Source organism: Salvelinus fontinalis, chromosome 8 (genome assembly GCF_029448725.1).
Source record: "Salvelinus fontinalis isolate EN_2023a chromosome 8, ASM2944872v1, whole genome shotgun sequence".
Taxonomy (NCBI): domain Eukaryota; kingdom Metazoa; phylum Chordata; class Actinopteri; order Salmoniformes; family Salmonidae; genus Salvelinus; species Salvelinus fontinalis.
The window spans coordinates 13,680,044-13,824,222 of record NC_074672.1 but is presented as its reverse complement, the minus strand read 5'-3'; the positions used below and the strand labels follow the sequence as shown (position 1 = coordinate 13,824,222).

The 144,179-nt window shown below is 41.4% G+C and overlaps 3 protein-coding genes across 4 annotated transcripts; all 3 read left to right on the top strand.

Moving 5' to 3' along the window:
• The first annotated feature begins 29,572 nt into the window (after positions 1-29,572).
• LOC129860636 (sal-like protein 4) lies at positions 29,573-41,147 on the top strand. The gene is made up of 4 exons (XM_055931232.1): positions 29,573-29,933; positions 34,422-36,941; positions 37,081-37,391; positions 38,149-41,147. Exons 1-4 carry the CDS (start codon positions 29,771-29,773, stop codon positions 38,581-38,583), a joined length of 3,429 nt encoding a protein of 1,142 aa, XP_055787207.1. The 5' UTR covers positions 29,573-29,770; the 3' UTR covers positions 38,584-41,147.
• A 49-nt stretch (positions 41,148-41,196) lies between these two features.
• Positions 41,197-83,526, top strand: LOC129860637 (probable phospholipid-transporting ATPase IIA). Its single transcript, XM_055931233.1, has 28 exons — positions 41,197-41,342; positions 44,775-44,919; positions 47,226-47,339; positions 47,453-47,561; positions 48,951-49,009; positions 49,929-49,980; positions 51,050-51,144; positions 51,317-51,397; positions 51,566-51,641; positions 52,270-52,346; positions 52,616-52,776; positions 53,085-53,227; positions 56,208-56,320; positions 61,409-61,618; positions 64,368-64,529; positions 65,174-65,266; positions 65,473-65,556; positions 67,188-67,358; positions 67,556-67,654; positions 68,940-69,029; positions 69,380-69,524; positions 69,877-69,941; positions 70,525-70,680; positions 71,428-71,492; positions 71,905-72,013; positions 72,220-72,277; positions 78,133-78,336; positions 81,352-83,526. The coding sequence occupies exons 1-28, from the start codon at positions 41,275-41,277 to the stop codon at positions 81,486-81,488; spliced, it is 3,141 nt and encodes a 1,046-aa protein (XP_055787208.1). The 5' UTR covers positions 41,197-41,274; the 3' UTR covers positions 81,489-83,526.
• A 9,437-nt stretch (positions 83,527-92,963) lies between these two features.
• LOC129860635 (nuclear factor of activated T-cells, cytoplasmic 2-like) lies at positions 92,964-143,509 on the top strand. Of its 2 annotated transcripts, none has more exons than XM_055931231.1 (10): positions 92,964-93,475; positions 96,700-97,627; positions 97,814-97,982; positions 102,570-102,772; positions 103,557-103,729; positions 116,966-117,106; positions 126,243-126,298; positions 126,538-126,670; positions 126,929-127,669; positions 142,222-143,509. In XM_055931231.1, the coding sequence occupies exons 1-10, from the start codon at positions 93,331-93,333 to the stop codon at positions 142,275-142,277; spliced, it is 2,745 nt and encodes a 914-aa protein (XP_055787206.1). In that variant the 5' UTR covers positions 92,964-93,330; the 3' UTR covers positions 142,278-143,509. The 2 variants fall into 2 exon arrangements, with proteins under 2 accessions (XP_055787206.1, XP_055787205.1); XM_055931230.1 differs by having other exon boundaries at positions 126,929-127,675.
• The last annotated feature ends 670 nt before the right edge of the window (positions 143,510-144,179 follow it).

Below are 144,179 nucleotides of genomic sequence, written 5' to 3'. Positions count from 1 at the left end.
GCTACCAGACTCTTTACTATTGCTAATACTGCACAATTGAAACACTTGCCCCCAATCTCCCCTTTCTCTGATACATATAAATTGTGCCTTCCTGTATTATACTTATGCTCAAGTGTTAATTCTATTCTACCGAGCCATTGACTTCATGTTTGTATTCTTATTGTTGCATTGTCAAGAAGGAACCTGCAAGTACGCATTTAGTTGGGTGGTGTATACCATGTGTATCCTGTTCATATGACTAATATAACTTGAAATTACACATTCAATTCAGAAAATAATTTGTCCAATAACCCAGATATTGTATATCTTACTGTGGATAAACCATACCATGGAGAGAGAAAAAAAGTTTGGCCTTTTTATGTTAATGCCCCCCCCCCCCCCTTGCCTACTAGGAGGAGGGGTGGTGCAGACAGATCTAAATCCATTTGAACTAAGTGGCCAGAGAGGAGTAATGGCAATTATTCCACCATGATGCATTCCTTTTCAGATGAGGATTCCATTACTGTGCAACATGTGGAATGCAAGCTGTTTCATAGGCATTCAAGGCATGCCACACAACCTAGCTAGCCAACTCCCCTCTTTTATTGCCCAAAAAGTCACAAGATGTGAGTGGGATAAGAGCGATTTATGCACAACAAGAATGAGACGATATAACATTTGATAAATAAAGCAATTAACCCAAAGGAATCATTGGTTGGCATGGGCCTACAACTCCACTTGAAACACACAAGTCATTCATTTTCGTTCACATATTGTATATTCGTGCCTCTCAAACCATGTTTTCATTGTGTTTAGCATATGGGTAGATGTGTATTTTTGCAGCAGGTCTATGATCACTTATCATTAATGCTCTTCCTTGATGTTTTCTGTTGACTTTGTCATCGTAAATGTCATCCAATTGTTGTTGTTAGCCTGCTCTCAGCTTCCATAAACAAAAGTCTAATGATGAAAAATCCAGCTGTGTTACTTTGTGAATATAGAAACCTACAATTAAGAAAGATTAATAATGGTGTGCACTGATGAAGCCCCTCCCTAGCCAAACAGAGCTCCCTGAGGCAAAGTCCTGTGAGAAAATTGTGTTTGTTTGTTTTCCTCCTTCATAGTTAGGCTGATTGTGGGAAACAGGAGATGTAAAATAAATCAGCTTTTTTTTCTCATCACTTTGCGTCATCAATTCATTTACAAAGGAACCCGAGTGAGAATGTTTAAAGATAAAGCTGATTTATTTTACAGATGTGTATTTCCAGTCTATTTTTTTGTGATTTTCTCTTTAAAAAAATGCAAATTTAAAAGAATATAGTAGAGTATAAATAGTTATTTTAATGCATACATTTGTCATTTGCTGGTTAGGACATGTCTCATGTCCTTGTGTATAGCTTGTTACCTCTTCTTTACAAAGAAATCCTTTATTATTGCATGATTTGCTAGATTGTATAGATGTGTGTAGACACATTGATGTGTTAAGAGGAATGACAAAATAGCACATTTATAAGATGGGACACTTGAGTCTTGTGTAACCCCTATTCCACCTGTAGCTTATGCTATACTTTCTTCTTAAGAGGCCCGCCGGCTCTTCAATGGTGTTCAATGAAGCTCATTGTTTCAACAATTCTCTCACCGTTTCCCCTAAAAACGGGACACTTCTTACCCACCATGTATCATTCACTGTCACCGTTTTAGGAAGAGAGCGGAGCAAGGACTTTATCACCTCTTTTAAGAGCCAGGCAACAATAAGCACAAGATTTCCTACTGAACAGGACTAAGCAGTTGTGAGCTGGAAAACGCATGCCTTCCAACACGTACTTCCAACAGCGTTATGGGGCTGTCATATGTTGAGCATTTGTTTTAACTTTTTGAACGCTTGTGGAGTAGAACCAAACACATTCTCATATTTGAAAGGCAACCCAGAAAGAAAATGTTGACAAGATGGTGAGGGCATAAAGATGAATGTTGGCGCTACCTTGAAGCTACATGATGTCTCATCTACTCTAGCTCTGTCTGTTGAACTATTTTAATTGGACATTTAAAATTGGGATTTTGAATGTAAAGTGCTCGCAACGAACTTCACAGGACAGTGTTGGTATTGTGTAGGTCAGAAGAAGTACTGACAACTATAGGGAGCAGCCACAAATGAGTCATTCAGTGATAAGTACTAATCCTAGGCTTTCATCCTGGTCCATCAGACCAGACAGGTCAGGGTTAATGACAGGCTGGCGTTGCATCTTTAATGTACTCTGTGTTGATGTAAAATGGCCTCTGAAAACAAAAAGCCTTCATATGAGTGAAACTCTGATATGTTCATAGTAGTAAAATAGCAAGAACCATGGTTATCCAGACAAACCACTGTGATTTTGCAGACATGGGCCCTGACTGATGGTTGTTCCGCATTGTTTTGTCCTGTACACTCTCAGAAATAAAGATTTGTTCTTAAAGGGGTACAAACACTTTTCACTGTATTAATAGCCTATAAGGTATGTCCTTTGTACTTAATTTTACCCTAGTTTACCTTAGGAGACAGGATAGTACAGAAGGGTACCTTTGGAAAAATTAACAAATTTGCCTGTTTAGGGAACCAGCACCGTGACAAAGCCATTTTGTTCCATTTAAATGTCAAACATCTACCTCTTAAAATGTTTCTAGGTGTTGTTTTAACACTGTAGGGTGTAAAGGCTTACACTGTGTGTACAAAACATTAGGAACACCTTCCTAATATTGAGTTGCACCCCCTTTTGCCCTCAGAACAGCCTCAATTTGTCGGGGCATGGACTCTACAAGGTGTCGAAAGCGTCCCACTGGGATGCTGGCCCATGTTGTCTCCATGCTTCCCACAGTTGTCAAGTTGGCTGGATGGTTTTTGGGTGGTGAACCCTTGTTGATACACAACGGAAACTGTTGAGCATGAGAAACCGAGCAACGTTGAAGTTGTTGACACACTCAAACCGAGGTGCCTGGCACCTACAACCGTACCCCGTTCAAAAGGCACTTAAATATTTTGTCTTGCCCATTCACCCTCAATGGCACACACACAATGTGAGCAAGACAAGGGAGCTGGTTGTGGGCTACAGGAAAATGCAGGACGAACAGGCCCTCATTAGCATTGATGGGGCTGTGATGGAGTGGGTCAAGAGTTTCAAGTTCCTTGGTGTCCACATCACCAATGAAATATCACTGTCCAGACATACCAAGACTGTCATAAAGAGGGCACCACAAAACCTTTTCCCCCTCAGGAGACTGAAAAGATTTGGCATGGGTCCCCAGATCCTCAAAAGGTTCTACAGCTTTACCATCGAGAGCATTCTGACCGGTTGCATCACCGCCTGGTATGGCAACTGCTCGGCCTCTGACCATAAGGCGCTACAGAGGGTAGTGCGAACGGCCCAGTACATCACTGGGGCCAAGCTTCCTGCCATCCAGGACCTATACAGTAGGCGGTGTCAGAGGAAAGCCCATAAAATTGTCAGAGACTCTAGTCCCCCAAGTTATAGAACGTTTTCTCTGCTACCGCACGGCAAGCGGTACTGGAGCACCAAGTATAGGACAAAAAGGCTCCACAACAGCTTCTACCCCCAAGCCATAAGACTGCTGAACAATTAATTAAATCGCCACCGAACTATTTACATTGACCCCCCCCTCCCTTTTGTACACTGCTGCTACTCGCTGTTTATTATCTATGCATAGTCACTTCACCCCCACCTACATGTACAAATTACCTCAACTAACCTGTACCAGTGGCCCCTGTATATAGCCCCGTTATTGTTATTCCTATTGTGTTACTTTTTATATATTTTCTTAACTCTTCTTGAACTGCACTGTTGGTTAAGGTCTTGTAAGTAAGCATTTCACGGTAAAGTCTACACTTGTTGTATTCAGCACATGTGACAAATAAAGTTTGATTTGAAGTAAATAGAGTTACCAGTACCACCTATGACTGTGTTTTCTAGTGACAGAGACATGGTTGTTACATTCAATGGCTTTTAGTCCAGTAGCCTTCACCAAGTGCCTATTTTATCATTGAAATTAAAAAGTCTTTATGACAATACATTAAATATATCATAAGGCTATACTTTGACAGCCTAGTTTTACCCTAATACAGTGGTCTGAAACTCCAGTTTGCAGGCCACATCTGGCAGGTCACATTATACTGGCATGCAAAGTTCTATGTAAATCCTATTTGAATCCAGGCAGAGTTAAGATATCTAAAAATCTGAACTTTTAAATCACCCGCAACCTGCATTTACTATGACTGCCAAGGTAGGAAAAATTGAGACTACCTAAACCATCTAAACGGGAACAAACATCTCCGTAACGAGTCCAATAAGTCCATCTACTAACAGATTGGATTAGTTTAGGAAAATGTATTATTTATCATTGTGTAGCATAAGATCAATCAATGTGCATGTTAAAACACACTGCAACAAAGTAAAATAAATAAATAAAAATCGACCTGCCATAGGGCATCCTCGAAAATACCATAATGATGGGCATGGTGTGTGATGATTGTACCTTTTTGTATTCAAAATATTGGGTACTAAAATATACAATTTATACTAGATTATCCACACACTAGATTATACAACAGTACCATGTGCGCACCTCTGAACTGAAGGTACATTGGGTATTTTCATATTTTTGTACCCCTTGGGAACAATATTGCACCCTAACCATACTATTTCTTAGAGTGTAGCCTGGCACACATTTATTCCTCTATGCTTAGATAGGTAGCAAATATTAACCTCAAACAAAAAGTTTAAATATATATTTATATATTTGTTCTGGAAGGGGTACAGACGCTTGTCACTGTAGTAATACCCTATAAGGCACAGGTGTCAAACTCATTCCACGGGGGGCCGAGTGTCTGCGGGTTTTCGCTCCTCCCTTGTACTTGATTGATGAATTAACATCACTAATTAGTTAGGAACTCCCCACACCTGGTTGTCTAGGGCTTTATTGAAAGGAAAAACCAAAAACCTGCAGACACTAGGCCCTCCGTGGAATGAGTTTGACACCCCTGCTATAAGGTATCTTATACTGAACAAAAATATAAACGCAACAGGCAACAATTTCAAAGATTTTACTGAGTTACATTTAATGTAAGGAAATCAGTCAATTGAAATAAATTCACAAGGCCCTAAGCTATGGATTTCGCATGACTGGGAATACAGACATACATCTGTTGGTCACAGATACCAAATGGCATCACCAACATTTGCCTCTCCTTTGCATATAGTTGATCAGGCTGTTGATTGTGGCCTGTGGAATGTTGTCCCACTCTTCAATGGCTGTGCGAAGTTGCTGGTATTGGCAAGTACTGGAACACGCTGTCGTACCCGTCGACCCAGAGCATCCCAAACATGCTCAATGGGTGGCATTTGATGAGTATGCAGGCCATGGAATAACTGGGACATTTTCAGCTTCCAGCAATTGTGTAAAGATCCTTGCGATATGAGGTGATGGCTGTGGAAGAATGGCAGAACAATGGGCCTCAGGATCTCGTCACGGTATCGCTGTGCATTCAAATTGCCATCAATAAAATGCAATTGTGTTTGTTGTCCGTAGCTTATATCTGCCCATACCATAACTCTACTACCACCATGGGGCACTCTGTTCACAACGTTGAAATAAGCAAACATGCTGTCTGCCATCTGCCCGGTACAGTTGAAACCGGGATTCATCCGTGAAGAGCAAACATCTCCAGTTTGTCAGTGGCCATCAAAGGTGAGCATTTGCCCACAAATGATCTGGCAACAGCGCTGGGGCACATTCTTGCAGTCAGCATGCCAATTGCACGCTCACTCAACTTGATGTGGCATTGTGTGACAAAACTGCACATTTTAGAGTGGCCTTTTGTTGTCCTGTGTGATGATCATTCTGTTTAATCAGCTTCTTGATATGCCACACCTGTCAGGTGGATGGATTATCTTGGCAAAGGAGAAATGCTCACTAACAGGGATGTAAACAAATGGTGCACACAATTTTAGAGAAATAAGCTTTCAGCAAATTATATATATTTTTCAGCTCATGAAATGAAACACTTTACATGTTGCTTTTAAATTTTTGTTCTGTGTATATATACACATTCAGTGGCCAGCTTACTAGGTACACCACCCTGTTCACGAAAATGGTTTGCTTCTACAGACAGTGAGTCACATGCCCGTGGCTTGCTATATAAAGCAGGCAGCATCCAAGAAGTTGACTCAAGTTTCCCAAAAAGCACCTGGATGATCATCAAAACTCTTGGAAGAATGTTCTATGGACAGATGAGTCAAAAGTATAACTTTTTGGATGACATGGGTCCCATTATGCCTGGCGAATTCCAAACACTGCATTTAACAGTAAGAACCTTGGTGGTGGTAGTGGGATGGATTGGGGATGCTTTTCTGCATCAGGACCTGGACGACTTTCCTTAATAGAAGGATCCATGAATTGTGCTCTGTATCAGATAATTCTACAGGAGAATGGCAAGCCATCCCTCTGTGAGCTGAAGCTGAAGCGCAGCTGGATCATGCAGCAAGACAATGATCCAAAAGACACGACCAAGTCTACATGAATATGGTTAAAATTCCACATATTTAAAGTTTTGGATTGGCCAGACCTAATCCCAATTGAGATGTTGTGGCAGGACCTGAAGCGAGCAGTTCACAAAGCCCTGACCTCAAGCCTATAGAAAATTTGTGGGCAGAACTGAAAAAGCGTGTGCGAGCAAAGAGGCCTACAAACCTGACTCAGTTACATCAGCTCTGTCAGGAGGAATGGGCCAAAATTCACCCAACTTATTGTGGAAAGCTTGTGGAAGGCTACCTGAAACGTTTGAACCAACTTAAACAATTTAAAGGCAATACTACCAAATACTAATTGAGTGTATGTAAACTTCTGACCCACGGGGAATGTGATGAAAGAAATAAAAGCTGAAATAAATCATTCTCTCTATTATTCAGACATTTCACATTCTTAAAATAAAGTGGTGTTCCTAACTGACCTAAGACAGGGAATTTTTACTAGGATTAAATGTCAGGAATTGTGAAGAACTGAGTTTAAATGTATTTGACTAAGGTGTATGTAAACTTCCGACTTCAACTGTACATACATACATTGCATTCAGAAAGTATTCAGACCCCTTCCCTTTTTCCACATTTTGTTACAGCCTTATTCTAAAATTTATTTAAAAAAAAATCTAATCAATCTACACACAATACCCCATAATAACAAAACGAAAACAGTATTTAGAATTTTTTGCTAATTTATTAGAAATAAAAAACATACCTTATTTATATTAGTATTCATACCCTTTGCAATGAGTCTCGAAATTGAGCTCAGGTGCATTCTGTTTCCATTGATCATCCTTGATTTGTTTCTACAACTTGATTTCAATTGATTGGACATTATTTGGAAAAGCACAAACCTGTCTATATAATGTCCCCCAGTTGACAGTGCATGTCAGAGCAAAAACCAAGCCATGAGGTCGAAGGAAATGTCCGTAGAGCTCCGAGACAGGATTGTGTCGAGGCACAGGTCTGGGGAAGTGTACTTAAAAATGTCTGCAGCATTAAGGTTCCCAAGAACCCAGTGGCCTCCATCATTCTTAAATGGAAGGAGTTTGGAACCACCAAGACTCCTAGAGCTAGCCGCCCGGCCAAACTGAGCAATCGGGGGAGAAGAGCCTTGGTCAGGGAGGTGACCAAGAACCCAATGGTCACTCTGACAGAGCTCCATAATTCCTCTGTGGAGATGGAAGAACCTTCCAGAAGGACAACCATCTCTGCAGCACTCCACCAATCAGGCCTTTATGGTAGTGGCCAGACGGAAGCCGCCACTCAGCAAAGGTACGACAGCCCACTTGGCGTTTTCCAAAAGGCACCTAAAGGACTCTCTGACCATGAGAAACAAGATTCTCTGGTCTGATGAAACCAAGATTGAACTCTTTTAGCCTGAATGCCAAGTGTCGCTTCTAGAGGAAATCTCGCACCATCCCTACGGTGAAGCATGGTCGTGGCAGCATCATGCTGTGGGGATGTTATTCAGCGGCAGGGACTGGGAGACTAAAGATGAACAGAGCAAAGTACAGAGAGATCCTTGATGAAAACCTTCTCCAGAGCGCTCAGAACCTCAGACTGGGGTGGAGGTTCACCTTCCAACGGGACAACAACCCTAGGCACACAGCCAAGACAATGCAGGAGTGGCTTCGGGGCAAGTCTGAATGTCCTAGAGTGGCCCAGCCCGAGCCCGGACTTGATCGAACATCTCTGGAGAGACCTGAAAATAGCTGTGTCCCCATCCTACCTAATAGTGCTTGAGATGATCTGCAGAGAAGAATGGGAGAAGCTCCCCAAATACAGGTGTGCAAAGCTTGTAGTGTCATACCCCAAAAGACTCGAGGCTGTAGTCGCTTCCAAAGGTGCATCAACAAAGTACTGAATAAAGGGTCAAAATACTTATGTAATTTGGTATTTCAGTTGTAAGAAATTTGCACAAATTTCAATATAGTTGTTTTTTCCTTGTCATAGTTTTTTTTTGTGTAGATTGATGTTAAAAAAAAACACAATTTAATCTATTTTAGAATAAGACTGTAACCTAACAAAATGTGGAAAAAGTCAAGGGGTCTGAATACTTTCCGAAGGAACTGTATATACTGTGTCTATATCACCGACTTCTATCCTCTGCTCTCCTCGCAGTCTACTATATTGATGACAGACATTATGACCAACATTTCCTTTGGTGATGATTGGTGGTTGGCAACTGTATTGGAATACTTGTTAAAAATAGAAGAATGTGCTTTAATTTGTCAAGGGGATCTAGGCTGACAATTTTCGTAAAGTCCACTATAACAACCTTCAAAGGCCCCTGACCCAGGGAGGCGGCAACCCTTGACCTTATTTGTGCCCCTTTTAGGACTTTTTTCTGGTTCCGGCCAGATGGTTAAATTATCAGAGTTTTTATGAGAAAAATATGCAGGCAAGAGAAGAGGAGTACATTTTTCTCATTGTGTGGATGCTGACTGGAAGGAGTCACGGAGCCTGCGTAACATCCGACTCGCAGTGGGGAAATGGAATTGAAAACATGGGATGAGTTTGTGTCCACACGTGGACACTACCAAACACTGATCTATGGCAAATGATTTTCCTCTTTCGTAAACCATAATGAATATGTTTCCAATGAAAATGATCACACATTGATCCCTGTTGATTTTTCTTTTTTTTTTGGGGGGGGGGGGGTTGTTCTTACATTGCTTACTTGTTATTATAAATATCGACTTACATACAATGTTATAAGTCTTCAGAACTTTGGCATCATAGTGGCTTACTAAATTCTACACACAATCACATTTTCTCATCTTTCTCCAGTGGATATTACTTGAGGTAGCCTGTGGAGTATTATGACTCCCTCTGTCCCACGAACACAAGCTGGCGTGTGTTTTATGGGTGGTGGCAGTGCCAGCCAGCAACTGATGTGACAGTGAGTCTTCTGAGATCTGGGGTAGAGTTGTGTTTCCCAAGGTCACAATAACTTGCTCTGCTCACATCACTCACGTGGCATCTTTATGAACAACGGGTCATTAGGCTGGATTAGTTTTGTGTGTGGAACCGCTCATTCCTCGCACAATCTCTAAATCTCTCAAAACAGGAATATGTGAAGAAGAAAAGTGTTGTGTGTGCGCGTGCGTCGGCACGCGTGTTGGTGTCTGTGTGCGTTTTATGTTGTAATGACAATTGAGCTGCTCCCTGTGTTGTGGAGCCATGGTAATGGTCTACTCCCCTCTCAGCAGGAAGTGCATGGCTCTCTCTGTGGTAATGATAGCTGCTGTAAACATTACTAGTTGGCTATCCTTCACCACCCCAATTTCAGCTACTTCCGCTGAGCATAATCATAATCTTCTTCTTCATAGAACTGAAAAATCAACATGACCATACACTACATGACCAAAAGTATGTGAACACCTGCTTGTCGAACGTCTCATTCCAAAATCATGGGAATTAATATGGAGTTGGTCCCCCCTTTGCTGCTATAACAACCTGCACTAATCTGGGAAACCTTTCCACTAGTTGTTGGAGCATTGCTGCGGTGACTTGCTTCCATTCAGCCATGAGCATTAGTGAGGTCGGGCACAAAGGTGTTCGATGGGGTTGAGGTCAGGGCTCTGTGCAGGCTAGTCAAGTTCTTCCACACCGATCTTGACAAACCATATCTGTATGGACCTCGCTTTGTGCATGGGGGCATTGCCATGCTAAAACAGGAAAGGGCCTTCCCCAAACCGTTGCCACAAAGTTGGAAGCACAGAATCATCTAGAATGTCATTGTATGCTGAAGCGTTAAGACCAAACAATGAAAACCAGCCCAGACCATTATTCCTCCACCAAACTTTACAATTGGCACTATGCATTCGGGCAGGTAGCGTTCTCCTGGCATCCACCAAACCTAGATTTGTCTGTCGGGCTGCCAGATGGTGAAGCGTGATTCATCACTCCAGAGAATGCGTTTTTACCATCTCAAAGTCCAATGGTCGTGAGCTTTACACGACTCCAGCCGACGGGTGGCATTGCACATGGTGATCCTAGGCTTGTGCGGCTGCTCGGCCACAGAAATCCATTTCATGAAGCGCCCGACGAACAGTTATTTTGCTGACATTGCTTCCAGAGGCATTTTGGAACTCGGTAGTGAGTGTTGCAACCGAGGACAGACTATTTTTATGCGCTACAGCACTCGTCGGTCCCGTTCTGTGAGCTTGTGTGGCCTACCACTTTGCGGCTGAGCCATTGTTGCTCCTAGACGTTTCCACTTCACAATAACAGCACTTACAGTTGACCGGGGCAGCTCTAGCATGACAGACATTTGATGAACTGACTTGTTGGAAAGGTGACATCCTATGATGGTGCCATGCTGAAAGTCACTGAGCTCTTCAGTAAGGCCATTCTACTGCCAATGTTTGTATATGGAGATTACATGGCTGTGTTCTCGATTTTATACTCCTGTCAGCAACAGGTGTGGCTGAAATAGCTGAATCCACTAATTTGAAGGGGTGTCCACATACTTTTGTATATATAGTGTATGTGTGTGGATGATGCCGCAATCTCAAACAGAAGTAGGAAACGGAATTTGGAATTTGCCCCAATCCCTCTCTTGCAAGTTCTGGGCATACCTAACTATGATATTGATATTTGTTTGTGAAAGTGTTGTGGTGTTTTCAATTAGTTTTAAGCCCCTATATCGAATCGATAGACGACCTCGAAGATGAGAGAAGGATTGATTGTGAGGCACATTGCTCAGGCACTTTAGATGGTTATTGCCACCATTTTACCTTGTTTTTTCCCCTCCAGTCTTCATAACTATGGTAACCTAAGCTGTCCCCAGCCTGAACGTTTAATGTGGCCATTCCTGTTCCTGATTGCACTCTGAGGTTGAGCAGGATCTCAAGCCACTGGAAGCAGTTAAAATAATAGGAGCTGACCACATGTTTGAGGTTATGAGAAGGGGAAGGATGCCCGGGCCCCCAACATGGAAGGACCAAACAAGTGCTATGGTAAATTTTACAGAAGCTCCCAATTTATGAGAATCAAGACAATATTAAAAAACCATTCATTATGACAGAGTTTTGTTTATGAAACAGTTGTTATATCAATTGATCTGGTTTGTGATCACTCCTGTCAGAATTAAAAGAGATTGGATGTGTATTTTTAAATCCCCAGCGAAAAGGTTAAAAAAAAGAGGACAGGTAATTTTAGTAGGCCACCTCTGTCCATCAAGGTACAGTTAGATTTTGAGATATCTGCAAACTTGGCTTATGTTAACCCTATAGTCATTACTGATAGAGATTGTAGGTTATCTGCCACATCTACTCACCAGTAGTGACAAGGCAGGCATTGTGTGTGTGCATAGTTAGGTCAGTCTGTTACATCTGGTACTTCCTGTTTACCTTCCCCTGTGGGGCTACCCCTCAGATCCAGCACATAATAAAAATACATTTAATTTGTGTAGCACTTTTCATTACAGTGTTATCTTTAAGGTCCACTGCTCTCGTTTATATGTCCAGGACACTAATTAATGTTTAATATTAGATGTTGATTTGTACTCTGTGTATTAGCTGAGCAGTGGAGAACACCTGTTTTCAGTATTTATGTATTTGTCCCTTGAAATATTTATACATCACATTCTGTGCCCTCTGAATTAAAAATGTTTCTCTATGTTTGCTCCCTTCCTCCCTGATGATGGCCAATGTTATTTTTTTGTCACTGTTAAATCTCAAGGTTTGGGGACACAAAGACTCCATGGCAGTGCACTGGGCTGGCTGACCCTCCCTGCAGATGGCCAGAGGATCAGAGGCTGTCTGTCTGTCAGCATGCTTAAACGAGCGAAGAGTCAGGGTTCCTTCCCTGCGGGGGAGGAGGGCGTCTGAATAGGGGCATTTCCACCAGCTTCTATAGCCTCCCACAGAGCATTTGTAAAATGATTTGCGGCAAATTTGTTTAATCAATATGGATGCGGGGGTTGGATTCCTCTTTTCCCCTCTTTTTTTTTTATCTCCCTCTGAGTCATCGGTCACTGGTGTCTGTTTGCATAAGGAGAATACATAGGCTAAGCTAAGGTGAGGAGTCATTGACCACACATAGAAGTGGAGAAACAAGCTTGGCAATTATTACAACAAGTCACACCAGTTTGAAGTACTCAAATAAGATGAGGAGCAGAATAATCTTTTCTTTCTCAGGCATTGTGAACTTATTGTCAACTGGAAAGAAGTTTAGCCTACTGTACAAATCCTTCACTGTGATGTCATGTAAAACACTACATCAGCCAGTGTGAGTGCTTTACAGGGTGCACCCCCTCTCCAAAAGCTTCAGTCCTTGCTCTGTCATGTAGGACAGCAACAGGAGTCCCTCTGTCATTGAATGTGTGATGTCTTGGTGTAGGCTACAGGCAGGTGGTTTCACTCCCATTCTATTTTTCGCCAGGGACAATTGACATCTGTGGTTTCTTTCTCTTTCACAACTTGTACTTTCTTTCAAGCTCTACAACCCCCCCCCGAGCTAAGGCTGAGGGACAAAGCTCGGACACTGGCTGAATCAACCATGGCATTATGTTAACTGTTCTTCTCTTTCTTAGAGATTTTACATTTTTACATTTTAGTCATTTAGCATACGCTCTTATCCAGAGCGACTTACAGTAGAGTGCATACATTTTATTACATTTTTTACATACTGAGACAAGGATATCCCTACCGGCCAAACCATCCCTAACCCGGACGACGCTATGCCAATTGTGCGTCGCCCCACGGACCTCCCGGTTGTGGCCGGCTGCGACAGAGCCTGGGCGCGAACCCAGAGACTCTGGTGGCGCAGCTAGCACTGCGCCACCCGGGAGGTGAGATTAATGATCATTTCATACAACCTGCGTGTTGATTTACAGGTTAATAGCCACAGGTAGATCACTTGTTTTCTACCTTGTTGTTCAACAGGGAAACAATTCAAACTGATTTATACATATCCAGATGTATTTTAGCACGTGACAGGTTTTGAGTGAATTCCAGGTCACTTTGAATGCCTGTAAAACATGATATGATATGGAAAGGCTATGATAACATGATATGATACAGTATCATTACCCAGTTACATGGACTTTACAGTTGTAGACCTCTGAGGTAAAACCTCTAGAATACAATAAGAAGTTAACTCTTCACACTCTGCAGGCCTATTCTCTGAATGGAAGCGAACAGCTAACCAGGGGGTGGCTGCTAACACAATTGCTTAGCGCCATAAATGTTTTACACAGAGTCATTTGGAGTGAGGATCATTTAGGCCAAGGTGACGGTAGCCATAATCTACTGCTGCATGTCTCATGGTTGCTAAGCTCTGGTGTCATCTATATACCTTATATGGTAAGGGATGGTCTAGGTTGGGGAACCTTGTCTAGGAAATAACACCACCAAATATCAACACTGTATGTAATTTGCCATGTATAATTTAAATTTGAGCAAAATATATCAAAAATCTAACTGCTAACCTATTTGCACTTCTTCACACAGATGGTGACAGAATTCCTAATTTCATTCAAATTTCTTCAGCCTGTAATTTTTCAAAGGGGAAGCAGGATATAAAATAATCAGCAGAACATCCCATAGCTTTGAATGGAGAGCGGCAGATGTGGATGTGAATAACAAGAAAAGGACTATTAGACCTCCCCACGTCTAACCATTGTTCACCTCCGCCAAGGAGGCCATTTATAGGGTTGCTATGACAACAATAAGACACTTTTATCCATTTCCCCATGCAGTGCGCATGCAAATGTCAGATCAGAACATAGCTGGTATTGTTGACAGAGGACGGAAACCAAACACAAACAATGCCAATGTAAGCCTAGTAAAGACGTTTGCATATATCCTACTATGCAATGGCAGAATGGCTAGATATTTACAGATATTAACAATTTATCATAACTATTCTAACATTTCAGAGAATGTAGCCTTTGTACTATTGGATAAAGATTCCATGAAATATTAAACCTAAAAAATATATATAATATTGGTTTACTAGCTTCAAAAGAGTGTGCTTTTATAAAATGACACCGTGATAAAACAAAGGTTAAATGAATATGCCACACAATACAATTTTTTTTTATTGTGTGGCAGTTGCCCACATTTGATTTCTATTGAATCCTTTCAGGAAGTTGTAGCCCTAAGTTGTAGCCCTGGTTCGAATGCAGGCTGTATCACATCCGACTGTGATTGGGAGTCCCATAGAACGGCGCACAATTGGCCCAGCGTCGTCCAGGTTTGGCCGGGGTAGGCGTTATTGTAAATAAGAATTTGATCTTAACTTACTTGCCTATAAAGGTTAAATAAATAAATAAATAAATTATAAAAAGGTTGAGGGGTGTCTGTCTGCTTTCAGGACTGTTGTAAATACTCAGTGAATAGCCCAGAAAAACCCACAGCTCTACCAGCTCCTCCCACTCGAGCCCATCCACCAGGGATAGTTCCCCACCAGCTGTCCTGTCCAGACCACCCTATCCTTGCCAGCTCACCATCCCATCCTCTCTCCTGCTAGCCCATCCAGGTCTCTCCGTCACCAGTTTGCTACCACCACTAGTGTCTGAGGCTTTGATCACAAGGATAATGGACACACATTGTCAAGTGCCTTATGTTGTGTTTTTGATTCAAGTCGCTTAAACTGCGAAAGCCACCTAGGAGTTTGTAGTCTTACGTCTGTGTGTAAGCTAATTTAAGTGTATTGGAATAAGTAACTGTTAGTTATGACTGAAATTTCATAATTTGTTTGTGTTTATATATGTGTTGATCTTCCATGAATTGTAATTTGTGTTATTCTGGTTTGGCCAGTAACCGAAAGGTTCCTGATTCAAATACCGGAGCCGACAAGGTGGCAAAATGTTGATGTCGCTTAACTCTAATTGCTCCAGGGGCGCTGGACCCTGGCCGTGAGACCACTCCCTGCGGGTGTCTCAGGGGGAGTTGGGATATGCACCAAAAAAGAAAATCTATAATAAGTTTAACAGTACAAATATAAACACCCTCCAAATTATTATTAGAAGTGAGAGGATGGAAACATCACTAAATACAACTACAGTGCCCTCTACTAATATTGGCACCCTTGGTAAATATGAGCAAAACGGGCTGTGAAAAAAAGTCTTTGCTGTTTATCCTCTTGGTCTTTCATTCAAAAGATTCACAAAAATTGAGCCTTTAAGTAAAATGATTGTGAAATGTAAACTCAGCAAAAAAAGATGTCCTCTCACTGTCAACTGTGCTTATTTTCAGCAAACTTAACATGTGTAAACAACAACTGAGACAAACTGAAGAAGTTCCACAGACATGTGACTAACATAAATGGAATAATGTGTCCCTGAACAAAGGGGGGGTCAAAATCAAAAGTAACAGTAAGTATCTGGTGTGACCACCAGCTGCATTAAGTTTCTGCAGTGCATCTCCTCCTCATGGACTGCACCAGATTTGCCAGTTCTTGCTGTGAGATGTTACCCCGCTCTTCCACCAAGGCACCTGCAAGTTCCCGTACATTTCTGGGGGGAATGGCCCTAGCCCTCACCCTCCGATCCAACAGGTCCCAGACATGCTCAATGGGATTGAGATCAGGGCTCTTCGCTGGCCATGGCAGAACACTGACATTCCTGTCTTGCAGGAAATCACGCACAGAACGAGCAGTATGGCTGGTGGCATTGTCATGCTGGAAGGTCATGTCAGGATGAGCCTGCAGGAAGGGTACCACATGAGGGAGGAGGATGTATTCCCTGTAACACACAGCGTTGAGATTGCCTGCAATGACAACAAGCTCAGTCCGATGATGCTGTGACACACCGCCACAGACCATGACGGACCCTCCACCTCCAAATCGATCCCGCTCCAGAGTACAGGCCTTGGTGTAATGCTCATTCCTTCGGCGATAAACACGAATCCGACCATCACCCCTGGTGAGACAAAACCGCGACTCGTCAGTGAAGAGCACTTTTTGCCAGTCCTGTCTGGCCCACGACGGTGGGTTTGTGCCGATAGGCGACGTTGTTGCCGGTGATGTCTGGTGGGGACCTGCCTTACAACAGGCCTACAAACCCTCAGTCCAGCCTCTCTCAGCCTATTGCGGACAGTCTGAGCACTGATGGAGGGATTTTGCGTTCCCAGTGTAACTCGGGCAGTTGTTGTTGCCATCCTGTACCTGTCCCGCAGGTGTGATGTTTGGATGTACCGAGCCTGTGCAGGTGTTGTTACACGTGGTCTGCCACTGTGAGGACGATCAGCTGTCTGTCCTGTCTCCCTGTAGCGTTGTCTTAGGCGTCTCACAGTACAGACATGTCAATTTATTGCCCTAGCCACATCTGCAGTCCTCATGCCTCCTTCACGTTCACACAGATGAGCAGGGACCCTGAGCTTCTTTCTTTTGGTGTTTTTCAGAGTCAGTAGAGAGGCCTCTTTAGTGTCCTAAGTTTTCATAACTGTGACCTTAATTGCCTACCGTCTATAAGCTGTTAGTGTCTTAACGACCGTTCCACAGGTGCATGTTCATTAATTGTTTATGGTTCATTGAACAAGCATGGGAAACAGTGTTTAAACCCTTTATAATGAAGATCTGTGAAGTTATTTGGATATTTACGAATTATCTTTGAAAGACAGGGTCCTGAAAAAGGGATGTTTGTGAAATAAATATTTTTCTCTGAAACGTGTGCCACAATTATTGGCACCCCTAGAAATTATGAGTAAATTCTAACTGAAGTATATTCCCATCATATTTTATGTTAAGTTCACCTGAGTGATTAAGTGGTAAGCCATGACTTCTTGTTTGACTGGGGTATAAATAAGAGGTGACATACAGGCCAACTTCCCATAGTCATCCATCACTATGGGAAAGACCTGATAATACAGTAATGATGTGCGACAAAAGGTTGTTGAGCTGCACAAATCAGGATATATCTATAAGAAAATAGCTCAATAGTTGAAAATGCCCATTTCCACTATCAGGGCAATAATTAAGAAGTTTCAAGCAACTGGAGATGTTAACAATTGGCCTAAAAGAGGACGTGTGTCTATATTGACCCTATGCACAGTGGCCAAAATATCTCCAAGGTTCACAGCTGAAGAATTACAGACGATAGTTCGATCTTGGGTTCAGAAAGTCTCCAGCTATGACCAGACTCCACATACATAACCACAAGTTGTTTGGGAGGGTTGCCATAAAAAGCCTTCGCTGTCATCAAACAACAAACTCAAGCGCCTACAGTTTGCCAAACATTACTGGAACGGGTTCTATGGTCGGATGAGACCAAAATAGATACAATTAATAAAGTACAGTATTTCTCACATGTTGGTATTTTGAGTTTGGCTATAATTGTATTGTTTATATTTTTTTAAGTATTGTTTGTGCATTGCCAGTCAGGGGTGCCAGTAATTTTGAAGCCCACTGTATGAGAGAAGCACAAGTGGATTGGGGGTTAGTCCAAATCAATTTGGGCAATGGACCATTCCTTTTCACAATGGAATTTGGTGCCTTTTGGTGCTGTAGCATAATGGTGTTAGAATGATTGGTTAGGAATTATAAAGGCCTATCAGTCTGATTCTGAAATTCGCTGGGATACAGTGCCTTCGGAAAAGTATTCAGACCCCTTGAATTTTACAACATTTTGTTACGTTGCAGCATAATTCTAAAATGCAATCTACACACAATGTCCCATAATGACAAAGTGAAAACAGGTTTAGAAATGTGCTAATTTATTTACATAAGTATTCAGACCCTTTGCTATGAGACTCGAAATTGAGCTCCGGTGCATCCTGTTTCCATTGATCATCCTTGAGATGTTTCTACAACTTGATTGGAGTTCACCGGTGGTAAATTCAATTGATTGGACATGATTTGAAAAGGCACACACCTGTCTATATAAGGTCCCACAGTTGATAGTGCATGTCAGGGCAAAAACCAACCATGAGGTTGAAGCAATTGTCCGCAGAGCTCCGAGACAGGCACAGATCTTGGGACGGGTACCAAAAAAAATCTATAGCATTGAAGATTCCCAAGAACCCAGTGGCCTCCATCATTCTTAAATTAAAAATGTTTGGAACCACCAAGACTCTTCCTAGAGCTGGCCGCCCAGCCAAACTGAGCAAATCAGGGGAGAAGGGCCATGGTCAGGGAGGTGACCAAGAACCTGATGGTCACTCTGACAGAGCTCTAGAGTTCCTCTGTGGAGATGGGAGAACCTTCCAGAATGACAACCATCTCTGCAGCACTCGACCAATCAGGCCTTTATGGTAGAGTGGCCAGACGGAAGCCACTCCTCAGTAAAATGCACATGACAGCCCGCTTGAAGTTTGCCAAAAGGCACTTAAATTCTCAGACCATGAACATCAAGATTCTCTGGTCTGATGAAACCAAGATTGAACTCCTTAGCCTGAATGCCAAGCGTCATATCTAGAGGAATCCTGGCACAATCCCTACGGTGAAGCATGGTGGTGGCAGCATCATGCTGTGGGGATGTTTTTCAGCGGCAGGGACTGGGAGACTAGTCAGGAACGAGGCAAAGTTGAACGGTGCAAAGTACAGAGAGATCCTTGATGAAAACCTTCTCCAGAGCACTCAGGACCTCAGACTGGGGTGGAGGTTCACCTTTCAACAGGACAATGACCCTAAGCACACAGCCAAAACAACGCAGGAGTGACTTCAGGACAAGTCTCTGAATGTCTTTGAGTGGCCCAGCCAGAGCCCGGACTTGAACCCGATCTAACATCTCTGGAGAGACCTGAAAATAGCTGTGCAGCAACGCTCCCCATCTAACCTGACAGAGCTTGAGAGGATCTGCAGAGAAGAATGGGGGAAACTCCCCAAATACAGGTGTACCAAGCTTGTAGCATCATACCCAAGAAGACTCAAGGCTGTAATCACTGCCAAACGTGCTTCAACAACGTACTGCGCAAAGGGTCTGAATACTTATTTAAATGTGATATTTCAATTTTGGTTTATAAATTAGCAAACATTTAGGCTTTGTCATTATGGGGTGTTGTGAGTTGATTGAGGGAAAAAAATAAATGTAATACATTTTGGAATAAGGCTGTCAAGGTGTCTGAATACCTTCCAAAGGCACTATGTCTACTAACCTACTAAAATGGTAATTTCAAACCAAACAAGCATGATATTTCCCCTCTATCAGTAACCTTGCAACTGAAAGACACAAACGGAGTCACCGCATGTTGCGTGCTCAAAAGTGAAGTAAAATACATGGAGGTATAATGTAATAACCATATTTATTTACATACTCTATTTTTAAAATGAGAAATGTGCTGCATGGCTGGAAAACAGATGAAAGAGACGATAGTTTTGTAACTTGTAGCCTGTTTACCTCATAATACATTTCTGCCACTAAAAAGGAATATTCCCAATTTGTTTGGAAGGACTCTACTGAATAATGTTGACAGGTTAATTGTATTTTTCGGGGATTGTGCATGTAAATCATTGAATCCTGCTATGAATGTGGTCCAAAAGTAATCTAGTTTTTCTATGAACAGCTGACATTTAAATAACACTTTAAAAGTCCTATTTTTTATTTGCCTGATGTTAGGAAACCACCAAAGTTGACAGACACCATGTAAATAAGTATGTAAATTTCAGGGGTTGGTTCTGTAGCAACAGATGAAGGAGAGGTTTGCCTGTGCTGTAAACAATATCTGTGGTACCAAACAGTGCATCCATATTTCATCACCACACTTTCCAAAACATTGTGTGTGCGTGCCTTACAATCATTCAATGTTTAGTCAGCATAACACTTTACCAGAAACTAGTCACTTTACCATCTGGCTGCAATTTCTACATATTAGCTAATCAATCAATGTGAGTGCATATACCATGTGGGAGCACTTGTGCTCATATGATTCACCTCTTATGCACCTACCAGGAAAGGCATACAAATCCATCCTCTCTAAGAACTAACTAGGAGATGCTTGATATGCTACTTTACTGATAGACTATCATGGCCATCAGACCTGGGTTCAAGTAGTATTTGTTTTCTCTCAAATGCATTGAGCGTTAGATTGAGCCTACCTGGGAGTTACATATGGATGGGGTTTGCACGTTTGGGACTATTCCATTGTGCCAGGCAATCTCAATCTAGCACAGCTCAAGTATTTGAAAGAAAACCAATACTATTTGAACACCATAAGCTAACTAAAGAAGGGACTCATCTCCTGCAGCCCCTCTCCCTACCCAGCAGCACCTCCCACCCAGTAAACGTTTATAGCTCTCAGGCCCCAGATTGCATCTCAGATTTGAAGGATTGGCCCCCTGTTGACTCACAGCTTGATGGTGACTGCCTGGCCCTGTGTGTTTGCTGTGTCTCAATTTCTCTAGCACTTTTTTCTCTCTCAGTATCTGACACCACATCAACCAATGCCAAGGTAGCTACTTAGTGACACAGCAAAGGACACTGGCTGCATTTCAGTGATCACTATATCAGTGATACATTTCCAAGAGCAATTAATATGTACTCTATTCTGTTTTCAAGCCGAATTAAATCAGTATGCTGTTTTCAATTTCTGAATGGAAATTTGATCCCATGCAGCCAGTCCATTCATGTTTTACTATTGGCTTGCAAATATAGACTCATAATTAATCTCTGGTCAATGATCGACTGGTGGTGAGAAGTGGGCACAGCAGGGTCCCTCCATACATACAGTGACTCCTTGTTCCTTCAACACTTTATTGTTTGTTGATAGAAGCAGTTGTCATAGTCGTGCAATAACAAAAGCCTGACTATTAGTGTGTTTACCTCTGGACAGGAACCCGGTGGGCAATTCTCCATTAAATTACAGCCATGTGTGGGATCCTGAGCTGATCAACCACTAAGAGAATGAATATGTATTGGGTCGTTCCACTAAAAGAGTGCCTTTTGTTCATTCAAATTTTAAAAGCCTGTTTTATTAAATTAATTGCCTTTTAATATAGACCACATGGAGAATTAAATAAATCTGATTAAAAAAATTTATATAAAGACTTTATAATGTTCCTCCGTGCATTCCTTGTGGCTTCAAGGAATATTTTACCCCACTTAACCCAAAATTAAGTTCACCATCATTGTAAAGCCCTAGTTATTTTGTTGCTTTGACAAAGTCATTTCTGAATATTATTATTTATTTCATGTGATTAGTGATTCAATTTACGTCTGTCCCTCATTTTAAGGTCACATCTGTTACATGAACTGAACTCTCGTTTTAATATGGTGAAACTAATTCCTTAAAAAAATAAAAATCTAAAAAGGAACATTGAACATCTATTAGTGAAAACAGTGTAAAAGCAGGTGAGCTGGTTCTACTCTTTCTGGTGGCCACTTTCTGGTGTTGTGTGGTGGAAAACTGAGCAGGTCAAGCCTAACACGTCAACTCTGTTAACCCTAGATAGACAGGCTAGAAATATTTAAACAAATGTTTTTGTGAAGCTGGCATTCAACTGCCACTCCCTATTGCACACAACAAGCTTCCATTCCCCATGTCACAAGGGGATTCATGGCTAATTTTAAATGAAATCATCAACCCTGTTATGGTCAACCCTGTTACTTTATTTGGCACTTAATAGGTACTTACTATATTCCTCTTTTTATTTAACCTCTTGAGATGGGAAAACGTGTTTTTATGAAGTGGCAGGCCCTTTGAAGTTGAACATGTGCTCTTTATGAAAGAATGTAAAAAATAGGTGAAATCGAAGTTACACTTCACAAAAGGCACTGAATTGGTGGAGTGACCCTACAGTCAATTATGTCATAAAATGTGTAGTTTTGCACTGTCCACACCTACTTACAATACTCAGACAGACGACTGAAAAGACAGAAGCCCAAGAGGTTACTGCTGAGTTGTTTGTGGAATTCCGTGGCACATAATTTCCTCCTGCAGCCCAACCCCCACCTCCCATTCAGTGGTGTGAGACAAATAAGAAGTAATCTTGTTATCTTTGAAGACTCACATCTCTATCTGAAGACTTGTGTAAATTCCACTTCCTGTGTGGGACTCAGTTCACGTCATGTTTCACCCAGGTGTTACAACCATTTCTGCATCTATTAAGCACTTAGCTCTCTGAAACTATCCTTCCTGAGAGATGGAATGCACTTCATGTAAATTTAGAACTTATAGAGATTAGTCAGACAGTTTGAAGAAAAATACTCTTCCACTGAGAAATATTGTGGTTCTATACAACAAATTCAAACTTGAAACAATTTGGAAATAATTGATGGTCACCATTGTGACAAAGCACTGGTTGTTCAAACAATACATCAACTCTGAGCTTCAAATTGTGAAACCCTCTCAAACGCCTTTACGCCTCAATGCTCTCAATCTCTATTCTAGTCCAACAAAAGAAGTTAATACATGTGTTCATGAAAAGGGAAATATTTCAAATGGTGTTTTCCGATCGATATTGAAAACCACCTAACACTATAGATCGGTCGATGAAAGCCTTTGGATTGGCTGGTTGGCACTGCGTGTATAGATGGTTGCACAATCATAGAGAACAAAAGCAAATAACCAAACGGAAATTAAAGCTATGGTGCTTTAGAAAATAACAACGTTGATGTTATAGCCTCCACTACTCAAAGTTCCACACTCCCTGTCATGGTGAAACCTTCATCTGACCACTGTATATAAAATAAAACATAATTTAGAAGAATATCATAAAAGAAGTGCCACCAAACTGTTTTCTTTTTTGCTCTCATTCATTCTTCAACATTGCTCATTTATTTATATTTCACCTTTATTTGACTAGGTAAGTCAGTTAAGAACAAATTCTTATTTAAAATGACGGCCTAGGAACAGTGGGTTAACTGCCTTGTTGAGGGGCAGAAAGACCGATGTTTACCTTGTCAGCTCGGGGATTCGATCTAGCAACTTTTCGGTTACTGGCCCAATGCTCTAACCACTAGGCTACCTCATCAGTTTTATTGGAAATCAATTATTGCATGTAAACTGTTGCTCTCCTTTGTGTGGACTTAATGGTGTTATTTATGGTTTCTAGTGGGGATGAAGCATTTCAAAGACAGCCAAAGAAAAGACAAAAAGAGAGGAGAAAATAATACAAATTAGATCTGGGGACACACAGAAAATCTGAAGTCGGTGATTGAGTACCTGAGTAACCGTTAAAAGCTCCCAAGGAAGACTGCCTGTGTTGTTTCCGGCTCAGCTCGAGGAATAAAATAACTCTTGTGAAATGGTCAGAGGACCCTGGTAACTATGGATGTCTTAGTATTTCACACAAGGTCAGTCCTCAAGAGGATGCCCTTTTCTTCATGTTTCTGCACAATAATATGTTGCCATTTGGCTGGTAACTTTCTGCAATCAATCACTCATCAAAGTATGTGATTGGAGTGCAGGAACTATGGACACAAAGAGACAACTCATTTAAAGCAACTCATAAAGCAGGCTCCTAGATGGACATTTTGATTATAAAGTGGGATTTCTGAAATACCACAGATACCACCACAATTGTGACTCTTGTTAGAATTCCATGTCGTTTAAAAAGTATTTGGCATAAGTATTGTGCTTCAAGTAAACACGTTTCATTGCAAAACAAAATGAAGATAAATTCCAAGCCATGCATTGTTTTTTAACATAAGGGAACTTAAGAGGACACATTATTTGCTTGGTTCACTTCTTAATGAAACAGTCATCCTCAATCATCTAGATATGATTCCTCTAGATCAAATATTGAGCTAAAGAGATCATTACTTTTCTCTTATGCTGTTGATTCTTCTGGTGCCTACAGTTGATTGATAAACAATTCAACACTATCATTAGAGAGAAATGTAAATGTCATTCCTCAGTGATGCATTGATATTGACAAGCTCATGCTGGCACAGATAAAATGTTAGATTTCTTTGTTCCCTGCAGCATATGTATTCTTTCCGCTTGGCACATTAACCAGGGTTCAACAAAGCTTTTTACACCTACAGTATGATTACCACTAGGCTTTGAATAAAAAAAAATCCACCATAACAAAAATCTATAGATTAAAATGTAAAGTTATGCATCCTGTCTTTCCTTACTTTCCCTATAGGTCTACCCATATGGGAAGCTTGCATTCAATTGCTAACCATCTACCATCTGTTTTAACCAGAACAGCTTTCATCTGTTGTCCTCTTCATGTCTCTTCATCAGTCTATATGAGAGTTTAAGGTTGCCTTCATTAAAATGAAAGCCTACCCATCATCCTGGTTGTGGGAGTATCATGCTGATGTGAAATATCTCAACCGTTCCAGACTGCTCCACCGCCTTTCTTGTTTTACTGAGTCCTAAAAAAGTAATGTTCAATTTACAATTCCTTTCCAAGTGTTAGACTGTTATTGTTTGTCCACTATGAGCCAGTATAGCTGTTGCCATTGTCAATGGTTGCTTAGTTGCTGAATGCCTGGTTGAAAGTACAAGGATATTTTAGAAACCTCACAAATATCTCTCCATCGCTCACATGTAAGCAGAGTAGCATTCAAAGCTTTTGACTAATGTATGATAAAAAAAAAACATTTAGATAATGCTACCTGAAGTCAATGTTATATGTTTTATATGACCCTTGGCAACATGTTTAGATATTAAAATGATCAGGATTTAGAAATGTGATGGAATGGCTACTTTTGCCACTTCACAGATGTTATACAATGCCAACTCTTGACACTGTCTTTCAGAGTTGCCCTATGTACAAACATGTACAATTGATAGATATTTGACCAGGTTAAGGTTTTCTATGCCACTGTCATCATGCTACCTTCTACACATTCTTTTAAGAAATAACACTGCTGACATTGGACAATTCAAATTTAACAATACAACAGCAAGCAACAGTCTTCTTCTCGCAAAATGCAGAAAACGGCCAAGGGCTAATTTGTTCATGCAATACTGCCTTTTTAACACATGCCAAACCTAGATGTACTTTCTTTTCATAAACATATTGTGTCATAGCTCTTCATAAGGGATACTTTTTGCATTCAGTTAAAAGCTTGTGCGAATAGGCGTATATTGTAATATTCTAACGTAATTATTATATTCAGTTTCCTACTGTTCAGTCGTGTGGTCAGGTGCCACAAAGAGGGACTTGGGAAAATTGCAGTTGGCTCAGAACAGGGCAGCATGTCTGGCCATTAAAAGTACACGGAGAGCTAACGTTAATGACATGCATGTCAATCTCTCATGGCTCAAAGTGGAAGAGAGATTTACAAAAACAAGTAATGAGGAAGTCAGAGGTTTTGATAAGCTGAAGGTACCGAGCTGTTTGTTTAAAATAGTAGCACACAGCTCAGACACCCATGTATACCCCACAAGACATGCCACCAGAGATCTCTTCACAGTCCCCAAGTCCAGAACAGACTATTCCACATCAGGTAACTGATGCAAGCAGTAGAATCAGATTTAAAAAGCAGGTAAGAAAACACCTTATGGGACAGCGGGGACTGTGAAGTAACACAAACGTAGACACGTGCATACACACACACACACATGATAACATTCACACTATACACACACATACACATGGATTTTGCGTTGTAGATATGTGGCAGTGGAGTATGGGCCTGAGGGCACACAGTGTGTTGTGAATTCTGTAATTAACGTATTGTAATGCTTTTAAAAGGTATAACCACCTTAATTTTGCCAGACCCCAGGAAGAGTAGCCGCTGCCATGGCAGCAGGTAATGGGGATCCTTAATATATACAAATACAACATTTAATGGTGGAAATTGATAATTACTCTTGAAACGTTTGTCCCAGTTTCATGTACTTTCTAGGGTGTACAGTAGACTATAAAGCGATTTGAATGCTACCATTTGAGTCACCTCATACTAGTCATGACATCTGTCCATTTTCCAAAAGAAGGGACATCCTTTTGGTTCCCACCATTTCAGATTTATGACACAACAGCCTGCAGTTCAAATTGTTAGTTTGAACACAGCAGAAACACTGTGTTCAATTATAGTTTCTTATTGGGGCTATAAAGCGTCTAGACAACCCTCCCCTCTTTTTCACCTTCAGTCAGTCTCTAAGTAAAAAGCATTTGCTTTTCTGGATATATGGACTTTTCTTTGTCTCACAGCTATCAACCATTTTTTTCAACTCCCGTTTATCCGACAGTTGCTGTTAGAGCTGCAACAACACATAATCATATACTGGACGTAGTGAATTTCGATGTCCCTCAAATTCCATCTGATTTACACTTTATTTACTGTAATTAAACATTACTATCTTTCAAGGGGAAATGCAGCTTTGAATGTGAAATTAACCTTTTTCTATCTCCTGTGACTTAAGCTTACCTTGGCTAAAATGTGTGTAGCCTTTCAGCTGCTTGATGTGATTGTCATCTCTATACAGAATGGAATGAATTCCACGTCCTCACTGCATGGAAAACTTGAACACCTTCCACCACATGCACAGAACAAAAGAGAGGCCAATGGGGTGGTCTGTAATCTGGAGTTACCATGTCCTTACTTAGTTTTCCATTTTTGCTTTGAATGCCTACCCCCCCCCCCCCCGTTCCCTTTTTGTGAAGATGGCGGACAGTGGGTTGAGTAGGTAAAATAGATTGGCCTATCTTCTTCTTAGTGCAGTGGGAAATAAATTCTTCCTCACCTAACACATTTACCAAAACTCACATGGTCTAATGACAAATATGGGAGAAGCTTCAAACATATTGCTCTGACAATGTGTTTAAGTTCTTGAGAGAATTCTAGATAAAATTTCATCGTTCTTGAATTATTATTTTTTTACAATCTGGATGTCCTCTCATTGTATAGCGGATCTGTATGTTATACATAAAGTATATACAGCTTAAAGACATCCCCCACAAATACAGTATATTATAGCATTTAAATGATTATTACAGTATGGTTCACCACAACGTTTCTACAGTTTCGGGACAGTAGGGCTCTTGACCCTGACTATTTTGCTGGTAAGTCAGAGTGATTGGACTTATGGGCCAAAGTTGTCTCTCTTGAGGAAGAGTCTTGTCTGTCTGTACTTCTCTTGCATGTAATTTAAACCAACCTTGAAATAAACATGTGATATGTATTTTTTTTTTAAACAATTTTAATAAGAATAATTATATTTTCAGTTAACAGAAACACCTTCACAGAAGTTATTGGTAACTAAATCAATGACAAAACTGATCATGTACAGTGCCTTCAGAAACTATTCATACCCCTTGACTTATTCCACAATTTGTTGTGTTACAGCTTGAATTCAAAATTGATTAAGATTTTTTTTTATATACACACAATACCCAATCATGACAAAGTGGAAACTTATCTAATTTACAAAAGTATTCACACCCGTAAGTCAATACATGTTAGAATCACCTTTGGTAGCAATTACAGCTGTGAGTCTGTCTGGGTAAGTCTCTAAGAGCTTTGCACACCTGGATTGTACAATATTTGCCCATTATTCTTTAAATTCTTCATGCTCTGTCAAGTTGGTTGTTGATCCTTGCTAGATAGCTATTTTCAAGTTTTACCATAGATGTTCAAGCTAATTTAAGTCAAAACTGTGACTGAGAAACATTCAATGTCGTCTTGGTAAGACATTTCAGTGTATATTTGGCCTTGTGTTTTAGGTTATTGTCCTGCTGAAAGGTGAATTTGTCTCCCAGTGTCTGTTGGAAAGGAGATCGAAACAGGTTTTCTTCTAGGATTTTGCCTGTGATTAGCTCCATTCCGTTTCTAGTTATCCTGAAAAACTCCCCAGTCCTTAAGGATTACAAGCATAACCATAACATGATGCAGCTATGCTTGAAAAGCAGTATTACTGTACAGGCTTCCTTTTCTCTCTGTCAATATGTTAGTATTGTGGAGTAACTACAATGTTGTTGATCCATCCTCAGTTTTATCCTCATCACAGCCATTAAACTTACTGTTTTAAAGTTACCATTGGTCTCATGGTGAAATCCCTGAGCGGTTTCCTTCCTCTCCGGCAACTGAGTTAGGAAGGACGCCTGTATCTTTGTAGTGACTGGGTGTATTGATGCAGCCTCCAAAGTGTAATTGATAATGTCACCATGCTCAAAGGGATATTCAATGTCTGCTTTTTTAATTTTTACTCATCTACCAATAGACGGGTTAGTTGTTTTGCAACTATGGTGCAAAACAGACAGGGTTGGCTTAAATTGTTGACAACATGTTAACTATTTAGTCTCCAATGATTATTGAAAACATAAATACATTTGCACAATGAACACGTCTCTCAAATACATTTTTTGCCATATTAGCATTGGCATGAAATCAGTCAAAACACCTCAAAGCAAGACATGGTATCAAGAACAAGATTAAATTAGCTGAAGCGAGTCACATATGATTCCCCATATGGCAGTTTCTTGTCATTGTTGGTAGCTATCTGGCCATCCAGAATCACAACTTTTTCGTGACATTGTCATCTAACCCATCTATTGGTGCCCTTCTTTGCGAGGCATTGAAAATCCTCCCTGGTCTTTGTGGTTGAATCTGTGTTTGAAATTCACTGCTCGACTGAGGGATTTTACAGATAATTGTATGTGTGGGGTACAGAGACGGTAGTCATTCAAAAATCATGTTAAACACTATTATTGCACACAGGCTTGCCATAACAAAGGGGTTGAATACTTATTGACTCGAGACATTTCAGCTTTGAATTTTTTATTAATTAGTAAAATTGTCTAAAAACATACTTCCACATGATGTGGTATTTTGTGTAGGCCAGTGACTCAATTTAATCAATTTTAAATGCAGGCTGTAACACAACAAAATGTGGAAAAAGTCAATGGGTGTGAATACTTTCTGAAGGCACTGTAAATCATTTATTTTATTTTTTTTACAATTTCACAATACTTTTTCATTCAGCTCACCTAGATCACAATGCAAAGGATAGAGTGCAGGGTTTATGGATCATAAACAACATATTTGACTGGACATTGGAAGAAAATGACAGATTAATATGAACTAAAATGTCTGCAAGGGATTATTAATTTCTCAAAGGTATTTCAAAATGTTCTACATGATGAAATACACTTTAATGTGTACCCTAAACAAACTAAATTGAATAAAATTATTATCGAAATTACAATATTTCCATATATACAGTATAGCAGATTTTGAAGTTCTGTAACTCCTTCACCTCCCTTCCCATCGTTGCCTATCCACTAGTATCGCATCTCCCGCCCCCTTGGCATTCTGCTTTTCTCATCAATGGGCCCTATTTGAATAAAGTGTAAGCACTTGGAGTGGAGCCAATCAGCTGTCAGAGGACCATGATACATCGCAATGCATTATTGATAATAATAATTCCTTTGACATGCGCATTTCTACTTCGGGGGCTAATTTTACAACCCGAAGAATTTGTAAAGAAGGGACGAAAATTGCGTTACTATTTGCTCCCGATGGTTGCACCATGTCGAGGCGCAAGCAAGCTAAGCCACAGCAAATCAATTCCGATGAGCCCGGTTCGTCAGAAAATGGTGAGTTTTTGGACTGTTAAACTACTTTTGGAAAGAGTCGCGCAGGGTTACAGTTATACAATGTTGCAAGGTAGCAACATTTGTATTTGGAAAGTTATACATTGTTTCTCCTCGCACTTTGACCTGGCTGGATCATGACCCTTGGAACTGACCATGCCTTTTTTTCTTTCTTTTTTTTAATATATATAAACCTGCGAGTTAAGTTTTACCAAAATACAGTTGACTTTTTGAAATTGTGTAAGCGAGTTTCTTATTTGAAAGCCTTTTGCGTTTATTCGTGAATATTCGTATGAATAAAATACGGTTTAATCTGTTTGAACATCAATTGATCAATCGATTGCGGTTTGTTTGATAGAGACAGAAAGCCCAAGTTTTTCGAAAATGTTACAACTGGAATAGCTGGGTGACTACTAACGTTATTGATGTAGGCTATTTTAGAATGTTAATGATTGGCTGTGTTTTAGAAGACGATTGTAATTGTAGACAAATCAGTTGCACGTCTTTTGATATTTTCACATAGGCCTAATTGAAGAACTATCCATGTTGCGCATCAGAATTTGATTGCATGTGGTGTTTCTCCTGCTTTGGACTGTATGAGTTTTATGTGCTCAAATACATGGCATAACGTTACATTTTTGTCAGTGTTTGATGTAGTGTATTTTGGGGGCAATTGTTATAAAATGTTTCAAACAGTGTAGTATGAAATGTGACTCAGAAGTAAGCTGATTTAAAGGGGGAAGAGGGGGGGTCGGTAGTTGTAGGTTTGTAGGCAAGGATTGGCGGTGCGGCTTGTGTTGCCATGCCATAGTAATTCACTTTATGAATGAATCTACTTACATGTAGGCTACGCTGCTTGATTGGCAGCGTGCATATGTTCGATAACTTCTTGTCGGTGTTTCTTTGATCTGAGAATAGTTACGTTCCATTTAGCAGAGGCTATCAATGTATTCTCATTAAGTGGCATCCTTGTTTAGTTTCACCTCGTGCCATATTGTATTTTAGGTGATCTGATACAATTTATGCGCCACCAAGTGGTCATATGATTTTTTTGTCTTACTTGACACAAGTGGGGAAGTCAGTCTTGTTATTTAGAAATTATTTTTTTTCTACCCGCTTTCCTTTAATTTTGCGGGTTCTTGATTAGTTTCGTCTCTGAAAATCGCCCACTTTTTTTGCATAGTGAGTTATAAGGTAACGTTCTCCTCCCTCTGCGTTATGCACTGCAACAGCATTGACAATTTGTTTGACAATGAACGGATTCGGAATACAATGCCATTTGCCATTTCCCCCCCCCCCCGATTCCAGTTGCCTGGTGAGCGATTAACAAGGGCAGCAACAGTTTCGTTGGAAGAATGCAGACAGGTGGTCTACCCCACAGAGAGAGTATATTAGCTTTTGACAATGCGACTGGTTGTGAAATGGACTCGGTCGGCAGACAAATAAAATTCATCACTTATTTATTCCAGTTCCATTTAGCTAGAATTTACTTTTCATGTAAATGATAAATTGATATGCGAGACAATTGCCCCTGATCTTTTCTGGGTTTTAAAAGGCAAATCGATGGATGTCTTTTATATACAGCCACTGTTCTGACTGATTATTGTGAGCATAGGCACACAGTCGTTTTGTATTGAAATTGGTGTTGTTAAATTCAAGTACAGGTCATATAGATCTGTGTTTATAGTTCACACCACAATTCGCAGACTTGAATTATTGTGGCAAATTCAGGCATATTACAGGCCCACGCGATGAATATTGGTTTACATGTGTCCTGATAATAAAGTATGCTTGTTGTCGGGAGTCATTTACGTTTCTAAAATGAAATGAGTGTCAGGAAAGACAGGCAGGTCTTATTTTTTTATCCTACATGAGACAGGAGCGGCAGGTAGCCTAGTGGTTAGAGCGTTGGGCTAGTAACAGAAGTTGCTGTTAATCCCCGAGCTGACAAGGTACACATGTCGTTCTGCCCCTGAACAAGGCAGTTAACCCACTGTTCCCAGGGCGTCATTGTAAATAAGAATTTGTTCTTATCTGACTTACCTTTTTAAAGTAAAGGTTAAATGACTAAAATAAATAAATAGTTGCTTGCCCCTAATGTTTTTGTCAGATGTTGCCCTCTGCTGGCAGTTGTGCACTGAGCACAAATTGCACGAAACCAATGCATTGACTGGAAATGTGATTGAGAAAGGTTTTTCATGAATGTAAATGACTCATTCAAGTTTTGCCCACCAAGCAATATTAATTTCTAATATAGATTAACCTCATTATTTATTGAAGTATTTGAATACCACCTTGAGTGTGTGTATATGGTACCAGTCAAAAGTTTGGACACCACCTCAATCCAGGGTTTTTGTTTATTTTCACTATTTTCTACATTGTCGAATAATAGTGAAGACATCAAAACTATGAAAGAACACATATGGAATCATGTGGTAACCAAAAGTGTTATTTGAGATTCTTCAAAGAAGCCACACTTTGCCTTGATGACAGTTTGGCATTCTCTCAGCCAGCTTCATGAGGTAGTCACCTGGAATGCATTTCAAAAGGTGTGCCTTGTTAATTTTTAATTTGTGGCATTTCTTTCCTTAATGCATTTGAGCCAATCAGTTGTGTTGTGACAAGGTAGTGGTGGTATACAGAAAATAGCACTATTTGGTAAAAGAACAAGTCCATATTATGGCAAGAACAGCTCAAGTAAGCAAAGAGAAAAGACAGTCCATTATTACTTGAAGACATGAAGGTCAGTCAATCTGAAATATTTCAAGAACTTTGAGAGGTTCTTCAAGTGCAGTCGCAAAAACCATCAAACACTAAGATGAAACTGACTCTGATGAGGACCGCCGCAGGAAAGGAAGACCCAGAGTTACCTCTGCTGCAGAGGATAAGTTCATTAGAGTTACCAGCCTCAGAAATTGCAGCCCAAATAAATGCTTCACAGAATTCAAGTAACAGACACATCTCAACATCAACTGTTCAGAGGAGACTGTGAATCAGGCCTTCATGGTCGAATTGCTGTAAATAAACCACTACTAAAGGACACCAATAAGAAGACTTGCTTGGGCCAAGAACCACGAGCAATGGGCATTAGACTGGTGGAAATCTGTCCTTTGATCTGAGTCTAAATTTTAGATTTTTGGTTCTAACTACCGTGTATTTGTGAGACGCAGAGTAGGTGAATGGATGATCTATGCATGTGTGGTTCCCACCGTGAAGCATGGGGGTGCTTTGCTGGTGACAATGTCGGGGATTTTATTTAGAATTCAAGGCACACTTAACCAGCATTCTGCAGTGATACGCCATCCCATCTGGTTTGCGCTTAGTCCCAATATCATTTGTTTTTCAACAGGACACTGACCCAACATGCATCCAGGCTGTGTAAGGGATATTTGACGAATAAGGAGAGTGACGGAGGGCTGCATCAGATGACCTGGCCTTCACAATCACCTGACCGCAACCCAATTTAGATGGTTTGGGATGAGTTGGACCGCAAAGTGAAGGAAAAGCAGCCAACAAGGACTCTGCATATATGGGAACTGCTTCAAGACTGTTGGAGAAGCATTCCAGGTGAAGCTGGTTGAGAGAATGCCAAGAGTGTGCAAAGCTGTCAAGGCAAAGGGTGGAGAATTTGGAGAATCTCAAATATAAAATATATTAACTTCTATGGGATCGGTATCCCCCACGGGACGTTTAACGTAGGCTAATGTGATTAGCATGAGGTTGTAAGTAACAAGAGCATTTCTCAGGACATAGACATGGTTTATATGGGCAGAAAGCTTAAATTATTGTTAATCTAACTGCACTGTCCAATTTACAGTGAAAGAATACCATGCTATTGTTTGAGTGTGCAAAATTGTGAACTTGAAAGTATTAAACCTATTAGGCACATTTAATACACCATTTTGAACAGATACGCATTGGATCAGTCTAAAACTTTGCACATACACTGCTGCCATTTAATGGCCAAAATCTAAATTGTGCCGGGGCTGGAATAATACATTATAGCCTTTCTCTTATATTTCAAAGATGGTACAAAATAACACATGTTTTTTTTCATTTCCACAAACTCCAGAGTGTTTCCTTTCAAATGGTATCAAGAATATGCATGTGCTTGCTTCAGGTCCTGAGCTACAAGCAGTTAGATGGGGGGGGGGGGGGGGGGGGGTACGATCCGTTTAACACTTTTTTTTGGTTACTACATGATTCCATATGTGTTATTTCATAGTTTTGATGTCTTCGCTATTTTTCTACAATGTAGAAAATAGTAAAATAAAGAAAAACCCTTGTAGGTGTTTCCAAACTTGTGTGTGTAAAACATATACACACACACTTCCAATATATTGTTTGATTGAAAAAATAACTCTAAATGATAGAATATAAATTCAACAGAGATGTACTTATACTGGCTATTTTACTTATATCCAGGCTGTAATTAATTTATGCTTGTTGGTTTATTGTTTTTAACCTGAGATTTCCCTATTATCATTACAGGCGTTCTACAAGACGGTCAAACTGAAGAGAATGGAAATGAGGTGAAGAAGTTTAGAATGGACGAGACGAAGGTCTGCAACAAACGCTGTGCTGAATTCATCGATGAGGCTGAGTTTTTCAAACATCAGAATAATTGCACTAAAAGTCATGGGATGGTAATCATGAAAGATGGAGAGGGGAGAGAAGTACCAGATGACTTCTCACAGAGTGACTTTCAGAAAGACCACAGTGACTGCCAGTCCAGCAGTAATACTCAATCAAAGTCCAATGCAGTGACTTTGGAAAGGATGGAGGAAGAACCTAAATCAAACAGTGAGGAACAACCATCCAAACAAGACCAGGTGGAGATGTCTGACAGTCCCAGGCCTGAGGTGAGTTGCCATCAGCACCAAGCCACATCCAAACCCCAAGATTCAAATGTCACCTTGGAGTCCATGCCTGGCACCAAAGTGGCTGTCACTCAGCACTCATCGAACAGTGGTTTGAACAACTGCAAGTCTCCACAGGCCTCCCAGGAGGCCTTGCAAGCCATCCCTGTGATCCTGGAACAGCTAGTGGCCCTCCAGCAGCAGCAGCTCCAGCAGATACAACTGACTGAGCAGATCCGTATCCAAGTGTCAATGATGGCTCCACAGAGCCTCCACTCGGCCCTAGGGGCAGCAGTCGACCCCCTAAAAGCCCTAGGAGTTCATCTCTCCCAGCAGCTCTCTGCTGCAGCAGCCCTGATCGGCAAGAGGACTGGCAACCAGAGCCTCTCGCTAGAGTCCCTCAAACAGGGTAAACTACCTCTGTCCAATGGCATTCCCACCTCACTGGCTCGAGGCATGGGGCCGATGCCCTCCAAAGCCGATATGTTGAAGGGGCTCCCAGACATGGCCAAACACCTACCAGCGATACTGCCTCATTCACCAGGCTCCATGGTCTACCAAAGTCCCTTCACTAGCCTCTCATCAGGGATAGATCCTTCTAAGAAAGTAAAGAGCAAGATCCCAAATATGCCTGAGTCTAAAAATGGGTCTGGTGGCGACAGCATGTACAAGCACAAGTGTAAGTACTGTGGGAAAACGTTTGGGAATGACAGCGCACTCCAGATCCATTTGCGCTCGCACACTGGAGAAAGACCATTTAAATGTAACATATGTGGAAACCGTTTCACAACCAAAGGAAACCTCAAAGTGCATTTCCAAAGACACAAGGAGAAGTACCCTTACATCAGGATGAACCCACATCCTGTGCCGGAACACCTTGACAACATTCCCACCAGCAGCGGCATCCCCTACGGCATGTCAATGCCCATTGAAGAATCCAACATGGTGGACATGAAGCCAATGCTCGGCCTCCCATCTCCAGGTTTCCACCCATCAGCACTGCAGGGGTTCAAGCCTTCATTTGATTGTTTCAGGAGTGACCCGTTCTCCCAAAGAGCGTCATCAGGAGGTGACTGCGTGTCAATTTCCTCAAACATGTTCAATCACGAAATGGGCTCTGATCAGGACCACCAGGTATCTAAAGAGCTAATGGGAGCGCTGCATCACATGAATGGCAAAGGCCTTCCTGGTGACCACAACAGCTCTGAAACTGCCAAACTACAGCAGATGGTGGATGGGCTGGAAAAGAGGACCAATGACCCAAACGAGTGCTACATCTGCCACCGGGTGCTCAGCTGCCAGAGCTCCTTGAAGATGCATTACCGTACGCATACGGGCGAGCGGCCCTACAAGTGTAAGATCTGCGGCCGTGCCTTCTCCACCAATGGCAACCTCAAAGCTCATTACGGTGTTCATCGGGCCAACACGCCCCTCAAGATGCAGCACTCTTGTCCCATCTGCCAGAAGAAGTTCACCAATGCGGTGGTTCTTCAGCAGCACATCCGCATGCACATGGGAGGCCAGATCCCTAACACCCCCATGCCAGAGACCCAGCTCGAGGCCTTGGAAGAAATTGACTCCTCTCTGCCTGACGAGAACTCCATGGACACCAATGGCTTTGAGTGCATGGTAGACCAAGACGCAGAGCTTGACTCTCAAGAAAAGCCAAGCAACACCTCAGATTCTCTTGCACCATCTTCCTCTGAGGAACTGCACCAACCTAATCAGGCCCCTCCATCCTCTATGTTCTCCAGCATAGCTGCTCAGGAGAACCACATGAAGAACCTCACCATGGCTCTCAACCTTCAACGTCAAAGCAGCACTGCCTCGGAGTGTGATGGAGTGCCCCCCAAAGAGTCCCCATCAGCCGCCAAGTGCATCCGGGAGCATGAGTACCGGAACGGCTGCAGCCCTGACATCTCAGACTCTGTCTCCTTCCACTCCTCATCACCAGTCAACGGACTGGCTGCTGCCTACTTGGCTAAGTCCCCCGAGTCAGCCATCCCTGAGGATTACACTCGGAATGGGCCTAGAACAGACTCTGACAGCAGCTCTCAGGATGCCGATGGAGCTCTGGACCTAACGGCACCCAGCTTTACCCCAAAAAACATAAAAGAAGAGCCTGGCCTACCCTTCACTAATAGAGAGTATGGTAAGTGTATAAGCCCATTTGATTAGAATGTGCTTTATTGTAAATCAATCACATTCCCTGTAGGGTTTTAAAAATAGGTTGACTGGGAGTAATCTTGATTATTGTTTATTAACTGGATTTATTTTTCTTCTCTCAACAGCTCCCAGCCGTTTGCCTCCTTTTATGAGGGTGCCTCCCAGTCTGGTCAAACTGGAGAGGCAGATTCCCCCAGAGAGCTCCATGGGCATGGGCCCTCTATTTGTCTCCCAGATGCCTCAGGGAGTGGGAGGGCAGCCACGGGATGGCTCCAGTGCTCACCGTAGATCCAGCAAGCAGCATCTGTGTAACTCCTGTGGCAAAAACTTCTCCTCTGCCAGCGCCCTGCAGATCCATGAGAGGACCCACACTGGCGAGAAGCCCTTTGGCTGCACCATCTGTGGCAGGGCCTTCACTACAAAAGGCAACCTCAAGGTAAGGCGTTTTTATAGAAATGAAATGCTATGTTAATGAAACAGCTAACTTTCTGAAATTCTAAACATTTTGCCATGGGGCAAAGAGTAAAATGTGCAGTTTTATAGCTAATCTCATGCTATTTTGCCATGAGGCTGAGATTTTGTTGCTGTGTTGACTGTAACAATTGCACTGGATTATGAGCTGGAGGCCTGATGAGCTGTCTTTGCTAAATAAACAAATTAAGTAGGTGTTGGCATGGTGCATATAGCCGTAGAAGCACAGTGACATATGCCTGAATGCAGTCATATTCATGGATTATTGGGGGTGTGGCTTTCAGTTATTTTTGTCCACCATCCCATCAGAGTGAATGTCATTCCAGTGCACTGCTTGGTATGAATTCTATCTGATGTTGTTTGCATGTTTAGGCAAAAAGACAAATGTCCTGTTTGGAACATGAGGGAAAAGCATCATTTTTGTTGTTGCTTTATCTGATTTGGTTGGCCTGGCTCGCCAGTGGCTGGGTCTTGGCCCACACGTGCCTACGTGGCTGGATTGTCCAAGTAGATGTTAAGTAATTGTCAACATTTTGATTAACTAGCCCTAACCCTAAACTTAACCCTTACCTCAATCCTGGCCCTAACATAAAACATTACCCTAACCTTAGCAAGCAGTTGTTTATCAACAGATAGTCCAATAGTATGATATAATATATGGGACTATCCAAATAAGTGTGACCTCATTTTCTGTAGTAATATCTGTTCCATGCTTGTTTTAGGTGCACGTTGGAACTCACATGTGGAACAGCTCTGCGAGGCGCGGCCAGCGCCTCTCTCTGGACAACCCCATGGCCCTGATGGCGATGAGCTCAGAGTCTGGCAACATGATGCCAGAGATGATGCCACCTCCCAAGGAACTAGGTCCTCCTCCGCCGATGAACTTCGACCAGTCTCTGTGGAACCAGTACACTGCTGCTTTCACCAATGGCTTGTCCATGAAGACTAACGAGATCTCTGTGATCCAAAATGGTGGAATGCCTGGTAGCCTAGCCGGTAGTCCTATGGTCTGCTCTACTGGAGGCCTGATGGAAATGGATGGGTCCCACTCTGGCCTGCCTGCCACCATGGCAGAGATGGAAAGGAATGGCTCAGAGTGTGTGGCTAGATCTCAGTTCCAACATTTCATGGAGGAAGGGAAAATTGCAGTGAACTAGTTGTAAAATGGAAGAACAAGGCAGTTTTATCTGTTTCTGTTTTGCTTATAGTTTTTGTCGATTGTGTACGGATTTTGAATGTTCATAGTAGCAATGTTAGCTAACATTGCCACTTGACTGGTACAATCAACACGTGCTATTCCAACACTTTCGAGAGATAGTCCATAACCCTTGCTGAACATATTGCTGGTTGGAACTCTGACTTAAATGATGCAGCTCTTCCCTTTTCATTTGAACAATTCACCCCTTAAGTGTTATTTTTAGTTGAAGTTGCTAAAACTACTGTAGGTGTATTTACGGTTATATTTTTCTCAATAATATATGCGGGTATTTCTGTGACACTTTTTAGTCTTGTATCCTGAAGTTGAATGTATGGCTTACTTGAAACCGCTTTGATTCAGAATGTCTCTCTCTGACGGGAGAACCTGTAGGATTTTGTCTAGCATTATGAAAGCTTCAGTGTATGACTGATTGTGGACACCATTGTTTTAGTGCTGATAAACAAGTGGCTGTCCTGATTCCTCTACAATACATAACTACTTGGCTCTCGACCTATTGTGTGCCATATATTTTATGAAATTTGTCTAGTTTCAAAATGGCCAACCGTCTTGCAACGATATTTCATAGGAAAGTGTTTGATATTTCAAGTTGTCTGGAGATGCTCTGAGGTGGTCTGCTGAGAGTTATCCGTCAGGTGTCATATACTTTTGTTTGATCCAGGCAGGCCTACTGATTTGCTCAGTCGTCTGTTTTGGATGTAATTATGTTTCCAGGTAGTTTACACATGCTGAGACAATAGTTTCTTTGCCTTTCTCTCTAAAACTGAAAAACCTCATGCCAAGTGCCTAGCTTGAATTTGAATTGTTGCTATATTGTCATTTTTTTTTTTTTAAGCACCACAAGATTGTAATGACAGTTATATTTGTCTGTGTTTTGACTGGTACTATATTTTTCCATATTGCATTGTTTCCGGAAATGTTTTCTGTTCACTAATTTACAAAGATGACTGTTTCCATATTTTTGCTCTCAATATTCCTTTTTGTTGAGCTTCTGCGTCTTTTGGTGGGTTGTGTTCTGAAGGCTATGGTTTGCGTCCCAAATGGTACCATATTCTCTACATACATGGGCCTTGGTCAACAGTAGTGCACCGTACAGGGAAAAGCATACCATTTGGACACAACACATAAAATGCTGAATGCTCTCAATCATGCCTGCACTTTATATTTCTTCAAACTTTTGTTAAGCTTGTCATTTTAATGGTTACGTGTCAAAACCCTCATTTACATTTACCTTGATCTTCATATAAGAGTGCACATCAGCGATTGTCAACTTTTCTTAGTTTGTTTGAGGACTTGGAAACATTGACTTCAGAATTTTACTCTATTTAACTCAATTCCCAGCCCTATTAAGTTTGATATACTTCAATAATTCTCTACATTGACTGGGACTCTACATTATTTTATCAATTATGGAATCTTAAACTTTTTTGTTATTTATATTGTGTACGATGCCAGAGCTTTGGGGGCTACACTCTACCTCATTTAGATATTCGTTTATCCTCCACCTACCCTCAAAGTTAACGCAATGGGTACATTCACTCTCTGATACATTCTGAGTAAGCAATGATATGCTTTCATTCTTTGCACAACCTACTGAGTTGTGTAAGTAATGAATGTATCACTGGACTCTTTGCTCAACTCAGAATGCACAGATTAACTCTATAATCCTGCTGTACACCCCCCCCCCCCCCCTCATTGAAATGCATTTACCAAATTGTGCCTTCTTTTAAAAGTAAAACCATGCATCAGAACTGCTTTGAGGTTGTCTATACAATTCAAGAAATTGAGCCTGTGTAGGCTTGTTTACAATGTAAATGTCCTTTTCCTTATCACCTAAATGTAACTTTCTGGTCTTTCTGAAAATAGAAATCAGGGTGATCTTTCCTACTTTGGTTTGCATTCCTTTGTCAGTTCCCAGCATGCCATGAATTACTCTAAAAATCGTGTTTTATTTCATTGTTTGTATGAATTTGATTTATTTAGTTCAGTCTATGGAAGAGTTAGCATTTCAGTTACAGGATTAACTCTGCTCTGTCTCTTCAGAGCATGGACTTTGGATTAATTACCTCATGGGTTTCTTCTTGCTACTTTTCTTTAATTTGCATTGTGCACATCCCTGATTTCCATCTTGTCTCCTTCAGATGACTTTCTTGGAGTTGTTGGTTTGGTTGTTGATCTCACATGTGTCCCAGAAATAAATGTTTCGTCCCAGATTTTGCATCAACTAAATTCATTTGCATCTCCAACTAGCCGTATGTTGTCTGTTCTCATTTTCTTCCCACAATCAAAGCTAACTATCTGTTTTGTAACCTCTGATCAAAGCCTAGAGCGGTCTTCAAATGGATAAGTAGCCTAATTAGTTTATCCAACCATAAGAAATAAAAAATCCCCATGGCCATCTGTTGTAGGTGTCCACCTATTCCAATTTGGGTCTCTTGACATGTGCAGGGTCAAAACTTAAACCCAATGCTTGAGTTATCTGATTCAGTGCAGTCTCGACAAGCCTAGGACAATATTTGTGGACCTTGGAATGACAGTCACTTCCGTCCATAGCTGTACTCCATCTAGTCACAACCCGCAGAGACTGCTAGGTGGAGTTTGCCTGGCGTCACCGTCAACTGGGGCTGCAGGAATGACGGACAATATTCCTTTACAACCAGTAAGACACAAAAAAAGACACGACAATAAAAACAGGAATGGGTAAGAACAAAAAAAAGACATTTTAAACTAAGTAGAAATGAGAACAACGATATTAGGAGGATGTTAGGCTGTTATTTAGCTCGTTGGCTAATAACAATGAATTGTTTACAAAACCGCGGACGAATATATTCGCTATATTGTAACCGTTCTAAACGTTCAAGATAAATGTCATTTTTCATAAAAAATAACACAATGGCGGGATTTGCCTTGGTTGGGGAAATGTGTAATCGAAATAAGTCTTTCATTGTAGCGAAAGGGATGACACAACGTTGTTCCGGTTGCTGTATGTTCTGTCGGTGCTAGTAGGCCTTCACTATTAATCGTCTATTGTTTATCTTGACTAGATAGGCCTATAGGACGGCAAAACAACACCCTTATCATTATGCCTAAAACACAAGGTGGGGTAAGGTAGCGTGGCTGACTGGCATTCTTTGTGTCATTGCGTTGAACCAGCCCCAGACAGTGCAGGCCTTATGAGAATTGGGAGACAGCCAGTGATTGACTTGGGCAGGAGCTCACCGGAGTGGATTACCGGAACCTAAGAATATTAGTTAAGTATTGTGGAGCTCCACCTAAATATAAACAGTGTACCTGCACATATTTCAGTCCAAGTAAAGCACTGTGCACAGCAAACCACCATGATTGACTATGGACACAATACGGATGATGATGCGACTTCTATGAAGTTTATAATATTTCCTGATATATGCAATGATAATATTGCGTCATAGAGTTGCACCAATTGTAAAGTAAAGCCTAACGTCTCATGTCCACCAGTTGCATCAAACTCTTTGTGTTCCGGCATAAGTTATTCATTGTCAATGGAGCATTCTGCAATGCTACGTTGGGGGTGCCGCACTAGGCTGTGGTGCGTTCTGTATTTTTGTGATGCGTTCAATATTTTCAACTCGTGCGTTGCTTTAACGTGCGATGGTACAAACGGAAGTACACACAGAATCCAACTAGGTTGCTTTTAGCTACTTGAAAAGCGAAGCACATGTGCTGCAAGTACTGAAAATGCGGGGTAGACACCCGGCAAAACAAAACGCGTATGCATCTGGTGGACATCTGGCAAAATACAGGCCACACAAGACTAGCCTGCACACCTGTCCGTGCATCCCCTTTGCACCTCATGTCCCCATCATCCGATCAGACAGGAAATAAATAGCAAACGAGTAGGTTTAAGATGTTCAAAAAAATATATACAGCCAGGTCCCAAATTATTGGCACCCTTAAATGAGCAAAAAATACTGAGCTATATATTGTATGTTCCAAAAAATGGGGAAATTATATTTTATACTAATATAATTGCTCAGAGAAAGAGAATTTGTTAAACATTTTTTTTTCTTTTCAAGATCGGGGTCAAAATTATTGGCACCCCTGTTTTCAATACCTAACCTTGCGAGGATAACGGCACTGAGCCTTTGTCTGAAATGTTTTATGAGATTGGAGAACACATTGGGAGGGATCTTAGACCGTTCCTCCATACAAATGCTTGATATCCTTCGTCTGCACTTATAGACTGGCCTCTTCAATTCAAACCACCGGTTTTCAACGGGGTTCAAGTCCGGAGATTGAGATGGCCATTGCAAAATGTTGATTTTGTGGTCAATTAACCATTTTGATGTGTGCATGGGGTTATTGTCTCGCTGGAAGAAGTTTCAGCATCCTAGCAGAGGCATCCAGATTTTTGGCTAAAATGTCCTTATAAAGTTCCTTGTGACGTTGACTTTAACAACCACCCCAGGACCTGTGGAAGCAAAATAGCCCCATATCTTCAAAGATCCACCACCATATTTTACAGTAGGTATGGGGTTATTTTCTGCTCATGCATCCTTATACTGAAAAACTGGAATAAAACAAATATATTAATATTTTATTTTTTAGCAAAATATTTGTTGTGCACTGGGCCTTTACTAGTCCTTTATTAGTGGACCAATATAGCCATCTGTAGCGTGGGCCAAAAAAAAATCATCATTACTCAAACTACTTCCTGCAGCTATGTCCACAGTCAAGGATTCCTTATCCAGGTATTCAGTCCCTACGATATGTGTAGAATATGTGATCTGTAAAAATCATAGAACATTATGACACATGGCAGCCATAAGATTAGGTCACGTGCTGACTGCTTGCCTAGATTAAGTGGAATGCTTTGTTTGAGAAAGGTGTATGAAACTAAGACCTTGCTGCCTAACACACGAAGCCAATATTTACTGAGTCGGGGCCCACCTCTGTGGTCCTATTGACTGACTGAAGCCTTGCTCACCACCATAGAAAAGAAAGATATGATTTGCATGTTTTTGTAGTGGCCTTTCAGTGAGAGGGAAACTCTAAAAGGGCCAGTTTCCCAGACACAGATTAGGCCTAGTTCTGGACTAAAAAAATACTGTTATGGCATTTCTTCATTGAGCATGCTTTTTAGTCCAGGGTCTGTGTTCAAAAGCATCTCTGAGTATGATGGTGATTCAGGATCAGATCCCTCCCCAGTCCATATAATCATTATGATTTTAAATGCAAAACTGATCCTATATCAGCGCTGTTCTGAGACTTTTTGTGAATAGAGGTCCAGGAGCAGGCTTAAAGCTGATATAGGGTGCCATTAGACACACACCAGCTATTTAAATGTTCATGTTGAAAGACAATATCCCCGTTACGGGACCAAAAAAGTGCATGTGCATTTAACTTTTTGGGCAACCTGACCAAATTCACATGAAAATGTCAGTTATAGATATGTCATTCTCAATGAAAGCCCGTCTAAGAAGCGGTAGATGTGTTCTATGTGCACTATTTCTATGCTTTCCATTCATATGTTTCGTTTTTGCATTTTTTACTTTCGGGTTTGTACACCAGCTGAAAAAATATATATGGTAATGGAAAATATATTTCACAGCGGTTTAGATTGTACAATGATTCTCTACACTACACTACTCTTGCTGGTTTTGTCACATAAACAGAAATTAGGGGACTATTAGAATTTGAGCAACCAGGAAATGGTGGAGCGATTTCTGCATAGTGTATCTTTTAAGGGATACTTCGGGATTTTGACGATGAAGCCCTTTATCTGCTTTGCAAAAGTCAGATGAACTCATGGAAACAATTTGTATATCTCTGCATCCGGTATGAAGGAAGTCAGAGGTACTTTTGTGAGCCGATGCTAACTATCGTTAGTGCAATTAGTGGAAGTCTATGGTAACTACTTGCATGTTGAGAGTTACCAAAGACTTCCAATCATTGTGCTAACGCTAGTTAGCAATTGAGCTAACGCTAGTTAACTTCTTTGTAACTGCATGCAGAGACCTATAAATGGTGTCCACGAGTTTGTCTGACTCTGGGGAAGTAGATGAAGGGCTTTATTGGCTAAATCCTGATGTATCCCTTTAACCTGGGTCAAGGAAACCAGCACTAATGATGTACTACACTGGTGTTCCTCAGGTGCTGCCCGTGGTCGAGGTGCTGCGGGATGGGGGACTTCCGGCCGCGGACAGTGTGGCTGGGCCACCCAGAGAAGAGGGAGCAGAGGTACCCCCGGAATGTCATTAACAACCAGAAGTACAACTTCTTCACCTTCCTCCCAGGGGTGAGTGTCAGGGACTCAGGGCCAACTAAGCAACTGTAATTTGCTCCTCATTCACAACACAACAAGCCTAAAAGAGTTTAGTGCAAAGTGGAGTAAGTATTTAGTGAGCAGTAGGGCTGACCCCATAGATTCAGATATAACAAATATTCGAATCAAATGAGCAGTCTTGTTAGCCTGTGTTGTTTAGCCTATGTGCCTCTAGTTCACAGGAGGTTGGTGGTACCTTAATTGGGAAGGACGGGCTCGTGGTAATGGCTGGAGCGGAATAAATGTAATGGTATCGAGCACTTGGTTTCTATGTGTTTGATGCCTTTCCATTCACTTAGTTCCAGCCATTATTATGAGCCGTCCTCCCCTCAGCAGCCTCCACTGCTCTAGTTGCTTAGTCTCTTTATTGTTTTGTCATTACAAGTGAAGCGAAACCACGGCAAAAATACTAAGGAGTGTTTTTGTTTCCCTGTCATATTTTTCGAGCATAATTTTACTATGAATTAGGTTTTCAGACATTTGCTAGTCTTAAAACATAGCCATTTTTGGATATGAGGTCGGACATTAAAAGTATTCCAGATTTGTTTGTAAAAACAAAAGCAAAGACCAGTCCTTTTTTGCATTGCAAATTATGATGATTTTTATTTACTTTAGATAATGTCAAGGAATTATTTTCGGGTCAAAGTCTCAAACACATTATTGTTGTTGTATGCTGTCACCGTAGCATTGAGAGAACACAAGATTTCCCTTTGTACTAATCTTGCACATTGGTGGTAATAAAATTCAGACAAGGTGTAGTGTGACTGTTAAATCTATACTTGACTGTGGGTGGCACTGGAATGAGGCTTACACTATTGTTGAGACATACACTATATATACAAAAGTACGTGGACACCCCTTCAAATTTGTGTATTCGGCTATTTCAGCCACACCCGTTGCTGACAGGTGTATAATGTATAAAATCGAGCACACCGCCATGCAATCTCCATAGACAAACATTGGTAGTAGAATGGCCCGTACTGAAGAGCTCAGTGACATAGGAGGCCACCTTTCCAACAAGTCATTTTGTCAAATTTCTGCCCTGCTAGAGCTTCCCCGGTCAACTGTAAGTGCTGTTATTGTGAAGTGGAAACATATAGGAGCAACAACGGCTCATGGTGGGCCACACAAGCTCACAGAATGGGACCACTGAGTGCTGAAGCGTGAAGCGCAGGAAAATCGTCTGTCCTTGGTTGCACCACTCACTACTGAGTTCCAAACGGCCTCTGGAAGCAACGTCAGCACAATAACTGTTTGTCGGGAGCTTCATGAAATGGATTTCCATGACCAAGCAGCCGCGCACAAGCCTAAGATCACCATGCGCAATGCCAAGTGTCGGCTGGAGTGGTGTAAAGCTCGCCACCATTGGCCCAATCAGTGGAAACTCGTTCTCTGGAGTGCTGAATCACACTTCACCATCTGGCAGTCTGACGGACCAATCACAGTTTGGCGGATGCCATGAGAACGCTACCTGCCCAAATGTAAAGTTTGGTGGAGGAGGAATAATGGTCTGGGGCTGTTTTTTATGGGTTTTTTTATGGTTTGGCTAGGCCCCTTAGTTCCAGTGAAGGGAAATCTTAATGCTACAGCATACAATGACATTCTAGACGATTCTGTGCTTCCAACTTTGTGGCAACAGTTTGGGGAAGGCACTTTCCTGTTTCAGTATGACAATGCCCCGTGCACAAAGCGAGGTCCATACAGAAATGGTTTGTTGAGATCAGTGTGGAAGAACTTGACTGGCCTGCACAGAGCCCTGACCTCAACCCCATCAAACACCATTGGGATGAATTGGAACGCCGACTGCGAGCCAGGCCTAATCACCCAACATCAGTACCCGACCCCACTAATGCTCTTGTGGCTGAATGGAAGCAAGTCCCCATAGCAATGTTCCAACATCTAGTGGAAAGCCTTCACAGAAGAGTGGAGGCTGTTATAGCAGCAAAGGGGGGGACCAACTCCATATTAATGCCCATTATTTTGGCATGAGATGTTCGATAAGCATGTGTCCACATACTGTGGTCATGTAGTGTATCATATAGAATGTATTTGTGTGTGGATTTCTGTGGAACCATATGGCAAGCAACAAAATAACAATTGCAATCTATAAGCTTATTTTCGTCTTCGGGTTTCAGGATGTTTTCTGTTTTTGTGCCTACTGAACATGACCCTGATTAACATCACAGGCATATATTACTATACCCCTATATTGTAAAGACACATCGATGATTGGTTCTTGTGTTCATGTGAAATCATATTGTTCTGTTGTGTGTTTTCAGGTGCTGTTTAATCAGTTCAAGTACTTCTTCAACTTGTACTTTCTGCTCCTGGCATGCTCTCAGTTTGTCAATGAGCTCAGGCTAGGTGCTCTGTACACCTACTGGGTTCCTTTGGTAAGCAGCATTTTTTTTAAAGTAATGTAGCATTAAGTGTATACGTGATCCACTACTCACTTGCTAAGAATACAATAATGTTTAACTGGGTTTGTCTTATTTTTGATTTTCAGGGATTTGTTTTGATCATAACCATCATGAGAGAAGCGGTTGAGGAGATCCGATGTTATTGTCGAGACAAAGAAGTGAATTCACAGATATACAGCAAGCTCTCAACAAGAGGTAAGGATTTATTTTCAGTCATTACACACAATATGCCGACTGAACAATAACATAAATACCATCAAGAAAACATAACCACTCATATAAATCAAAAACCACCACATTTCCTGATGCAACCATTCAGATGAATATAAATGCCTAGTTGAATTTGAATAGTGGGTGTCTCCAGTTAACTGTATGAAGGTTGGTCGTGTCTTGTTTAAACTGGGAGGGGAGTGATGCCTAATTCAAAGCAGAGATGTAAAAGTGTGCACATAAGAGAGCTTGGAATAAAATGCTACCAGCAATAAAATCCTAGCGACCTCTTGTGGTTTCCATCACTTTTCCCCTTTGATCTGGCAGCTTTGTTTTACTCATAAACAAAATGAATGGTTGCTTCCATGATAGTGCCCCCAGTGACTTGCTGCATGGGGACTGGGGTATGAGAGCCAATTGCATGAGATCCCTGTAGATTGTTGTTCTGCTCTAACTGAGCAAGTACTTTGTCAAAGGCAAAAACAAACAGTTGTTTACCCAGGATTTTTGTCTAATCCTGTATACTTGCAGGATTCATCATTTAAAGTAGACCATTCTTAATTTATGTTTATTTCCTTGAAGGATTTTGATTTCAGACTGATTATTACTGAAATGTATTAAGAAGTTTTTTGTTTATGGATAAGCTGCCCTCCATCAGATGTTTGTAAAAAGCAAGCTAGACTACATTTTAATTATCTTTGTGAAACAGATCAGTTTTTTTGAGTCCCATAAACCTAAATGCATAGCAATATTAATGTTCTTTAATGTCTTACATATGCAAAAGCCTGAGGTCACAGCAAAGGTCATAGGTCAGTGACGTCTAACAATTTTTGCCTGTTCATTCCAAATGGAATGGAAGAAAAGGCTCAACTCCCCCCGCCCTTCCAACATTCTTTCAGGTCTCGGCCTACATGAAAAATGACTTTCCCCAAATTTAATGAAAGGAAATCTATAACAACAGTTGTCCACATTTGCTAGGCAACCGGGAGGAGACAGTTGGACATAAACAGTCAAATTTAAAAGTGTTTCTGTATATGGGGCCACGGGAAGAGAAGTATGAAGAGCAGGGTTTTAACTGTGTCTTTGAATGACGTTAATGATACCAGGATGTCTCACTACCATAAATCCTGTTTCAGCTATGTGAACGTTTACATGGTCGTTTTAGATTGTTACTTGTTTGGGTCACTTTTCTCTAGTCTTCCCCTCCTAAGAGGAATGTAATGTCCATAAAACAACATACGCTCATATCTGTTCATCCTTTGTTTGGTCTAACCACAATATGATTATGATTATCAAAATGAATTTGGTCAACTCAACATTCTGCAATCTAAAAATGCTTATTGAATATTAATTTGACATGTGGTTTTGTTTCAGGCACTGTGAAGGTGAAAAGCAGTGGCATTCAAGTTGGAGACCTTATAATTGTGGAAAAGGTTTGTATCACTTCATAGATTTCACCTCAACTGCACCACAAATTGGAGGCTAAACTTGTAGGATATGGTCTTACCAGATAGTTGCACTTAAAAATACTTTAAGTTAATGTGTCATATCCATGTAGGAAAGTTAAAACAAGGCAATCAATTGAGGTTAGTATTGTTGTCATTTGTGAGGCTAATTTGAATGTCACAACACTGGTAGCATGCTGTTGCTGTTAAAAGTGTCTTAAGTAATTCTAACAGACTTTCCAATCTGTTTGGCCAGTTGCCTCTTGTCATCTTTTTTGCTAGCTATTGTAGAAAGAGTAGATTCTGGGAGTCTTTGTATGTGAAATATGAGAAGGGAGTCCTCAGTTACCAAATGGCCACTTCTTTCAGAAAGGTTCAGTTAAACACTGCTGACGGATAGGTCACACATGTTGTTCCCTCTATACATTTGATCTATTTTATCCATGACTGAGAGACATTCAAAGTAAATCATACTCTGAATTGTTACGATCTTCAGATATGAAATTTGTTAAAATATCTAAATATACAACATTCTAAATTTGTACTGCCACATGGATCTGAAGTGCCACAGTAAATCTTTATTTAAACCATCGACCACTTAAAATAGTCCATGCCCAGCTCGATGTTTTGAAGTCTGTCAACTTAAATAGCGTTGAGAATTAATCTTCCAATAACTCTGACCAGGACTCAGTCACAGTGAAGTCTGGGTCAAACAGAGTGTAAAGCCCAGTCAGGCTCCCAGTTAGGGTAAGTAAGGCTGGATGATTTGCTGCAGGGCTTATTATTATGACTAGCTGAATGCAGGTAATGTACATTAAAGGCAGAAGTCTGAATGTCTACAGTTAGAGGGAGGGGGGTTGTAACAGGATGCAAGTTGAAGTCATGTTTTTCTTCTCTGTCTTTGTAGAACCAGCGAGTTCCTGCTGACATGATCTTCTTAAGGACCTCTGAAAGAAACGGTAAACATCTGCTGGTCATTCATCCAAATCTCCAAAACAAGATAGTTGGGGAAATGGCATGTTTAAAAACGGTGTTGAGGTGAAGGGATTACTCTAGATCCAGGACAGGAAGTGTAACAATGTCTAAAATTGTAATTCGGTCCATTTAAGTTGAATGTTGATGATGGGTTGTGGTAGAAGAAACATGGGCCATTTATTTTCCCTAAGATCTCGATTGACCATTTTTGTCTTTCAAATTACAAGTTGCATCCTAAGGAAAATCACCAAGATATGCAAAGTGTAGAATAGAAAGAACATATCAAATGCAAAGAGAAGATGGGGGAACCAAGGTACAAAGATGGAGCCTAATCTGAATAAACAAATGTGGAATTGGATGAGATTTGGAAGAGTGATGACAGAAACACAATGAATTACTCCCATGCAAAACAATGCTGTCTCCGACAGGCTTATTGTCTTGTACACAACAAAAACACCATCGCCCCCTCGATAACTAGCAGCGGTTGGGATCCATTGAAAATGTGCAATAAAACACCATAACCTTACACATTTATCATCTTGATTTGGAGTAACACAAACTATATGAAGCATGCTTGGGTGCGGTTGTGCTTTTCTATAGGGGGATGAAAAAAACATGTTTCTTTTACTGGAAAGAGTGTTTGGTTGGTTATCTCTATAACACATGGAGGCCATTAACTCAATAATGAAGAGCCTAACTATGCTCAGTGTTCTCCGCTACAGGCAGGCATGGATGCTTCTCCACTTGTTGATCCCCAGATTAATGTGCAGTTGGGCACCATTCATATTTGAACACTATTTTGTAGTAAGATGACCTTTGTCATTCGGTAAGATATGTTTATGTTGAAAGATAGAGGGAACAAAGGATGCACCAAATAAAATAACGCCAGAAGTTGAAGCAAGTGACAAAATTGATAGGGTAAGACATATTTTAGTTTTTTAGATATACAGAAATAAGTTATTGGTACCACAGAGAGCCTAAACCCTTATACCGTAGAGCCCCCTAGAGGTGTTTGTGACTCCATTCTAAATCATCAGTTCTCCCTTATCCCAGGCTCCTGCTTCTTGCGTACTGACCAGCTGGATGGAGAGACGGACTGGAAACTACGCCTCCCAGTGGCCTGTACTCAGAGACTGCCCACTGCTGCTGTGAGTCACCACACCAAATGGCTGCTCTACTATATTTATAGTAGAGTGCAATGTTGGCACATCACTGACTGCAGACATCTTTAGTAAAGTAATGCCACATCTCATGTTTTTTGGGGATATCCTTAGAATTGTTGTCGGTTATCAAGTGACCATGTTGTGATTGCTCCTCCAGGACCTTCTCCAGATCAGATCCTATGTGTATGCGGAGGAACCAAACATTGACATCCACAACTTTATTGGCACTTTCACCAGGGTGAGTGTTTACCTGGACAATTCTATTTGACTTTTCTTGAATAAGACCTGCTAAAGACTCACAGATAATTGCCACCATATCTAGTCAACTTGGAAGAAAGGCTGCCTTCTGTTTTCGTAGAGTAATGCCCCTCACTCTGTGTTTTGTGTCCTATGTGCTGTGCTTTAGGAGGATGGAGACCCTCCAGTCAATGAGAGTCTCAGTATTGAGAATACCCTGTGGGCCAGCACTGTCATCGCCTCTGGTAAATACCAACTCCTCCAGTGGTGTGCTCTCTCTCTCTCTCTCCACTGAAGCAACCAATAGCACATGAGTAACTAGTGCCAGCCCGCCCGCCCGCCCTCCATTTCTCTGTCCCTCCATCCCTAGAGCTGTGATGAGGCGTTACTTCCTCCACGATTGATGTGCTGATGATTTGTCCTCCTACACACACACACACACACACACACACACACACACACACACACACACACACACACACACACACACACACCACACACACACACACACACACACACACACACACACACACACACACACACACACACACACACACACACACACACACCGGCGCAATCAGACATTTGGTCACTTAGAAACAGTTCAGGGGTAGTTAACTATGAGACAACATTTTCCTAAAAGGGAAAAAACCCTACATAAAGATTCCAGAGTCTAACCTATATAACATATGGTAGTCATTTGGCAAATTGGCAGTCTGTCTCACGTATTCCTACTGTCGTTATACATTTCAAAACATCCTTTCACATCCAGGGAAGTCGCTGACATTGCTGCTATATGCTGTATTACATGTTATGGTTCATGATTCCAGACTTAAAGTCTTATCCAATGACTATAATGTTCTTTCTCTGTAGGCACTGTGGTGGGAGTAGTTATCTACACAGGCAAGGAGCTCCGGAGTGTGATGAACACCTCAAACCCAAGGCACAAGGTGTTAGTCACAGTAAAACACCCTGCACATGACACTTTTCTTTAGTAGACAAAGATATGTATCTTATCTGTAGGTTTATTAGGTTATCATTTTATCATGTCATTTCTTAGAAAATACCCATACTCAATGCTGTACCATAAAATAAAGTGCTACTAGTATTAGTATCATTTCTGCCAATTTTATTTTCTGTAATATTGTATTGAGACTGTTTTGAGAGTGTTTCAAAAGATTAGTACTGCCTGATGATATTCTCCTTGTGGTTCTTCTAGGTTGGCCTCTTTGACCTGGAAGTGAACTGTTTGACCAAGATCCTGTTTGGGGCTCTGGTGGTGGTGTCTCTGGTCATGGTGGCCCTCCAACACTTTGCCGGCCGTTGGTATCTGCAGATCTTCCGCTTCCTGCTGCTTTTCTCCAACATCGTCCCCATCAGGTAGAAGTTTTAACACACTTTCTATCTCCATTTCAATTAGATACTTTTAAAGCAATCAAAAGTAATATTTAACAATGTAGTTACACTTGTAATAACTGTGTTATTACACAGGTTTGAGAGCAAAGTAAGTGTTACCAAAAGGTATTATTTTCAATTGGATCTTCATGTACATCAACATCTATCCTTGCTTATTTGTTTCTACATATGCTTATGAACATGTTTGATGGACAATCTAAAACCATTGATATCCAAAATGTGTATCTGGGAGTCTTGTTTTTAAATAAATAACATGTGAACCTTGTGTCCAGCTTGCGTGTGAACCTGGACATGGGCAAGATGGTGTTCAGCTGGATGATCAGAAGAGACTCTAAGATCCCAGGCACTGTGGTCCGGGCCAGCACTATACCTGAACAACTGGGACGCATCTCCTACCTGCTCACTGACAAAACAGGTGAGTCTGCTACTTTTGTGGTTTATAGACATAAATATGTCATTGCGGGCCGTCGGACTATCACGGCTATGTGGCTGTGGACTCTGTATTGATCTGAAGTGAGAGTGCTTCCATAAACTTCCATCAGCTTAGTCCATGTGTACGATTACATGCACACTAATAGTTCGATATCAAACTGATTATGGCGGAGTATGGCATTAGTCATGTAAACATCTTACCCTGCTTATCTTAATAAGCTCATAATCAAAATAAGCATATTCCAGTTAAAACAACTGGTTTTCTGAGAAATCTTTCAAATGATTAGGACATGTAAACGGCTTAATCGACTTTCCAGCGGTGTATTTGATCTATGCATGTGCCAGCACTGATAGCGCAAGCCTGCCACTTATGCGTGAGTGAAGTGAGTTTGGAAAAACCAAAAGTATGCATCTTAGAAATAGTTTTCACATACAAACTTCATATGTTCAAACTCAGAATCAAATTGTCTTTGCCAGGGTTGGGGAGTAACGGATTACATAAACCTGTAACTGTAATCCGTTACGTTACATGCAAAAAATATTGTAATCCGATTACAAATACTTTTGAAAAAATAGATTTTTTGACATTCAGAAAGGATGTTTGCACAATTTTTTGGGGGAAACCTTTCTGTTTTCTCAATTATGTTCAAATAAACATGAAAAAAAAGGCCCAATTTTAAGTTTGTTGTGCCTGAGTGAGTCTGACCACAAGAGAACACTATGATGGCACACCAAATGTGTTTGATGGATAGTTGGAAAAGAACAGGAATAGGCTTTTGCAGGCTACAGTCCAACCTATGTCTTCCAATGGTGCGCCTGCTGTCGGCATCCAAAGATTATCTAACTTGTGTTATGAACCAGCTCGTAGCCCATAACAACAAGGAAGGCGACGCGGAGATGACCGCAGGTGTGTCCCATTTTGCTGATGATCCTCCCGGCTCCTCCCACCGACATCCTATTAAGGAAAACAAGAGCAAAGAGAAAGAATTCGGCAGACAGAGTGGGAGGGTTGTCACACTTAATTAAAAGCTTGGAGGTAAGGACGACAGCAGTGGTGTAGCCTACGGGCAACACGGATATCTCTTAGGCCTATTATAGGCTACATAGCGCATTGATGTGAATCACACTGCTGCTCTCTCATTTAGCTATTTGTGCCTTATGGATTGTGGTTGTTGTGGATGGCTGTTCACAAATGTATATGTGTATTTTAATCCAATAATGGTTGAATTGAAGAAGTTTAAGCTGCCTATCAATCATTGTTTTTGAGACCAGAGGTGTATTCATTACGGAAACAGTTTACCGTTTAAGAACCAAACGGAAGCAAACAGCAAAGCAAGAGTTTCTATTTGACAAATTCTGGTAGGTCCCTCCCTGTTTTGTTCCATTTGCTTCCGTGTAAGAAATGTTTTGCAACAGAATCTGTGTAGTGAATAGAATTTATCCAATAGAAACTCTGATAATAATTTTTTTACCACAGGCCTAACGGACACATCCACTTTTGATAGACTTAAACAGCTGCAAATTATCCAGATATCAAAGTGTCACCAACAAAAACTTTGACAATAGGCCTATAACAAATGCAGCATATGAAGAAAAAAATTCACATGCAAATAGTACTTTTCGGTAGTGTTCAAAGCATGCCATTCCAAGAGCAGCATTTATTTTTCAACTCAAAGCAAGGTTGATGTTTATTGGTCCTTGAGGCAGAACTGAGTGATTTCCGCTAGATGGGCCAGCTTCAAAGTCAAAATGCTCTATATTGTAAAAATGTATGAAAACAAAAATGTCTTAATTTAATGATAGGCATTAGGGTTAGCAGTGTGGTTAAGGTTAGGTTTAAAATCAGATTTTATGACTTTGTGGCTGTGCCAGCTACTAACCCAAAAGTAACTGAAAGTAATCAGATTACATTACTGAGTTTGGGAAATGCAAATGTTATGTTACTGATAACAATTTTGGACGGGCAACTAGTAACTGTAAGGAATTACATTTAGAATCTAAACTTACCCAACCGTGGTCTTCGCAAAAATAACATGGTCACTGTGGTAGAACATGTATTTTGATTGCCGATTTTCTGCATTTAACAAAAGGCCTATCAGTTGCCTGATTTCAGATGTGTCCATGAAAACAGGCTTATTAGGGAAGTCATTGCAAAGCACGTAAATATTTTAAACAAACTATCATATTAATCTGACTATCCACAATAATCATTGTTGTGTGCATGTAACTGCTCAATATCGCATCGGACGTAACTGGTATAAAACATATAGTATTTAATGTTGGCATAAAACAGCTTAATGTTGTAGTGCACAGGAAGAGTAGAGTGGCTACATAATAAGAATGCATGTATCTTGCTTTAGTGGTCAGGAGAGGAAATCGACACAACTGACTGACATGTTGGATGTGAGATGATAGTGTTGAAGATGTGCTAAGGCTGTGTCCAGTATGACATTGCTAGAGCTGACCCATCCCTAGGGCTTTGGGCTGTGTGCGACTCTCAGAGACATGCTACTTATTGGAGCTTTAAATCAAAACAGGACTGAAGTCTCCTGTCTCTGCACACACACACCCTCAGGAACTGGCCTGTACCCCCTCTTAAATTTACGACCCTGACGGCCAATAAAATTATACTGGATTTTCCCACATAGTGATAAGGGTCAAAGGTCAGTCTAATGTATGTGCTGTAGGGGGCTCTCAGGTCATCCTGAAATACTACATACAGAGAGAGGGGCTTTTAAAGTGAGTGTGAGGACAACCAGGACACTGAAATCATGGAAATGGTTTCAGGAACAGCTACTTGATCATAGTGTGGACTGTTTAAAAATCACTCTTTAAATGATGATCATAATTGTAACACCAACACTACCATGTGGCTTCCAGCACTTCTGACACCAATGAGTGTAACCCCACTTTCAGTAGAAATGTTACAAATAGTATACATTGTGCTTGTGTGTTTGACGCAGGAACTCTCACCCAGAATGAGATGGTATTCCGTCGCCTCCATCTTGGAACGGTGGCCTATGGAATGGACTCCATGGACGAGGTGCAGAGCCACGTGTTCAGTGCCTACACACAGGTAAAACAATAACCATCATCACCAACCATATAGAGTAGGGCTATCCCTGACAACAACAAAAAATTGGGTGACCGAAAGTCATCTGTTCTTTCAATTTATCGATTTGTGGATTTTTTTTAACGTGGATTTTTCAATATATAGACAGCCTGTGTTTTAATAAAATCAAGTATATGCATTGAGCTTGTCTGATGCTTTAAGCTCACTGTTTTATGAAATAACACACAAATGACTCAAGAGGGAGCCAGAGATCTAGAGGAAGAAAAAAACTTGACCGACCATCCTCCTCCTACTGGCTTTCACAGATTCTGCCATTACTCTACTGAAGTTGCCAGTAATAGGCTACACGAGGAGTCGACAACCTTTCTCATGTATAATGCCAATTTATCTTACCATTTCTACAGATCTGCTTTCCAGTTATGGTTTTCATATGCACATTTTTGTGGAACAGTTTCAATTAAGTTCTAGTAACGTCTTCATATCTGAAAATCATTGTCATGTGGTTAATCAAAATTCTATTCAAATGAAAATGATACAAAGCTAAAAAAGGAACTTCCATTGCCAACTATGTAAAAATAGCCTAAATAAAGCCAACAAATAAAAACATTGCAGAAAATATCCTGATAAATTAAATAAATAAAACAACTATAAATCACAATGGCTATGCATGGCCTGTCTGCAACAAACTTGAAACACAGTATAAACTATTAACTTGGGTCCAGCCCAAAAATTGCCCTAGCGACATCGTATAAAGAGTCTGGGCCAGTGAGCAAGGGACACAGCTGTAGGCTATTTGCGCAAGGGATAAGAAGCAGTGCTTGAATTGAGCAGGAGCTGAGTACCGGCACCTGTTTCTTTTAAAGAATGTTAACCTATTTCAGTCCAAGTCAAGCACTGATAGGAAGCAATAAGGTAGCCCTATTTCAGGATGTTTCCACTAGATCCGAGCATGACATTTTTCCCTTTCATGCTGAGTGGTTATCGAAAGGCAGACAGCTGGAAAGATTTTTCAAATAGCCTACATTGAGTAACTAATGTCATTCTCAATGGATGTAAAAACAGACTTAATTCGCTTGCTGTTTTGAGGTGAAAAAAAAACACTACTTTGAGAAGCTCCACAGATCATTAGTGGTGGCAGAAGTCAGGGCATTCATACTTGTTGTGCTTTGCGGAGCAGTGCAGAGCTGTTGTGAAGGAAGTTGTCAAGGAAGTGAGTTTGTGTTTATACAGGATGTACCGCCCCCACCTACCATCAACCAATCATGTCAATGCGGAGCTATACAGAGCCCTCCGCATTGTTACATTTTGGAGACGCATTGCGATTTGGTACGGAGCTTGATATGGCCTCTGCATGCCTCCGGAGGCTCTGGAATTGCGTCACATCATCCATATGGAGCCTCCGGCCACATTTTCAGATGAAGTATTGGCTTTTAGTCTAGGCCTACACAATGGATTAGTTAATTGAGATGGGTGCCAATATATACACTACCGTTCAAAAGTTTGGGGACATGTTCTTGTTTTTGAAAGAAAAGCAGATTTATTGTCCATTAAAATAACATCAAATTGATCAGAAATACAGTGTAGACATTGTTCATGTTGTAAATGACTATTGTAGCTGGAAACGGCAGATTTTCTTTTTTTTAAATGGAATATCTACATAGGTGTACAGTGGCCCATTATCAGCAACCATCACTCCTGTGTTCCAATGGCACGTTGTGTTAGCTAATCCAGGTTTATCATTTTAAAAGGCTAATTGATCATTAGAAAACCCTTTTTCAATTATGTTAGCACAGCTGAAATGTGTTGTGCTGATTAAAGAAGCAATACAACTGGCCTTCTTTAGACTAATTGAGTATCAGCATTTGTGGGTTCGATTACAGGCTCAAAATGGCCAGAAGCAAAGAACTTTCTTCTGAAACTCGTCAGTTTATTCTTGTTCTGAGAAATGAAGGCTATTCCATGTGAGAAATTGCCAAGAAACTGAAGATCTTGTACAAAGCTGTGTACTAGTCTCTTCACAGAACAGTGCAAACTGGCTCTAACCAGAATAGAAAGAGGAGTGGGAGGCGCCGGTGCACAACTGTATATTAGAGTGTCTACTTTGAGTCCTCACTGGCAGCTTCATTAAATAATACCCGCAAAACACCAGTCTCAACGTCAACAGTGAAGAGGCTACTCCGGGATGCTGGCCTTCTAGGCAGAGTTGCAAAGAAAAATACTTATCTCAGACTGGCCAATAAAAATTAAATATTAAGATGGGGAAAAGAACACAGGCCAGCTGCATCAGATGAGCTGGCCTCTACAATCACCCGACCTCAACCCAATTGAGATGGTTTGGGATGGGTTGGACCGCAGATTGAAGAAAAAGCAGCCAACAAGTGCTCAGCACATGTGGGAACTCCTTCAAGACTGTTGGAAAAGCATTCCAGTTGAAGCTGGTTGAGAGAATGCGAAGAGTGTGCAAAGCTGTCATCAAGGCAAAGGGTGACTATTTTGCAGAATCTCAAATATAAAATATATTTTGATTTGTTTAGCTCTTTTTTTGTTACTACATGATTCCATGTGTTATTTCACAGTTTTGATGTCTTCACTATTATTCTACAATGTAGAAAATATTAAAAGATCAAAATAAAACTTGAATGAGTAGGTGTGTCCAAACATTTGACTGGTACTGTATATACATTTATATTTGCTACTGCTCGACTAAAATAATCTTGGTCGACCAACAGCCTATCGACCAAACAATCAACCTGTCGAATAATTGGGGTCAGCCCTATAGAGATAGCTGTGGCGCACATAGAACATCATTGACAGAAACGGCAATGGCCAAACTCTTTACGTAGATCTATGGCTCTGCATCAGTCAATATGGGCTGTGTTCAACAAATGTATCACTAATCGGTGAGACAGTCAATGTTTGAAATTCTGTGTTAAAACAAGTAACAAAAACCTTGTCTTTGGGGCATATTGTTTTAGCAACATATCAGCTGTGTGATTATTGTTTGGCTTAATGCTTCCCGACCCATAATGACACTTTTTGTCCCTTTGACTCCAGAGGTTAGTGGAGCAGGTAACCGGATTAGCCTCTAGCCCACTAACACTGGCCGGCCCTAGTTTAATGGCGCCATCATTGACCCCTGTGGAAACACAACGCCTGGCCTAAAAATAACCGCAGCAAGATAGTAAAGCTGATTGTTCATTTTTCTTCTTTCTTCACACATCTGGTTGTGTTTACTTGTCGTGGGTCTCTTTGTGGATGGTAAGGAAGGGTTAAGCCTCCCTAGTGGCGCAGCGGTCTAAGGCACTGCATTGCAATTTTAGAGGCGTCACTACAGACCCTGGTTCGTTCCCAGGCTGGATAAATACATTTGACCGTGATCGGGAGTCCCATAGGGCGGTGCACAATTGGACCAACATCGTCCCGGGTTAGGGGAGGGTTTGGCCGGGGGGTATGCCGTCATTGTAAATAAGAATATGTTCTTAACTGACTTGCCTAGTTAAATAAAGGTTAAATAGTCAAATGGCTTTGTGTGGTAGTCATTTTAGAACTGAGTCAGTTCAGAGAAGTGTTATTTTTTTAGCACTACAAACAAAACACATATTTCATGTACTTTGACTAGGTTACCATAGTGATACGGCAGCTCACAGGTACAAGTAGATCCATGTTTTTCCCACAAATAATGTATTTATCTGATGACTATGCAGTGGTGTAAAGTACTTAAGTAAACATACGTTAAAGTTCTGCTTAAGTAGTTTTTGGGGGTTTCTGTACTTTATTATTTCTATTTTTGACAACTTGTACTTCATTCCACTACATTCCTAAAGAAAATAATGTACTTTTTACTCCATACATTTTCCCTGACACCCAAAAGTACTCGTTACATTTCTTATGCTTAGCAGGATAGAAAAATTGTCCAATTCACACACTTATCAAGAGAAAATCTCTGGTCATCGTGCTCAACGTGAGCAAGACAAAGGAGATAATCGTGGATTACAGGAAAAGAAAGGCCAAACACGCCACCATTCACATCGACGAGGCTGTAGTGGAGCGGGTAGAGAGTTTAAAGTTTCTTGGTGTCCACATCACCAACAAACTATCACGTTCCAAACACACCAAGAAAGTTGGGAACAGGGCAAGACAACGCCTTTTCCCATTCAGGAGACAGTCACCCAAGTCATAGACTGTTCTCTCTGCTACCGTATGTCAAGTGGTACTGGAGTGCCAAGTCTAGGACCAAAAGGCTCCTTAACAGCTTCTACCCCCAAGCCATAAGACTGCTGAACAATGAATAAAATGGACATCCGGACTATTTGCATTGACCCCCCCCCCCTCCCTTTTTGTTTTTACACTGCTGATACTCACTGTTTATTATCTATGCATAGTCACTTTACCACTACCTACATGTACAAAATACCTCGACTAACCTTTAACCCCACACACTGACTCGGTATCGGTACCCCCTTTATATAGCCTCATTTTTGGTATTGTGTTTTTTATTTTATTTTTTACTTCGTAAATATTTTCTTAATTCTATTTTCTTAAAACTACATTGTTGGTTAAGGGCTTGTAAGTAAGCATTTCACTGTAAGGTCTATCTATAACGGTTGTATTCGGTGGATGTGACAAATACAATTTGATTTGATCTCTACTGCTGCTGATCTGGCGCATTTACTAAACACCAAATGCTTTGTTTGTTAGTTATGTCTGAGTGTTGGAGTATGCCGCTAGCTGTCCGTAAATAAAATAAAAACATTAATCTTGCCATCTGGTTTGCTTAAAATAAGGAATGTGAAATGATTTTTTACTTTTGATACTTACGTATATTTAAAACCAAATACTTTGAGACTTTTACTCAAGTTGTATTTTACTGGGTGACTTTCACTTTTACTTGAGTCATTTTCTTTTAAGGTACCTTTTAACTCAATTGGGTACTTTTTCCACCACTGACTGTTTGTCAATCAATGAATAGCTGAGAAAAAAGTTAGGTTTAAAAACCCGCTCTACCAATCATTGAAAACCTTGCAGGTAGACCGATGCTTATAATCCAACTCAGTGGGCTAACTTTTCTTTTGTACACCTTCCTCCCCACAGCCCTCTCACGACGTCCCAGCATCCAGAGCTCCGGCGGCCACTAAGGTTCGTAAGACCATCAGCAGCCGTGTGCATGAGGCGGTGAAGGCCATCGCCCTGGTGCACTGTGTGACGCCCGTGTACGAGGCCAACGGCGTGACGGACCAGGCCGAGGCAGAGCAGCACTATGAGGACACCTGTAGGGTTTACCAGGCCGCCAGCCCAGACGAGGTACACAATGGCTCACCCTCAATACTAGACATCGCTGTCCATAAACACAGCAACAGGAGGATGTTAGTATTTGCCTCTGCGCAGTTCTAATATACTCCTTCGTTAACGATAGACCAACATATACCAAAATAGCCTGTGAGAAATGTGAGTTGCCTACTCAACAGCCTCAAAGGTTAAAAGGAATTGTCACTACACCAATTACAGTAGGTAGGGTGACAGTAGAAGAATGGAATCCAGATTAAAATATGGAGAGAGTCACTACAAATGGTTTTGCAGTTTGAACCCTTATCAGTCCCTGCAGTGGACTACCTGCTGCCCTTGAAGGAAACCTTGAGGAGACAAATTACATTCCACATGTACCTAGCTGTGACCTGGATCACTGTGAATCGTTTGAACTCCAGGAAGAAGGCTGAGGGGGAATTTAGCTTGATCCATTTCCTGCGGTGTAAATACGGATTTCCTTAATGTGCTCCCCAGTCCATTGGGCTTAGCCTATCCACCCTTTGAGTCTCCTACCTTCATAGTAGATACTTTGATATGGCCCACAGAAGTTTCTTTGTGGTGAGTTGTGGCCTAGTGTATGCTGAACTTCATGCAATACGAGCATTGTTTTCCAGAAAATGTATTGTGGGGTAACATTTCTCACAGATTACAATATCAGTCAATGTGTAGACATTTCCTTTCTTGATTTAATGTTTTTTGTTGTTGTTACTATAGGTATATTTTATCCGCTTGATATGATCTGGGTTCAAATTCAGTTTGCTTTCCAATGGCTTCTCAGGAAGTCCATAGAGAGATATAGTTTTGGCTGCTGGTTGTCGTGGTCACAATGCCAGTGACAGTTGGATGTGTGGTTTTTGGTAGGAATCCATTCACGAGCCATTTATCTAACTTGTTTTGTTCTGTTAGATGTGATACCTGTTTGGCAGACATAACTCGTGTTTGTTGTTAATACAATCTAAATGAAGAGTCCTAGTTGTAGTGTGGAGAAATTTTTCCACAGCTTATGCTTTTACATCTGCTTATTTAGTATATCTTATATATTATGTCTAAAATATTGAGCAGCATATCTACTCAAGAGAAGTGTGTTCCTATAACAAAAAGCCGGAAGAGTATATCAAGTATTTCTTGACTGTTCCACTTCCAAGCAGGACCATTAAGAACTTTCGCTTATGCCAAGCTGTGGTTTTGACTCCAACCATTTGCCAGTAGCAGACTCAGCTCAATTAAACTCTAGACATTCCCATTAACAAGTGGTGCTGTTGTGGTGGAGGCCGATTCACTGCATGCCTTCACAGTGAATGTAGCCTTACTAATGTTACCATGACTAAGTCAAGTTCTTCATTCTCCCCAACTTGTATGACCAACGCACGAAATAGTCAGAGCTGTGTTGAGCTTCATGGAGTTCAGCTCAGGGCTAACCTTAGCCAAGCATAGCCTCAGACCAAATATTAGCATGGAATAAGTATTATTTGTTAGCTGTGGGAGAGGAGTCATGGTTTGGGACTGGACTTTGGGTGTTTAGGGTCCAACCGATGCCTCGTTCTGTCCATCTGAGATCTACACTGAGTCTACCAAACATTAGGAACACCTTCCTAATATTGAATTGACCCCCCCCATTTTGCCTTCAACTCTACAAGATGCTGAAAGCGTTCCACAGCGATGCTGGCCCATGTTGACTCCGATGCTTGGCTAGGTGTCTTCTGGGTGGTAGACCATTCTTGATACACACAGGAAACTGTTGAGCGTGAAAAATCCAGCAGCATTGCAGTTCTTGACAGAAACCGGTGTGCCTGGCCCCTACTACCATACCCTGTTCAAAGGCACTTAAATATTTTGTCTTACCCATTCACCCTTTGAATGGTACACATACACAATCCATGTCTCAATTGTTTCAAGGCTTAAAAATTCTCCCCTTCATCTAGACTGATTGGAAGTGGATTTAATAAGTGACATCAATAAGGGATCATAGCTTTCATCTGGATTTACCTGGTCAGTCTATGTCATTAGAAGGAGCAGGTGTTCTTAATGTTTTGTACACTCAGTGTGTATTAGAGAGCGGTTAGTGTAGGCATGAGGGATGAATTGTGTTTTTGATCTTGTGCTAATATCTGGAAGTTTTGGGACATTAATAACTTCTGACCCCCCGGAAATTATTACTTCAATGATTCCAAATGTCATTTGTACCATGTTTTTGTGCTGCTACCATGTTGTTGTCATGTGTGTTGCTACCATGCTGTGTTGTCATGTGTTGCTGCCTTGTTATATTGTTGTCTTATAGGTCTCTCTTTATGCAGTGTTGTGTCTCTCCTGTTGTGATGTGTGTTTTGTCCTATATTTATATTGTTTTTTTAATGTTTTATCCCAGGCCCCTGTCCCCGCAGGAGGCCTTTTTCCTTTTGGTAGGCCGTCATTGAAAATAAGAATTTGTTCTTAACTGACTAGTCAAATAAAAAATAAAAAATCTGCCTTTATCCTCATGTGCCCTTCAAAAGAAACCAGATAAAACATGCAGCATGCGTCTTTTAAAAGGATTGTCTTCCTAGTTTGAGTGCAGAAATGCTTTTATTATTGATTTGCGCTGAAGTAGAACTGTGCTCTTTGTTCAGTTTGATATTTCCTGCTTATTGCTATTTCCTGTGAAAAGGTACATCATGCTAAAATGGTCCATTCTCCTTTTACCTTACCAAACGGATCTATTTTGATAACCACCAATCACCAAACTGTCTCCTTTGCCTTGCCTTGCTAGGTGTCACTGGTGCAGTGGACTGAGAGTGTTGGACTGACCCTGGTCGGACGGGACCACAATTCCATGCAGCTGAGGACTCCTAGTGGACAGATCCTGAACTTCACCATCCTGCAGATATTCCCCTTCACCTATGAGAGCAAGCGGATGGGAATCATAGTTCGAGTAAGTGCTGCTGAATGGGATATGAATCTGGTTTGAAAATGCAAATTCCAGTCATCCATTTACAATTGCCAGCGGTGTTTGCCTTCCGTAGCTGAACTAATGTATTGTGGAAGATGATTTGTATTTTGCTTGATTGCCCGCCAACTGTTAGTGTTTGGATGTAACTGCTCTTTTGAAAGATACATTCTATAGCTGACACCAGTGGGGCCAACTGCTCTTTTGAAATGATACGTTTTCTGGCTTTTGAACCTGGGCATTGGTCCAGTGATCCATCAAGACGAAGACTGATCTGAAAAAGACTTTACCCGGCTATGAACCCTATGACTAAGTCTCTGTGCTGTCTGCATGACTAACTATTGTTGTTGGCTTGGATAGACCTGGTATAACTCTACTTCAGGATGCCTGGGGTTGAACTTGGGTTCCTCAAGAAAATATTTTGAAGCATGTTTGAGACCAAACTTAAGTTTCCCTTTCTACGCAACCAACTGACAATAATAAACTCATATTTTTATGTGCATCCCTACACAAGTGCTGAGAGTCAGGGGGAAACCCCGGAATGTACCTTTTTGATTGATGTGAATGTTTTTCTTCTATTTTGTTTGTCAAGCATGGAGTTTAGGTAGTGACAGTGGTCTGTTTTACAGGATGAGTCTACAGGAGAGATTAGCTTCTACATGAAGGGTGCAGATGTGGTGATGGCTGGCATTGTCCAGTATAACGACTGGCTGGAAGAAGAGGTAGATTTTCCTTCCTCAAGTCTAGAATAAGTCATTTTAGTTTGAATAAAAGACCACCCTGATTTGAATATATCATGTTGAGGTCATCTTTAGAGGTTGATGTCAATTTAACCTTTTTTGGGGGGGGGGGGTTAGAGTCGTTGTGTATGTTTGAACATTCTGTTCTGATATTAATATTTTAGTGTTACTTTTGCTCTTTCTTCCAGTGTGGAAATATGGCCAGGGAAGGTCTGAGGGTCTTGGTCGTTTCCAAGAAGTCTCTAACAGAGGAACAGTACCAAGACTTTGAGGTTAGTAGCGTTCCCGCTCTGTCTTTGAACGAGCTTAAATATTTCTGTCATCACGTTGATCCATTGGGTACGGGACTTAGCGGTCGGGACTGTGCCATAACCAAAGCCAACAGGAGGAGGATGTTGTTTAATGGAGAATGAATTGACTGTCCTGAGTAACCAGTGCCGTCGGTGACCTTGACATTTCAGTGTTTCATATCCATTTGGCAAATTCATTAGTGAGACTGAAGCCCAGGGTATCCATCTTGGTTTGAGTTGGCTTCTGCGAGCACATCCACATAGCAGGTCATAAAGACTCAGTAGGTTCATTCCTACATGGTGTTGGTTTTATTATAACGGTGTCGTAAAGAGAATGTGAATTCATTTTGATGTCTGAGAATGAAAGATGATACCGAGTGTGTTATAGCAGTTATAACAACATTAATTGTTAACTTTTACTATTTGATGCACCTCCCTCTTCTTGTGTTGTTATGCCCCAGTTAATCATTGTGTTGGTTACCACTCCTCACAATCCCAAGGAGATTTCAGTAAAATCTTTTTTTTGTAGGATGACAATATACGAAACATTAGACTGGCCAGATGAATCCAGGTGAAACTATGATCCCTTATTGATGTCACTTGTTAAATCCACTTCAATCAGTGTAGATGAAGGGGAGGATTTTTAAGCCTTGAGACAGTTAAGACATGCCTTGTGTATATGTGCCATTCAGAGGGTGAAGGGGCAAGACAAAATATTTAAGTGCCTTCGAACGTGGTATGGCAGTAGGTGCCAGGCGCACTGGTTTGAGTGTGTCAAGAACTGCAACGCTGTTGGGTTTTTCATGCTCAACAGTTTCCCGTGTGTGTCAAGAATGGTCCACCACCCAAAGGACATCCAGCCAGCTTGACACAACTGTGGGAAGCATTGGAGTCAACATGGGCCAGCATCCCTGTGAAACACTTCAACACCTTGAAGAGTCCATGACCCAACACATTCAGGCGGTTCTGAGGGCAAAAGGGGGTGCAACTCTATATTATGAAGTTGTTCCTAATGTTTTGTACACTCAATGTATAACTAATCTGTTTATATTCCTCAACATAGCACGCACTGTACAGGTTTTGGTATGTCCTGTATATCAAACTAGTACCTGCCAACAACAACAAATACAAAAACTAAATAGTTTCCACAGATACGTTCACCATTGTTCTTTAAATGTCAAAGCCTGTTGTTTGATGCTCAGATCACACACACACCCATTCTCAGGGCGAGCTAGGCAGGCAGTGTCTCCCCTGCAGCCCCAGCCCCATTGCTGGAGTGTATAATTTTGTGAGCTGGCTGGTGGGCGGTGGTGACTCACTAGCTTAGTGACTCACTCATAGAGTTTGTGTTCCTGAGTGAGTCACTCAGATAGTTTTTGCTTTATCTCACACTGAAAATTGCCCTCTGAGCTGGAAACTACTGGGTGTTTACTTGCTGATCGATGTTGTTATTCCTCTGACCATCCAGAACGTGTTACATTTCACGAGTTTGTATGTCTGACAGTTGATAAATCAATCTAGTTCAACTCCAACATGCTATATTCCAATATTGTAGGCATCCAATTGAAATCTTTTCTTCATATTTTCTCCCCTGCTACTTTCTCCACCCACAGGCCCGATACATCCAGGCCAAGCTGAGTGTGCACGATCGGTCTCTGAAGGTTGCCACGGTGATCGAGAGCCTGGAGATGGAGATGGAGCTGCTGTGTCTGACGGGGGTAGAAGACCAGCTTCAGGCTGATGTACGGCCCACCCTGGAGATCCTACGCAATGCAGGCATCAAGGTCAGGGGAGGTCACCGGGGCAGATGGAGACTGCTGCATAGCAACAACACTTAGCAGTTCACTTCAATACACTTTATTTATCCCTGGGCTTTGTGCCCTCTGTAACTGTTGTTATGTCATTGTTTGAATGTGGATAAGAAAAGTAAAAAATGTTAATCACACAGAAATGTCATTTAAAACTGTTATTACATGTGTAGGTGTGGATGTTAACTGGAGATAAACTGGAAACAGCCACGTGCACGGCTAAGAATGCCCATCTGGTGACCCGCAACCAGGACATCCACATCTTTAGATCGGTGAGTGGAGAAGCAGTAGAGGGCATTTTTCTGTTTTACCACTGCTATTTCAATATCATATTTATTGTGGATTAGAATAAATAGCTTTAGCATAAGGAGTCATTCCTAGTTCACAGGGGCATCCACAGTTTCCTGTCTGCCCTGACCTTATTGGGACATCCATCCTCTGTGTGGCGAAGGCCCATAGCGGTGGTTATGTAGTCCCCCAGCCCAGCCAAGATCCGCTGGATAGCTGGCAAGCCCAACAATAAATACCTCACACAGGAATTAGCATCCAAGCCAGTGTAAAACAGACCTGAGCTCTCAAAATCTGGTTTCAAATACTTTAGATGTGGTTGAGTGATCTTCCCTGTTGCAATATAAACAATAGATACATCCCAAAAGTACAAACCCCGCCAACCCGACGCTCCAGGTATGCTAAAGAAAACGCTCAAAGTATTTGAAAGATTTCAAATAGTTTTTGAACCCAGGTCTGGAAACAGGCTGGTAAGGACCAGCTGAACCACTCCCTTGGGGAACACAGTGACAGAGAACCTAACTTCCTAATTTTTTTTGCAGGCTTAGCTCTCAAACTGCACTACTGCTTTGATAGTCCTTTGAGTTCCCTTTTGGCCGATCTCCAGTTGCAGAAAGGGAGAGCTTGTTTGCCATAGGAATGTTAGGAGTTGTGTACAACGGTTGTTACTGGAAGAGGATAACAATGGCTGGCACAGCATGAAAACAGTCCCCTTGCTTCTCCCAGCGGAGCAGGGCAGGGGCTGTGACTTTAGATTGGACCAATAGCCAGGGCATCTGCTATTGGCTTCCTGGTTCGACACAAATGGCACCTGGGTTGACGACTTGATGTATGAACAGGCAATAGGAGAGGAATATAGCCATACCAGTGCAGAACATTGTTTGACAGATTGATGTCTTGCGGTCATTTCCAGTTCCACATTTTTTTAAATTGAGTCCACATATGAGTTTGATAGAGTTGCAGAAACTATGGGATGTTTACAATCAACCTCCATATTTGGTAATAAATAGTAGTCTATAGAAACCCACAAAATTATCCATGGTTGAGCTGGTCCTCCTTATGGTTTTATAACTTTGGCATTTCAAATCACATGTTCTGGTTATGGTTTGCATGCTCCGTTGACAGTTGATCAGTTCACCCTGATGCTAATCTAGAGTGTGGATGACAGTTACAGTAAGGAGAGCAGCTACTCCTGTGGGTTAGATCGCTATCTGTGTGTCTGTATGTCTGTGACCGTGATGGTTAGCCCTGTACTGTCTGTGGTCCTAGGTGACGACGCGAGGAGAGGCCCACCTGGAGCTCAACGCTTTCCGGAGGAAACACGACTGTGCCCTGGTCATATCAGGGGACTCACTGGAGGTAAGCTGAGCACCGTCCTCCCTCTGAACACTTTACCTTATCTGTGTAAGACGAACCAAAGCACTGTTACTGAAGAGGCCTTTAGTGGTGGCTGTGGTATTGGTAAGAGTCAGTCTAACATGGGAAAAAGTCTAACGGAGACACTTGAGAACCCTCAGCTTGTTTTGAGTTTTATCCTATCACACTGCTGCATTGTTTTGGGTCTCAATTGACAACTTTCTAGATAAATGTAACAGACGTTGAGGAAGGAGTCTACATCATTGATAAAAATACAGACGTAAACCACAGTCGGTCGTTGGCCCCTGGCTTGTTGTTCAAGCCTCGTCTGTCATACTCTGCTTCTCCTGCAGGTGTGTCTGAAGTTCTATGAGTACGAGTTTATGGAGCTGGCATGTCAGTGTCCTGCCGTGGTGTGTTGCCGCTGCGCTCCGACCCAGAAGGCCCAGATAGTCCGGCTGCTGCAGGAGCGCACAGGCAAACTCACCTGCGCTGTAGGTGAGTCTTCCCAGTGTCAGCCCCCAAGCTTTTCTCTATTGGGACATTACAGTGTTAACAATTCAGCTCACTGAAACTCTCCAATGGCAATTCACTGCAGGGTTGCTGATCTGTATGTTAAAGATGTTGAATGGTATTGTTTTCATGATGTGGTCTTGATAAACAGTTTGCAGAGGTCAGATCAAGGGAGTTGCACACACACACACACACACACACACACACACACACACACACACACACACACACACACACACACACACACACACACACACACAGCCCTCTCTCTTGTGAGTCACATTAACAGACGTATTTCTCCTGACACTTCCACTGATATCTGTTTGTTTTCTCTTAGGGGACGGAGGAAACGATGTCAGCATGATCCAGGAAGCCGACTGTGGCGTGGGAGTGGAGGGCAAAGTAAGAATCTCTCTGTCCCTGTCGCCTTGACACTCTGCTTTCACACAAACACACACACTCTCCATCGGTATGTGTTGTGTGTTTCCTGAGAGTTGGCTTCCATCTGGCCAGAGTGTCTTTTTAACATACATTTGTCACTTGTTTATGTCATATCATGCACAGATGATTCCTTTTTGACTGCATGTCATGGGTGTAGAGGAAATGAATGTGACAGAGTGGTATTGTCTTTCTGTTCTGATTGGGACTGCTTGAACTGTAGTGCTGACGGGTCAACCATGCAGAGTTCCTACCTCATTGACAGATTGCTCTTTCTGACCCATTCAGCAAATAAGGACAAGAGCTCCACATAAACTCAATAGTTGGTAATTATTGGCAGAAATGGGGAACTATACAGTATTTACTCAGTGGCAGTTTGGCCTTTCCAATTTTCAGTTGATCACTTAGTTTAAACTTTTCCTCTAAACTTTTGGACCTAGTATTCTTTATATACACTCGTAAAAAGTGTTTTTCTGGTTAAAGAAGACCTTTGCTAACCTTTTTGTAAATTTCTCTTATTTTCCACCACCACATTGTTTGTTGACAGGAAGGGAAGCAGGCATCGCTGGCTGCAGACTTCTCTGTGACTCAGTTCAAGCACTTGGGCCGACTCCTCATGGTCCACGGGCGGAACAGCTACAAAAGATCTGCCGGCCTCTCCCAGTTTGTCATCCACCGGAGCCTGTGCATCAGCACCATGCAGGTAGGCAGGACCAGGTTACCAAAGGGTGGAGCGGGGTGTGGAGTGAGTCAGGATAGGGAGTGCCAGAAGCTTCTTTGGGACCCTGCAGAACCAGCCCCAGAGCCCCAGTTCCAGTGGGTAGTGAGGGTACATAGGGCCAGGCATAGTGAGTTGGAGCAGGGTGGGAGTGAGTCAGAGCAAGGGACCCCAGGAGCTCTTCTGGGAGGCCACAGCTTTCAGTGTCAACCCCAAGCCTCAGCCCTTGTGAGTATCACAGCCCATGCCCCCAGCTCTTCAGCCTGCTAGTCTCCCAGACCAAGGAAAAAGGGAAAGCCATGTGAGTCACCAGGCCATAGACTCATTCGATAGGGAGGCCCCCATGTGTCTCGAATTAACACTGCCCACAGCCACAGCTGTTAACTGTTTGGTATAGGGCATGAGCTGGCCCAGCTCTATGTCTGGCTGCTGCTCAAACCATGTAGAATCATACTAGTAGTCAGTGTTAGTCAGATTTCTAAACTACGTAGTAGAAGTAGTACCTCCCCAGAGTGATAATAATAGGTTTATTATTTATTTTATAATCTATTCTTAGAGCTATTACTTCAATCAATTGACTCATTTTTAGATTAAATAATGTGTAGATAGTTTTGGCAAATTGTGTCAATGGTGTTTTGTAGTTGTGTATTACAGTTGTTAATGCAAAGTTAAGCACACAAGTTCTACATACGGTAATGATGACTCATCTGTGATCTCTTCTTCATCCCCCAGGCTGTGTTCTCCTCTGTCTTCTACTTTGCCTCTGTCCCCCTCTACCAAGGATTCCTCATTATTGGGTGAGCTGATCGTTTCTGAATAGTGGTGGCTTATCACAATGGCATTTCAGCTATGTGTTAGCTCCATGTTTTGTTGATAGTTAGATTGTGTTGACGTAGTGTTGCTAAGACACTACTATGAGATGACTTGAACCCTACTGACTCATCAAAACCCCCTTTGTCCAGCCTTAGAATGGAGGTCAGATCTGTACTGAAATCTGTGAGAATTAATATTAGTAGCCACATAACCATACGTGAAGCTTCAATCCGAAAGTAAAGTATTTTACATCCTACAGTTAATGTTCTCTGGCAGTTAATGTCTGGTAATGGCGTGCCTGAGAAATGACGTGGTTTTTTTTGTAAATAAAATAATAGTATTCTCTACTATCGTCTGCAATCTGCTAATTCTTTTTGTGAATGTTCTTTGTTTTAGCTACTCCACCATCTACACCATGTTCCCTGTGTTCTCCCTTGTGTTGGATAAAGATGTGAAGTCAGAAGTAGCCATGCTCTATCCTGAGTTATATAAGGATCTCCTGAAGGTAATACATGTCTTTATTGGCTGTGTAATTTGCATTGTGTTATGACAGGGAAACACTCTTTTAATACATACTGCATAAACTTCTCCTCACCCTCGATAATACTTTACACACACATATTTGCACATATCTCAGTTTTCATTAAACGTTTAGTACTTATTGTGTGTGGATTTATTGTTAAAATGGTTCTGAATATTCCTCTTTTTCAGGGTCGACCTCTGTCCTTTAAGACGTTTCTGATATGGGTCCTAATAAGTATTTATCAAGGTAAGTCGGTTGTGAAATAATGATACATTCGGTAGCTTGAGTATCTATTGATATGCATTCCTATAGATAGGAATGTTATGTTTTGTTGTTGGAAAACAACTAATCCCTTCGGCCGCTCACACAGATAGTACTTTAGAAACTGCCCTGCCCTGTGGTGTAGGATCCATGATGCTCCCCACCAGCCCACACGCTTTCTTCTTAATTGCTAGTAGTAGAGTTTATTTATGTCTGTGCTTTGTAAATGTTAAATAACCTAAGGTGGTTTTACCACACGGCCCATTTGTGTTGCAAAGGCGTTGCCAGAAGCATCCAAACTACACCCCTAAACCTTTTGTCTACCGCTCAGTGCACAACCCTTACCTCCCACCTTTCCCTCTCCAAATAGCTTGTTTAGCAGAATATTCCAGTTGTTGGAAGATTAGCCATGATCCTTTTTCCGCCTTCTTTGCTATTGAGTGGGCCTGGTTTCTGTGTTTAAGGCCGTTGGTGGGTTGTTTGGTATTTATTCCGTTACAGTTTTCCACGGAGGCAATGTTTTGTATGCTTAAAAAAAAAAAAAAATAATAATAATGAGAAGACGGTTACTTTATTGTCAAATGTATATGAATGTCTAACAGGAAAATGACTTGTGTCTGACCCTGACCCTTCCACAATTTTTGCTCAATGTGATGAGAATGCCGCTGTATTCAGTACAGAACTATGATACATCCCATGTTAAATCTGTTGGTATTAATTACATTTTCAATCGCAGGAAGTGTGTTTTTACGTCCCTTTTTAGAGGTCACATTAACAATCAGAAAGGTTATGGAAGCGTTAAAAAAAAAAGATGGAAAGTGAAAAAGTTCCTTTTCCTCTTCCTGACATGGGAAACTGTGAGAAATCTCGACATCGATTCCCTTCTTTTTTTAAATGCAAAATATATAGATCTGGTTGTACTGTGTTGAAAACTTTCTTAGTTGTATTTCAATTGTCCATTTTTCTTCATAATAGCAAAGTGTTGAATAACAGAATAAGCAGAGCCAAGGTTCAGGTTGAGCATTACAGTTACAGGTGTTGTCTTAATTTTGTCACTCTATTGTCGCAGAGAGTTTCCCTGTGCCACATGAATTGAAATGACCCTTGTGATTTACAGAGCCAGCCAAAAGTTTGGACACACCTGCTCATTCAAGTTATAATTTTTTTTTTTTAACGTTTTTCTACATTGTAGAATAAGAGTGAAGACATCAAAACTATGAAATAACACATATGGAATCATGTTGTAACCAAAAAAGTGTTAAACAAATTATAAAAAAAGTTATAAACATTTTAGATTCTTCAAAGTAGCCACCCTTTGCCTTGATGACAGCTTTGCACACTCTTGGCATTCTCTCAAACCAGCTTCATGAGGCATTCTTTTCCAATAGTCTTGAAGGAGTTCCCACATATGCTGAGCACTTGGCTGCTTTTTCTTCGCTCTGTGGTCCAACTCATCCCAAACGGGTGATTGTGGAGGCCAGGTCATCTGATGCAGCACTCATCACTCTCCTTCGTCAAATAACCCTTACACAGCCTGGAGGTGTGTTTTGGGTAATTGTCCTGTTGAAAAATGAATGATAGTCCCATTAAGCGCAAACCAGATGGGATATCGCTGCAGAATGCTGTGGTAGCCATGCTTTTTAATATATATATATATATATATATATATATATATATATATATACACTGCTCAAAAAAAATAAAGGGAACACTTAAACAACACAATGTAACTCCAAGTCAATCACACTTCTGTGAAATCAAACTGTCCACTTAGGAAGCAACACTGATTGACAATAAATTTCACATGCTGTTGTGCAAATGGAATAGACAAAAGGTGAAAATTATAGGCAATTAGCAAGACACCCCCCAAAAAAGGAATGATTCTGCAGGTGGTGACCACAGACCACTTCTCATTCCTATGCTTCCTGGCTGATGTTTTGGTCACTTTTGAATACTGGCGGTGCTCTCACTCTAGTGGTAGCATGAGACGGAGTCTACAACCCACACAAGTGGCTCAGGTAGTGCAGTTCATCCAGGATGGCACATCAATGCGAGCTGTGGCAAAAAGGTTTGCTGTGTCTGTCAGCGTAGTGTCCAGAGCATGGAGGCGCTACCAGGAGACAGGCCAGTACATCAGGAGACGTGGAGGAGGCCGTAGGAGGGCAACAACCCAGCAGCAGGACCGCTACCTCCGCCTTTGTGCAAGGAGGTGCACTGCCAACGCCCTGCAAAATGACCTCCAGCAGGCCACAAATGTGCATGTGTCTGCTCAAACGGTCAGAAACAGACTCCATGAGGGTGGTATGAGGGCCCGACGTCCACAGGTGGGGGTTGTGCTTACAGCCCAACACCGTGCAGGACGTTTGGCATTTGCCAGAGAACACCAAGATTGTCAAATTCGCCACTGGCGCCCTGTGCTCTTCACAGATGAAAGCAGGTTCACACTGAGCACATGTGACAGACGTGACATAGTCTGGAGACGCCGTGGAGAACGTTCTGCTGCCTGCAACATCCTCCAGCATGACCGGTTTGGCGATGGGTCAGTCATGGTGTGGGGTGGCATTTCTTTGTGGGGCCGCACAGCCCTCCATGTGCTCGCCAGAGGTAGCCTGACTGCCAATAGGTGCCGAGATGAGATCCTCAGACCCCTGATGAGACCATATGCTGACACATGCACATTTGTGGCCTGCTGGAGGTCATTTTGCAGGGCGCTGGCAGTGCACCTCCTTGCACAAAGGCGGAGGTAGCGGTCCTGCTGCTGGGTTGTTGGCCTCCTCCACGTCTTCTGATGTACTGGCCTGTCTCCTGGTAGCGCCTCCATGCTCTGGACACTACGCTGACAGACACAGCAAACTTTTTTGCCACAGCTCGCATTGATGTGCCATCCTGGATGAACTGCACTACCTGAGCCACTTGTGTGGGTTGTAGACTCCGTCTCATGCTACCCCTAGAGTGAGAGCACCGCCAGCATTCAAAAGTGACCAAAACATCAGCCGGGAAGCATAGGAATGAGAAGTGGTCTGTGGTCACCACCTGCAGAATCATTCCTTTTTTGGGGGTGTCTTGCTAATTGCCTATAATTTCCACCTTTTGTCTATTCCATTTGCACAAAAGCATGTGAAATTTATTGTCAATCAGTGTTGCTTCCTAAGTGGACAGTTTGATTTCACAGAAGTGTGATTGACTTGGAGTTACATTGTGTTGTTTAAGTGTTCCCTTTTATTTTTTTGAGCAGTGTATATGTATATTTTAACCTTTATATAACTAGGCAAGTCAGTTAAGAACAAATGTTTAGTTACAATGACGGCCTACCCTGGCCAAACCCTAACCCGGACGATGCTGGGCCAATTGTATGCTGCCCTATGGGATTCCCAATGACGTCCGGTTGTGATACAGCCTGGAATCGAACCAGGGTCTGTAGTGACGCCTCTAGCACTGAGATGAAGTGCCTTAGACCGCTGTGCCACTCGGGAGCCCAAAGTGTGCCTTGAATTTTAAATAAATCACAGACAGTGTCACCAGCAAAGCACCCCCACACCATCACACCTCCATGCTTCATGGTGGGAACCACACATGCGGAGATCATCCGCTCACCTACTCTACGTCTCACAAAGACACCGCGGTTGGAACCAAAAATTGCAAAGTACAGATTTCCACCTATCTAATGTCTATTGCTCGTGTTTCTTGGCCGAAGCAAGTCTCTTCTTATTATTGGTGTCCATTAGTAGTGGTTTCTTTGCAGCAATTTGACCATGAAAGCCTGATTCACGCAGTCTCTGAACAGTTGATGTTGAGATGTCTGTTACTTGAACTCTGAAGCTTTTATTTGGGCTGCAGTCTGAGGTGCAGTTAACTCTAATGAACTTATCCTCTGCAGCAGAGGTAACTCTGGGTCTTCCTTTCCTGTGGCAGTCCTCATGAGAGCCAGTTTCATCATAGTGCTTGATGGTTTTTGCGACTGCACTTGAAGAAACTTTCAAAGTTTTTGACATTTTCTGAAATGACTGACCTTCATATCTTAAAGTAATGATGGACTGTCGTTTCTCTTTGCTTATTTGAGCTGTTCTTCCCATAATATGGACTTTTAACAAATAGTGCTATCTTCTGTATACCGCCCCTACCATGTCACAACACAACTGATGTGTCAAATGCATTAAGAAGGAAATTAACTTTTTCCAAGGCACACCCGTTAATTGAAATGCATTCCAAGTGACTACCTCGTGAAGCTGGTTGAGAGAATGCCAAGAGTGTGCAAAGCTGTCAAGGTGAAGTGTGGTTACTTTGGAGAATCTCAAATATAAAATATATTTTGATTTGTTTAACACTTTTTTTGGTTACTACATGATTCCATATGTGTTATGTCATAGTTTTGATGTCTTCACTATTATTCTACAATGTAGAAAATAGTCAAAAAAAATAAAGAAAAACCCTGGAATGAGTAGATGTGTCCAAAATTTTGTCTGGTTCTGTACATATAATTTATTCGCTAAGTATTCAGACCCCTTGACTTTTTCCACATTTTGTTACGTTAACGCCTTATTCTAAAATGTATTCAATAGTTTTTCCCCCTCATCAATCTACACACAATACCCCATAATGACAAAGCAAAATGTATTACAATTTTTTTGGGGAAATATCACATTTACATAACTATTCAGACCATTTACTCAGTACTTTGTTTAAGCACCTTTGGCAGTGATTACAGCCTCGAGTCTTCTTGGGTAGGACGCTACAAGCTTGGCACACCTATATTTGGGGATCTTCTCCCATTCTTCTCTGCAGATCCTCTCAAGCTCTGTCAGGTTGGATGGGGAGTGTCGCTGCACAGCTATTTTCAGGTGTCTCTAGAGATGTTCGATCGGGCTCAAGTCTAGGCTCTTGCGGGGCCCCTCAAGGACATTCAGAGACTTGTCCCAAAGCCACTCCTGCATTGTTTTGCTGTGTGCTTAGGGTTATTGTCCTGTTGAAAGGTGAACCTTCTCCCAAGTCTGAGGTCCTTAGTGCTCTGGAGCAGGATCTCATCAAGGATCTCTCTGTACTTTGCACCGTTCATCTTTCTCTCGATCCTGACTAGTCTCCCAGTCCCTGCCACTGAAAACATCTCCACGGCATGATGCTGCCGCCACCATGCTTCACAGTAGGGATGGTGCCAGGTTTCCTCCAGACATGACGCTTGGCATTCAGGCCGAAGAGTTCAATCTTGGTTTCATCAGACCAGAAAATCTTGTTTCTCATGGTCAGAGTCCTTTAGGTGCCTTTTGACAAACTTCAAGCGGGCTGTCGTGCCTTTTACAGTGGTGTGGCTTCCGTCTGGCCACTCTACCATAAATGCCTGATTGGTGGTTCCAAATTTCTAACATTTAAGACTGATGGAGGCCACTGTGTTCTTGGGGACCTTCAATGCTGCAGAAATGTTTTTGTACTTTTCCCCAGATCTGTGCCTCAGATCTGTCTCGGAGCTCTACAGATAATTCCTTCGACCTCATGGCTTGGTTGCAAAAAAATCCAAAATCCTTTTTCACTTTGTCATTATGGGGTATTGTGTGTAGATTCATGATTTTTTTAAATCAAGTTTAGAATAAGGTTGTAATGTAAGAAAAAGTCAAGGGGTCTGAATACTTTCTGAAGGCACTGTATGTAGCCACTCAATCATGCTTTTTAATGGCACCAAAGTGTCTGCCGGTTGTTTGATTCATTTACTGATTAATTGACCGATTTCTTTTTATTTTTTTTGATATTTTTTTTTTTTTGATAATTAACAAAAAAAAACATTCACAGCTACACGTCAATGCAATGGCAGTGCTCTTGACGTTGTGCTGCTTGTTCTCTGTGCTCCTTAGGCAGTATCATTATGTATGGGGCGTTGCTGCTGTTTGAATCAGAGTTTGTCCACATCGTGGCCATCTCCTTCACCTCACTGATCCTCACTGAGCTGCTGATGGTGGCGCTCACCATCCAGTCATGGCACTGGCTCATGATCGTAGCCGAGCTGCTCAGTCTGGCCTGCTACATCGCCTCGCTCGTCTTCCTGCACGAGTTCATAGGTGCGTAAACATTCATACTGTACTCAAACACACATGCAGACACGCGCTCACACACAGATTTCTCAGCCTAGCCAGTAACATTCATAGGTTCATAGGTGTGTAAACATACATACACCCCCACACTTTTAATGGCCAAATAATTCTTATGTCAGGAATTTTGATACTGATGAAGCAAAATAATGCAGCTACAATTTTATTTACAAGTACACAGTGATAGATTTGATTGTAATTTCCCATTTTTACTGCCGTTGGATTTGTACGTCAGTATTCAGTGATGACAGGCTCTTATCCATTCATACAGCCTCTGGTGTCCAGTTAGCCCTGGGCTGGCTGAGACCTGGAATGTACTGCCTGTAGGAAGTCCTACTAAAAGGTGAATAAAGTAACAAATAGTACCAGAGGAGTGCAGCCAGCCACCGGCATGCTAGCCTAATGTTAGTTTCCTGCTCCAGCTACCACACACAGAGACACACACTGGCCATGGTCTTTGTGTTAATGACTAAACAGAGGCTGTAACTCAGAAACTACTGTATCACATGTCGAATATCACATTTAATTTTTTTTATAGAAAGTGGTTTGTCACTTAAAAAGCGTAAGGCTTCGTTTACACAGGCAGCTTAATACATTATTATTATTTGATAACTTTCTGATATTTTCCCTAATGTGTGAACAGCAAAAAAACACATGAAATCTGATATTTTGACTTCCTATTTACACCACCTCCATATGTGGATCTGAATTCTGATACAAACTCGATCCTCCATATGTGACCTCTGACGGAACCCTCAGATAAGATTTTTTTGCTCAAATTTTTATTTTTTGGGGCATGACCTTTACCATTACAACCGCCCCCAAATGTAAAGGAACAGTGACAGGAAATTTGTGTGCTACTTCAGAGGCTACATCTGTGTGAATGAGCAAATCTGATATGGGTCACATGTAAAATTGTGGACAGTCAGAAAAAATGATTTGTAAATACAGTTAAAGTTGGATGTTTACATACACCTTAGCCAAATATATTTAAAGTTTTTCACAATTCCTGACATTTAATCCTAGTAAACATTCCCTGTCTTAGGTCAGTTAGGATCACCACTTTATTTTAAGAATGTGAAATGTCAGAATAATAGTATAGAGAATTATTTATTTCAGCTTTTAATTCTTTCATCACATTCCCAGTGGGTCAGTAGCCTTCCACAAGCTTCCCACAATAAGTTGGTTGAAGTTTGGCCCATTCCTCCTGACAGAGCTGGTGTAACTGAGTCAGGTTTGTAGGCCTCCTTGCTCGCACACAATTCTACCCACAAATTTTCTATAGGATTGAGGTCAGGGCTTTGTGATGGCCACTCCAATACCTTGACTTTGTTGTCCTTAAGCCGTTTTGCCACACCTTTGAAAGTATGCTTGGGGTTATTGACCATTTGTAAGACCCATTTGCAACCAAGCTTTAACTTCCTGACTGTTGTCTTGAGATGTTGCTTCAATATATCCTCATAATTTTCCTTCCTCATGATGCCATCTACTTGGTGAAGTGCACCAGTCCCTCCTGCAGCAAAGCACCCCCACATCATGATGCTGCCACCCCCATGCTTCACGTTTGAGATGGTGTTCTTCGGCTTGCAAGCCACCCTCTTTTACCTCCAAACATAACGATGGTCATTATGGCCAAACAGTTATATTTTTGTTTCATGAGACCACAGGACATTTTTCCAAAAAGTACAATCTTTGTTACCGTGTGCAGTTGCAAACCGTAGTCTGGCTTTTTTATGGCGGTTTTGGAGCAGTGGCATCTTTCTTGCTGAGCGGCCTTTCAGGTTATGTTGATATAGGACTCGTTTTACTGTGGATATAGATACTTTTGTACCTGTTTCCTCAAGCATCTTCACAAGGTCCTTTGCTTGTTGTTCTGGGATTGATTTGCACTTTTCGCACCAAAGTACGTTCATCTCTAGGAGACAGAACACGTATGATGGCTGCGTAGTCCCATGGTGATTATACTTACTATTGTTTGTACAGATGAACATGGTACCTTTAGGAGTTTGGAAATTGCTCCCAAGGATGAACCAGACTTGTGGAGGTCTACAATTTATTTTCTGAGGTCTTGGCTGATTTCTTTTGATTTCCCCATGATGTCAAGCAAAGTTTGAAGGTAGGCCTTGAAATGCATCCACAGGTACACCTCCAATTGACTCAAATGATGTCAATTAGCCTATCAGAAGCTTCTAAAGCCATGGCATCATTTTCTGGAATTTTCCAAGCTGTTTAAAGGCACAGTCAACTTAGTGTATGTAAACTTCTGACCCACTGGAATTGTGATACAGTGAATTATAAGTTAAATAATCTGTAAACAACTGTTGGAAAAATTACTTGTCATGCACAAAGTAGATGTCCTAACCGACTTGCCAAAACTATTTTGTTAACAAGAAATTTGTGGAGTGGTTGAAAAATGATTTTTAATAACTCCAACCTAAGCGAATGTAAACCTCCGACTTCAACTGTAGAAAGAAAATCAGATTTGGTTTCTTAGGCTGGCTGTGTACAAATGCAGTAGTTGTATAGATTCTGATCATTTACTCCACAATATCTATTTGCTTTTTCCAAACGCTACTTTAAGCCTTTATGTGGGGTGTGAAGGTCAGTTTCAGACCACTGAGCATTATGACTTGAACATGGTCAAAAGTGCCCTTCTCGTCTTCCTCTTTTGTAAAAGAGAGGCAATTTTAACTTTTTATAGTCACAAGTGACACCAAAGGTACATAATTTCCCTGAATGGAAGCTTGAATATAAGTAAATTACATAGCAAGCCATTTCCCTCATCTGCCATATATTTAGTTGCTAGGTTTCCCTGCTAGGTCTCCCCCTAGTCACTAAATGAACTGAGTAGTGGCAACTGAAATACAAACAGTAGTCATGATTAACCTGATTACATTAAGTCATACTTACTCAATTCCTCATATATAAAACATATTTGTTTAAATGACCCACCATCCTGCCCTCTGTTTCCTTGGCTGTTTCTAGATGTATATTTCATCGCCACGCTATCGTTCCTGTGGAAGGTGACGGTCATCACCCTGGTGAGCTGTCTGCCCCTCTACATCCTCAAGTATCTGCGCAGACGCTTCTCACCGCCCAACTACTCAAAGCTCACCTCCTAGAGAGCCCTGTTTCTGTGCATAGGGAGGAGAGAGATCTCTGCTCGCACACCTCCCTACCTCTCATCTAACAGAGCCTGCGCTTTATAAGAACCTAAAGGGTTCCCTTCCCCTTTCATTTATTCTTAAATGTTCATGTGCAATTGGAAGAGATGGTGTGAGAAGAAAAACATGTTTCATTTGAGAAGAGAGAAAGTTGTTGTGTAAGTCTACAATATTTCCCCTGTTTAGATGTAAAGACTGACAAGTATGACTGAGTATGTTTCCAGACTGGATTGGATTGGTGGTTACCGTAATCGGAATTCTGTGATTTATCATGGTCACAGGTCTAAAATGTGTGAAAACCATCAGGAAGTATGTGCCATAATGAACTAACAGAGGGCTGTGTACTTCTTAATCATGGACTCATTAACAATATAGATCAGGTTTGGTATCTAAACATCGGGCCTAGAGATCTAACAAGGAACACTTGATTGGATTTGACTAACATACAGTACTTGCATAAAAAAACAACACAAGCTTGTCAGTCTGAAATGCATTGAATTGGTAATTATGTTTAAATTGTACATTATAAGAGTAATCATTGTAGTTCCATTGGAAATATAGTGTGAAATACACTGGAATTAAATGTTTTAATATCCACTTTTTTTTTTACAACAACATAATAGTTGTATTTCAAATTCAAGTGTTTTTTATGGCACATTCTGTTAATGGAGAACACTGGTATTGAAGGAGCGTTTCTCAAGGACTTTTTTTCTCAAGGATTTTATGTTAACAGTTCTGGGGCTTAGAGATGAACCTCTGATCAAATTCTGTTTGTGTATGTGTTTGTGCGTCACCCAACGACTATAACCCAGCCAAGTGGAGGTGGCTTGGTTCTTTAATATAGCATGATGACCCACTGTCTCAGATGCCAAAAGCTGTGTCTTTGTCATTTTGTACATTTGGTCAAATAGATTGTGTCTAAACTGAAGAGCATGGTCAATATTCAGCCACTAACTGGATGCTATTTGTAGCCAAGCCATATGTTCCACATTGGCTGTCAGACTAGCCGTGTGTCCGCTAGGCCAGGGAGTCTGTAGGCTACCCTGTCACGTGGTCACTGCCCACTCCTGACGCCAGTTCTTGCCACACTGTATCATTGCATGATTCACTATAGTTGTGACATGAAGCCAATTCAAGCCATAGCTGAAAATACTCTGACCACTGTCCGTCTGCCCTCTCCCCTCACCCAGAGCTGAGCCCCCACAATTCCCATTTCTTCTCTTCTCACAGACATGTCTGGAATAGAAGATAACAATTTTCACCTGCACAGAGTGAATGGCCCAGTAGAATGTGTTGATTTTCAATAGGTATTAGTGCACATTTTAAAGAAAAATATGTAATGAATTCCTCACATACTATTCCTCGGGAAGAGGAGGAGAGAGGGAAGAGGAGGAGAGAGGAAAGAGAGACGACTGGTACAAAAAAGTGTAAATAATTACATTGTGTTGTAGGCTAATGTCCCCATTTTTATATTATTTTCGCTAATGTACTATAAAGATGTAGACTAATACCATGACGGGTTACTGTTAGGATTAGTGAATCATTTGTGTCAGAGTACATACAGGGTGTCATAACTACTAATTCACTGTTTTTCTTGTTCAGCTGGAATTACAGGCATTTTGTATTTTGTGACCTACTCTTCATCTTTCCTTATTTTAGTTGACGTTTCAAACATTATTCAAACCCTTTGAATTTGTCATGCTTTTTTTTGCAAGGAAATTTTGTTTAAACTGACAGCTGTACTTTTTTCTTATGTGGACTTTGGAGGTTTCATACCATCAATTGTGGTAGAATGACACTACATTATTTGACTGTTTTGAATGTTTGTTTTTTTAAGTATTGTGTCTTGCATAATTGTAAATAACCTGTTTAATTTATTAACCTTGATCATTTTGTGTTGGTACAATTGCACTCTAGTTAGCAGAACAAAAAGGGAGGATTGTGTTGAATTGTGAATATTGGTGGTGATAAAATAAATCTCATGTTTTCCTTTCTAGTTACGTAACTGTTGTCATTTCTCTAAAATCCTTTTTTTTGTAGTAATTTTTTCTGATACGTTTAGCTTTGTGTGAGTTAATTTAAGTGCTTGGTTTTGGTACAGAAGAACAACAATTCCTCCAGTAAAACTAGGCCTATAGTATACTCAGACTGGACTGAGGCTGTACTGTGTTAGAGCGTTGGGCCAGTAACCGAAAGGTTGCTGGATCGAATCCCCGAGCTGACAAGGTAAAAATCTGTCGTTCTGCCCCTGAGCAAGGCAGATAACGCACTGTTCCCCGGGCGCCGAAGACGTAGATGTCGATTATGGCAGCCCCCCGCACCTCTGATTCAGAGGGGTTGGGTTAAATGCAGAAGACACATTTCAGTTGAAGGCATTCAGTTGTACAACTGACTAGGTATCCCCCTTTCCCTTTGCTTTCCTTTATTGTAGAGGAAATCAGTGTGTGTCTCATTTTCACCAGAGGAGGGAGTCCCTGACACTCAATAAAAGCTGCTCTCATACAGTCAGCCACACTTTCTGACAATCACATCCTGTAGCCTTCAGTGTGGAAGGGTGAGTCTATGCCCTGTCTCTTTGACTATCTAATGTCAGAAAGGGATTGTATCATGATAGGGAGTTATATGGGATTTATTAAATCTGATAAAGTACAGTTAGTAAAAAATACATTTTTCAGTTTATCTTTTTTACGAAAAATCTATCTTAGCAAATATTACTTGAATCTCACACCAAGTTAGAACATGCACAAGCTAAAATGTATTGAAGCTCCCAAGATTTCAAGAAATTGTTTGTTGGAACCAAGCCTCAGTCCAACCAGTAAAATGTGGATTCAAGCCCCACACTACTGTATGTTCATAATAAAATCCTGCTCCTCTGTCCAACTTTTTCTTGTTCCATGGCCCACATGCGTAGGTTATACCATTTTTAAAAAACAATTTAAGTTAATCAGCCACATAAACTGAAATTCCACCTCAGAATCAATAGCAATGCCCCCTAGAACTATTTCATCTGAGCTTCAAGCATTCAACAGAGCCCCTCATTGGAGCATTGCCAAAGCTACAATTTAATCAAAAGAGGAGAGATAGCGAGTCCCCAATATGACTCCTGGTATCAGGGAGTCATCTACAGAGAAAGGCAGTTTGTTAGGGTCAGTTGTATTTCAATGTCTTTTTAATTACTATATTAAGCTAAGGAACTCCTTTGGCTTAGGTCAATACATGTAAACAATGATGTGAAGCTAGTTGCATAATACGAATTTTAATAAATAAACATTTTTATTAGAAGGACGACCAAGCTCGTTTGAAATATGTCAAACCCTATTTGCAGTACTGTGGGGATAAATAAAAAGTGGCAGATTCTGACAAACCAGTCAATGCACTTCAATCTACTACATGTTCTATTTCGTCTAGTGTAAACAAAGGATTTTGGTGATGACACACCATAGGAAAGTGTGCTGAGCATGCACACACAATTTTCAACAGCTATTTATAGCCTGGGAGGACTGGAATGCTTTGATTGGTCTAAGCACCTACTACTACTGCGAAGGATGGGCTGTTGTATTTTCCCTCCTATTGTAATCTTCTATAACACCTGTTTCAATGGAAGTCAATGAACTTAGCAGACTGCTGTCGCATTGGTGTCTATGGAAGAGCCTGAGGGAACTATCTTCATTTATCCACCATCTTTGTAGAACTAGTACTGTACTACAAGTAGGAGATGCAGCTATTCTTATAAGGGTCAGAGGTTATTGTTATTCAGGTGCTGGGTGGATAGACAGTTCCAGGTCCCAGGTGTCGCCCGTGGGCCTGAGTGGCACAGGGCACAGCACAGAGGTGACTGAATGGTTGGTTTCTGGCTGCTTATTCTCGATCATGTACCACTGAATAAAGAAGTCTCCCCATTGATCCAAAGAACTCCACACCTGGCTACCGTGGAAACAAACAGAGAAACATGTCATCCCTCTGCATCCCTCTGCATTTCTAATGAATGGGTGATAGAAGGATGTCAGAGTTACAGTATGAGTTAGGATTGGAAACTTGGTACTACGACAGTGAATAGTGTCTTCTGGGGGGATATTGTTTCATGGGATTTCATAACGCTGCCTGTGATCAAGAGGGGAAAAATCCATGGGCTATGTAACTTTATTTTCCAGTGGACTAAAGCAGAGAAATGTGTTAAACAAACAGAGTATCGATCAAACTCCTATTACATAAGTGGATTGTTTCATCTGATGTGGACATGTAGTTTCCATACTGATACGGAATGTATTAGTTCATTGAGTTGGAAAAAGAAGAAAGGAAATGTTTTCCAGAGTTGACAAGCTGTGGCAGAACAAAAACAGGATTCCTTATTACACATGACATAATATACTGCCCGGTTCTACTATCCAAGCATTTTAATTCAGTTCCATTACCTAGTGTTCTGTCAAAGCAGCAACATGAATAACTTGGAATGTTTTTTTTATAGAACTTTAGAATGTTTAAGGAATGAAGTTCTAAACACTGGCTGAAACAGGGAACAGGAAGTCCAAACAGAAATCTAAATGAATTAGGAATGTGGATATTTGACAAGAGCCTTCTCTACTGGTTAGTACAACATCTATATAGTGTAAATTGTAATGTGCTACACACTACAACTATGTAAATAATGAAGCTCAAGACAAGACAGCAGTACCACCATAGAGATATTATTAAATTACTAGTAATTATTAGTATTCTAATTCCTAATTCTATAAGTAACACGTTAAAGGTAGACTCAGCAATATGACATCATCATATTTGGGGCGACTCGCTGCTTACAGAAATCAATAACACAATTCTAATCTGCCAATATTGGAGGGGAAGGGGTGCTGGCAGTCTTGGAAGATTGGAATTCTGTTGTTGTTGATGTCCGTAAGCAAGAAGTCTTGCCGATGATGAAGTCATATTGCTGAGTCTACCTTTAATAAGACAATTTCATTATGGATTTCTTAGGGAGAAACTAAAATGGAGTCAAATGTCTACACATCCCTTTAGCCGTCTGAATTTCCTTCGAAAGCTTTCCATGAGACATGATTATAATGTGCCATCTCAAAGTTCCACTACTCCACTAGTTTAAAAACTGAAACACACATGTTGCACTTGGAAAACTAAATGGGGTAATGCTATAACCCAGACAACGCTAAATTAGCTGGTTTACAGTGATGGAAAATCCTGCATGAACTTGGAAAAAGTTGGTTCTAATGGCAAAAAACGGAAGTGCAAAATCGGCCGTCTGGACAGGCTTAGTCAGTTTTCCCTTCTCAAACGTATGCCTTATTAATTTACTCATTCATAACTTGAGTTACATAAGAGTCACGTAACAGTGGAGGAATTTACATCTGGTAGACAAGGGATTTAACTCGGATGGTCGAAGAGTTAGGCTACTCCCAAAATGTATGCTCTGAATTGTGTGGTTTACAGCACAGTCACTGACTGCAGGCACTTAGTTCACCCGATAGTCTGGGTCTACCATCCAAATCCTTTCAGTCACCCATCTAAACCCATGTCAAAACTCGAACCAGATCCCTGATTATGCCCCTTATAGTACACAGATTTTCCTATGGATAGCTCTGCTGCTCACGTCACTGATGTCAGCACTGAATCAGTAGCTTAATTTTCGACAATGTACAACGCATACCACCATTGGGTGTAAAGATACTTGGAAGTCCCACTTTAACGGAACAAGAACTTTAAAAGCTTTCTGAATGCCTCCATAGGTCATTATAGAGTGTGGAAAAGGAGTTACATTTGGCAATTGAAAGTGTGCCCGAGAGACCATAAATGTACTGGTGGAGTTCATGTACAGGAACATGGTGGCAAGTGAGTCCTCCCAGAGCTATGCACTACTACATTAGCCTATATATGAACCATATGAGTGAATGGTAATACATCCACAAGTTCCATATACTCTGGGTTCATCCTGTTACAAGGCACTATTACATCTAGTCAGCTATCTTTGTATCATGTAGCCTAGGAATCAAGCTACAGACGTGTGCAAGAGAGTAAGAGCTGATACAGACCTGCATGTTGTTGTAATTTAGGTCCACTAAGCTTACCTTGGCTTCTCTGTATGTCCCATTCCTCAGCTTCCTCCACTGGGCACCACAGTGAACTTGTTATTGCACTGAATTAGGTTGAAACATTTATTGGTTTGAGTTACCTGGTCTCCATGACTTAAACAGACCTTTCCAAGATAAATGCATCAGTTAGACCTTTATTATGTGATTCATTGGCAGTGTGTGTAACTGTGTATTGAGTGTGAATAGACTTACAGTAGCAAATGTACAGAATAAAAGTCCATAAAAGGACAATGCCCCTGGAGCTGACTGTGTTGCCAAAATCCCATCCAATCCAAACAATGACATGCCATTGTTGACCATTGGCATATAAGCCAGTATAGGGCCTTGTTCTTAAATGAAATATGCTATCATAGGGGAAATGTATGTAATAAATCTGTCAAGTGCCTGTGAATTGTCTATGTTTTGTAAAAGTTCAATCTTTCTTTTTATATAGCTGTTATAAATAATATTCCGTTTTTTGTAAGATGCTTTCCATTGGGAACTTATGCCACATTTATTTGCAATGGAAATTTTTGCTGGAGTCAATTTAGCTGTCTATGATTTCATACTTCTTTTGCCTTATATTGCCTCATTTGTAATGTCAAGATGCAAGACTACAACTTATACAACTTATTAACAGCAAGTGTCCAATAGAAAACATAGCATGTTCAACAGGGAAAGCAGTCCATTCAACCAGACTGAATTGAAGGCATAACCCACTGGGCACAGACGTCACTTTAATGTCTTGTTTGGATTTACATTTGGTTGAGTTGTCAACTAATGTGAAATCAACAAAACATTTCACCATGTCATTGGATTTAAGTTGGGTGGAAAAAAAGACAAAATACCCTGACGTTGATTACGTTTTTGCAAATCCAATCAGTTTTCCACGTTGATTCAACTTCATCACATTGATTCATTTGGTTGAAATGACATGGAAACAACGTTGATTCATCCAGTTTTTGGGAAGCCTCGGACTAGAGGTCTTCACGGGTCCGACCGAACCCGAATACCCGAGAACCTATCTGGGACCAGGTCCAAAATTCAAACTTTCCCCTCTGTTCTGTGTCGGTTTCTGTTTGATTATCATCAGCTCTCGGGTCTATGATAGGGGCGGGAAGATGGGGCGCTACAGATGGCTAAATCGGTCTGCTAATACAGGACTAGTAAAGGCCCAGGGCACAAATTTTTCAAATTTTAATTATAATTTTTTTATTCTGATTTTTCAGGGGGTGCTGCAGTACCCTCTACACTGCTACTTCCCATGGCAATTGGGTCTATGTAACTACAGCTGATAGACACGAGTGGACCCGACCACAGCACTGCTTAGAATTTGGAATATTTATTTTATGCTAATACTGTCACGCCCTGGCCATAGAGAGGTTTTTATTTTCTATTTTGGTTAGGACAGGGTTTGACTAGGGTGGGCATTCTAGTTTCTTTATTTCTATGTTTTCTATTTCGATGTTTTTGGCCGAGTGTGGTTCCCAATCAGAGGCAGCTGTCTATCGTTGTCTCTAATTGGGAATCATACTTAGGCAGTCCTTTTTCCCTCTTTAATTTGTGGGTAGTTATTTTCTGTTAGTGTCTGTGCCTGACGGAACTGTTCCCTTTCGATTTGTTATTTTTGTTTGAGTGTTTCTTGATAAATAAAGATCATGAACACTTTCCACGCTGCAGTTTGGTCCACTCTTCCTTCCACCGACGAGCGTTACAAATACAGGGAATTTATTGACTTATAGAAGGCTTAGACAATATATAAAGACCTATTCGTTAACCAGAAGAACAACTTGGCTGATTATTTAAAAAAATGTCACTGGGTCCAATCAGGTCTGATCTAGATCGGGTCTACCTCTGGTTGTAGGGTCGTTCGGGTCCGGGTCTGATTGCCCTCGAGTCTGTTCGGGTCTAGGTCCAACTATTTTGACCTGCGAAGACCTCTACCTAGAACCACTGCTGATTTTTAAAACTCAGTTAAGGCACAAGTAAGTTACAGTAACGTGACCAGCAAACATTAAAACTTTGTAGCCTAAAAAAGTTATGTACTACTGTATATAGTATACATAGGCCTACTGTTTTAATTTTTTTAGCCCCTGTCCTGCAGTCGTTTTTTCACATCCCTACAATGAAGTTCTTGTGTGCCACTGTCTGCAAGAAGCCACAGAAATGCCTTGGCGCAGGAGCCGGAGACGTCATGGATTCCTGAGTGTGGGCTTTGCAGGAAAGCCCTGAGTCTCCGAGATGGAGCCGCTCCAGGTTTCCATGGCAAAGCGCATAAACAGGAGGAAACACTGAGGGAATCCCGTTATTTTACAGCATTGGACCATTATAAACACCCAGAGCGGGGAAGGAAGCCGCTCTTGATACTCAAGTAATCCTTAGAGCAAGGAAAAGAAGTTCAAACCATAACCATAGCTTGCTGGAGTCTATTTTAGCTCCATGTTTTTGAATTTATAAAGGAGTATTGGAAGTCTAATATTTCATTTTTATATTGCCTTTGTTTTATGCAAGTGGGTTTCTACTGCTATGATAGGAGAATAGTTTTTTATTTTTATATATTTTTTTTACTTTATTTTCAAATGTTTAGAGAATCTTGGAGACTGGCACAGTACCACACCATGAGGTCGATGGATCAAGGTATGGATGCCGCGTGCTGAATTGTGATAATCTGGTAATTTATCAACCCTATTGATTTTGAGTAGCCTAGTCCTAGACATGTGTTGATATATAATTTTACATTGTATAATCCACAAAATATGGTATATTGACTGTGTAGTTGTATATCGTGTGTGGTATATCTGGACAGTCAGTTAGTGGTTTGGGTATCTAACTGATGCACATGAGTTGATCAGTTTATACCATGGGGATTCCGCTATTTGCCTACATGCCCTGGACAGCGGCGAGGGGAACGCTAGCGCTATGTAAGGTAGGCTACGCTACTGTAGTGGTAGACTTTACGTCATTGTAGTCACATGAAAATTAGCCTTCAGGTTGTAGTAGATTACATTTACATGTATAACTATTCAAATAAAACATTCATGACTGTAATCTATAATGAGCAGTAAGGTATCAAAATGCATACTAACAATATAAGATTTATAATAGGCATTGTTATCCGTTACGTAAAGCCTATGCGATCGGACATGATAAAACATTAGCATTATAAATTGTGACTGACATGTGCACGCGCTCAGTGCGTCCTGGGGAGTTCATCTTCTATGTTGACAATACCAAGGCAAGATGTGTATGGCTATTGAACAGTTTGGTTTGGGAGGGTTAAGGACTTGATTAAACCTGCGTAGTTGATGTTTTGGCGGTGTCGAGAGGTGGAACTGCTTTGGACGGAGCTGTCAAATCGGTGAGCAGCTGCTCGTGTAATAGCTGTCTCGAAGCCATACCCATCCCACTCGCGTTAGAAGTTCACGACGAGAAAGTGTAGGCTATATAGAAATAATGACGATCAAATGGGAAATAATTAAATAAAATGATGTGTAGATTTACATCTCACATCACATCTCAGTGTTCGAACTTGTAAACAAGGCTGCATGGGATTTATCTCAATGCTACTCCGTGCAGACATGGCAGTATAAATCCGGAGCAGCTTGTGGAATTGACAGCTCTACGCAATTCCTCCTCCCACACCGTCAAAAAATCAGCTAAACAGATTTCGGCTGAAGAAGATCTGATTGAATCGGGCCCTTAATGTCATAAATTATAAAAATGTGTAGGCTCGTTAAAAAAACACTTTTGACACATTTCTGCTATCAAGGCATTATTAGGGTGCACCTCATTTTAGCATGGTACTCTTGTTCAGGTATTCCTGTTAGGAACAATTAGAACCCCTCCCAGACATATGTCCTACTTTTGCTGTAGGCCTAAACTTTCACAATGTACCTATTGTGGTATGGGGTTATAACAAGATGTTATTATAACGCTATAACTTTACAATGGTTGTTATAGCTGATACAGTAGGGTTTAGAAATGTAATTACTACACATGGTCTTAAGCTTGTTCCACTTGTTTAGTCAAGAAGGAGCACAGATTAAGGTTTAAATTATGGTAATCTGTCAATTTTTCTCTAGCCTGATCCTAGCTAGATCTGTCTGTGCTGTTTTACAATCTCATATGTCCATTGTCATGCCAAAGCACAAACTGACCTGGGACCAGCAGGCTAGCTCTCTCAATTCAATGTATATCAGGGCCCATATTCATAAAGCATCTCAGAGAAGAATCGATGTGCTAATCAAGGATCAAATAAAATACAATTTCAGTTCCCCTTGTCCTTGTAAGCGTGTATGGCAACCTGTGCCCGAGCGGTTTGCTGATGTGAACGTTGTGAACAAGGTGCCCCATGGTGGAGGTGGGGTTATGGTATGGGCAGGCATAAGCTACTGACAACGAACACAATTGCATTTTATCAATGGCAATTTGAATAAACAGAGGCGCCATGAGGAGATCCTGAGGCACATTGTTGTGCCATTCATCCGCTGCCATCACCTCATGTTTCAGCATGATAATCCACAGCCCCATGTTGCAAGGAGCTGTACACAATTCCTGGAAGCTGAAAATGTCCCAGTTCTTCCATGGCCTGCATACTCACCAGACATGTAACCCATTGAGCATGTTTGGGATGCTCTGGATCAACTTGTGTTTTCCAGTTCCTGCCAATATCCAGCAACTTCACAAAGCCATTGAAGAGGAATGGGACAACATTCCACAGGCCACAATCAACAGCCTGATCAACTCTATGCGAAGGAGATGTGTCGTGCTGCATGAGGCAAATGGTGGTCACACCAGATACTGACTGTTTTTCTGATCCATGCCCTAACTTTTTTTAAGATATCTGTGACCAACAGATGCATATCTGTATTCACAGTCATGTGAAATCCATGATTAGGGCCTAATGAATTTATTTCAATTGACTGATTTCCTTATATGAACTGTAACTCTGTAAAATATTTGAAATTGTTGCATGTTGCATTTATATTTTTGTTCAGTGTAGTTTATAAAAGTTTAAAAGTAATTAATTAATGTATTCATTAGAACATAGACCATACCAGTAAACCCCCCCCCCCAAAAAAAAAAATAAAGAAAAAAAATAATTCATAATTCATTTTATGTATTGACTCATTGATACAGCATGAGTGGGTGAAAATGCTGCAATTACTGTCACTTTTAATTCAAACTGTAAAGATATTGTGCACAATAGTAGCCTACAGTATACTATAGCCTACTTGGACACAATATCTTTACAGTAAGATACCTAGCCTATATATGTCATGCGTAATTGCTTGGTGCCAAACACCCGGGGGCAGCAGCACTTCAACTGTACCACTGATGCAACTCGTCACTATGAAGTTGTGCACCTGCAACTGTTCTGTCAGTGATCATAGAGAGGCGTGATCACTCCGTTTTTGACACCTTGCATCGTATTTATTTACTTTGTGAAATAGACACGCCTTGTCTCACCATGCGGTTAAGTTTGAAACAGGAAGCTTTAGCTACTATTAAGATTCTGATCGTTCTTTTCAAAGCGTTTTACTGGTGCATCAGGGTCGCATCATCGCGTCAATCGAGCAAGTAAATAGTCTCTCCACCTCCAACGCCTCTGACATCGCATGGCCTTAGTGGATAAAGACAACAGCCAGCGTAACATCATTGATCTACAAACGATCTATATTTCCTTTCGTTTTTCTCATAACTAAACTGAGTAAATAAGACAGATGAACTCGTTTTACGACGGAAAAGACCCTAGTGAGTTAGGGTTGGAAGAGGAACTGAGTCAAGTGAACTGCCAAGATGAGTTGGAGTTTGACTACCTGTTTGAATACGAACCACCTTGCGACAACTTTTCCGTGGAAGATCAAGGTTTGTCCAATGGTTTGTCAGGTCTCCCACGCGCTTTTCAACTTTTATATGCGTTATAGTACTTTAACGACAAATTACTTCTTACACTATGTTCTGCTCTCAAAAACGTTTAATTCATTGGCGTCATTGAAAACAAATATACAGGAAGTAATTTTGGCAATGTTATTTTTCTTCCACTTCTAGTTCTAGTAGTCATTACTAAACATAAATAAAAACGTTGACAAAATTGATACATTTGATCCTGTATTTCTTATGCATGTTTGTATACATTGTATAATCGCACTGTAAAATAAGATGTTGATTCATTTGTAAGGCAACCAGCTGCAACAGGATTGTGAGTTGGCTCAACATTTGAGCATATAGCTGAACCAACATACATTCTCAAGTTGAATTGTATGGTCATTCTACTTAGAATTTTAGGTTGAGGGACCATACAATTCAACTTCAGATTAAAAAAAAACATTATTTGCATATTTCCCAGTGTGCCTTGCCTTTTGAGTGAATTGTACTTACCACTCATGAATGTATTTGTCAGCAACAGAGACAATGGTTTTCAGGCCTTTAGCCTTCACCAAGTGAGTGTCAAAGTGAATATGTTATCTTTACAATTAAACTCTATGACAATACATTGCATATGGCCTTTCCCGGGTGGCGCAGTGGTCTAGGGCACTGCATCGCAGTGCTAGCTGCGCCACCAGAGTCTCTGGGTTCGCGCCCAGGCTCTGTCGCAGCCGGCTGCAACCGGGAGGTCCGTGGGGCGACGCACAATTGGCATAGCGTCGTCCGGGTTAGGGAGGGTTTGGCCGGTAGGGATATCCTTGTCTCAGTATGTAAAAATGTAATAAAATGTATGCACTCTACTGTAAGTCGCTCTGGATAAGAGCGTCTGCTAAATGACTAAAATGTAAATGTAAAATTGAGGGCCTAGATACATCCTAACACAGTGGTCTGAAACTCCTGGTTCAAGTTTCCCTACTGATGTGCAGTTCGAACTATTCGTTTTTTTAAACTAATCCTTTTACTGACTCTAGATTCATGATTCAACTAATGATACATTTGAATTCAGATCTCCAACTCAACCTAAAATAAAAGTTAAAGAATAGGATTAAGCCAGTGGCTCAGATGGAACTATCCAAGCAATAGATACATCTTCTTTAAATGTTGATATTTGGTTGCGTTGTCAACCAAACACAATTCAATATTACTTTTGTAATACAGTAAATGGTCTAAAGTTAAGGCGATCTTACAGTATTTATTAATCTTTAAAATTAGTAACACATCCCTGGACACATTTTGAGGTTACTGTAACAATACATGTCTTATGTAATAATAGAAAATGTGCATGTTAAAGATAGCATGGAAATGTCGCAGGTCTGTGGAGATCTTCACAATTCATAGAACAATCTGAGCAGAATCTCAAATGACATTGAAAACTTGCACCATGTACTGAAATAATCAATCCAGGTAATTTGGTTGTGCTAGTAGATGAAGCACCGTGATAACACATTAAGTTGTTGTAAAATAAACAAAATATCTGACATTGTATTCACATTAAAAAAATGATTGAAAGCACAGTGATATCACATTTAGGTAACAACTAAACCAAAAATCAGACATTGATTTTCCATTGGAATTTGGTGGTGCTTTTAGATGGTTGAACACATAGTGATAACTCATTGGGAATTCAACAAACTTTTGACTGTCTTTTTGAGGTTGGAACCTCATTGATCAACCAAATATGACCCAATTCTCCACGTTGAAATTACGTGGTGTGCCCAGTGAGTAGCAATCACAAATGTACATCGTTTGAAGCACACAGTCTCAGCCACGAACGACAGCTCCAATAAGACAATTATGGTGAGCGAGAGGCTTGTAGATTTACTCAGGACCCACCGGTAGTGGGTCCTGCGGGATCTGGGAATGACTGAATCCAATGAACTAAATGTTATTTTGACTAAACGAGTTGAAAAGATCAGAGTCAATAAAAAGAGCCAAACTTCCCATCACTACTTTACAGGCCACATCACATTATGCTGGCTTGCAAAGTGATGTATATTTTTTATTGGAATCAACCAGAGTGAGGATATCCAACCATTCGTCCCACAGGTGCCTGGTGAGGTGAGGACAGCTCACAATAATAGCTGGAATGGAATAAATGGAGTGATATCAGTTATCAATGTTGATTCAACATCACAAAGAATTTTTTGGTTGAAATGACATGGAAACAACATTGATTCAACCAGTTTCTGCCCAGTGGGTTTGATAACATTCCATTCAAGCCATTACTTTGAACCCATTCTCCCCAATTACATAGCCACCATGTGTTTGGAACTATCATTCACTCACAACAGGCATTGAGAATGACCAGCCAGGTAGGAATGATCAGTTTGAGGCTACATAAATCATATTAACTGGAACGGCCATCTCAGCAACGGGTGCAATAGGTCAAACCATTAACAGATTGGATTGGGTTAGAAAAATTTATGTTTGTGTAGCATAAGATTAATCAACCAATCAATGTACATGCAAAAACACAGGTATTGAAACAAACATTTCTGAAAATCAACCTGCAATAGAGCATGCTGGGAAAAATGATGGTTGTGGTTTTGAGTGGTTTTGATCAAACATGAAGTTGTAATTTTACTCAAGTTTGTTCAAATTCAGCTCACTTCGAGCTGTTTTTTGACTAAACAAACTTTAACACATTAGCTCAAATTCTCTCCTTCTGAAGTTCACTCAACTCAAAGAATAAAGCAATTGGTTAAGTTGATTACAGTGCATTGGTAGAGCTTGTTTGACCACACTTTCCAACCACAAAACATCATGACATTTTGTTTTATTTACATAATGGGTTAATGGTTACAAAAGGAGGACCCTTTTGATGTGATTTGTGAATACTTTCCAAATCTAAGCCTTTTGTTTTATATGATTGTTAATCAAACTGATCAAAGGGATTGAATAAAAATTATTAACAATATGGTTATTTGAAATGGTTATTTGATTAATTCAATAAACACAGAATTTCAATTCAATGTGGCACTCAACATGTGTATTGAAAACATGTACGTTTCGTAAGATATGAGATTTCAGGGGAAAGTGAATATCTTTAGTGAGAAATTATTTTACAGACTATGGGCAATCCCTTTCCTAAATAATATATTTTGTTGTACTTTCATGTGTTTTCCTAATGATTTCTCTTCCTTGTTTCCTATCTCCTTCTGTAGATGAGCCAAATCTCTCCTCACAGAGAGTCAGCCCTCCATCTGGTCTGGCCTACATCCAGGAGGAGGCTTCCCACTACAGCATTAAGTGTAGTGAGCACAACCCAGAGAGCCTCTCTGGCTATGAGCACCTGGAAGCCAAAAACTACCTGGACCACTCCAGGCTTGGGGGCATTGCCCTGAGCCCCAGGATCGAGATCACACCGTCACGTGAGCACTACAGCGATGGACGAGATTCCCTGCAGAACCACACTCTGAACATCAGCCCCCGTCCCACCCTGACCGTCCCGGGCCACGAAAGCCTGGCCTACCGCGAGCCCCAGTGCTTGAGCCCAGCCTCCAGCAACTCCTCCACCAGCTGGCACTCGGAGAGCTACTCCCCCTGGGCCTCTCCCTGCGTGTCCCCTAGTAGTGGCCAGACCGGGGCCGGGGACCTCTGCCCCCGCTTCCAGAACATCCACACCGGCTCCCCCCGCACCTCTCCGGGCACCTCCCCCCGCACCGAGGAGGGCTGCCTCGGCCCCCGCTCGCCCTCCCCATCCCTCAGGCCAGGATCCCGCTCCGCTTCCCCACAGGGCAAACGTACCTACGACATGTACAGGAACCCCAACCTGATCACCGGGATCTATTCCCGCAGTCTCTCCCCCCATAGGGGCCACGAGGAGCATCCCCAACAGAACGCAGGGGCCCACTATGGGACCTCCAACAGTCTGGCTGAGGCCATGAACGGCTACGGCACTGTCCAGCCTGGTCTGGTCCCCACCAAGATAGTGAAGACGGCCAACCAGGCGTATGCCTTCTACCCAGAGAACCACAGGGAGGTCAACTACCTGGTGTCCTGTGAGCAGGATGTTAAGAATAAAACTGGGGCCGAATCCTTCTTTGTGATCCCTCCCATCTGGACCAAGCAGATGGTCCCCAACCTCTGCAGGTGAATGGTGTAGGAAGCCTGTACTGTATAGGTGCATCGTGCAGTTTTATTATGAATCTGATTTAGTTGTTAATTTGTATGTTTGTATGACCAAGCTTTCATAGCCCATTAGGAACCGCAATTTAGCTAGCCTAATCGTTGCACAAGACAAATGAATACTTTTCCCCCATCTCTTATTTCCTTTAGCATCCCAGTGTCTTCTCTGCCCCCTCTGGAATGGCCTGTCCCCAGCAGTACAGAGCAGTACAAGCTCCACGTTGACGTGCAGCCCAAGCCCCACCACCGAGCCCACTATGAGACAGAGGGGAGCAGGGGCGCGGTCAAAGCCCCCACTGGTGGTCATCCTGTTGTCCAGGTACGCTGCATCCCACTGGGCACAGACTTCAATTCAACGTCATTTCATTGAAATGACATGCAAACAACGTTGATTTAATCAGTGTGTCCCCAGTGGAATGGCTCTGTATCACTGTTAGAAAACAAGTTGATTTATGGAAGTCTTTTTTGGTTCTTGGTAGAATCTTTTCACCCAATGAAGAACCCTCAAATAACCTTTTTAAGAACCCTTTGGTGAAAGGAATCTACCTTGAACCAAAAAGGATAATACATTTCCTGGAACCAAAAGAGTTCTCCTACAGGTGAAGAACCCTTTATGGTTCTAGGTAGCCCCTTTTAGTGTAGGACAGCCCTAATAGGAAGGCCTGTTGTGTGTAATTGTATTTTCTAGTCAGTACACAGCTATGCTACTACTGTTCCAGGGCCTGGCTTAGGAATATTACTACTGTGTGTTACTGTGTACGTTCTACCATATATGTTATTTACCTCATCCTTTCTCTATCTCTCCCTTTCTCTCTATATATCTCCCTTTCTCTATCTTTCCCTTTCTGTCTATCTCTTTCTCTTCTTCCTAGCACCCTCCCACACTCACTTAAATGAGTTATAATGTGCACTGATATCTTACGCATGTCAGCTACTGTTTCGTCAAGTCAACTCCCAGACTTGAATTCCAGCCAATATTACAGTAAACCCCTTGCAGATGATTGTTTTTGTCTTCATTTACTCTGAGCAACAGCTTTTGTGTTAATTGTTTCAATTCAAGTGTCATGAGAACACTTGTCTTCTTGCAAGAAATACACTGCTGCTTTGCCGCTCACAGCCCAATGTTTTAACCACAAACAGTTTTTTTTGGCCCATTTACACACAGGTCACATTACCCCAGTGTACCCTGGAGACAGGAGTGGTGAACTTTAGTTCAGGCATACTCATATGAAAAAAGAAAGAAATGTTAAGTTTTGCTGTATAGAGCTAGTATCACTTTATTTTTTACATGTTTATTCTAAGCTGAACATAATAGAAGGCATTTCCACGTCGTCCATATATTTAGGAAACAAGTAGGAAATAGAACTTTCAGTTCGCATTCTAATGTTTCCAAGGCAACCTCTTGAAAGCTTACTTGTTGTTGTTGATTGTCAGAACCTGGCCGGGTGGAAATTAAGCATTTCTCACTTTCCATTTTCTGGCTCTCTTTGAGGTCAGTGAGCTGTGCCTGGTGTCGTCCGATCACGTGGCTGGCTAGGCGCGGCCAAACTACTCCCTCTCAGTCCCAGACTCTGAACTCCCTCCACTTTAATTTTCCTAGTCCCACTCGCTCTGACTCACTCACTGCAACCATAGCAACCAGCTTCTCAGATGGCCTGTTCTCAGATAGAATTCCTCTATTTTACTCATAGACCACTCATGTCACTATAGTTTTTGCTTACATTGAACAGTTGTAAGGAGTTTCACCAGTGAAAAAGCTCTGTTCTACAACAGTGAATGTGAATATTGTAATTCTCACTTGATTTTAAAGAGGACAATATGTTGTAGGCTACTCAGCTTCCTAGGATCTGCCTCTTTCTCTCAGTCAGTCCCCCCATGCCTGTTTCTCTGCTGTCTGTCTGTCTGTCTGAGCAACAAGGAAATTAGATGAGATGTGATCTCTGCCATGCCTCTTCCAGCCAAACTCTGCCCCCTCACTATACTCTTCTCACCTGTCGTAAAATACACATACACACACACCCACACAGAGATTAGTGGAGAGACCAGAGACTACCTCGGAAGGAAGCATGCAAAAACCACAATGCGTGAACTTGCAACTAAAATTATCTGTCTGAAAAGTCATGAGCTTGAAAATGTTGTGTGTGTGTGCGAGAGAGAGAGAGCGAGACAGACAGGGGGTTTTAGTGGTGAGTTAAGAGAACTATGTAAAGTGTAGACGTCTGACAAGGTTGCAAGCATATTTAGATTATTTATCTGAATATTGGCTACAACTAGGCCTACAGCTACTTTGCAATTGTATGCAATGATTTTGATAAATATTTGTGATTAGGAGTTTTACATGTTATAAACATGTATTTACTATGTGGCCACCTCTAATTCTCCAAACCATTCCACTGTAGGAGTACTGGAATTAATGTAGACCTAGTCTTTCTTTTGTCTTGAAAGTATCCGTGGCACATGTGGCTAAACTAAGGCAGTCATATTCTAATAAGCATGCCAATGAATGATAGTGATTCCTATGGAGCTCCTTTGAATTCCAAAGACAGCTACAAACAGCTGCTAGCTGATATTCAAGGTTGAGGATACTAATGTTTCCAGCAGTGAGTGTTTCTGCTCAGCCAACATCTAGGTAATTTAGCAGACACTTATCCAGAACAACTTAGAGTAGTGAGTGCATACATTTTCATATATTTTTTGTACTGGTCCCACATGGTAATCGAACCAACAACCCTGGCATTAGCGCCATGCTCTACCAACTGAGCCACATGTGACCCCACCAGGCTAAGGTAACCTACCAGGGGGTTAGCTTTATGTTCAGCCAAAACTGTTAGCAGAAAACTGTCAAAGAAGATAGAGTCATTCACCCTCAAAAAGCACAAGAAAGAGGATTTCGACACCCACCATTTCAGATTGTTCTGAAATGGTTTTGGTTTCTGTAGTTAGAAACAAATAATATGAGCATGCTTGCAACATTATTTTGGTGAAAAATGATTTGAACTCTAATTGATTGCCCCCAAATTGTAAATTTAAATGTATAGGATTCATATAATATTTTAATAAATATAGTACCCAACATCCAATTTTGACCAAACCTCTTCTTAACAATGATTGAGCAATCCAAATAAATGGTCAAAAGCCACCCATGGACCCCCCAAATCCCACACCAAGTAGTATGAAGCTGCGGCTTGGAGTACAGTTTAATCATACTAGGTTATCTATTCTCAATGAATTTGGTGGGGATTTTTCCCCTGTTCAGAGAAATCAGCCATTGAAGTAGCTTGCATTTCCCCCCATAAAGTAGTGTGAAAGTTCCAGATTTTGCTGCTATTCCTGCTACTGCGACCCTATTATCCCTTTTGCTGATCTCTTGTGTTTATTAAATGGATCACAACAATGGTTTGTAGAAAACCAATAGCTTTTACTCAAGATGAAAATGAATTGTGTCCTCAAGTCAAGCCAGTCAATCAATCAAGTTTATTTTATATAGCCCTTCGTACATCAGCTAATATCTCGAAGTGCTGTACAGAAACCCAGCCTAAAACCCCAAACAGCAAGCAATGCAGGTGTAGAAGCACGGTCCTCCATGAAAGCAATTAAATGTGTCCTTCTCTTAGCAACGAATGCCTCATCCAACTCTCCTTGAATAGTCCAACAAATAGCAGGTCTCTGAGAGGGCTATCCCTATGTTGGAATTCTCAAATTAAGACTTTTCCTACAATCCCAAACATTTTATGGAGAAATGGGCTGGTGACTGTTGTGACATTCCTATTAAAATAACACAATTATAAACCATTGCATGGCAGTCTTTTGTTATTGTTTTTTTTACCATTAAATCCAACCCAATTCCATTACCATTGCAAAACACCATACAGTGTATGTTTGGGAATTTTAACATTGAATACCCTTAGCACTGCTGTAGCCTTATCGTTTGCTTGTTCAACAAAAATACTTTTTGGGATGGGAATAAACCACACACACAGGTTTCCTGGACACAGATTAAGTCTAAGAGAAGGAACAACTGAATTGCTTTCATGGAGGTCTGGTATAAATTGTGAGGATGACCACACCATTTATTTTCATCATGAGCAAAAGCTATTGGTTTTCTACTCAAAGTTGCAACATAAATGTTGTGACCCATTTAGTAAACACAAGAAACCAGCAACATTTGATAAAATGGTGTGGCAGTAGAAGGAACATCATCATCTATTGGACAAAATCTGGCATTTGTACTCATTTATCGGGAAATATGCGAGCTATTTCAATGGCTAATTTCTCTGAAAAGGGGGGAAAAAATCCACAAATTCACTGAGAATACATTACATAGTATGAATAAACAATACTCCAAGCCACGGCTTCGTACTACTTGCCAAAAACATAAGGAACTGATACTGGACATTTGAGTGGGCTTAGTGTGTTTAGGGGCAGGGGGGTCCGTGGGTGACTTGACCATTTATTTGGATTCCTCAAGTCTTAATCACTGTTAAGAAGAGGTCTGGTTCAAATCGGATGTTGCGTGTTATATTTTTTGAATAGTATTTGAATCCTATGAATTCAAATGTGCAATTTGGATGCAAATTGTCTTTCAACATAATAATGTTGCAGGAATGCTTATGTTATTTATTTTTTAACTACAGAAACCCTTTCAGGACAATCTGAGATGGTGGGTGTCATAGCTTGCTGAAATTAAATTGAATGACCATATAGGCAAAATAATGAGAAATACCAATCATTATATAAATTCAACTATGCAATTAAACACTGGTTACCTACCAATGGGTGGGCATATATTACAAGGGGGGGGGCAGAACAGGCAGAATAGGAACTTGAAAAATTACACATTATGAAAAGTGTGAACATCTTGACTTCATGTAAAAAAAAAATATATATTTATTAGAGTTTCTTCCAGTTGCATGGCTACAGGGGAAAGGAGCCACTGGGCCTGCAGATCTTCATCGGGACCGCAGATGAGAGGATCCTGAAGCCCCACGCTTTCTACCAGGTTCACCGCATCACGGGCAAGACGGTTACCACCACCAGCTACGAGAAGATCATCAACTCCACCAAAGTCCTGGAGATCCCTCTGGAGCCCAAGAACGACATGAAAGCAATGTGAGAGAAGTTAGAGTAGCGATTTTATGCCAAACACCACCCATACAAAGCAGTGTCCTTTGCAGACTTTGGTTCAAACGGTATTTGTTTTCTTTCAAACTCGTTAAGCCTGTTTACTGAGCCTGTCTCCAATGCCACCAGATAAGCAGGAAGAATTTTAACTGATGGGAATATTCCATTGGTTCCAGGCATGCTCATTTTTTCTCCCCAATTTCGTCGTATCCAATTGGTAGTTAAAGTCTTGTCTCATCGCCGCAACTCCCGTACGGACTCAGAAGAGGCGAAGGTCGAGAGCTGCGCGTCCCCCGAAACACAACCAAGCCGCACTGCTTTTTGACACAATGCCCTCTTAACCCGGAAGCCAGCAGCACCAATGTTTCGGAGGAAACACCGTACACCTGGCTCACACTTTGTAAGCGTGCACTGCTCCCAGTCTGCCACCGGAGTCGCTAGTGCACGATGGGACAAGGACATCCCTGCCGGGCCAAACCCTCCCATAACCCGGACGACGCTGGGCCAATTGTGCGCCGCACCATGGGTCTCCCGGTCGCGGCCGGCTGCGACAGAGCCTGGACTCTAGTTGCACAGCTAGCACTGCGTTACAGTGCCTTAGACCACTGTGTCACTTGGGAGGCTGTGCGAGGCATGCTCAATCAAGTTTTTGAAATAAAACTCATACTAATTGAACCCAGGTCTGATCTCATTAACCATATCAGATGTGATCATAATGCAACACATGGGTATCTGTACAGGGTTTACAGTAGTTAATCCTCCTATCTCACAGAATCGACTGTGCTGGGATCCTGAAGCTCAGGAATGCTGATATTGAGCTGAGGAAGGGCGAGACAGACATCGGACGAAAGAACACTCGTGTGCGTCTAGTGTTCCGTGTGCATATACCCCAACCTAATGGGCAACACATCTCACTGCAAACCGCCTCCCATCCTATTGAGTGCTGTAAGTACATTCAACACTATAATAGTTATTTATTTAAAATGTATTTAAACAGGTCCCATTGAGGCCAGAATACCTATTTTCAAAGGCAGACATATTACCTGTGCTCTTTAGCGTGATAAACAAAGAATCACAGACTGTGGTCTTTCCCTTCTATAGCCTTCTATAGATGTGCTGTAATTAATTCAATAAGGCCTGGGGGAGTGTGTGGTATATTGGCCATACCACAAACCCATGTGGTGCCTTATTGCTATTATAAACTGGATACCAACCTAAATAGATCAGTAAACAAGTTTTTTAGCATCATACCCGTAATATATTGTCTGATATACACATGACTGAAATGCTGTTTCAGGCAATCAGCATCCAGGACCCAAAGTACCTGATTTATAATGTGGTTTAGGTTTAACATGTGGTTATACTGTATTTTGATGTTACACAATGCAGTACATTTCCATGTATGTTTCCTGTTCCCTGTTTTCATTGCACTAATGTTAACCAGAGGTAACACATAGAATGAATAAACATGGCTAAAACTCAGAGTAGAGCTGATAGTTCAGGCACACGGACATACAAAGAGCTGCCAGCCTATAATTAGGCTGACAGCTCTCAAACCTCAACTCTTTTAGAAGGTGTGTGTTTGTTGTATGTGTGTGTTTATGCGAGCGTGTGTGCTTGTGTGTGTGTCTGAATCCTAGTTAAAAGCAAAACATTACTTACGTGTAGGCTAACATGTCCAGGGAACATGAAGTCCGTGTACCAGTGTATGCTATGCCAGTGACGTAGAGGTTGGTGGCTTTGTAGGCACTGGCTATCAAAGCCAGATTTACTCGCAAATAAACAATGAAGTCCAAGTTCACCATACAAAAGATAGCTTCAACAACCAGAGTGACATAGGCTATTAACCGAAATTGACAAAAAAATGTCATCAAATGTAAATACCAAAGTAGCCAAGCGATAGCCTCCAATGGCAGGATATGTAATATCTGACAAAATAGCACACGGCTCAACTCAGCTCAGCCATATACCAATGTAGCATCCACAGTTACGACTAAAAGGTGGCACTAAAATACCAATATATGGACACATTTACTAATTTCATAGCTTTTCACAATGGATTTACAATTATTCCAATGCACGGTGTGTAAAAACACACACACATAACAATTTTATGATGTGAAATATAATTACACACATGTACAGTGCATTCGGAAAGTATTCAGACCCCTTGACTTTTTCACATTTTGTTACGTTACATTCTTTTTTTTTTATTGAATAAATATTTTTCCCCCTCATGAATCTGCACGCTAGACCCTATAATGACAAAGCAAAAACCGGTTTTTAGACATTTTTATTACAAAATAACTGAAAATATCACATTTACATAAGTATTCAGACCCTTTACTCAGTATGTTGTTGAAGCCCCTTTGGCAGTGATTACAGCCTCAAGTCTTCTTGGGTATGATGCTACAGGCTTGTCACACATGTATTTGGGAAGTTTCGCCCATTCTTCCCTGCAGATCCTCTCAAGCTCTGTCAGGTTGGATGGGGAGCATTGCTGCACAGCTATTTTCAGGTCTCTCCGGAGATGTTCGATTGGGTTCATGTCCGGGCTCTGGCTGAACCACACAAGGACATCCAGAGACTTGTCTCGAAGCCACTCCTGCATTGTTTTGGTTGTGTGCTTGGGGCTGTTGTCCTGTTGGAAGGTGAACCTTCTCCCCAGTCTGACGTCCTGAGTGCTCTGGAGCGGGTTTTCATCAAGGATCCCTCTGTACTTATCTCTGTTCATCTTTCCCTCAATCCTGACAAGTCTCCCAGTCCCTGCTGCTGAAAAACATCCCCAAAGCATGATGCTGCCACCACCATGCTTCACTGTAAGGATGGTATTGGCCAGGTGATGAGTGGTGCCTGGTTTCCTCCAGACGTGATGCTTGGCATTCAGGCCAAAGAGTTCAATCTTGGTTTCATCAGACCAGAGAATCTTGTTTCTCATGGTCTGAGAGTCCTTTAGATGCCCTTTGGCAAACTCCAAGCAGGCTGTCATGTTCCTTTTACTGAGGAGTGGCTTCCGTCTGGCCTCTCTACTATAAAGGCCTGATTGGTGGAGTGCTGCAGAGATGGCTGTCCGTCTGGAAGGTTCTACCATCTCCACAGAGGAACTCTGGAGCTCTGTCAGAATGACCATTATGGTTCTTGGTCACATCCCTGACCAAGGCCCTTCTCCCCCGATTGCTCAATTTGGCCGGGCGGCTAGCTCTAGGAAGAGTCTTGGTGGTTACAAAGTTCTTCCATTTAAGGATGATGTAGGCCACTGTATTCTTGGGGGATCTTCAAGCCTTCCCCGGATCTGTGCCTCGACACAATCCTGTCTCGGGGCTATACAGACAATTCCTTCGTCCTCATGTCTTGGTTTTTGCACTGACATGCACTGTCAACTGTGGGACCTTATACAGACAGGTGTGTGCCTTTTTGAAATCATGTCCAATCAATTGAATTTACCCCAGGTGGACTCCAATCAAGTTGTAGAAACATCCCAAGGATGTTCAATGGAAACAGGATGTGCCTGAACTCAATTTCGAGTCTCATAGCAAATGGTCTGAATACTTATGTAAGTTAGGTATTTCAGATTTGTATTTTTTATACATTTACAAAAATCTCTAAAACCTGTTTTTGTAATGTCATTATATGGTATTGTGTGGAGATTAATGAGAAAATGTCAATAATTTTAGAATAAGGCTGTAACATAACAAAATGTGGAAAAAGTCAAGGTCTGAATACTTTCCCGGATGCACTGTATATAATAAATAACCCAGCAAACTAACATTGGTTCTGTGAATTAAAAATGTTTACCAAGGAGGCCAGTTGAGAACAAGTTCTCATTTACAACTGCGACCTGGCGGCCAAGATAAAGCAAAGCAGTGCGACAAAAACAACAACACAGAGTTACATATGGGATAAACAAACGTACAGTCAATAACACAATAGAAAAATCTATGTACAGTGTGTACAGATGTAGTAAGGTTAGGGAGGTAAGGCAATAAATAGGCCAAAGTGGAGAAATAATTACAATTTAGCATTAACACTGGAGTGCTAGATGTGCAAGTAGAGGTACTGGGGTGCAAAAGAGCAACAACAAAAAAAAATAACAGTATGGGGATGAGGTAGTTGGGTGTGCTATTTACAGATGGGCTGTGTACAGGTACAGTAAGCTACTCTGACAGCTGATGCTTTGTAACGATCGTCCTGGGAAAGAAGGTGACCAAAACGCAGCGTGGTAAGTGTTCATGTTATAATTTAATTGAAACTGAACACTAAACAAAATAACAACGAGGAAGAACGAAAACGAAACAGTTCTGTCAGGTATACACACAAAACAGAAAACAACTACCCACCGCATAACACAGGTGGGAACAGACTACCTAAGTATGGTTCTCAATCAGAGACAACGATTGACAGCTGCCTCTGACTGGGAACCATACCAGGCCAAACACATAGAAAAGGACAACATAGAACAAAACATAGAATGCCCACCCCAACTCATGCCCTGACCAAACCAAAATAGAGACATGAAAAGGATCTCTAAGGTCAGGGTGTGACATGCTTAAAGTTCGTGAGGGAGATATAGGTCTCCAGCTTCAGTAATTTTTGCCATTCGTTCGAGTCATTGGCAGCAGAGAACTGGAAGGAAAGGCGGCCAAAGGAGGTGTTGGCTTTGGGGATGACCAGTGAGATATACCTGCTGGAGCGCATGCTACGGGTGGGTGTTGCTATGGTGACCAGTGAGCTGAGATAAGGTGGGGCTTTACCTAGCAAAGACTTATAGATGACCTGGAGCCAGTGGGTTTGGAGACGAATATGTAGCGAGGGCCAGCCAACGAGAGCATACAGGTCGCGGTGGTGGGTAGTATATGGGGCTTTGGTGACAAAACAGATGGCACCGTGATCGACTACATCCAATTTGCTGAGTAGAGCGTGGGAGGCTATTTTGTAAATTACATCGCCGAAGTGAAGGATCGGTAGGATGGTCAGTTTTACGAGGGTATGTTTGGCAGCATGAGTGAAGGAGGCTTTGTTGCGAAATAGGACACCAATTCTAGATTTAATTTTGGATTGGAGATGCTTAAAATGTGAGTCTGGAAGGAGAGTTTACAGTCTAACAAGACACCTAGGTATTTGTAGTTGTCCACATATTCTAAATCAGAACCGTCCAGAGTAGTGATGCTAGGCGGGCGGGCAGGTGCGGGCAGCAATCGGTTGAAGAGCATGCCTTTAGTTTTACTATCATTTAAGAGCAGTTGGAGACCACGAAAGGAGTGTTGTATGGCGTTGAAGCTCGTTTTGAGGTTTGTTAACACAGTGTCCAAGGAAGGGCCAGATGTATACAGAATGGTGTCGTCTGCGTAGAGGTGGATCAGAGAATCACCAGCAGCAAGAGCGATATCATTGATATATACAGAAAAAAGAGTCGCCCCAAGAATTTAACGCTGTGGCACACCCATAGAGACTGCCAGAGGTCCGAACCCCAGGCCCTTCGATTTGACACACTGAACTCTATCTGAGTAGTTGGTGAACCAGGCGAGGCAGTCATTTGAGAAACCAAGGCTATTGAGTCTGCCGACAAGAATGCGGTGATTGACGGAGTCGAAAGCGTTGGCCAGGTTGATGAAAACGGCTGCACAGTACTGTCTTTTATCTATGGCGGTTATGATATCGTTTAGAACCTTGAGCGTGGCTAAGGTGCATCCATGACCAGCTCGGAAACCAGATTGTATAGTGGAGAAGGTGTGGTGGGATTCGAAATGTTTGGTGATCTGTTTTGTTAACTTGGCTTTCGAAGACTTTAGAAAGGCATGTCCGGCTGGATATAGGTCTGTAACAGTTTGTTACAGAAGAGGGGGAGGACCGCGGCAGCTTTCCAATCTTTAGGGATCTCAGACGATACGAACGAGAGGTTGAACAGGCTGGTAATAGGGGTTGCAACAATTTTGGCAGATCATTTTAGAAAAAGAGGGTCCAGATTGTCTAGCCCAGCTGATTTGTAGGGATCAAGATTTTGCAGCTCTTTCAGAACATCAGCTATCTGGATTTGGCTGAAGGAGAAGCAGGGGGGGGCTTGGGCAAGTTGCTGCAGCCGGAGTAGGCGTAGCCAGGTGGAAAGCATGGCTAGCCGTAGAAAAATGCTTATTGAAATTCGCGAGTATTGTAGATTTATTGGTGGTGACAGTGTTTCCTAGCCTCAGTGCAGTGAGCAGCTGGTAGGAGGTGCTCTTATTCTCCATGGACTTTATGGTGTCCCAAAACCTTTTCTAATTAGTGCTACAGGGCTTCCCTGAAAAGTTGCATATGGCAGGGGCTATTCGATGCTATTGCAGTATGCCACAGGATGTTTTTGTGCTCGTCAAGGGCAGTCAGGTCTGCCAAGGGCTATATCTGTTCTTAGTTCTACATTTTTTGAATGGGGCATGCTTGTTTAAGATGGTGAGGAAAACACTTTTAAAGAACAACCAGGCGCATCCTCTACTGAACGGGATGAGGTCAATATCCTTCCATGATACCCAGGGCCAGGTCGATTAGAAAGGCCTGCAGTCGTTTTGAAAGGCCTTCCATGATACCCGCAGGCCCATTGCGGATGCAGGCAATGTGACAGTGATCGCTGAGATCCTGGTTGAAGACAGAAGAGGTGTATTTAGTGGGCAAGTTGGTCAGGATGATACCTATAAGGGTGCCCATGTTTACGGATTTAGGGTTGTACCTGGTAGGTTCCTTGATAGTTTGTGTGAGATTGAGGGCATCTAGCTTATTGTAGGATGGCTGCGGTGCTAAACATATCCCAGTTTAGGTCACCTAACAGTATGAACTCTGAAGATAGATGGGGGCAATCAATTCACATAAGGTGTCCAGGGCACAGCTGGGGCTGAGGGTGGTCTATAACAAGCAGCAACAGTGAGAGACTTATTTCTGGAAAGGTTGATTTTTAAAAGGAGAAGCTTGAACTGTTTGTGCACAGACCTGGATAGTATGACAGAACTCTGCAGGCTATCTCTGCAGTAGATTGCAACTCTGCCCCCTTTGGCAGTTCTATCTTGATGGAAAATGTTGTAGTTGGGGATGAAAATTTCAGAATTTTTGGTGGCCTTCCTAAACCAGGATTCAGACACGACTAGGACATCAGGGTTGGTGGAGTGTGCTAAAGCAGTGAATAAAACACACTTAGGGAGGAGGCTTCTGATGTTAACCTGCATGAAACCAAGGCTTTTATGGTTACAGAAGTCAACAAATGAGAGCGCCTGGGGAATAGGTGTGAATCTGGGGGCTACAGGGCCTGGATTAACCTCTACATCACCAGAGGAACAGAGGAGGAGTTGGATAATGGTATGGCTGAAGGCTATAAGAACTGCTCGTCTAGTGTGTTGGGAACAGAGAATAAAAGGGGCAGATTTCTGGGCATGGTAGAATAGATTCAGGGGATAATGTACAGACAAGGGTATGGTAGGATGTGAGTACAGTGGGGGTAAACCTATGCATTGAGTGACGATGAGAGAGCTTGCATCTCTGGAGACACCAGCTAAGCCAGGTGAGGTCTCCCCATGTGTGGGGTGTTTGACAAAAGAGCAATCTAAGGCATGTTGAGCAGGACTAAGGGCTCTACAGTGAAATAAAACAATAACTAACTGAAACAGCAGAAGACAAGACATATTGACATAAGAGAGAGGCATGTGTAGCCGAGTGATCATAGGGTCCAATGAGCAGCAATAGGTGAGTCCGGGAGCCGTTCGGTAGTCGCTACTATGCTAGGCGAGCGGAGGCACAGCGTTCAGAAAGCTAGCGGGCCGTGGCTAGCAGAGGGGTCTAAGGCAACATCGCAACGGAAAAGGCTGTTGAAACCACATCGGACGATTACGTCGGCAGACCAGTCGTGATGGATTGGCGGGGCTCCGTGTCGGCAATAAAGGGTCCAGGCCAATTGGCAAAAGAGGTATTGTAGCTCACGAATTAGCGGGTATACCTCTTCGGCTAGCCGGGAGATGGTTCTAGCTCGAGGCTAGCTCAAGGCTAACCGGTGCTTGCTTCGGGACAGAGGCGTTAGCCAGCAGTAGCCACTCGGTTGTAGCTAGCTAGCTGCGATGATTCGGTGTAATGGCCCAGAGCTTGCGGCAGGAATCCGGAGATGTGGTGGAAAAAAGCAGTCCGATATGCTCTGGGTTGATATTGGACTGCGCAGACTGACAGGTATTGACCGAGCTAAAGCTGACTGGTGTCCGGGCTTAAGGTGAAGACCGCTAGCTGTGGCTAACAGTGACTACTAGCTAGTAGCTAGTTAGCTGGCTAGCTTCTGATGGAGGTTCCAGTTATTCTCGTATAAAAATAGCAGATCCGTACCACATTGGGTGAGGCGGGTTGCAGGAAAGTATATTTAGGTCATAGGTAGAAAGTGAAAAAAACGATGAACTCCATTTTTACATGGGACAAGACGGGACAAGACTAACACACGTCCGACAGCCATCTTGGATACAAAGTTACCAGAACATTCGCTTGGTGGCGGAAAATGTTCACAAACACACATTTTTTCAAACACAAACACTGTCCAGTTGTGCTGATGATTATACAATGTTTATATAAAACATTTGCCTCACATTGCAAGAACATTACCAGTAGGGATGACTATTTTCCCCAAAATCTACCAAGTTTCAATCAGAAGTGCCCATTTAAAGCATTTAAAACCAAGATATGGTCACTATGCCAGGTTTCTCCCAAAATAAGATTGTCGCTGCACCACATTGCCGGCTTGACTGCACTATGTAAAGATTTCACAGCAAGTGAAACTGATATTTAGTAACGATAGAGTAACTTTGATAGCCAATGACATTGTTGTGAAATGCGAAACAGGTCATTCATCAATTCAGAGTGTTATGTTTCTCAATTAATTCAGCGCATTTCATCTCGACACAGAGCGCGCTCAGGACACACAGAGCTCACCCTGTGTAGGCTAAAGTGTTGTCGAATCATCCAACTTTTGTAACAGCAGTCAAACAAAAGTCAAATGACCAAAGTTGCTAAGCTTGCTAGATAACTGTCAAATGACAGAATATCTCAGATTTGGCAAAATCGAGTTGATGACTATACAGATAACAGATCAACTCATGAATAGCGTGGAGATAAAAAGAGGAAATGTTTTGAATATCTAGGCCTAAACGCTGTTTCCTCGTCTCCTCACTCCGCTGCCGCCTTCCCCCACCGCGTTGTTCTCAACAGCAGTTTAAATCAATATTGCCTACTGTTTTCTAGAAATTTGGCTTTTTTTGAGGTTCGAGCTCATTTCATTTCTGTGATATCAGACTAGGCCTAGGCTCAGGCTTCAGCTCACCAGGCTTGGGTCGAACCAGGATCGAATTCTCAGTTCTGATGAGAACTCAACTGCATTCAGTACTCTGTGTACAGTCTGGCAGTGTCAATTTTGCATGTGCTTTGATTTTATGGCGACTTTGTTTGAAGTAAATACACTAGGCTAAAGGGTTCCATCCGACAACCTGTTTGAATAATGTGCTATTTTGGTGTGTACACCAGCTGCATTAAGTACTGCAGTGCATCTCCTCCTCACGGACTGCACCAGATTTGCCAGTTCTTGCTGTAAGATGTTACCCCACTCTTCCACCAAGGCACCTGAAAATTCCCGGACATTTCTGGGGGGAATGGCCCTAGCCATCACCCTCCGATCCAACATGTTCCAGACGTGCTCAATGGGATTGAGATCCGGGCTCTTCGTTGGCCATGGCAGAACACTGACATTCCTGTCTTGCAGGAAATCATGCACAGAACGAGCAGTATGGCTGGTGGCATTGTCATGCTGGAGGGTCATGTCAGGATGAGCCTGCAGGAAGGGTACCACATGAGGGAGGAGGATGTCTTCCCTGTAACGCAAAGCGTTGAGATCGCCTACAATGACAACAAGCTCAGTCCGATGATGCTGTGACACACCGCCCCAGACCATGACGGACCCTCCACCTCCAAATCGAACCCGCTCCAGAGTGCAGGCCTCGGTGTAACACTCATTCCTTCGACGATAAACGTAAATCCGACCATCACCCCTGGTGAGACAAATCTTTGACTCGTCAGTGAAGAGCACTTTTTGCCAGTCCTGTCTGATCCAGCAACGGTGGGTTTGTGCCCATAGGCAACGTTGTTCCCGGTGATGTCTGGTGAGGACCTGCCTTACAACAGGCCTACAAGCCCTCAGTCCAGCCTCTCTCAGCCTATTGCGGACAGTCTGAGCACTGATGGAGGAATTGTGCGTTGCCAGTGTAACTCACGCAGGTGTGATGTTTGGATGTACCGATCCTGTGCAGGTGTTGTTACATGTGGTCTGCCACTGCGAGGACGATCAGCTGTCCGTCCTGTCTCCCTGTAGCGCTGTCTTAGGCATCTCACAGTACAGACATTGCAATGTATTGCCCTGGCCACATCTGCAGTCCTCATACCCTCCTTGCAGCATGCCTAAGGCACGTTCACGCAGATGAGCAGGGACCCTGGGCATCTTTCTTTTGGTGTTTTTCAGAGTCAGTAGAAAGGCCTCTTTAGTGTCCTAAGTTTTCATAACGTCTATAAGCTGTTAGTGTCTTAACGACCGTTCCACAGGTGCATGTTCATTAATTGTTTATGGTTCATTGAACAAGCATGGGAAACAGTGTTTAAACCCTTTACAATGAAGATCTGTGAAGTTATTTGGATTCTTACAAATATTCTTTGAAAGACAGGGTCCTGAAAAAGGGAAGTTTTCTTTTTTTGCTGAGTTTAGATGTGTATGTACAGGGCGGCAGGTAGCCTAGCAGTTAATCAAAAGGTTGCTGGTTTGAATCTCCAAGCCGACTAGGTGAAAAATAGGTTGATATACCCTTGAGCTCATCGAGTACACCAACCCTATTTGCTCCTGTAAGTCGCTCAGGATAACAACGTCTGCTAAAAGACTCAAATAAAAATGTACCAAGACATATAGCCGTAGTTTGGATCATAATCTAAGGATTTTAGTACAAAGGGAAATCTACTAGAAACATTAGGATCCTGTTGGCGCAGCAGACCAAGTAGCCTACAAGGCTTGAAGATGGCAGTTTGTACATTCAAAAGTACTTAATTACCATTCTTTAAAATAGCTATAGCTATGTTAGGACAATACCCTAATAAAATATAATGATGTAAGAAGATTGAAATGCCGTTTGTTTAAACGTTTGGCGATTTTATATAATAATGTTACATTACACATCAATATTAGCAGAACATTATTATGCATTATCACAGAAGTATGTTTTTAGAAAAATGATGGATCATCATGTCATAACCTTACAGAATATCTTCATGAGACCATTGTAGGAATATTCCCTGCTAGTTGTTATGGGTGTTTTGAATAACATATCCATCAACATTAGCAGAACATTTAGTTGTGCTAGTATGTTCTAAGAACATTACCCGAACATTGTGTTATTACATTACCTGGAACCTAATGAGAACATTTGGGGAATGTTCTGTGGTGGTTGTTACAGATGTCGTGCACAACATTTTAGTGAACGTTAGGAGAACATTCCAAGGATATTTGACTTAAAACATGTCCTTTGTTAGACAAAACCCTAACTAGAACTTAATAGGAATCTACATAATATTCTGGGAATGTTCCCGGTTTGCTGGGAAGGTTCTAACGAAATTTCCATATCAACAATCGAAATGATTGAAAATGTGTCTTGTCAAAATGAAATTCTAGCTTGATAAATCAAATGCATTGAAAGGAATGCTGTATATTCTCATGATTCAACAGTACAACCCGCAGTGACAGCGATGTAGAAGTCACAGCAGAACCCCATGTCATTTACAATATTCTGCATGTACACAGCAGGCCAACAGACATGTGGGAGACGCATCCCTTGGTTCCACTTTCACACTGACACAAAATGTCATTCCCATTACGTCGACAAAGCAAATGTCCAAGATGTGTAAAAGTCTGGGTAAAAAGTATTAATTGGTAATGACGTTTCAGACAAGTGGACAGTCCTGTACTCACTGTTCGCCTGCCCGACAGTTAGCAGTAAGGGATATGGTGGTTGCCTGTCATGTCTTCTAGAGGTATGCTGCCTCTGTCTGGTCTAAACTTTCATTATGGTTGGCGTTCCTCTCTTCGAACCCTCCAAACAGAGCCTTACATTATTCCAACTTGGAATATTATTTGAGGTGCAGTATAGTCCATTTGTCAGGTTGTTTTTGCTAGCTAGCTTCGAGATTGATCAGTTCAAGGGACGTGAGCCCCAAATTATGTAGCTTACCCCAGGCAATACCCACACAACATGTTTAGGCAATACTTATGCGCAAAATTTGAAATCGGCTCAATGCAATAAATGATGCTACTTCAAGCTAGGCAAAGCAGCGACGCATATACTGACCCTGTCCATTAACAGTGACTGGAGTCAGGAATGGCCGCAGCGCCAACTATTTGAATGGATTTGAATGGCTAGAAAGGAGGGCAAGAACACCCTGGCGCAGTTCCTGAGGTTTTGATGCAGTTTCATCACATTTTTCAATTTTGAGCATAAAACCACCATAATCATTAAGAAAAAACATTAGATACAATTATATATATATAAAAACAATTGTTATCTTTTAATTGGCTTTTCATAACAGTTTTTGTTTTCTAAATTAGATTATCATAGGGTAAGCACTGCCTACCCTGATTGCACGTCACTGTGCTATGCAAAATGATGTAGTGGGTGCTGTCCAACAATCGGATGCAATCTCACTCCGGAGTGTCAGAACATTGTTGTCTGATGAGCGAAAGTAAAATATGCAGTCATGCTCCTCGGCAAACCTGGCATCACTGAAAACCAGTCAAGTAAAAAATGGTTTGCACAGTCGTACTAGAACACCCCCAACACATCTGTTAAAATGGCCAATAAGCAAACTAAACTGTCAGTGGTGTGTGTGTTTGAAGAGACTAGCTTCCAGGTATTATCCTCTGTGTTGATTCACAGTATAGTAGGCTGTCCGAAGGTCACAACTGTTTGTCTACACTTCACACGCCTCACTGGAGATAGGTTTTCAGTCTTTCAGGCAGGATGTGATGATAAGCTTGAGGAAGTACCTTCCATTCATTTGGTCTCAATCTCATCATGTGTACAAAATGTTTTTAGATTTAATTGTCACACACTCTCTAGTAGTAAACCTGATCCGGCTAAAAGGAAGGCAACTGCCGTCCATTCCCCAAGTGATTAATTTAGCCTTCATGTAACCCCTTATGCTGGCATTGCTGACAGTTGATCCCCAATAATAAGGTCAGTCACTAAAAGATAAGAGCAGAGAGTCAAGCCTTGATTTGCTGTAGTCGGGTATTGGTTCCCTAAACATGGCTGCCTCCATAGAAATAGAATTACTAGAACGGAAATTGCCTTTCAAGTCACTGGGTCTGTAATGGGTGAACTGGTGGCCATATTGAGTGCACCCATAGGTGTTCCATTTGAATTGCCATGGTCTGTGGAGCTTTTCCCATTCTAGCAAATTATATTTCTATGGCTGCCACTGTCTCTGTGGCTGCAACTTCAGTGCCACTGCTTGATTAAGCTATCAGTGCTGGAAATCTACAGTACCGGGAGAGAATAGAGTACAGCAGCCAATCAGTGTCTACATCATGGACAGGTCACAGGGTTTGTTGAACATACTCCAACATACGCTCCATTGCGTAATGATGATGGTGTTGGAGAGGTCCACCCTTCATGTTCCTTCCCCCTCCTCCCTCAACCCCTTTCTGTACTGTAGGCTACCGCACGCTGTCATATGTTTCCATGTTCCCACTTCCATGATGTGCTCTGTTTGTCCAGGTCTGCAGCGTGTAGCCGCAATTGACACTACAGCCTCAAATTCAAACAAAATCTCTTCATATGTACCAAGTAATTGTCCCATATTAATTAATGTCTACACAAATCAAATATTCAGACAAATATTTAAAGTGCACAATGAGGATTTATATATTTTTTTTAATTAGCCGGTATTAGTCTCATTGTAATCAGTCAACAATTACCTTGTGACTTCAAAGCAAACATCAACCAGAGATCAAACAGACTACCCCAGAAGGACCTACCACAGAGTGCGTAACATTATGTCATAATAATGCCATGCTCTGTCTCCTGTCCTACAGCCAGTCCTCTACCCACTACGCCAACACGACCTGTCAGTGTGTAACGTCATGTTCTCTCTTCCATCTCACAGCCCAGCGTTCCGCCCATGAGTTGCCCATGGTGGATAAACAAGACATGGACAGCTGTTCTGTCCTGGGAGGTCAGCAGATGATTCTGACGGGACAGAACTTCAGCTCCGACTCCAAGGTCATCTTTATGGAGAAAACCCATGGTGAGTATTACTCAATATGAGTCAACACCTCTGGGGGTGGAAGTTGATGATGGTGGCATGGACCATATTCTATATAATGTCCCACCTCATCTATTAAAAATGTTACGGTTATTTTACTAGAGTGAAATGTTTGCCGGTATTCTTCTGACCGTTGTTAGATTCTGTTGAGAAAAAAAAACACTCATACAATACGTGCCAGTAGCATTGAAAACGTTTTGGGAATTTTCCATTGGAAAACTGTGGGAATGTGGAAAACTTTACATTAGGAATATATGGGTATTGATTCACTTTTTACCTTTTTGCAAGTATTTACCCTCATAAACCAGCCATGATAATCAGATGTAGACAGTTATTACCCATGCCGATTTAGAGGCAATTTACTTTACAGCCCTATATTATAATTATTACTCTGGTTGATCATGCCTCCACAAATTTCGCTCACTAGTGCCACAGCACCACCATGTTGCGTTTTACCTATGAATAATTTGCATGATCCATCAGATAAGACAGCAGCCTCACTCTCCTGTGTCCTCTCCTTCCTCGCCTGTTATCCATGCGTTATGTTATCATTATGCTGTTTCTTTTGTTGTGCATGGAATAGGACCTCTGTTAAGGAATAGGACCTAGCGGAATATGACCTAGCGGTTAAGAGCGTTAGGCCAGTAACCGAAAGATCGCTGGTTCAAATCCCAGGGGCCGGCAAGGTGAGCAAGGCAGTTAACCCCCAACAACAACTGCTCCCTGGGCGCCGATGACGTGGGCGTCGATTAAGGCAGCCCCCCCGTACATCTCTGGTTCAGAGGGGTTGGTTTAAATGCGGAAGACACATTTCGGTTGAATGCATTCAGTTGTGCAACTGACTAGGTATTCCCTTTCCCTACACAAACCTGTAGACGAGCTTCAAATACCTCAGTATGTTAGGGGGAAAAAAATGTTTACTAGTGTGTGTACTACTGCATTCTTATTGGTCTGCTCTATCCAGTCATACTTAGGCCTTGTGACACAATTATTTAACTTGTACATTGGAATGGCAGAATCACCATTACAAGATAGTCTCAGATATTGCTGTATTAATCATTGTGATTGAGTAATAGTGACAAAGGCCACCATACTTTCTGTCTGTCATTTGAATCCTGACCTTTCCTCCTCACCCACCGCTCAGGTATTTGCATAACATTCCAATTCCTTCTGATACTAAACAGTGCCAACCCTTTTAGGATAAGAAGCTTATCACAGCAAGATAGGTTTTATTGTATGTTTTTTTTTGAACTTCACACAATTATTTAACAAGCTTACTAAAGTATTAGTATATTGTGAAGATTGTTAATGTGCTTCATTGACAGCTTACAGGATTGTATGCTGAGGAGATGTACTTTGTTATAGTTGTCAGTCACAGTTTTCAGTACAGTCTTTGTTGTCCTGCTCTCAGTCTGTATTTAGGAGTTGCGACAGTCTGTGTAGTGAGGGATATATAATTTTGGTCACCTCATTGCACCTCAATACTGAGTCCAGAGAGAATAGTGGTCCTCATTGATCCATCTACAGCACTTACGGCAGCTACTTGGTTTACCTTGGCATTCGTCACCCAAACACTAACCATAACACCAGCTCTTATAAAGCCAGATGCACAACCTAGGGACTATTCTAATGTAACTATTTATTCCTGGTTAGCTGTTATGTTATGTTTATGTTATATATAGCTAGGCCATCCAGGCTTTGTTTATAACCTTCCATAAATCAGATCAAGGTTTTTATTTATGGTCCTTTAGTTGTTGTTGTTAATAGCCCTCAGAAGTCTCTGGACTGCATGGGACGGCAGAAGAGTAACCTAGTGTTTAGATGCTTTATCTGTTACTAGTCTGTTAGCATAATGGTTGTGACTCATTACATCCATAGCCTGTCTGAGGGCTGAGTATGGGGAGCTTTGAGACATGGGCTTTCCGGGGGCTGAGTGTGGGGAGCTATGATACATGGGCTCTCTAGGGGGCTGCTTCAGCTAGAACTTGGACCTTGTCTGTCCAGGTTTTTTTTTTTATCAAGGCTTTCCTGCTGTCGGGTTATGACACACTGCACTAATGGCTAGTATTGGAGACGGACATAAAAAGTAGATCTACGTAGAAGAGGGATTGCCATTGTTTTGGAGAGGTTCTCTATGTGACCCAGAGTTCTGGAACAGTAAGACTGTGAAATCCCTTTGAATGGGACACAACTGGCTCTGGCCTTCTCTGGCTCTAGGAGACACGCGCATGCATGCACGTGCACACACACATGCATGTGCACACACACACGCACACATGTGCACACACACACACACACACACAGCTGTGGCTCCTCTGACTCCATCTCATGGACGTGGCTCCACGAGGGGAGGAGAGGGTTCCATAAGACATTATTTGAAGGTCCGTAATAAACCATTTATAAGGCATTAATAAATTGTTACTCCCACATGAACCATTTACTAATCATTCGTAAAGTATTTTTGCAGTCCCTAATCTAAAGTGAGTGCTATTTATACTATAAATGTTTTGAGTGACTAGTGTCAATTCTCACAAAAATGAGGGTGTAATGATTAATAAATGGTGAGCAAATGGTTTGTAAATGTCTTATAAATGGTTTATTATGGACCCTTAACATAAAGTGTTACCGAGGATTCCCACAGTCAAGCCAAGCTGGGCCTCTTCAACTCTTTCTGGCTGCCCCCATTCCTAATTACCAGAGAAAAAAGAAAAGACAAGGGGTATCCCGTAGAGTAGTTTTGGAACAAAACGCAAACAAATGTAAAACGCCAAGAAAGCAACAGTCATCACCTGTCGTTACTCTGTACTGAAACGGAGCGAGTTGATCATAAAACGACAGAAAAATAAAATAAAGAAAACTTGGCAAGATGTATGGAATCCCCCTTTCTCCTTCTGACTCATTTCAGACATGTGTGTTTAATTTGCAGTCTGACATAAAGGTTTCCCACATAGCATTAAACAGATATCCGGCTGCTAAATACTGGACTTCTTTCCTTTTGAGAAAATGCTTAAGCTGTTTAAATTTTAATAGAGCAAATCTAGTTGAAATGTCTAAAATGTTGATAACTAAAAAATAAATTGGGGTTATTTGTGTGTTTCGGTTGACATTTTGTCAGTTTGTTATCTTCCTTTTGAAGTTTATGATCATCAATGACAAGAAGTCATCAGCAGCGTAATTTCTAACACCTGAGTTGTTGATCTTTACTCTTTTTCCAGTTAACTGTAAATGACTGCAATATGATGTAATAACATTAAATGATACAGCTAAATGCAGATAGCAGCAACAATACCTGTGTTGTGATTTACCCAGCACATCAAAAATGTTCAACACATTAATGTTACGTTATTGAGCAAGACCTAACCTTGAGGTATCAAGTAATGCCCTACAGCGCATCTTCAAGACCCGGAATTATAATCTTATCCTGTTGAGGATGGGGGCGCTGTTGTCACTATTTATGCTAATCGTGTAATTTTTGAAACGGCTTCCCACAAAATTCTTGATTGTACAATATGCATATTATTATTATTATTGGATAGAAAACAGTCTATAGTTTCTATAGGAGTTGAAATTTTGTCTCTAAGTGGAACAGAACCCATTCTACAGCAATTTCCCTGACATGGAGTCAGATTTCAGAAATGTTGGCCCCTGATCTGGAGTCAGTTAAAAGGGCACTGTTATTGCTATGAGTATACGGACACTGCTTACGTCTTCCCCTGGATGCCTTTACGTGATGACGATTTGAATGGGGTCGATTGCGCGTTCACAGGCACTATAAATTAAAAAACCCTGTAGCTAGCAAGTCTTTTCTTGCTGCGTAATGCGCCTGGAGGACATCGACCCGCACTTGTTCCAAGCATTAGTGGAGGGAGTAATATTACTCTGGTCATGTTTCTACTCGTTATGGGAGTTAAAAACATCATAAGGTAGTTAATTTAAAGCGTTTTATAGCAATTTATATCCGTTTAGTGCGATTTTGGGACATTTATTTCTGAAACGCTGTGAATTGCTGGGCACGCTTCCAGTTCATCCCGAACGCAGTTGGTATTTCCACATGGCAGGAGGACAGCTTTCCACCAAAAGACGATTAGACCCAAGAAAGGATCCTTTGCCCAAGATACTGATGGAAGAACAGCTCAAAGTAGGACATTTTTATTATGATAAATCGTGTTTCTGTCGAAAAATGTTAGTGGCTTAGGACGCCATGTTTTTTGACGTAGCTTCGCTTGGCGCAAACTGTATTGAAAAGTAAGGATAATTTAAAAAATGTAATTCCGCGATTGTATTAAGAATTAAATTGTCTATCAATCCCTGTCCACCCTATATTTTTTAGTCACGTTTATGAGTATTTATGTATAAGAGTAGATCACTGTCTAATATGGCGCACTGACATTTTCTCACCAGCTGGGCTACATTTCACATTGTCTAACCATGATTTTGGTGGCTAAATATAAACATTTTCGATCAAACTCTATATGGATTGTGTAATATGATGTTACAGGAGTGTCATCTGAAGAATTCTGAGAAGGTTAGTGAAAAAATTAATATATTTTGGCGATGTTGACGTTATCGCTCACTTTGGCTAGAATCAATGCTGGGCTGCTATGTGCTATGCTAATATAACGATTTATTGTGTTTTCGCTGTAAGACACTTAGAAAATCTGAAATATTGTCTGTATTCACAGGATCTGTGTCTTTCGATTAGTGTATGCTGTGTATTTTTACGAAATGTTTGATGATTAGTAAGTAGGTAAACACGTTGCTCTATGTAGTTATTCTAGTCCATTTGTGACGGTGGGTGCAATTGTAACCTATGCCATCTACCTGAAATATGCACTTTTTTCTAACAAAACCTATCCCATACCATAAATATGTTATCAGACTGTCATCTGATGAGTTTTTTTCTTGGTTAGGGGCTATAAATATCTTAGTTGAGCCGAATTGGTGATAGCTACTGGTGTTGGTGGACAAATAAAAGATGGTGGATTATGCTAATGTGTTTTTAGGTAATAGATGTACATCTTTACATATTGTGTCTTCCCTGTAAAACATTTTAAAAATCGGACATGTTGGCTGGATTCACAAGATCTGTGTCTTTCATTAGCTGTATTGGACTTTAATGTGTGAAAGTTAAATATTTAAAAAATATATTTTTTTTGAATTTCGCGGCACTGGTTTTTCAGTGGGGGTGGGGGGGGAGTGCCGCTAGCGGCACCCTCATCCTAGACAGGTTATACTCTGCAAAAATTCAATCTGAGTTCATGATTTATTTTTCTATCTTGGGAAAGGGCCATAAAAAATCTTTACAAGGTAAAGAAGAAAATAACATCTCTGAACTTTCCCATATTTTGGTATTTGTTTCATTATTCCATTGTTAACACAGTCTCAAAAGATATGTAACTTTCAAAACACAGAAATCATCCCTGTATGATGCATTTTGCATCATATGATTCTGCGTTTTGCGTCATATAATGCTACATTTATCATACGGGGATGCTTTCTGTATTTTGAAAGTTACGTATCTTGAAAACTTGATAGTCCCACCCTGGCCATAGAGAGGCTTTTATTCTCTGTTTTGGTTAGGCCAGGGTGTGACTAGGGTGGGCATTCTCGTTTCTTTATTGCTAGGTTTTTCTGTTTCTATGTTTTGGCCGGGTATGGTTCTCAATCAGGGACAGCTGTCTATCGTTGTCTCTGATTGGGAATCATACTTAGGTAGCCTTTTTCCCTTTTGTTATTGTGGATAGTTGACTTTGTTAGTGGCACTATAGCCCTCGTAAGCTTCACGGTTGTTTCTTTGATTCTTGTTTTGTTGGCGACATTCTAAATAAAATAAAATGTACGCACACCACGCTGCACCTTGGTCCGGTCATTTCCACGTAGACGACGGCCGTAACAGAACTACCCACCACCAAAGGACCAGGCAGCGTGGCCAGGAGAGGAAGCCCCCAATGTTTTTTTGGGGGGGGGGACACATGGGACGGTCGGCGGAGCCGAGGTTGGAAGCAGAGACAGTTAAGGAGTTGATGGGGAGATTGGAGGAGAGAGTTAGGAGAGAGCTGCTGTGTTGGTGCAGGAGGCATGACATTTGCCCTACGGAGCATGACCTCAGGTTAATGTCACCTGAGTCAGCTCTCCATACTTGTCCTGAGGTGCGTGCTAGCCGTCTGGTGAAGACTGTGCCAGCCCCACGCACCAGGCCTCCTGTGCGCCTCCCCAGCCCTGTACGTCTTGTGCCAGCTCTACGCTCCAGACCTCCAGGGCGCCTCCACAGCCCGGTGAGTCTTGCGCCGGCTCTGCGCACTGTGTCTCCTGTGCTTTGTGACAGCCCGGTTCCAGGCTCCGTACGTGCCGGGCTAAAGTGGGCATTCAGCCTGGAAGAGTGGTGCCAGGGATACGCACCAGATCTCCAGTGCTCCCCCACAGCCTGGTTCATCCTGTGCCTCCTCCAAGGACCAGGCCTCCAGTAGGTCTCCCCAGCCTGGTGAGTCCTATGCCTGCGCCACAGGCCAGTCCGGGGCCCGCAGCGAGGGTCCCCAGTCCGGGGCCTGCAGCGAAGGTCCCCAGTCCGGGGCCCGCGGCGAGGGTTCCCAGTCCGGGGCCCGCGGCGAGGGTCCCCAGTCCGGGGTCGGCGGCGAGGGTCCCCAGTCCGGGGTCGGCGGCGAGGGTCCCCGCACCAGAGGCGCCGCCAAGTGGGGGGAACCAGAGGCGGAGGGGGGTCTACGTCCTGCACCAGAGCCGCCGCCGTTTTATTCTCTGTTTTGGTTAGGCCAGGGTGTGACTAGGGTGGGCATTCTAGTTTCTTTATTTCTAGGTTTTTCTGTTTCTATGTTTTGGCTGGGTATGGTTCTCAATCAGGGACCGTTGTCTCTGATTGGGAATCATACTTAGGTAGCCTTTTTCACTTATGTTATTGTGGGTAGTTGACTTTGTTAGTGACACTATAGCTCTCGTAAGCTTCACGGTCGTTTCTTTGTTTCTTGTTTTGTTGGCAACATTCTAAATACAAGAAAATGTATGTTCACCACGCTGCACCTTGGTCCGGTCATTTCCACCTAGACGACGGCCGTGACATAAAATCGATAGAAATCTGAATTAAATAACCTTCTCAGACTCAATAACCCTGAAGCAACTATCAGCAGACCAAAAATAATCACAAAAAATAGAAATCCCCCAAATGAAATATTAAACATTGGTAAAACATTTGCGCAGAGAAAATCTCCAGGTATGGATGGCTTTCCCATTGAATTTTATTTGACATTCTGGGACAAAGTAACACCCCTATTTACTCAAATGACAACACACGTCACTCAATTAAGTGCTTCCGAGTTCCATGTATCAAAGAGTTATTTCAGTTGTATTAAAACCAGGAAAATCTGTGGAGTCCCCTGTAGATTACAAGACCCATATGTTTAGTAATAAATTTAGACAATTACACAATAAGAAAACTCATAAGTAACAGAATGGCAAAAGTCTTACCAGACTTGATACAAACAGGGTTTATTAAAAATGTATTCCCTATAATACAATACGCAAAAAAACAAGATGTAGATTTTTCACTTATGGCTGTTGATGCCTAAAAGGCTTTAGACCGTCTTGTATGGCCTTTTCTATTACAATCTTTGGAAGCATTCAACTTTCCAACTGAAATAATACATTTCATAAAAAATATTATATAAATATCCTAAAGCAAAAATAAATAAATAATAATACATCATCTGCTGAAATTGCTTTAGAAAGGGGCACGAGACAGGGATGTCCTTTCTCCCTCCTCCTGTTTGTTAAGGGCCCAAACGTAACAGGTATTGGTAAACACAATGACTAATTTTGAAAATTCAACGCCCCCTTGTTAAAAATATTTTCAGAATAGTCAAATATCAGGATATAAAATGAACGTGAAAAAAATGAAGTAATGGCAATAGGAAAAATAATAACTCATGATCTACAGCAATCCTTTAAGTGGACCACAAAAAAATATGAAATACTTAGGATGCTTAGGATGACAACAAATATATAAAGATAATTAAATGGAGCAATCTTCCCAGAAACCTGAATAAAACTCTTTAGAATGGCATGCGTAACAAAGTATTTATATTTGGTAATACCAATTACCCCACCAAATACATTCTTTTAAAAAGTATACTTGGCCATAAGACTTTATATGGGCAAATAAAACGCATAGAATAAATAGGAACGTTTTACATGTCCCTAAGTCTGAGGATGGTTTAAACCTTCCAGACTTGGAATTGAATCAACTCACCACCCAAAAGTTTTACTTGAATGTTATTGTTAAATGCAGTAAAGAGGAACAATGGGGACCTATTGGAGATGTGCATGCTCCTCCCCACATGTCTGTTTTGAAAGGATGGAGTTAAGAACATGAACAACTTCATAGTTAAGAATTCCTTCATACCCAGACAGGTTTGGCCTATTTTTGATCACCAGTGCATCAACCATCAACCATTGGACCAAAGCTCTCCGGCAGTGTGCCTTTTTAGAATAGACTTTTATTAACCTCTAAAATAATTCCAATATTGCTTGACACAGAGTAAATATGTGATTTTATATATGATTTCTTACAATATCTTATGGGAAATATAGGTACAGGTAATGGTTTTACTTCATGATATATCTGTAGCTGTCTCTGGCTGTAGGTGAGCAGAGTGGTGAAAGAGGAAGTGGTGAGAGTAGATAGGAGAATCTTTGTGTCACATAGAGTATATAACTCCTCTTGCGTGTTAATCATATGGCCTATGAGTTAGTGGCAGGCAGACAGTGATGTGAAGGTTGAAACCAGGCATTGTGTTCTGAGTCAAAGCGGAGAATCCTCTCCCACGCTGGCTTAACCTGCCAAAGAGACAATAGAGCTCATGAATTCACTATAAACACACGGAAACATCTGAGATATACATTTTTGCTGGTTAGAATTCATTTTTAATTGGTTTTCAACTTAGCATGTTTGCAATTAATCAAAAGCAGAGTAGCAATTGCACACATTTTCTGGTTTTAGATAACCTCTCCCTGTACTGTGTTCCTGTTTTTGCTATGTCCAACAGGGTGTTGTAATTCACCCTGAAATATGTATATGACCTGAAACAACCCTTCCCTTCTGTCTCTGCAGATGGACAGCAGATTTGGGAGATGGAGGCAACTGTAGACAAAGATAAATGTCAGCCTGTAAGTATCAGTACTTTCACAGATGGCCCACTTCTCGATGTCTGAACAAGTGGTCAAAACAAGCCACTGATTATAATGTGTGGATTGTTTGTTCGCTTTTTTAAATAACATTTTAAAAATAATAATGTCATACTTTGTCACCAATTTCATTGTTTTCACATCTACAGTTGTTATACTCTGAATACAATTTATAATAATGTGACAGATTAATATGAAATGAAAATTATGTCATTTTACAGAGTCTGCTGTTTGTTGAGATCCCCTCCTATCGCGACCTGTCCATCTGCCATTCCGCCAAAGTGAACTTCTATGTCATCAACGGAAAGAGGAAGCGCAGCCAGCCTCAGCACTTCACATTCACTCCACTGGCAGGTATGGAACCGTAAGCATCAGCAATAAGGAGGCAATACCCATCATGTGACTGTGATGGTCTGAGAGAACTGTGTGCTTATTTTGGGGTGCTTCTGTGAAAGAGTAATACAATTATGTAGGAATGATATCAAGTCACATGTTATTCCATGTCATTAATATGTCACTAAGATATATGATTGGTGTAGTAGATTATAGTTACTTTAAGCAGTATGACTTAATCCCCACTCATATCTCTGTTGTCTTCCGTCTCTCCCACAGTCCCGTCCATTAAAACAGAGCCTGTGGATGACTATCCTTTCTCCATGACCCAGATTATGGGTGTGTCCCCCCAGTCCTACTACCACCACAGCCCTGGGTCCCGTGGGATCATCCACCCAGACAACGGCCTGGTCTCTAGTATGGCCTCCTGCCAGCAGGTCCGCTCCGGCCTCCCCACCCCCGTCCCAGACACCTGCTTCCAGCAGCAGAGCCCAGCCATTGTGTACTCCCGTGGGGGCAAGAGTCTGAGCGGCAGTCCCGGGGGGCTCTACCAGCAAACTGTGGGGATGCGGGTGATGCCCGACACACACCGTTCCGTCCTGGTCCACACGGGCTCCCCAGCCCAGTCGTCCCCGCTGGGGGCCCAGCAGCATGGAGGGGGCCAGGGCCAGCACCCCTCCATCATCCAGTTCTCCCCCAACAACCAACACCTGCTCCGGGGAAGCGACCCTCCACCTCTCCAGCCTGACAACCATCAGCACATCATCTACTGTGATGGCTACCCTCAGCAGTCTGGAGGCCAAGCTCACTCCCCTATCTCGGCCCACTCCCCCCAACATTACCCCACCACAGTGATCCAGCAGCAGCCCTATGTGCCCAAGGCGGTGCCCAAGGGCAGGTCTTCCCCTAGTGGGATTGAGGCCCAGAGATGCCCCCCTGGAGAGGAGCAGAGAGCCAGCCTCCCTGGAGGACGGGTCACAGTCAAGGAGGAGAACCTGGATCAAATGTACCTTGATGACGGTGAGTGTAAGTTAGTGCCAGGCTTTTATACATCAATATAATTAATACTCTTGAATGATGCATGGTGGTGTAACATCCATGCGATTTTGTTATTTGCCTTCTCTGCAGAGTTCCTCTGTCCAGTGTCTGTGTTCTTTTCCTCATCTTAATCTTTTCTTTTTATTGACCAGTCTGAGAGATGGCTTTTTCTTTGGAACTCTGCCTAGAAGGCCAGCATCCCAGAGTCGCCTCTTCACTGTTAACGTTGAGACTGGTATTTTGCGGGTACTATTTAATGAACCTGCCAGTTGAGGACTTGTGAGGTGTCTGTTTCTCAAACTAGACACTCTAATGTACTTGTTCTCTTGCTCAGTTGTGCACCGGCGCCTCCCACTCCTCTTTCTATTCTGGTTAGAGCCAGTCTGTGCTGTTCTGTGATGGGAGTAGTACACAGCGTTGTACGTGATCTTCAGTTTCTTAGCAATTTCTCGCATGGAATAGCCTTTATTTCTCAGAACAAGAATAGACTGATGAGATTCATAAGAAAGGTCTTTGTTTCTGGCCATTTTGAGCCTGTAATCGAACCCACAAATGCTGATGCTCCAGATAGAAGTAGTCTAAAGAAGGACAGTTTTATTGCTTCTTTAATCAGAACAACAGTTTTCAGCTGTGCTAGCATATTTGCAAAAAGGTTTTCTAATAATCAATCAATTAGCCAAACTTGGATAAGCTAATACAACGTGCCATTGGAACACAGGAGTGATGGTTGCTGATAACGGGTCCCTGTACGCCTATGTAGATATTACATAAAAAATCTGCCGTTTCCAGCTACAATAGTCATTTACAACATTAACAATGTCCACACTGTATTTCTGATCAATTTGATGTTATTTTAATGGACAAAATGGTCTTTTCTTTCAAAAACAAGGACATTTCTAAGTGACCCCAAACTTTTGAACTGTAGTGTATATATTTATTTTGCAGGCTGTACCATATGATGTGGATGACGTTGTACACAATTGTGCACACTTTTCTGAGACGTGCTTTGGCTCGTGACCTCTACTTTTAAAACTACTGGCTGAAATGATACAAAACCTCTGTAGCGTACATTTTTTTTAAATAAAAAGACTATAGAATGGGCCAATTAAAGAAACAGGGTTGACTGTAACAGGGTTGACTGTAACAGGGTTGACTGTAACAGGGTTGAATGGAAGCTTGTTGTGTGCAACAGGGAGGTTCACACCAAAAAATTGTTAAAACATTTCTAGTCTACAGTCCCAGTCAAAAGATTGGACACACCTACTCATTCCAGGGTTTTTCTTAATTTTTACTAGTTTTCTACATTGTAGAATAATAGTGAAGACATCAAAACTATGAAATAACACATATGTGACCGACTGCCTTGATTCGGTCTTATGTAGCAATATTTGAAATGGTATCTTTGGATAAAAGCAGATACACAGAGCTACAAAATGGTATATAATACACTGCATTTGAGGAACAATGGGAAAGTAATTCTGCTTTGAAAGTTGATAAACTTGTAACTTCACTTTTGAGAAAATGGCTTTTGAATATTTTTGGTACCTACTGGAGAGCACTTCTTTGTCTACACCCGTTCAGCACTGTTCACACCCTCTTAAGCTTTAGCCCCAACCATCTCTTTAAGGGTTGATCTGAGCATTCTATCATAACAACAACAGTCAAGCACCCAAGCTAACTGGCTGACATTAGCTACCTTGCTTGCTACTCCCAAACACAAATGAGAGAACAGCTCACTGACCATTTTACTCACCCAAGCAGAGCTGGATGTTTTTATGTATAACCAGAATGTTGGTGAGTGTAACTGTGCTGCTGGCAACAATTTACGCTTTTTTCCAACATTTACCGACACCGGCCATATTCAATGGGTGTTGAGCGTTCGTAAATTTGTCAGTTATTTTGCACTCTGGCATACTCAGACGAGAGTGCTCTGAAATCGGAGTAGATAGCCAGAACGAATTTACCACTTGCATAGTGGAGTCTTTTGTTAAGACATGTAGCTAGGTAAACAATGAACCATAATCCCAACTCATGACATTACTACCCTGCATGAATCTGCAGGTAGCTAACCAACCAGGTTCAATGTTAACTAGCTAACATTAGGCTATAACTAGCAAAGCAAATGGCTCTTAGATACAAATAATAAGATCATACATTTAACGTTAGCTAGCGATCCAGCCAGCTGACGTTAGTTAACAGTACACTTTAACTTGAAATGAAAACGACTTTCTGTCAAAATTAGAAACGTCTACCTGTATACATCATATATGCATGCTTCTCCCTTTCATGGATGCCATGGTTGCCCTTAGATTGAAGATGTAATCCGGAGACAGGTGTTTTCTCCTTCCTTAGCTATCATACTCTAATTCCAATGATTTCAAAACGCGGTCCTCAAGAAAGTGGAGAGCAACACTTATTACACGTACTACATAATACATTTTGTTTTACGCCACGTCAGACAGGATTACCTACACATACTGACCAGCTCAAATAGACAGAAGCATGCTATATGGCAGACTAATCCGAACTCATCTCTCGGCATGTCCATCCCACTCATTAGCCCAGCCAATCATGGCTAGCGGGAAGGTTGCTCACTTTTTCTGTGGCTAAACCAAATAGGCTCGTAATTTAACAATTTTATTTGTATTTACAGATGCGATTCGTATTTACAGTTCACATGTTCCAGAAGGCATTTCTGCCCAAAAAACACATTTTGATTTTAAAAAGTTTACATCAAAATGGCTCTCCTGTGAAGTAGTGACCCACAACATACGCCTAGTTTCCTGAAACGAGTCACATATGGAATCATGTAGTAACCAAAAAATTGTTAAACATAGATTCTTCAAAGTAGCCACCCTTTGCCTTGATGACAGCTTTGCACACTTGTCATTCCCTCAACCAGCTTCATGAGGTAGTCACCTGGAATGCATTTCAATTAACAGTTGTGCCTTGTTAAATGTGAATTTGTGGAATTTATTTCCTTCTTAATGTGTTTGAGCCAATCAATTGTGTTGTGACAAGGTAAGGGTGGTATTCAGAAGATAGCCCTATTTGGTAAAAGACCATGTCCATATTATGGCAAGAACAGCTCAAATAAGTAAAGAGAAATGACAGTGCATCATTACTTTAAGACATGAAGGTCAGTCAATCCGGAACATTTCAAGAACTTTTAAAGGTTCTTCAAGTGCAGTCGCAAAAACCATCAAGTGCTATGATGAAACTGGCTCTCATGTGGACCACCACATGAAAGGAAGACCCAGAGTTACCTCTACTGCAGAGGATAAGTTCATTAGAGTTACCTGCCTCAGAAATTGCAGCCCAAATAAATGCTTCACAGAGTTAAAGTAACAGATACATCTCAACATCAACTGTTCAGAGGAGATGGCGTGAATCAGACCTTCATGGTCGAATTGCTGCAAAGAAACCACTACTGAAGCTCACCAATAATAAGAAGAGACTTGCTAGTGCCAAGAAATACGAACAATGGACATTAGACTGGTGGAAATCTGTCCTTTGGTCTGATGAGTCCAAATTTGAGATTTCTGTTTCCAACCGCTGTGTCTTTGTAAGACGCAGGGTAGATGAACTGATGGTCTCCGCATGTGTGGTTCCCACTGTGAAGCATGGAGGAGGAGGTGTGATGTTGTGGGGGTGCTTTGCTGGTGACACTGTCTGTGATTTATTTAGAATTCAAGGCACACTTAACCAGCATGGCTACCACAGCATTCTGCAGCGATATGCCATCCCATCTGGTTTGTGCTTAGTGGGACTATAATTTGTTTTTCATCAGGACAATGACACAACACACCCCCAGCCTGTGTAAGGGCTATTTGACCAAGAAGGAGAGTGATGGAGTTCTGCATCAGACGACCTGGCCTCCACAATCACCTGACCTCAACCCGATAGAGATGGTTTGGGATGAGTTGTGCAGAGTGAAGGAAAAGCAGCCAACAAGTGCTCAGCATATGTGGGAACTCCTAGACTGTTGGAAAAATATTCCAGGTGGAGCTGGTTGAGAGAATGCCAAGAGTGTGCAAAGCTGTCGTCAAGGGTGGCTACTTTGAAGAATATAAAATATATTTTGATTTGTTTAACGCTTTTTTGGTTACTACATGATTTCATATGTGTGATTTCATAGTTTTGATGTCTTCACTATTTTTCTACAATGTAGAAAATAGTAAAAATAAGAGAAACCCTTGAATGAGTAGGTGTGTCCAAACTTTTTACTGGTACTGTATCTATCTATGGGTAGCAGGGTTGACATGTTATGCTTGACGAGCTCAGTTTTCTACCACAAAACAACACAAAATGGCCAAAAATATTAGAAGCAGCTGACCTGCATTTACATTATAATTTGACTATTAGATGTCAGTGTTTCTTTAAAAAATAGTTTAAACCAAAACGATAGATTGGTTCACGTAACTGATCAATCCTGTTCAAATGATGGACAAACATAAATTATTCCCTAATCACATGTGCACTTTAACAACAATCCTTCCCTGTTGCCAGGCCAGGAGATGTAGTTACGTATGTTCAACTTAGTTTTCCACTCAATGTGGAAATAACATTGATTATGAATCATATATTTATACTTACCCATGTCAGCCCCATTATCACCCTGTGAGATCAGAAAAACAGACCACATCCAAACTACATGTTGTTGCAGTGTGATCACTAGACGTGATAATGATGTTGTGCCTTTAAACCTCTCTTTGGTTGGGGAGGTAGCTAGTCCTCGTCAGTGACAGGTCATGTCCTAGACCATGTGGAAGTGTTGTAACCCTGGTGATCTGTGGTTTGAAGGATCACCATGTTGTTCAGTTCAGCACAACCCAGTAAGAAATAGAGAGAGAGAGGGATTTCTCTGGCTTCACTACAGACCAGGAAATGAGACTTCTCTTTTTTCTCTTTCTTTCAATTTTTAAAAAATAAAACAACAGACAAAAAGGAAAAAATTAAGCAGCCAGCTCTCCTGACTGACTGCCTGGATGTGTTGACACTGTTATGAATCTGAAAAACAAGTTCCATGGTAACCATTGTCAAACAGTGGAATGGGCTGTTTCAGAGAGCCCGGGAAAGCCTCTTTGTTTGTTATACTTGGCTGGGGTTTCCTTTGGCCCCACACCCCTCAATTCTGTGGGGAACACACTAGAGGATTTGCTTTTTTCCATCCCTGGCCCAAGATTCTGCCAATCTGGCACAAGAAAATCCTATTTGCAGCTGCTCTTCTCCAGAAAATCCGGTCTGATCTCCATAAGATAGCGCTTAGGGTGGGAGTCGGGAGGCAACAGCAGCAGGAAAAAGGAAAGGGCTGAGTTCGGATGGAAAAAATGAAACTGAGAAATGGGTCCAGCAGTGGACGAGTGGAATTTTGTTTTAGATGGCCTAACAGGGTTTCCCTCAGTAAACAGCAACAGCGTTTACTGTTTCTGATTTAACACAGAGTATCTGGGAGAGTCATACTGGGTGGACTGTGTTTGCTCCTCCCTATTACAAGGTGTTGATCTGAGAGCTCCCTACCAATATCTCTCTCTCTCTAATGTCTTCCCTCTGTTCTGGACTTTTATTCTGGTAGCTACTAGAACAATCTCCCTAAAAATCTCATTAAACATACAAACTGGTTAAATCAACATTGTTTCAACGTAATTTGTCTTTGTATTGGAATGTGGAAAATACAATGGATTTGAAAAAGTCTGCGTAAACTGTTTTGAGTGTGGTTTTTCAACCACAGGATTATGTCATCATGGTAACGAATTTTCAAGGTAGACAAATATATGAATTTGTATCTTTGAAACAACTTTAGATCTTCAATATTTTATCCACTATCAGAAAAAACAATGATGAAACTATGATACATCAACTGTACAGAGGAGACTGCGTGAATCAGACCTTCATGGTCAAATTGCTGCAAAGAAACCACTACTAAAAGACACCAATAAGAATAAGAGCGTTTTGGTTCCAACCGCCGCGTCTTTGTGAGATGCGGTGTGGGTGAAGGGATGATCTCTGCATGTGTATTTCCCATCGTAAAGCATGGAGGAGGAGGTGTTATGGTGTGAGGGTGCTTTGCTGGTGACACTGTCTGTGATTTATTTAGAATTCAAGGCACACTTAACCAGCATCTACCACAGCATTCTGCAGAGATACGCCATCCCATCTGGTTTGGTGGGTCATTGTCCCGTTGAAAAACAAGTGATAGTCCCAACACACCTCCAGACTGTGTAAGGGCTATTTGACCAAGAAGGAGAATGATGGAGTGCTGCATCAGATGACCTGGCCTCCACAATCACCTGACCTCAACCCAATTGAAATGGTTTGGGATGAGTCGGACCGCAGAGTGAAAGAAAAGCAGCCAACAAGTGCGCAGCATATGTGGGAACTCCTTCCAGACGGTTGGAAAAGCATTCCTCATGAAGCTGGTTGAGAGAATGCCAAGAGTGTGCAAAACTGTTATCAAGGCAAAGGGTGGCTATTTGAAGAATCTCAAGTATGAAATATATTTTGATTTGTCTAACACTTTTTTTGGTTACTACATGATTCCATATGTGTTATTTTGTAGTTTTGATAACAATGTAGAAAATAGCAAAAATAAAGAAAAACCCTTGAATGAGTGGGTGTCCTTAAACTTTTGACCGGTAGTGTACATTTTGTGTACATTTTGAAAACGCACTGAATTTTATCCCAATAGCCAGATGGGGGAGCCATGGGAAGCATTGAACTACAGAAATTCAGCCGTGTCAATATATTCATTTTGACAATAGATATTCTGCTGGTTAAAGCAACTGGGATATTATTCCATAATACTGAGGTCAGATTTAATCGATTTAAGCGTTTCTGTCAATGGTTTTATCTAAAGAAGGAAATATTTATTTAAAACGGAGAACGATTGGGATTCCATATCATATAGATTAAGTCCTCCATTGGGGTCTTGAGAGGCAGTGGTGCTGATTTGGTTAGATTCATTTTATAACTTGAGATGGAACTGAATTTATCTATGATCTTCAATGAGTTTGGGAGCTATTGAGATACATTGTCTAGATATAGTAAAATATTGTCTGCATATATAATGAGATGAAACCATGGAAGTAATGTTTGAGTCTTACTCGATGGATGGCAAATTCTGCTCTCTCTCGTTTCAATAAATTATCTTCTGTCTTGACTTTGGAAACAGTAATAGCTACCTGGTCTGAAAAGAGTGTTTGTTGAGAACGTTCTAACACAGTTAACAACATTTCACATTCTGTTATTGTCTTTAATTGTTATTTATTCAACCCAGATGCAAATGCAGTTGCATAGTTTTTCATCTTTGGCGGCATCCCATAGAATCTGGGGGTCATCAACCAAATGTTATTGATCATTATGAATTAATTTAGTTCAATTTCAAATTGTTCACAAAATGTAGGATTTTGTAGTAAGGAAACGTTGAAACGATATATTGTGGCTCTTTTAGGAGCAAGCGGCTCTTTGGCAGTAGTAAGCGTAGTGGTCAGACAAGCTCATATGTCGAATTTCTATTTTCTTGATGAAAGAAAATAGAGGTGTAGATAATAGTATGAAATCAGTTTGTGGAAATGATTTATGCCTGTTTGAGTAGAAAGTGTACTCTTTTTTTGTTTTAGGATAATGTGCTTGCCCGGCATCAATGAGGTTGTAATCAGAGAGTATATGCCGGAGAGCCTTGGTTGCATGTGAATTGTAGTTTGTCCTATTAGATTTGTCCCACATGTCCAAAATGGGATTCATATCCCAATAACCAGATGGAATTCAGTTAATTCTAACAATATGCTGTTCAGAGAATCAAAAAACGTAGGATCATATGAATTTGGAGCATACACATTAATAGAGGCAATTTTCTTTCCATTATGGGTACATTTCAGGAAAGGGATTCTGCCTTCTTGGACTTTTTGAAATGTTTAATTTATTATGTATCGTTATGATTACACCTTTAGTGTTGTTTGGGGTTGATGAAAAAACAGCCAGTTTGTACATATGTACCGGCTCGATTCAGTCTTATGTAGCAGTGTTTTTTTACTTTTGATAAAAGTAGAGACTCGGAGCTAGAAAATGGTATATCAAACATTACAGTTGAGTTACAATGGGAAAGAAATTCTGCTTTGAAAGTTGATCAACTTTTTTTCTCTCCAGAAAATGACCCTAGAATGTTTTGGTACACCTACTGGAGAGCTCTTCTCTGCCTACACCCATTCTGCATCGTTCACACCCTCTTAAGCCTTATCCCCACTCATCTCTTTACGGATTCACATGTGAGGCCATGGGCTAAACAGTGACTACGGTAGTGTACATCCAAGACTTACGGCTGGTTTATAATATGTCTATTGACATGTCTGTTTACAGTTGTCGCAGTGACATCATGCACATTCTATTGTCGTCCTACATCAAACTTGTCATTGTCATTATGAAAAAGTATAAACACAAAAACGTCAGGCTGGTTTGGTTTGTTTCTAGCTTGTAATATTCTAGCTAATAATGAACATATCATATACAGTTGAAGTCGGAGGTTTACATACACCTTAGCCAAATACATTTAAACTCAGTTTTTCACAATTCCTGACATTTAATCCTAGTAAAAATTCCCTTTCTTAGGTCAGTTAGGATCACCACTTTATTTTAACAATGTGAAATGTCAGAATAATAGTGTAGAGAGAATGATTTATTTCAGCTTTTATTTTTTTCATTACCTTCCCAGTAGGTAATCCGTTCTAAAGAGGCTTTTTTGAAAGCTATCACAAAGAACTGCAAAAGTGTTGATAAGGCTCTTCACTGTCTGGATGACTGCATTTTGAAATCAATGGAATGCCCGGTGGAAGAAGAGTATGATAGCTAAGGAGATGGAGAAAATTCTGGCATTTGTTGGCAAATGCGGAGGGAGTCGAAAAGAGAACACAGAAGGCTGTTGTATAAGCTGTTGTATAAAAATCTCTGGATTACATCTTCAAACTAAGGGCAACAATGGCATCCGTGACAGAGAGGGAGAAGCGTTCATCCATGTATACACGGGTAAGAGAGTCTAGCCAGCTACATTTTTCAGATATTATACATTTCTAATTTAGTCAGTCATTTTCATTGCAAGTTAAAGCTTACTGTTAGCTAGCTAGCTAACGTTATTTGGCTGGATGTAGATGTTTGCACATCTAATCTGCACATCTAAGTGTGCAGATTTTTTTTAAATCGAAATATTGCAACTGAAATACAAGCCTAAACAGTCACATCCTCACTATTATTAGCAATATACTCTAAATGACCTTTAACATAGGAGGAAGAATAAAACACAAGCAAAAAGGAATTGTGTGGAAGCCCATATGGGACTGACAATCTATCTTGAACAGTTTAGCCCATAGGGGTGTAATGTGCTGTAGCCCCATTAGGAAGCAACCCTAGTCTGTATGGCTCTTCAATGTATGGTACTTCAATATATTGTACATTTTTCATTAATTGGCGCGGAGTCATCAATGTCGAAATGTCCTGGAACATAGGCAATCTAATAATAACGAAGTCCAATGTTCAGAAATAATAATAGTGTTCCTTTTACCCAATTGAGAGGGGTTTCTCATCATTGACTTATGCTGAGGGCAGCACCACAGCCATAGGCTAGGCTGAATGATTGTGCGTGGATAGCATACCTGAATATTGTGTCAGCCAAAAGCCTAGATCTGTCAGCTCTTCCAATTTGTGTGTTGGACATTTTGTGTGCTTATCGAAGAAGTCTTGAGCCTCCTTGGCAGTAGAAAACGTGTGTGTTGTATTCTGGATGGTCAAGATGAGATTTGCCAGGTGGATGAAGGTATATCTCAGGTTTATCGTATTTCTACTTTTTAACTACTTAGCTAACATTTTACCTAACCCTAACCTTAACGCCTAACCTTAACCCCTAACCTTAATTCCTAACCCTTAACCCCTAGCCTATGTAAGGTTAGCCGCTTCGCTAACCTAGCTAACTTTAGCCACCAAATATTTTTAATTCGTTATGAAGAAAATCACAAATGCGTTATGAAGCAGAAAATCATGTGGTGGACACAAAAACATAATATTTAGAAAATTGTGTGGTGGACACTTTTTTTGTGTGTGCCTGTCAAGAAGTTTTAATAAGTAATTTGTGTCTACTGTATTTCACGATCATCTGTGATAGTGTGTTGGCTATAGGTGCAGTTTGAGAGAGCATCAGTCGAATACTTTTGCTTAAACACAGCCTTCAGTAGTAGGGTGTGAATCCACCCCCCCCCCCCCCCCCCCCAGTGCCACTTGTAGTTATGCACCCCCGCTCCACCTTCAAACCCTCTCTTCAAACAAAGCACAGGAAGATGGGGAATGCAGAAAGTCCCATTGTCTTTCACTACTTAGATGTCAAGGTGTGGTTTATGCCCTAAACATTCATTTATTTGAACTTCACAAAGATGTTTTCAGTGAAATAAGATTCTCAAATTAGTCACTCAGATGTCTTTCACACCTTGCTCATTTCGAAAAGGTTTTAACTCTGGAGCGTCATGATTCTGTGGTTTCGATTATAGAACTGTGTCATCTTGGTAGTGCTGCTCTCTGTGGTGTGACCGAGATAAAGGGCAATAGAAGAAAGCAATGTATTTAACTGAGTAAAACTAAAACATGGAATGGGCTTCACATACTGTACTCTAAAGACCTCTTCTAGAAACTAGTGTCTTTGCTCATATATAGGCTTACACTGTCTTGTACTGTGAAGGTGCTGTCTACAACTTAGAAAGTGAGTCACGATACACTCTTGTATCTGCATCTTTCCATACCCACTCATGCTATAGTTGTAGTGAAACTGACTGGAATTAACCCCAGAGGCAGTGGCACAGGTGAAAATAGTCCAGCAGGTGAAAGGAGAGAGAGCTACTATTCAGAGATAAAGCACACAATAACAGCATGCCAAGCCCAGATTAGTTTCAGGTCCCTTACGTCCCACTTATGAGCGAGCAGATCAACGACAACAATAGCAACATGCCCATGGTCACACAGAGAACCAGAGTTAAAAAACTAAACTGGGTTAAAGAGTACTGTATTCTGAGAAGTTCACTCACTCTCACTCACTCACTCACTCACTCACTCACTCACACTCCACCACCACCTCATAGGAGGCAGTGTGAAGTGACTGAGTCAACTACTGTACTGTGTGTGTGTGTGTCTCTCTCCCACCCCTGGTTGGTAAACAAACATGTTTATTGGTGCAGGACTCTAAAGCCAGACACTCATCTATTGTATGGTCAAGTCTGAGTGTTCCCTGGGCCAGCCTCAAATGGCCAGGCCGTGCCAACCCTTCATGAGGCTCAGTTAAAGCTCTCTACTGTATAACTTCCCAGCCTGCTTTGCTCTGGAGCACCACTCGCCTCTCTAAGCCCTCTTTTTTTATACTCAGGAGAATCCTGTGGCACCGTTGAGTAGTTGAAAGTTTCTTTAAGGCATTAGGTGTCAAAGGGAATTCCACTAGAGGATAAAATAAACATGGACGTTGAGCAGAGAGAGCTGGAGCAACCGGGCCGGTTTGGCCGCTCTAGTTGGTTTGCCTCCCTCCCTGTTTCAGATGCAGCTCTGCTCTGCTCAGCTCTGTTCTGCTCTGCTCCATAAAGTGTGCTTAGTGTTGAGCTGCTGTAAACAGCCATGATTTATTTATTTTCTCTTTCAGATGATCAGAGACCGAAGAAAACGAGAGGACTGGGAGGAGGATAGTCTAGCAGCTACTCTTAATGATAGAAGTGGGCCTACAGTTTGCTCTGCTGGCAGGCTGTTTTAGATCAGCTTCTGAATTGTTTGTCAGGCAAAAAATGCATATCTGATAGATAACTCAGTGACTTGCAATAACAAGAAAAGGTTATTGAAAACTACAGAATCATGTTTTATCTTAACTGTACCTGTTTTATCTCAATTGTAACTACACAAACAGGGTTCCAGTATTAGTACATACTTTGCAACCAGTTTCACTGAGTATTAGTTAGGGTAACACCATGGCCAGACCGGACCCGCGCGTGCGCAAATTGATCTTGTCCCCCCACACCAAACACGATCACAACACGCAGGTTGAAATATCAAAACAAACTCTGAACCAATTATATTAATTTGTGGACAGGTCGAAAAGCATTAAACATTTATGGCAAATTAGCTAGCTAGCTTGCAGTTGCTAGCTAATTTGTCCTGGGATATAAATGTTGAGTTGTTTTACCTGAAATTCACAAGGTCCTCAACTCCGACAATTAATAAAACGGTCAACCGAATCGTTTCTGGTCATCGCTCATCCTTCCAGGCTTTTTCTTCTTTGGACTTTATAAGGCGATTGGCATCTAACTTTCATAATATTACCACAACCGCTTGTTTGCGTGCGGCGAGAAGTATGGGTGCAATGGTTGAATAACATGTATGTGTACATTTATCTTGCAATGCTCGCGCACGCAACGCGAGAGGTGTGGTCAGCATGTAAGGGCTGTTGTGTGTCTGAGGGAGTTATATTGGTACACACCACTGCTCAGCCAGGGATGAGTGTGTCTGTGTGGGTTGGTTGACGGTGTCTGTTTTCGCTTAACTTGCTGTTTAATGGCAGCACCCTTTCCCTTGTCCCACTATATAGGTCAATGCTTTAAAAAGGCCTCCTAGAAGCCTGTTGGATATTGAGTTCCACTAAACCCTGAGTGGTATTGCTCACTAACTTGCCCCATTCATCCCTTTTAAGTGAAAAGGTTTCCTCTTAAAAAAAGATTGATCATATTTTCATATATTTTAGGATGCTTCATATCAGTGACACTACTGTATTAACTGAGACCCAACCTCCCTGTGAATGTTCAAAACATGCTGTTATAGTATACCACGCATAAACATGAATGTGGTTAGCTTTTAAAATCACAGATGTACTAGAATTAAAGGCATTTTGGCTCAATTGACGTCACTGTCAACCAATTTCACACTATTATTCCTCCATTTTGGGCATGCCTTAAAATGTTCCCTAAAAGTCACAACAAGAAGCCATGGCGCCAGGCTCTTATGTCATAGTGCCAGTATACACAGTGTGCTTCCAGAGCTGTTGGAGTTGTTAGTTACTGATAAAGACAGATAGACTGCAGTACAGAGGATGTGGCCTATCTGAACACACTACATGCTCACCATACTGGACATTCCTCTGAGCTTACTACAGGTTTTCCCTATTGTCAATGTGAATCAAAGTGTGATTACATACTGTTGTAGTGTAAGCTACGGCTACAGTGGCAATCTTATAGGTTTCATGAAGTCATACAATCACTCTTCATTTTCATTTAACCATCTGGCTGTGGTTTATGAAGACAATACAGCATTCAGTTTGACACCTTGCAGTATAGGTATAATTTTTTATATTTCACGATAGGCCTATAAATATGTTGTAATGGTCCCCATACAAACTGATCATCTAAAGCTAAATGAGAAAGCTTACAATCATTGTTTGTAGACTTTTTCAAATGGTAATATATCTGAATTACTTAAAAACGTGTGCGTTGGACTTTTATCTTAATATCAGATTATTTATGGGTAACAATTAAGTACCTTACTGTGAGTGTTTTCAATTAAAATTGTCAAAAATATACAAAAATAGCTTCCTAGCAAAGAGCGATTTCTCGAGCAAGAATTGTTCTAGAATTGTCTGGGTGGTTGTCTGTGTGGGGAGGGGAAAACTGAAAACTACAGTAGCTGTTATTGGCAGAGAGGTTTGTAACTCCTACTTCTTGGTCAATTAAGTCATTTACCACCTAGTGACAACTCCATCAAACCAAAACAGGTTGAAATTTCAGGTGGTCTTTTCAAACAGCTCCTACACTAAAAGGGCATTATTATTATTTTCACAATTGCACAGTATAATTCCAAATTGTGTTAAATCACATTTTTTACTGCACTGGGCCTTTAATGATGGTGATCTGTTTTTAATACATCTTTATTTAACCTCATCACAGAGCTCTCAGACATGAACTTTAGACAGGTTTCATCACATCACAATGTGTTTCCCCCACCTTACACACGGCATGGTGTGTGTGTAAGAACTCTACACACCTTGACTGAGTCTATTTTTAGAACGCTGAAGCTGTGAAAGTTTGTGGCACAGTGTGTCACCTGGCTGTCAGCAGAACAACAGGAAGTAATGGGGAATTGAAAGAGCGGTAGAATCGAAAACTGAGGCCCTCCTCCTAGTGGACACTCTGTGCCAATGCAGCTCATGAACTGTTGCGGCATCTTCTGTTATCGCTACTACAGCCAACCTGGACACAGAGTAATCAGCGGTTCTTGGTGTTGTGTCCCTTGATGTTTTACTGTCGGATCAGTATGTTTTTGTCAAGATGTTATGCCATTTTCTACGATGTAATGTACCTTTTTATGAGCATTTGTTGTAAGAGAAAGGAAAATATGAAAAGGCCAGAAGTGAAAATTGCCCTCTCTGGAGCTGTGAAATGCTGCCTGGGAAGAACAGATGACAGTACAGTATTACATCAAACACATTTTATGCTCCGACTAACGCCCAGTACTTGTTTCTCTTCTCCTCCCTGTAGTAAACGAGATCATAAGGAAGGATCTGACCGGAGTGCAGGCCAGAGGTCAGACATAGACGACCGCAAACAGGAAGTGGACAGCTGCAGCTCGCTCTGCGTCGCCACGGGAACTTCTTCTTCTTCCCTGTGTGCCCAACTGTCCATCTCCATAACAACTATCAACTATCAGCGACCAGCATTTTGGCTGTTCAGTCCTTTTCCTTCAAATAACTGTTTCTCAGCTAAAAATTCAGTGCCTTTTACCCAACGCCAAAGAACGTTCTACCAAAGAAAGTCTTCATTTTTAGGGTCATCGTAAACTAGATTGTGCCTTGTTTTTTTGTATATTGTAGAATAGAGGGTGAAAATTCATAAGCAAGTCACAATCATGGCAGTAGTTGTGGCAATACTCGGTGTTAAAACCTTATGCAAACCTTTCAAGCAACTTTCACCCTCTAACCCATCTTGTTGACACTTCTACTAATGACACCATGCATAAAATATGCCAACATGTCAGCATTGCACTGTGATATGTGTATTGTGTTATGAAATGTAATGACCAAAATTCTTCTTGAGCTTACTTTGATCATCTCATCTTTCTACTCTAAAGGAGACGCACACTGCCATCCTAATAACCCCCAAAATATTTGATAGAATGTTCATTTCCCCATATTCTTGCTTTTCAAAGTTATATGCACTGTTTAGTAGGGGAATCGTTGTGTATATGTATTCTTACATGGTGTGTTGTCTTTATTTCAATGTTTAATGTTTTTTTCCCTCATTATGTTTGAGTCATGTGATGAACTTAATGTATAAGCAGTTGATTTGCCAAAGAGGCCTTATCTGGGCCAGTGTTTTCAATACAGGTTATTATTTTGAACTGCTTAGAGAAAAAGTATTGTACATTTCTCTATGAATGATTGAATATTGAATTAGCCTCAAAAGGCTTATATTCAAATAGTTACATGTGGTTTCTTACACGGGAAAGAATTAGTGGGAAATGTAATGGCGTATTGTTCCCAGTTCCCACAAAATTATCAGGTTAGAAAGATGTCTAAGCAGGATAGTTTTTTGAGTGTATGCCTACAATACATTTGACTACAATAGTCTTTCAGTGCCTTCAGAAAGAATTCATAACCCTTGACTTATTTCACAATATGCTGTTACGTTATAGCCGGAATTCAAATGTATTCAAAAAAATCTCGCCCATTTACACACAATACCCCATAATGACAAAGTGAAAACATGTTATTAGAAATGTTTGCAAATGTATTGAAAATTAAATGCAGAAATATTTGATTGACAAGTATTCACACCTCCGAGTCAATACTTTGTAGAGGCACCATTTGGCAGCGATTACAGCTGTGAATCTTTCTAGGTAGGTCTTTCACACCTGGATTGTGCAACATTTGCCTGCTGAAAGGTGAATTCATCTCCCAGTATCTGGTGGAAAGCAGTCTGAACCAGGTTTTTTTCTAGGATTTTGCCTGTGCTTAGCTCCATTCCCTTAATTTTTTATCCTGAAAAACTCCCCAGTCCTTAATGATTACAAGCATACCTATAACATAATGCAGCCACCACTATGCTTGAAAATATAGAGAATAGTGCTCAGTAATGTGTTGCATTGGATTTGCACCAAACATAACACTTTGTATTCATGACATATATAGCCTACCTATTTCTGTTCCTATAGTTTTTTGTGTAATTATTTTTTCTTCCCGCAATGACAATCAGCAATATACAATATATGTAGTGCTTATTATTGTCTGCATATACAATAACATCCCAAGTATTCATACCTGTACTGTACATACTGTGCCTTACATTTCCAAGATAATCCCACATTTCCAAGATGAGCTGTGATTTCTTTGTTCAGTGTCATTTTCATTTTACATGTATTTTGATGTACAATCAAACATGAAAGCAATAGGATTTCCTGCATGTACAGTCCATAATTATTGACCTTGTTCATAAAGCTG

Bases quoted from the DNA above. Each gene is read 5' to 3' on its own strand.
- LOC129860636 (XM_055931232.1), top strand. From the start codon at position 29,771: ATGCGCATTTCTACTTCGGGGGCTAATTTTACAACCCGAAGAATTTGT. The intron at 29,934-34,421 runs GTGAGTTTTTGG...TTATCATTACAG, and splicing joins GCCCGGTTCGTCAGAAAATG to GCGTTCTACAAGACGGTCAA. The intron at 36,942-37,080 runs GTAAGTGTATAA...TTCTCTCAACAG, and splicing joins CTTCACTAATAGAGAGTATG to CTCCCAGCCGTTTGCCTCCT.
- LOC129860637 (XM_055931233.1), top strand. From the start codon at position 41,275: ATGACGGACAATATTCCTTTACAACCAGTAAGACACAAAAAAAGACAC. The intron at 51,145-51,316 runs GTGAGTCACCAC...TTGCTCCTCCAG, and splicing joins AGAGACTGCCCACTGCTGCT to GACCTTCTCCAGATCAGATC. The intron at 65,267-65,472 runs GTAGATTTTCCT...TCTTTCTTCCAG, and splicing joins ACGACTGGCTGGAAGAAGAG to TGTGGAAATATGGCCAGGGA.
- LOC129860635 (XM_055931230.1), top strand. From the start codon at position 93,331: ATGAACTCGTTTTACGACGGAAAAGACCCTAGTGAGTTAGGGTTGGAA. The intron at 97,628-97,813 runs GTGAATGGTGTA...TATTTCCTTTAG, and splicing joins ATGGTCCCCAACCTCTGCAG to CATCCCAGTGTCTTCTCTGC. The intron at 126,671-126,928 runs GTATGGAACCGT...TCTCTCCCACAG, and splicing joins CACATTCACTCCACTGGCAG to TCCCGTCCATTAAAACAGAG.